Below are 144,179 nucleotides of genomic sequence, written 5' to 3'. Positions count from 1 at the left end.
TGTAGCGTGGTAGAACTGTCTTGAACATATTTCAAGTATTTAAATATTTGGTTTAAAATATTTAGAAATTCAGTCAATGTAGTAACATTCACCAATGATCCTAGTACTGGAAATCTGAGACAGTATGATAAGATCAAGGCTAGCATTAGCAACATAACAAGTCCAAGATATCCTGGGTTCCATGAGAAACTGTGACAAACAAAACAAAACACAAACTAGAAATATATATGTTAGTATAGATATAATTTTGATATATTACACATTTTGTGTGTGTCTTTGTGTGTACACACACACACATATATATATATATATATATATATATATGCATATTCTTCTCCTTAACACTATATTTAAAAAGATAACAAGTCTTTCCTTAGTTAAAAGTGGAAATTTTAAAACTTTTGTTCTTATGTGCTTTTATGCTCCTGAGGTGTGTCTTTCAGGATCACCTATGCCTCTTTCCCAGAAACATATATGTGCCCCTTCTACCTCGACACGAGCATGAATCCTTAAGTCCAAGTTCTCACAAATGGAACATTTTAAAAAGGTGGCGATTGCTTTGTGTGAACATGGCAGAACCGAACTCCTTACTGGGGATGGAACAGATCCTCCTGTACAGGAAGACCGAAATGAGTTCATCCACAGATCTCCGCTGGGTGTCTACGTGGTTTTGGACACTTGGAAAATGAATGCCGGGTACCAATATCCTTTTTGACTCCACCCCTAAGACATTAAGAACTTCTTAACTATAGAGGAAGTCTGAGAACTAGGCAAGTGTAACTTTTTCCCCTTATTAATTAAAAGGAACAGGGGAGATTTGCTTTGAAGAAATTTTGATGTATACACAAAGAGTTGCGCGCATGAATAGCACCAGCTGCGAGGCTGCAAATTCTTCGGATGGCAGAAAGAAAACAGGGATGTGGCCAGGGATTCAGATGTGGGATTCTTTTTCCTTGATGGATTCAGCCATTAATTTCTTTCTTTGGATTTTAGCCTTCAGTGTTCTTGGCCCTGTTCCGGTCTTCATTGTTCTGAAGCCATGAAAGGCAAGTCAGATTCTAATTTCTTGATACCCTTAATTTGTCATCGTAAAGAACAAAGTAAACCTGAGTCCGCAGGAACAATTTTAGTGAAACTAAGCAATCAAAACCCAATGTCAAGACCTTGGGGAATAGTTTATCCCCTCTATCCCATCTTCAATTCAATGTATAATCAGTGATACTAAGCAGTTTGGGTTTACTAAAATAGGCCAGTGTACGACACATGAGAGAGTCACTATACACTACAGTCTGGTGATTTGTAACTTGATGTGGGCTCTAGCAAGATCAGGGTTCAAAAATTTAGATTTATGTTAAGTGTTTTGGAACCAACAATAATTAAGAAAAACCTGCAAAATAAAATACAAATGGAAGATAAGCTTCAGAATAAATTAGAGGGAGCTAGAGAGATGACTCAGTGATGAAGGGCATTGGTTGCTCTTCCAGAAGACCTGGGTTCAATTCCCAGCCCCCAGCTGGCAGCTCACAACTGTTGGTAACCCAAGTTCCAAGGGATACAATTTCTTCACACAGACATGCAGGCCAAACATCAATGCACATAAAAATAAAAATACAAAGAAAATAGAATCTTGAGGCACATTGCCAATATATGGGAAAACCAAGATACATTTTTATTTTGCTTTGCCTTATTGATTATGTCTTCTGAGATTAAAAGGAAGTCATGGCTTCAGAAAATAATATGTGTTAGGTCACAATATTTTGCTTAGTGAAGATCTGAATTTGGAGTTTGATTTAAGCAGTCTACAGGAAACTATAGCAATCTATAGGAAATTTAAATACTCTCATATGGGCAGCAATGAGTATGTTATATTTCAGGAGTTCAAAACAAACAACTGAACAGCTCTCATGTAGAAATAGAAATTATACAATATTCAAGAAAAATGGAAAAATAGGTGTTAAAACATACATTCAGTTTATTGATCTTTATAATGATAAATATATTTGCTACATATTTAAATATACACATAAAACATGCTTATATAGGTGAATTAAATTCCGCAGTTCACAAAAACAACTATCATAATGCCAATACTTTGAAAATACATAAAGGCAAGAGATAATTCATTCAATTTGATAGATTCACAGAAACTCATTGAAAATAAGCATTAGTTCCATTGACATATAAAAAACTTTACCTGGAAATGTAAGTCCTTTTCTGTATTTTTTTTTTTTGGAGAAAATGCTACTTATTTGCAAAGAACTTCTTGAAATAATCTAGTGGCCCCTTAGAGTAAAGTATGCTATGGTGCAGCAGGAAGATAAAATATGAGATACACGAGCAATTAACTAGGGCAGCACCATTTGGCAACAGCCCTGGAGTAGGTATTGGGGGGACTGGGAAGTAAAGATTCAAAATTCAGAGTAAGCTTTACAGCCACCCCACCCATAGGAGACTGCAAGTCTTTAAAATGACAGGCATTCTGAGGGAATTCTGAAATATGGACTATTTCGGATTAAAATTGTTTGGTTCTGTTATTCATAAGACTTAAATAACAAAACTGAAAACTGGAGAGAACTCTCTTTTCATGTTTTTGGTGTTTCTGACATGGCTGAAATTTTATCTCTCCAAGTAAAACGACCTTGGCTGCCTTCTTATTTCAGAATGAGTTTATCATTAGGGAAAAGTTTAAAAATCACGGTGGACAAATAATCCCTTAATGCTTTCCCTGGCTAACAAGTAATTTGTCAAAGCAATCCAATTTCTAAATAGCACACAAATCCTGTAAGACAGTGAGCCAATGCATCTGTTCCTTCTGTATTTAGACTGTATATGAGCATCTTTTATTTGGAGTTGGGGAAGCCAATCCTGAGGTTGAATTCTTGAGTAGGTAATTTAGCCCTAGTGACAAAATATTAGTTATAATTTCTCATGTGTACTTTGCAATATTTAAATTTGTTTGAATTTATTTATTTTGTGCATGGACGCTTTGCCTGTACATATGTATGTTCACCATATGCATGCCAGGTGCTGACAGAGGACAGAAGAGGGCATTAGATCCCCCGAAACTGGAGTAGTGGATGGTTGTGAACCAGCATGTGGGTAATAGCAACTGAACTGGGTCTTCTATAAGAGCAACAAGTGAGCCATCTTGCCAGACCCACTTGCAATATTTTTTAAAAATAATCTGTGGCCTAGTTTTTTCCTTGTCTCAGGGCCTGTTAAAGAGCAGACATATTCATTTTAAAAAAAAAAAAACATGTTCTCACTATATTGCCCTGGTTGGTTTGGAATTCACTTTGGCCTGAACTCACAGAGATCTACCTGCCTCTGCCTCTCCAGTGCTGAGATAACAGGTATACGCCAACCTGTCCAGCCATTTTCAGTTTTTTATTATGACTTTTGACGTCTAATGTATATCTTTAAAATCAAAAGACACAAAAGATTTTCTCTTGCACTTTCTTCTACACCCAGTTTCCATTGGACATAGCTTAATTGTGTAAAACATTGTCTGAGAAGAAATACAGAAGTATCCATGGGTGGTTACAACGTCCATGGCAAAGAAGCAGTTTGAACATCCGCATGCCCATCTTCCAGGTTAAGTGCCTTGTTTGTCGTACACTCTGGGAAGAACATAACGATGATTTTAATTATCAAGGTGGTTTTGCTTTATTTTAATACGTTTAGTAAATGACTATGTGAGACTGAACAAGGGTCCCTGTCAGAATCTGCAGATGTAAACATGATACGCAAGTGAACCTTGACAGGTCACTGTTTACGTGAGCCAATGAATTCTCATAGAGGTAGAGCAGTACTAGCTCTACCTGAAGAAAGTTCCTTATACAGATAAAAGGTTTATTTTGGCTCACGGTTTTGGAGTTCGTGGGCATGATTTAAATGGCCCCACTGCTTTGAGCTTTTGGTAAACAAAAGCATTCAGCTCACGGCCACAAAGCAAGAAACATGAACAATGGGCCAGGGATCCATGATTCTCCAAGGGCACACTACCAGGCATCCAGAGATTTTATGCTTAGCTATACCTCTTACAAGTTCAACCATGTGCTGACAGAATCATAGTGGGTCCCTGCTAACAACATAGGCCTGTGAGGAACAGTCAGCCTGCAAACTAGCATGGAACGTGGCAGATGATGTCCTTACTCCTCGTCATTCACGGTGGATGATGTGACAGCAGAACACCAGGAAATGCTTTGCACAGAACTCGAGGTCCATTAGCCTGGAGACTGGGAAGGTTTTAAGTAGAACTGGGAGAGACTGTTTCACACAGAGGAAACGTGCAAGCATCGATTACCTCTGCCTGAAGCCCTGGGCATAGAAAGACCAAAGGAGGAATTTTACACTGCTTTCCCTACCTCTTCTAGAGTTCTCTGGAGAAAAGCAATACAAAAGCTCAAGGTGCAGATGCCAAAGCACAGTCCTGCTTGCTTGGAATACCGCCCCCTCTTCCATTTACCAGTCTAATCAGGCATGCAGAAATTTGTTCTCAGCTCTTTCCCCCCCCCCCAAAATTGTGTAGAGTTGAAGAGTCCTAAGTCAGAGAAGCCCTTTCGACAAGGCCGTTCCTTCCTCAGCCTGTGGCTTGAATTCATTGTCCTCACTGCCATACTAAGAGTGGCGTATGATCGTACACTTACAGGTACAAGTGGTTGGAAAGCCTGGGTGATTACACGCAGGCCCAATTTCTCCATCCCTCACCCACTTGAGAAGAGTCCAACTAGAGCCGAGGTGTCCTTTCCCGCTCCTGATTAAATAAGTTCTGAGTTATAGCCAAGCAGAGATGATTGGTGAGATACATTTCTGCTAACAGCGTCATTATAGTGCTTTCGCAAGCCCAGCAGTATCCGTGTCCTCTCAGCTAATTCGTGACTGACTCCTCGCCTCTGCTAAAAGCTATGACAGCCTTCACTGCCTCCTGTCTGCTGGAGTACCCTGGACCAGACCTCTGTGACAGGGTCACTTTCCTTTATCTCAGTGGAACAAAGCCTAGCTGCCCATTTCTCGTTGTCTTGTGAACTATGTGAGAGAGCCAGGAAGTCTTTGGGGCCAAGGGACGTCTCTATTTAGTTCAGGACTTGTAGCCATTGTTTAGGGATCATGAAGGAAACCAGGGGCTTGCATTTGTGTGTCTGCTTCTAATTGCTGACAGACCATTACAGTTTCTGAGGAGGAGCATGCTACCTCTCCTATAGGCAGTGAGAATGCATTAAACTGTGAATACAATGGAAACTCACACAATGTCATGATGCAATATACCTGACATTCTTCTCTTTCGGGGAATGGGCTAAGTTTTCATTTCCACAAAGGGTCAAGTCTCCTCATGTCTTTCCTTTCTCATGAGGATCTTCTGAATGCCTTCACTATCAGGCAGAGGACGAAACAAATAACATCGCATATTTTATGCCTTTCCAGGTCCAACACACAGGTTTTCAAATTAAGTGCACTAAAGTGCACTGCACAGAGTATTGTGGAGACATAATAAAAACAAAGTGATCCAAATGTGGAGGAAGGATAATAAATATTGAGGACAGCGTAGGAAAGTGTTGACAGCAAGAGAAAGGGACGTTAGCCTTTTCTTGGAACAGGATTCAGAGAACAGAATCCAGATGGCGGTAACAATGATTAAAATTTTCTGGGTAATTTGAAAAAATCTCGTTAGATAGGGTGCAGCAAAAGATTATGCTGATGAAGTAGCCAGGGGAAGCATTGTTAGGGATTTGAATGTCACCCTTAAGACTTTCACACATTTTTGTCATATGAGGAATCTTGATATAAAACATTTGTCGTGTGTCTATCATCTATCTATTCATTCATCCATCTATCCGTCTGTATGATATGAACACAGAAGAACTTTGTTGGAAAATGAAGGGATCTGAAGACTCTGAAGGGATGGAAGAGGAAGGAAAAAGACATGTTAACAGGAGAGGTTAGAAAAATACAACATATCATGTTCCTCTTGTGTAATCTAGATAGACACACATGCACAATGCAAACACCTACAATGCATGATGCAAAGGCACATTGGGGGGAGCTTTCCCATGACAGGGGAGGAATGGAATCAGTGTAATCTTAGATAATCAGCACAATGATTATCTAAGAATGAAAATGTCATAATTCAACTAATGATTGCGTAAACGAAAATATTAAAAGCACTATTGGGCCCCCTTCTAAAACATGGGATGTCAATCCATAGGTAAGATTAGGAGCCAGATGCCAAAGAACACAAAAGAGTCATTGGGATGTCCTGGACTTAGACACTTAGCATGGGCTTAGAAAGGAGTAGCAGAATGAACCAGATTTAATGTTTAATGGAAGAATTCTAGAATGATTTTTGGGTTTAGGTGGAAATGTCCTTTCACTGAAAGGAAGAGAGAGAAGGTAGGGTTGACAGGAACATTCCATTTTAAACATGCCGCTTGTAGAACCGTAAATCAGTATTTCCTGAATGAATCCTCATGGCTTGGAAAGCAACCTACCTCTTTAGTAAGGCACTAAAGATCCTTATTCTCAAATTCATTAACTTCTCTGGTTATCTTCACACTAATGGATTAGTAGACTTCCAAACTGTTTCATGTTTATGTGATTTATTGTGTGTAGTATTTATCTATTTAATATTTTGAGATTTCTATATGCAAAAATTTTTTTCTCCCTTTGATTTTTCAAGACAGGGTTTCTCTGTAGCCTTAGAGTCTGTCCTGGAACTAGCTCTTGTAGACCAGGCTGGCTTCGAACTCACAGAGATCCATCTGCCTCTGCCTCCTGAGTACTAGGATTAAAGGCATGCGCCACCACCACCCAGTTGCAAGAATTCTTAATAATATATTTCTCCCTTTCCTAGACCTAAGTTTCCTCTGGTTAGTAGGAATGAAATAGGTATAAAGAAGTTAGGAAGTCTGACTAAAATTATACATCTAGTAAGACACAACATTAGAACTGAAGATATATGAGTTTCATATAATGAGTTTCATTGTTCTTGAAACTCTCACTTGTACTCATTAGAACCTTCACGCTGTCTCTTCTAGATGATTTGATCTCCTTTTTGAAGCAGCCGATTTTCTACTTAACTCCTCATCTACTTAATGTGGCTTCTACTTCTAAAAATATGAGAAGGATCAGCAATGAATTCCAAAGAAGATTTTCCAGTTGGTTTTGGTCTCTCATCTTCCACCAGTTGGTCACCCCTGAGGACTTGGGGAAGTCTTCCTGGTGATGACACACCTTGGTCTTCCGGCTTCACATCTGTGTGTTTCTCAGCCTTCTTGTTATCTGCCCTTCTCCATCAGTTCTTCCTGCTGGGGTTCTTCAGTCGTCAGAACTCATTTTCTCATTCTCCACTTTCATACCTTTTATGATGCACTCGTTTTCCACTAGCTTCAATTTCAATTTCCATATTAATATTTTTTAAATTTGTAAGCAATCATCATTCATGTGCTATGATCCTTACTGACTAGTAAATTTGAATACCTAAACAGGATGCTCAATTCAGCATATCCAAATTAGTATGTAGAGTAGAGCTTTAGGACTATTTACATGAAATAAGCTAGACACATACACAGTTCATCAAAACTAAGAGCAACAGAAGCACTGTGGTAGTTTTTATTAGATTTACTTACCTTCCCGGAGGCTGAAAAAAATATATACTCCAGAGAAACTAAAATTTGTTCCTACGAAGGGGAATTCCTGGGAACTTCTCACGGTATTTGGGCTTGTACATGGTGATAGGAAGATTCAAAGTCATGGAGTCCTCTTCTGGAGAGGATGCTATCAGGAATCTGAGAATTCACAACAGATGAACTTCGAATGGCTAAAAAACACTTAAGGTCATGCTCAACCTCCTTAGCGATCAGGGAAATGCAAATCAAAACAACTTTGAGATATCATCTTACACCTGTCAGAATAGCCAAACTCAAAAACACCAATGATAGCCTATGCTGGAGAGGATGTGGAATGAGGGGAACACTCATCCATTGTTGGTGGGAATGCAAACTTGTGCAGCCACTGTGGAAATCAGTGTGGCGGTTTCTCAGGAAACTGGGAGTCAACCTCCCTCAGGACCCAGCCATTCCACTCTTGGGAATATACCCTAGAGATTCCCTAACATACTACAAAAGCATTTGTTCTACTATGTTCATAGCAGCACTATTTGTAATAGCCAGAACCTGGAAACAGCCTAGGTGCCCCTCAATAGAAGAATGGTTAAAAAAGGTGTGGAACATATACATATTAGAGTTTTACTCAGCGGTAAAAAACAATGACATCTTGAATTTTGCATGCAAATGGATGGAAATAGAAAACGCTTTACTGAGTGAGGTAAGCCAGACCCAAAAAGAGGAACACGGTATGTATTCACTCATAAGTGGATTCTAACTATAATTAAAGGTCTCTGAGCCTATTATTCGTGATCCTAGAGAAGATAAATAAGAAGATGAACCTGATGAAGATTATTTAGCTATCCGCCAGGAGGTAGGAAATAGACAAGAGTCCCAGGTAACCTCGGGTGCATGGGGGGGTGGGAGGGTTGTTGGAAAGGGAGAGGGTTAGAGAGAAGGGAGTAGGGGAGGATTGGGGAAAGATCGGGGGACTGGGATGGGGGGGAGGGAGGAAGGATGGATATGGGATCAGGCAAGTATATACCTCAACTAAGGGAATCATTTTAGGGTTTACAAGAGACTTGATTATAAAGGGGATCCCCGGTCCACGGAGAGATCCCCAGATGGTTCTCTGGACAGAGGAGAGGGTGCCTGAAACGGCCTTGGCCCACAACCATACTGATGAATATTTTGCATGTCACCATAGAACCCTCATCTGGCGATGGATGGAGATGGAGGCAGAGAACCACGTTGGAACACTGGACCTAGCTCCCTAGGTCCAAATGAGAGGCAGAAGGAAAGAGAACGTGAGCAAAGAAGGCAAGGGCACAGGAAACCTTCATCCGACGTTGGATGGCGATACAGATGGAGACCCATATTGGAACACTGAACTGAGCACTCCACGGTCCAAATGAGGAGCAGAAGGATGAAGAAAATAAAAAAAGTAATCAGGACTGCGAGGGATGCGAGCACCCACTGATACAAGGGGACTGATATAATGAGAGTTCACCAAGGCTTGTTGGACTGGGACTGAACGAGGACGTGATCCAACCAGATTCTCTGAATGTGGCTGGCCCGGAGCCTTTTTGAAAAGCCATTGACAATGACACTGGGACTTGCTTCCTCTGCATATACTGGATTTTGGCGCTCCAGTCTGTTTGGACTCTCACCTTCCCTGGACCTGGAGGGAGGGGGGAGGAACTTGAATTTCCCACAGGGCAGGAAACCCTGACTGCTCTAGGGGATGGAGAGGGAGGAGGAGAGGGAGTGGGGGGAGTGGGAGGATGTTGGGAGGGGGGGCTGAAATGGAAACTTTTATAATTTAATAAAAAAAACAAAAAAAACAAAAAACAAAAAATAAAAATAAAAATAAAGTGCACTATCCTACTCATCTACAAAAGCGGCTCTGTCTCATTGGAACACATGAGTTGTATTTATTTAGAGGCAAGACACAGAGCATCATCAATTGGTTACGTTCTCTAACATCACATGTCCGGGGCATTCTTGTGTTTCTCATAGTAAAACTGAAAAGGTCAGAAGAACAGCATAGAAAACATTCAACTAACTAAGGAATAAGACAGCATCTTTAATAGTTAAATGGTTAGATTTTTAGGTTCGAAGGCTTGACTTTGACATTTATTTTTTAATTTTCTATCTTTCTATATTTATTTGGAGCAAGTTGCTTGACTTATGTGTGCTTCAACTTCCTCCTGAGCAAAGCAATAAAAATAATATAGTCCCTTCCTCTTAGGATTGCTTTAAGGATCATAAAAGTTAAAAAACGTAGAGTGTTTAGAGTAGTGCCTATCACAGAGGAAGCACCCAATAAATACCTAGCTGGCATTATTCTCATAATTCACCATGCCATTGGAACATTTAAAAGCTTTTATCTATTGAGTTGTTGCCAAGGACATTGCAGGGATGGTTGGCATGTATGTAACAGAAATCTACAATTGGAGTCACCTCTAAAATTATTGAAACAGCTTGGGTCATTTGAGAAGATTCTTCAGAGGGAGTGGCTTATAGAATCATGCTAACATATAATATGCTTCTGGGGTGATTGGGATGGTTAGCGTTAGAATAAGACCTTCAAAACTGTCAATAAAAATGACATGTGCCTGCATGCTGGGAAGAGCTTATATAACACCGTAGGGCTGCATATGAGGCCAATAGGATGAAAATTTGGGGGGCTCTGTAAAACCTGTAACCAAAGTGGCCACATTTTTCTATTGCTGTCCTGATGGCCATTTTGACATTATTAGTTTATATAAGTGAGCAAGACGATTTTTTTTATTATGCTGTTTAAATTAGGCTTCTGAATCTTTCATAATTTCACTTGAACTCTATACCCTTTGCATATTCTAGTTTAGAAGTAGTTTCTTTGGGATGGAGAAAACAGTTTATAATATCCTAAGTTATAGGCTTTCTTTTACCTACATTGAACACACAGAAAGCAACATACTTATGCCTGGCGAGTGGCCATTTGTGTACAGAAGGGAAGGTATTTGAAATAATTTTCTGGGCACATTTATGTAGAAGACTTTAGTATGTAGATTGATTGCTTCTCAAACCATTAACAGATCAGTTTTTTATATGTCCTGATATTTTATGCACACATGTCTAGATAGGATGCTATGAAAGGTTTGAAGGTCATTGTCATGTTTGTGGATCTTGTTTCCAACCACCAATGCCTTCATAAGATGAGCAGACCCAAAAAAATAAGTTTCAATTTCAAAGGCTATTTTTTGAGGAGGAGGAGCTCCTACTTAAAAATATACAAAATGTAACTCGTGGGAAGGGATCTGCTGGGAGCCCAAATGGTAGAAAAAAAAATAATGCTTGAGGTTGAAAGGAACTCACAACAGTCTTAGATAGTGACAAAAAGTTTAATGTAACCTACTTCAAGTCTAAAAACAAAACATTGGCTAAGGAGAATATATAAGGTCATTAGGATGGACCTTATGCATTCATTAAAACTGTAATCAAAGCATCAGTACAAAGCCAAATAAAATGCTTGCGACACAATGTTAAATGAAAGACTCAGAATATGGGCAATGAAATGGCTCAGTGGGTCAAGGTACTTGCCACCCACCCAGAAGATGCAAGTCTGTCGACTTGAGTTTGATTCCTGGAACACACAAAAAGGTGACAGGTGAGAACCAACTCAAAAAGGTTGTCCCCTCAGCAAGAATATGAACCTCATGTAAACAGTGGTACACTGCCCGGACACCCCCAGATAATAGAGAAATTTAAAGATTAAGAACACAAACAAAACAATATGTTCAGTGCTAAGGCAAATATAAATAATGCATACCTAAGAACAAATACAAGTATTTGCTTCATAGTAAGAATAGTAATTTAAATGTAATTTTTGCCTTTTTTTTAAATGAAGAGAGAAATATGTAGTTTTAAATGCCATGACCATTTTAGTCAAGAACTAATTTCCTTGTTAATTTTTCATAGACTTGTTAAAATGCCACCTCATATGTCAATGTAATTTGATCTTTGTCTCTCAATTTTCTTAATAAATTCTGTAACAATTTCACTGCCAACTGTTGGCTACAGTTACGATTATGAACAGACAAACAGGAAAAGCCCAGCAAGTGATGTGTAGAGTTCAGCCAAGATATAAACACCTAATAATAAATTTTATTTTCCAAGTTGCAATACTTACTTTTTAGAAATTAGACAGTAACTACACACCATTATTATTATTCACTCCTAAATCTTCATTCTAAATCTAAATTTAATTTAAATTCTAAATCCAAAATTCATTAACTATGTTGAGCAATGTTTGCTAAGCGTATCAGTTGAAGGTAGATAGTATCTGGCTAATTCTGGTCATTTTTGTATCTGTTCTCTGATAGTGCCTAGCAAGAGGGAAGGATGAGTATTGAGCCCATGAGGTTTGCAAGCTATCTAGATTTGGAACACACAGATACTATGGAGTCAGGTAGAACTCTTTGTATTGATCATAAGGCTTTCCCAGCGAACTACTTTAAGTCTGTGTTTCTCAGAGATTGAACACATGGGGGGGTCTCCTTTAAATGAGGATTCTGGGAGTTTGCTTCGGGCCGTGGCAGGGTCCCGGTGAGGAGGAGCTTGGGGGTTCCCCGACCCCACAGACGCCCAGGTCGCCCTGCAGTGCTGGCTACCCCCTCCTGCCTGCCATCCCAGCTCCCATCCAGATCCTTTATCTGGCGAAGGACGGCGATACAGACGGAGACCCACATTGGAGCACCGGACTGAGCCCCCCAAGGTCCAAATGAGGAGCAGAAGGAGGAAGTACATGAAAAAGGAAATCAGGACTGCGAGGAATGCTCTCACCCATTGATGCAAGGGGACGGATCTAATGAGAGTTTACCAAGGCCAGTTGGACTGGGACTGAATGAGGACGTGATCTAACCAGATTCTCGGAATTTGGCCGGATTCTCTGAATGTGGCTGGCCCGAAGTCTTTCTGAAAATCCATTGACTATGACACTGGGACTTGTTTCCTCTGCATATACTGGATTTTGGGGATCCAGTCTGTTTGGATACTCACCTTCCTGGACCTGGAGTGAGGGGGGGAGGAACTTGAACTTTCCACAGGGCAGGAAACCCTGACTGCCCTAAGGGATGAAGAGGGAGGAGGAGAGGGAGTGGGGGGAGTGGGAGGGTATTGGGAAGAGGGGCGGAAATGGAAACTTTTATAATTTAATAAAATTACTTTAAAAAAAATGAGGATTCTGATTGAGGAGACTCTGCGGTAAGGCTTCTGATTCCACATTTTCAATAAGGCAATACAGATTAGTAATGATATCCAGAGAATGCAGCATTTAACTCCAAAGTCGAGGTCAGAGTTTGTAACATTGCAGTTGAGGTTATATCATGCAACACTGAAGTTGAGGTCATAGCATTAAACAGTGAAATTGAGGTCATAGCATGGAACATTGAAGGTGAAGTCATAGCATAGAACACTGAGTGAAGTTGAGGCCATAGCATGGAATACTGAAGTTGAGGTCATAACATGTCACGCTGAAGTTGAGGTCATAGCATGGAACACTGAAGTTGAGGTCACAGCATAGAACACTAAAGTTGAGGTCATAACATGTAACACTGAATTTGAGGTCATAGCATGGAACACTGAAGATGAGGTTGTAACATGTAACACTGAAGTTGAGGTCATAGCATGGAGTACTGAAGTTGAGGTCATAGTATGTAGCTCTAAAGGTGAGGTCATAGTATGTAACACTGAATTTGAGGTCACAGCATGGAACACTGAAGTTGAGGTCATACTGAGTTCTGTTTTGAAAACTGCCTTGGGCTTTTCAAATTTCATTTACAAATAGATCTCTTCACAAAATCTCTCAGTCTTTTGATGACCCTTGAGTATATGTGTAAAGCATCAAAACATTTAGTTTTTAATAATTACCAATACTGTTAGGTTTAATTTTAGTAATTATTTTAAGAATTCTTTTAAAATTAATGTTAATTTGGACAGGAAGTTTCTTTGTTTCCATAATCTTCCACAGTAAGTTATAATTAACACAGTTGTTAGTAGTCAATTCATTCAAAAGTAGCCTCAGGCCAAAACTTTTATCTTTAGATTGTAAAGTTCTAATAATAACTTATATACTTTTGAGTTAATAAAAGTCAAACATGGAATATGTTACTCACTGTAGTAAAATTAAAATGCTGTATTTGGAATCAATGGGATTTATATCCCCGAATCATATTTTTAAGATCGTAAACACTAACCTAAAAGATTTAAAGTGTATTTCTTATATTAACCAATTTCTATGGAAAGCACATTTCTATCATTTTTGTCTCCCTGTTTTGGAAAATTATATTTTTTACTTACTTGGCCTAGAAAGGTTTAGACATTAGGGAAATTTTTTAAAAAATGGAAAAAAACAAAAGAGAAGTCTACCACATACAGATAGCTATTGGCCATTCAAATCGTACTTTCCAGACAATGAGATCCTTAGAGTGAATGGGGAATCGATGAAACATTTTAAAATATTTAAAATATTATTACATCCTTCCTGGATGGAAGCCAGTGACTTGAAGCTAAGAATCCACATCCTGAGTACACATTATAAAAGTCAATTGTCCTGGGGGCTGACAGATGGAGATAAGTGGGGAAGCAGCTCTCACAGTGCCCAGCTCAGAGATGGGAAACAGTCTGCTGGAGTTTAATATCTGTCACGTGATCTTCGGAAGGCTGTAGTGACCTGACTTCCTGTCTCCTATCTTTCTATAATGGCAATTTTGTTTTGGTTCGTACAACCTTTCCCTCTTTGTTTCATGAGAGCCTTTTGCAGGGAAGCTAGGATCTTACAATGAGGGCACACACTAGATGTACAAGTTGTAATTCCGCGAGGCTCCTATGACGGCAATACTTTGTGTCACTACTTTGCTTTCTTAACTGGACCCATAACTTAAAGCCCATAAGAATGAGCTTTAATTTTTGTAATAAAAGAAAGATAAGGGGATTTTCCTGTTTCGTCACTTTTAAAGTAAGAGCTAATCTAGTAAGTGTTTGGTTGGAAGCATCACCTCAGCCCCTGGCATCGTTTTGGAATGTTGGATGGAAAACTCCATTTCAAGTCACCTCCCCTCAACCCAAACTCCATCCAAACTCCATCTCCAAGAAAGACCTCAAAAAAGTGACCACTCCCCACAGAAGGTCAAGACCACTCCCACAGGCTATTTAAACTCCCCCCCAGAGAACAAACACATGGTCTCCTCTTTTCCTCTCTGGTAGTCTTGACGATTCTCCTTCCCCACCTCTCCATTTTTTTTCAGGGGCCACACTGGAGCACTGACACCCATTAAGCCTGGGCCTTTTCTAATTCGATCTGATCTGATCTTGTTTGATTTGGATTATTGCATCAGCAGAGAGACTTACAGGTTCAAACCGACAGAGTGACAGAGGAAACTTTTAAATAAGCATGAATCTCCTAAAGGAAGAGTCATAATTCAACTCTAGAGCCAGCTTTTCAATAAAGAACAGCATAAAACAGTTTTAACATTATCTATACCAAAAAGTCATCTGAATTTCTGCCAACCTAAGTCCAGTAACCAGAGCTCAGTGATAAATTCTGAGGTCAGGCCCATAAATGGAGCCACAGTAGTAATGGGTGGCAGAGACAGCAAATATATCCAAACCATTCTGTCTCAGCTCGATGCTTCCCAGGAAACTTACATAGACAAACTTTTCAACAAAACAAGCATGTTCAGTATTTGCAAGTATGAGAAAGCACAGAAAATATAGTTTACTTCCCCTTCTGACCTTCTATAATTTTCATATCCCTTCAATCCATATTTCCTCTCTTCATTCTTTCAGTCTTCTGCTTTCTCCCTCACTTTCCAGACAACACACCAAAGACTTTCTCTCTTTTAACCAAAGTGTTTCTCACTTTTCAGACAACATAAAAACTCTTACCAAATTCTTTATGTTTTCTCTCAGTAGTATATAATATATTGTATGGCTACAATATTTTAAACAAGAACAGAAATATTCATACACTATACCAAAAGTAACTTTAAGTTTACATCACATATAGTCCTGTACCAGCTTGAAACATCTGAGACTAACAGTAGTTAGTTTCCACATCCTAACCAATAGTAAATTGTGACCAGCCCATCTCAATGATGACAGATATTTACAAGCCTTTGGATCTGAATAACCAAAGCAGCTCTGCTGGAGGGAAGTCTGGCTATAGTGTCACAACACGGTCTCTGCAACTTAGCACCTATGGCCAGTACCTGTGGCCCATGGAGCCAAACCTTAGTCAGGTTTGGCCAGAAGTCTAGGCCCACAGGCCCCAGGGCAAGCCAAGGGAACCATCTACCAGCATGGCAGGGGGTAGGCAGGGTGCCATGCAGCATCAGGTTTTAAGGGAAAATCCTTCAAATGCAAAGGGGGTGCAGTCGTATTAGGTGGAAGGGAAGGCTGTCCAGTCAAGTCAGTTGTCAACAGAGATACAAAGATGGAACACACAAGACTGACAAACACAACGGTTAAAGAGTCAAAAACAGACTCCCATGGGTCCTAGATGATCTGGTTTGATGAGCGCCCGGAGATTTGGCTTCAACAAGAGCAAAAACTGTACAGATGGGACGGGAGCCATTCAGTAAGGCTACCAGATCCCCAGAGACTTCAGACTCAGAATTAAGAATGGGGCCTGACTGGGTCCCTGATGGGACGGTCTCAGATGAGAGACCCACATCCAGATGAGGAAAGGGGACGTCTTCCAATTCCTCCAGGTTGGCCCTCTAGCACGGCCTCCAGGGCAAATTGACCTCTTCAGATTCAGATTCTGAGATTGGCATCGACAAAAATGGAAGACAGACAAACAAGACTTCAAACACAGATAGACTTACTGCAGTCAATTAGAATAAACCTTTGGGGTTAAGGATCCTGATGGGGGGGTCTCTGGGAATCCAGGATGAGTCCCCCAAATGTTACTCCCAGTCCAAGGGGACCCCAAAAGACCACTAGGGAGACCAACTCACCGAAATGCAAAAACAAGTTTTATTGTGTGCACAACACAAGCCAGCAGGGACCTTGTCAGCGCAGCAGCAACAAGAGGAGGTGCCCTGCCCTTCTAGAGGGCATTATTTAAAGACAAAAACCCAGAAAAATTACATTAGCAGGCTGTGTGCTGGCAGGTGATTCTATCTACAGCGTTCGGAAAGTTAGGAATTTCCTTTGGATGGTATGTTCCTGGGTGGTGCCTGGGTAGTCTCAGTTTGTGGTCTTTATTGGAACCAGGTATTGCCTCAGGGTAAACTACTGAGACTAAGGTCTCTATTGAGCTTGTCATGGCTGGGCCCTAATAGAAACTTCAATTGAAAAATTGTTGTTTTCTAATGCTCATTGTTTAACAGAACTAGACCTATATAAAGTCCTTTTCCCAAGGTCAGGCATTCAGATAAAGTTCACATTCCCTCAGGTTATTTGGAGAAAATTCTTACTCCCTTAAAAGGGTAGTGCCCTTCTTATCTCTGGCATAAGGAACTCCTTTGGCCCTTCCTTAACAGGTGACTGTAGTGCCTTAGAACTTGTCAAAGGCAATGCTAGCCCCCAGACTCCCTCCTGTTCCCATTTCACGGTTGGACCTTTTCCTTGCCTTCCCAGGAGACAGCATTAACAGCTGGATACAAACTTGTTCTGTTTTTACCCTCGGAATGACTCTTTATTAGCTTCAATCCAAAATCATTATTTTTTTTAAGGCTAAACCTGACAGAATGTAAAGTTTTAGTCTTGTAAAAGATAACTTATTATAGACTGTTAGGAATACAAGTTAGTCAGTCATCCTTAAAGTACTGATATAATTAATTACTAGGATAAGCCTTTTTAGGTCTCTGTATATGTTTTCAAAGTCAAACTTAAAACAAGTAACTAGAAACAAAGTTTGTCCAATCATATATACCTAGGTAGCCCTCATACTTCAGAGATCTGCAAATATGGCATTTAAAATAATGATTGAAAAGCTTATATTAGACAGAAACTCTGAGATCCTAGTAGTGACCCAAGGCCTCCGAAGAAGATTATGGACACCATGATATCTCCACCTGGAGTATGATGATGCTGACCATTGGGCGAGATGCCCAAATGCATCACCTGCTGCCAGGACCCGGTCCAGACTGTGGACAGCAGAACATGGACAATTGATTGTGCCACTTTTGCCTATACAAAATAAGGTCAGTCTTTTCCATGTTCCTCTTCCACAGGGAAAAAAAATTACCTTATGGGCCAGGCTAAGACTGTAAGACAGCTGTTCTGGATACTTATGCCTCCAATGCTATGGAGACCTGGGTATGGCTAACTGGACTCTGGTCCTTGTCACTTTTAATAGATTCGGAAGCTTCTTGGTCTGTACTCAGATATAATTTATTTATCCTTCTCGGATCTCTGATAATACTAATGGCTAGGCCAGCTATAATGTTGTCAGCTTAGCAGCAACAAGTATCCAGATCCTTCCACAAAGCTATAGCCAGTATGTTAGCTCATTTTATAGATCTTTGCTTTTTCTAAAGCTACTAGTCTCTTGATTAAAAATGTTTTAAGATATATAAAGATCTGAGGATATAAAAGCTCATAAGCTGTGAGGGTCTAAAAATGATTTAAGATGTAAATACAGGTTAAAATATAGAAAATGTTCCTGATTTCTTCCCCTTTCTATGGTATAGTTCTGATAAGCTGATAAAACAATGACTGCATACTGTTTGGATCACAAGTTCAAGATTTTTAGATTTATTCTGGTTGCCATTTAAATACGAACCTAAAGGTGTTTCTCATCAGGCCAAAGACATCTCTGTCCAATCCATACCTGTGTCTCTGGACAGAAGAAAAATATACATGCCTCTAACCAAAATCTGTAGTTTTTGCTAGGACTCAAAGGTATGAGTCCAGGCCTGCTGTTTACAGATACCTGTTATCTGCTTTTATATCTGGATTTCAATATGGAACGGAAAGTTTCAAATGTATTATTTTCCTTTAAGTACACAAATTTTAACTTCTTTTCTTAGTTTAAAATTATCTCTATAGGTTTCCACTTGATTGGCACATACATATAAGCATCAGTTGCTGACTACAACCTGTTCTGAATGACTACAAGCCCTGGACTTGCTGCTGAAAGCTAATGTGGACCAGCTGATGTGAATGTTCCCTTCTCTTTAACAGAGTCTGCAAACCAGATGCTTCAGATGAGTGCCCCATTGCCTAAATTCCCTCATCTTTGGCTAGCTTTTCAGCCTTCTTGGGCCCTGATGACAACACCCCAAATGTCAGTTTGAAGTAGTTACAGAAAGGAACATTCCATGCCATGTTCCATGACCAGAATAGGTTGAAATGCTGAGACAAGGAAGAACTCCCTGGCATGGGGGACAAAATGACTACTTATAATGCCCATTGATATACCAAAAAAATAGGCCCATAGTTGTCAATTAAAGGATTTATTAACTAAAATGATCCTTCAATAAAAAGAGACTTTGGTTCTTTATGCATAACCACAGAACCAAAGAGGGCATTCCATGATAAAGTCAAATTTAAGCAATATTCATCTATAAATCCAGCCCTGAAAAAAAAGGTGCTAGAAGGGAAACTCCAACCTAAGATTGTTAAGAACAACCATGAAAATAATAGAATAAATAATCTCAGAACAGCAAAATCAAGAAGGGAGATACACTTGCACGTGTGTGTATACACGCAAACACTACCACTACCACCAGCACCACTACCATAACAGGAATGTAGCAGCCCCACCCCCAGCACCATAACAGGAATCAACATTATTGTTCATTGATATCTCTTAACATTAATGATCTCATTTTACCAATAAAATGACACAGATAAAGAGAATAGATGTGAAAAGAGAATCCATTCATCAACTTCATTCAAGAAACACACTTCACCATCAAGGATAGACATTACCTCAGGGTAAAGGGTTGGAAAAAGATATTCCAAGCAAATGGACCAAAGAAGCAAACGGGTGTAGCCATTTAAGTAACTAAGTAAATAGATTTCAAATTAAAACTAATAAGAGGCAGGGAAGGACACTACATACTCATCAAAAGGGAAACTTATAAAGATGACATTTCCATTCTTAACATCATTGCCCCAAACACAAGGGTACTGAAATGTGCAAAAGAAACACTACTACAGCTTTAATCACATATTAAAACTTGCACACTGATAGTGGGAGACTTTAATACTCCACTCTCAGCAATGGGCGGACCATCCAAATGAAATATAAACAGAGAAATGCTGGTGTTAACAGATGTTACAAACCAAATGGACCTAACAGATATTTACAGAATATTCCACCCAAACACAAAAGAATATAACTTCTTTTCTGCACCTCATGGAACCTTCCAAAACTGGCCACAAAGTTGGATACAAAAGAAATGTGAACAGATATAAGAAAATTGAAATAACTCTGCATTTTATTAGACAACCATGGGTTAAGAGCTAGATATCATCAACAGAAACAATACAAACCTTAAAAACTCATAAAAATGGAACAACTCTCTACTGAATGAAAAATAGGCCAAGATAGAAATTAAGGAATATATTAAAGAATTTCAAAAATTGAATGAAAATTAATGCACACAATACTCAAACTTATGGATTACAATGAAGGCTGTTTTAAGAGGCAAGTTCATAGCACTAAGTGCTGAGAGAGAGAGAGAGAGAGAGAGAGAAAGAGAGAGAGAGAGAGATCTCACAGTAGCAACTTAACAGCCTACCTGAAAGCTCTAGAACAACAAGAAGCAGAAATCACATGGAAAAGTTGTAGTAGGAGGAGTGGGCTGCGTCCCGCCACCTGGCTCCCAGCTGCCCAGCTAGCTTAACCCCTGAAATAACCACACAGAAATTGTACTAAGTTACTGCTTGGCTCATAAGCTTTAGCCTCTTATGGGCTAACTCTCACATCTTGATTCAACATATTTCTAATAATTTGTATGTCACCACAAGGTTGTGGCTTACCAGGAAAGAGTCTAACCAGCATCTATTTCAGGCAAGAGCTTCATGGTGGCTGCCACCCTTCCTTCTTCCTCCCAGAATTCAGTTCTCTTTTCCACGCCTATCTAGGCTCTTCCCTATCAAAAGGCCAAGGCAGTTTCTTTATTAACCAATGAATGCAACACAAATACAGAAGGACCTCCTACACCAAAAGTGATGGAGAGAAAGAAATAATCAGTTCTTTCTAAGTGAAACAGCAATATTAAAAGCCTAAAGGTTTTTTTTTTTTCTGAAAAGGGCAGCCAACTCTGAGTACATGAACACTTTTAGTTCAGTAAGATGAACTGGGGTACACAGAATCCCATGGTAGCCAAATGGAAAGCCATGTGGTAAAAGTAAGGGGGGAATTCACGGCATTCTCTGCTCTTCTACAAGTCAGCATGTTCAATCCTAACTGCCTTAGTAGGAGTGAAAGGTGTTTCCTCCCACAAGTTTTGAATCCATGGTGCTTTGTTCTATGCTGAAATCTGTTAATACTCTTAGGCTGGATTGTACTTCGGAAAATTCTAGTAAAAATACTAAAAATTTTACAAAGTACTTCCATTGACAGAACATCTGCAAGTTTAATGAGGGAACCCACGAAGATAAAGGCATTAATTAATAAATTCCTCCACACAGACAGCAGTTCCACTGGCCAAGTATCACCCATCTGTGGAGGCTTAAGGACTTAGTCATTGGTTAGCTAGTGTAGTAAGCAGTTCACACAGCAGATTATTTATTAAAAGTCCTCATAAAAACAAGTTATTCTATGGAGCACATTTTAAAACAACTTAGGGAGAGTAAATAAAAGCCAGCACAAGGTAAAGCAAAATATTCTAGAGTACTGTTCATGGCAAAATATTAGGTGCTTATAAAACATGTTTCCCACTTGACTCCCCAAAGTCATTATCTAATGATTAGACCAATATCTTAACTTTCTTGTGTACTTTCTGTATGTGTTCCAATGATTGGATTACTAATTCTTTTTTTTATTTTATTTTATTTTTTTCTTTTTTTTCAAAGTTTATTAAATTATAAAAGTTTCCATTTCTGCCCCTCCCCCCAACACCCTCCCATTCCCCCCACTCCATCTCCTCCTCCTTCTCCATCCCTAAGAGCAGTCAGGGTTTCCTGCCCTGTGGGAAGTTCAAGTTCCTCCCCCCTCCCTCCAGGTCCAGGAAGGTGAGTATCCAAACAGACTGGATCCCAAAAATCCAGTATATGCAGAGGAAACAAGACCCAGTGTCATTGTCAATGGCTTTTCAGAAAGACTCCGGGCCAGCCACATTCAGAGAATCTGGCCACATTCAGAGAATCTGGTTGGATCATGTGCTTGTTCAGTCCCAGTTCAACTGGCCTTGGTGAGCTCTCATTAGATCAGTCCCCTTGTATTAGTGGGTGATCGCACCCCTCGCGGTCCTGATTTCTTTTTTCATGTTCTTCCTTCTTCTGCTCCTCATTTGGACCTTGGGGGGGGGTTCAGTCCGGTGCTCCATTGTGGGTCTCCCTCTGTATCGTCATCCATCGTCGGATGAAGGTTCCCTCTGGTCTTGCCTTCTTTGCTCACATTCTCTTTCCTTCTGCTTCTCGTTTGGACCTAGGGAGTTAAGTCCTGTGTTCCAATGTGGGTCTCTGTCTCTATCTCCATCCATCGCCAGATGAAGGTTCTGACACTCTTGTCTATTCCCAATCTCCAGGAGGATAAGTACATGATTTTCTTCAGGTTCACCTTCTTATTTAGCTTCTCTAGGATCACGAATAATAGGCTCAAAGACATTTAATTATGGCTAGAATCCACTTATGAGTGAATACATACCATATTCCTCTTTTTGGGTCTGGCTTACCTCACTCAGTAAAGCGTTTTCTATTTCCATCCATTTGCATGCAAAATTCAAGATGTCATTGTTTTTTACCGCTGAGTAAAACTCTAATGTGTATATGTTCCACACCTTCTTTAACCATTCTTCTATTGAGGGGCACCTAGGTTGTTTCCAAGTTCTGACTATTACAAATAGTGCAGCTATGAACATAGTTGAACAAATGCTTTTGTGGTATGATAGGGCATCTCTTGGGTATATTCCCAAGAGTGGAATTGCTGGGTCTTGAGGGAGGTTGACTCCAGTATCCTGAGAAACCCCCACACTGATTTCCACAGTGGCTGCACAAGTTTGCATTCCCACCAACAATGGATGAGAGTTCCCCTCTCTCCACATCCTCTCCAGCATAGTCTATCATTGGTGTTTTTGAGTTTAGCTATTCTGACAGGTGTAAGATGATATCTCAAAGTTGTTTTGATTTGCATTTCCCTGATCGCTAAGGATGTTGAGCATGACCTTAAGTGTCTTTTGGCCATTCGAAGTTCTTCTGTTGAGAATTCTCTGTTCAGATCAGCACCCCATTTTTTAATTGGGTTAATTAGAGTTTTAGTGTATCCTCAATCTTTTCAACACTTTTATCATAAAGGGATGTTGGATTGTGTCAAATGCTTTTTCAGCATCTAATGAAATGATCATATGGTTTTTTTTCTTTCAGTTTATTTATATGATGGATTACATTGATAGTTTTGTGTATGTTGAACCAGTCCTACATCTCTGGAATGAAGCCTACTTGATCATAATGGATAATTTTTCTAATGTGTTCCTGGATTCGGTTTGCCAGGATTTTGTTGAGAATTTTTGCATCAATGTTCATGAGTAAGATTGGCCTGTAATTCTCTTTCTTGGTTGTGTCTTTATGTGGTTTTGGTATCAGGGTAACTGTAGCTTCGTAAAAAGAGTTTGGCAATGACTCTTCTGTTTCTATATTGTGAAATACCTTAAGGAGTATAGATATCAGCTCTTCTTGGAAGTTCTGGTAGAATTCTGCATTGAAACCATCTGGTCCTGGGCTTTTTTTGGTCAGGAGGTTTTTGATAACAGCTTCTAATTATTCGCGACTAACAGATCTATTTAGATTGTTCACCTGGTCTTGATTTATCTTTGGTAAATGGTATTTATCTAAAAACCAATCCATTTCTTGTACATTTTCCAACTTTGTGGCATTTAGGCTTTTGTAGTAAGAACTAATAATTCTCTGAATTTCCTCTGTGTCTGTTGTTATGTCCCCCTTTTCATTTCTGATCTTATTAATTTGAGTGTTCTCTCTCTGCCGTTTGATTAGTTTGGCTAGAGGTTTGTCAGTCTTGTTGATTTTCTCCAAGAACCAACTTTTTGTTTCGTTGATTTTTTGGATTGTTTTCTGTGTTTCTATTTTGTTGATTTCAGCCCTCAGTTTGATTATTTCTAGTCTTCTACTCCTCCTGGGAGAGTCTGCTTCTTTTTTTTCTAGAGCTTTCAGGTGTGCTGTTAAGTCTCCAATATGTGCTTTCTCTGTTTTCTTTAATTGGGCACTTTGTGCTATGAACTTTCCTCTTAGCACTGCTTTCATTGTGTCCCATAGGTTTGAGTATGTTGTGTCTTTATTTTCATTAAATTCGAGGAAGAGTTTAATTTCTTTATTTCTTCCTTGATCCAGGGATGATTCAGTAGTTGACTGTTCAACTTCCACGCGTTTGTAGGCTTTCTGGTGTTCGAATTGTTATTGAATTCTAAGTTTATTCCGTGGTGATCCGACAAGACACAGGTGGTTACTAAAATTTTTTTGTATCTGTGGAAGTTTGCTTTGTTACTGAGTATGTGGTCAATTTTCGAGAAGGTTCCATGAGCTGCGGAGAAGAAGGTATATTCTTTCCTATTTGGGTGTAATGTTCTATAGATATCTGTTAAGTCCATTTGATTCATTACCTCTAGTAATTCTCTTATTTCTCTGTTGAGTTTCTGTTTGATTGACCTGTCCTTTGGTGAGAGAGGTGTGTTGAAGTCTCCTACTATTAGTGTGTGTGGTTTGATGACTGCCTTGAGTTCTAAAAGTTTTTCTTTTATATAAGTGGGTGCTTTTATATTAGGGGCATAGATATTCAGGATTGAGACTTCCTCCTGATGAATTGTTCCTGTTATGAGTATGAAATGTCCATCTCCATCTATTCTGATTGATTTTAGTTTAAAGTCAATTTTGTTAGATATTAGAATGGCCACACCTGCTTGTTTCTTAGGTCCGTTTGCTTGGAAAACCTTTTCCCAACCCTTTACTCTGAGTCAATGTCTATCTTTGTGGTTGAGGTGTGTTTCTTGTAAAGAGCAGAATGTTGGATCCTGTTTTCGTATCCAATCTCTTAGTCTGTGCCTTTTTATAGGTGAGTTGAGTCCATTAATATTAAGTGATATTAATGACCAGTAGTTGTTGATAATGGTTATTATTTGTGTGTGTGTGTGTGTGTGTGTGTGTGTGTGTGTGTGTGTAGTAGAGTTTGTGTGTTTCTCTTCTTTGAGTTGTGGTTGTGAAGGGTCACTAGATGTCTGAGTTATTGTAGGCAGTGCTGGCAATGTTCGATTCCTTGGGTTGCGATTTTCCTTCTATTGCTTTCTGTAAGGCTGTATTTGTGGCTACAAATTCCTTAAATTTATTTTTATCCTGGAATATTTTGTTTTCTCTGTTGATAGTGAACGATAGCTTGACTGGGTATAGTAGTCTGGGTTTGCATCCATGGTCTCTTAGTTTCTGCAGTACCTCTATCCAGGATTTTCTGACTTTCATGGTTTCCATAGAGAAGTCTGGTGTAAGCCTGATAGGTTTACCTTTATAAGTCACTTGACCTTTTTCCTTTGCAGCTCTTAATATTCTTTCTTTAATCTGTATGTTTTGTGTTTTGATTATTATATGGCGAGGGGATTTTTTTTGTGATCCAGTCTATTCTGTGTTCTGTATGCTTTTTGAACCTTCATCGGAATATCGTTCTTTAGATTGGGAAAGTTTTCTTCTATAATTTTGTTGAATATATTTTCTGGGCCTTTGATCTGCAGTTCTCCTTCTTCAATCCCTATTATTCTTAGATTTGGTTTTTTTTTTATTGTGTCCCAGATTTCTTGAATGTTTTGTGAAGAGAATTTGTTGGATTTGCCGTTTTCTTTGACCAGAGCGTTTATTTTCTCTATGGTATCTTCAGAATCTGAGATTCGTTCTTCTATCTCTTGTATTCTATTGGTTATGCTTGATTCTATAGTCTCCGTTCGTTTACCTAGGTTTTCCATATCCAGCCGGTTCTCGGTTTGTGTTTTCTTCATTGCTTCCATTTCAATTTTCAATTCTTGAACTGTTTCTTTTACCTGTTTGATTGTTTCTTCTTGGTTTCTCAGGGTATCATTCACGGATTTACTTATTTCTTCAAACTTTTTGTTATACTTCTCATCCAATTCTTTAAGGGAGAATTCATATCCTGTTTTAGGGACTCTATTGCTTTCATAATGGCACTTTTTTCCACTTCTTCTGGATTAAGGTGTTCAAGTCCTTCTATTGTAGGGTCGTTGGGATCTGTTGTTTTCATACTGTTTTTCAGATTATTGGGTGAGGTTTTGCCTTGGAGTCTGCCCATCTCTTCCTTCAAATGCTCTCTGGTACCGGGTCAGGTTCCCTGGATGGAAGCCCTCCCGATGGCCCTCTGCTGGGTGGAAGCTGGGATGGCAGGCGGGAGAGCTTAGCAGGGTGGAGCCAGCACTGCAGGGTGACCTGGGAGTCTTTGGGGTCGGGAAAAGTCTGAGCTCCTCCTCGCCGGGCCCCTGCCACCGTGGGCCAGGAGCAAACTCACCCCTTTGATGGCCCTCTGGGTGGAAGCTGGGATGGCAGGCGGGAGAGCTTCTGGATTACTAATTCTTGAAGATTAGGAAATATCATAGATTTCCAATCTTTTCCACAATCATTAGTGTTAAGCTTAGTCTTTTCTACTAAATAAACTTTGTTCTTTGACAATTTCATACATATTTATAGTGAATTGTGGTCCTCTCAACCTCTTTTATTTCCTCTCCCCCCTGACAGTCCCTTTTATTTACTAAAAAATACTTACACTTATCACTTTTGTTTTGTTTCATAACCCACAAAGGTTAGGGCCATTTGTGTGACCCAGTGTTTAGAATTAACCATCAGAGCTTGATGGACTCATAAGTAGGTACAAAACTTGATTCTGTTTCCCTACCTTTCACAGAGAATCATTTGTTGGCAACAGATCAACAGCTGTAAGTGGCAGGGCCTTGTGAGTTTCTTCTCCATCCACAGCTAGTGTTAGGAGGGCCCAATTTGTACCAGTATCAGTAGGAACAGCTGGATGACTTCATGATGGCCAGTCATTCTCCTATCTTCTGGGTCTTACATTCTTTCTTCTCCCTTTTCTACCATGTTTATTGATCCTTCAGGGGTGTTATAAATGTCTTGTTTAGGGCTGGGCACTTAATCATCTTGTATTCTCAACATCTTTTACGGCTATGGGTTTCTGCATTCACCTCCATTCACTGCAAGAAGCTTCACTGATTAAGGCTGAGAATATCTTTTGTCTGTGTGAATAAGCATAGGAATTTAGAATGTAATTTGATGCTATGCCAATTTAGCTGAAGAGCAATATTAGATTCCTCCCTCGCCAATAAACAAACAGTGGTTAAAAATTATGCAACTTTTGCACAGTATTTTTACTGATGAGTGGAGAGTCAATAAAGGACTGTGGCTACAAATAAATGGCTATGTGCTAATTAACAAACCACTCTTCTTGAAGCAGTCTGTTTTTAAGAAACATTTCCAAAAAATTATGTTTAAATTTCACTGGGAAAAGTTATTCCTAATATGTTTTTCTGATTCATGTAGGATCTACAACACATTTTTTTTTCATTTCTGATACTCTGTTTGAGCATTATTTTAACACTGGTTTCATCAAAGTTGTATCAATTTTCTTAGTTGTTTAATAACTAACATTGGGATGTGTTAATAATTTATGAGGATGCTTTTTTATTAATTACTAATCTTTTCATTTGCAGAGTATTTCTTTTCTAATACCAGGTCTCAAAGGCAAAGTAGAGGAATTAAACAACACAAGCAAAAAATATGAAAACATCCTTAGTTTCCTATGAATATGCAGAACGTTGGTGTACCATGAGCAAAGCAAATGTTTGAATTAAGGCATAGATATGGGAGAGGAATCCAGATCAATGGTATAGAGCATATCTTCACCAAGATCATATATGAAAACTTCCTCCAACTATGAAAAGATATAAACATACAGAACATCAATTACACAAGATCAGGAAAGAAACTCCCCAATGGCAAACCATAGTTGAAACACTAAATACACAGAAAATCAACAAAAAGAGCACCAGACTGCACTTAAGAATTGATGTTGTTTATTGATAACTAATGATTTTTAATGGAAGCCACATGGTCTGTTTGTGTTCCACATTTTAATTGTTTAGTCTGTCTATATGTTGTTACTTTCGCTGAATGGCAGATGGCTATTTGCAAAATTGTTTATAGGTTGAATGTAAGCCAGAATGGAGTATTTGATGAGATCTAATTCTATCCATTCTCATCTATATACAGTCATAATGACATACCTCTCTTATGAACTCTCCAGGGAATCAGACCTAATATATATATATATATATATATATATATATATATATATATATAATGTTCTGGCAATGTCTAAACAAAGCTCATTTGCTGGTATTGTGACACCACCAAACACTACTTCCTGTAAGATATTTAGGAAGTGACTGAAGCAGATGATACATTCGTTTGGCAAACTGTCATTGTGAACAGGTTGTGCTTTAGGCCTTGTACTTGTTTCTGGGTAATGAAAACTAGTGACTTTTGGGTAATGTAATCCAATGTGACAGTGTGACAGACTGGTGCCAAAGTTTATTTTTAGGTGTTATACTTAGTCACAGTCTAGGCATCTCACACGTGTTCTTATCTATTCCAATCTTTTCCAATACTAAAGGCAGAATCAGCTGCAGTGAATTTAGACTAGACACTGCCCTGGGTTTCTGGAAGAGCACATCTCTTGGCCATAGACATTTATAAAATAATTTATGGCAACAATTCCTTTTTTAGTTTTTTTCTCATTTTAAATTTTATTTAAATAAAATATTTTCATGTATTTTACATACTGACTGCAGCTTCCCCTCCCTCCTTCCCTCCGAGGTACCCCCTCGCTTCCCATGTACTCCCTCCCCTCTCACTCCTTCTCTGTCTCCAATATTCTCAGGTGATTTTATAGCAATGAGCTAAGGTTGGGAAGAATCTATCCAATATATTTTCTTACATTCTGAAAAGAAATGCAAAAGAAGAGAGAATAACAAAAAAATCGAGAAAAAGAAAACCCCAAGAATAATCCACTTAATACTGTTGCTCTGTAATAGAGTTTGAAGTCAGGGATGGTAATGCCTCCAGAAGTTCACTTATTGTATAAGATTGTTTTGACTATCCTGGGTTTTTTGTTTTTCCATATAAACTTGATTATTGTTCTCTCAAGGTCTGTGAAGAAGTTTGATGGGATTTTGATGGGAATTGCATTGAATCTATAGATTGCTTTTGGTAGAATTGCCATTTTTACTATGTTGATTCTCCCAATCCAAGAGCAGGGGAGGTCTTTCCATTTTCTGGTATCCTCCTCAATTTCTTTCTTCAAGGACTTAAAGTTCTTGTCAAATGGGTCTTTCACTTCCTTGGTTAGAGTTACCCCAAGATATTTTATGCTATTTGTAGCTATCATGGAAGGTGATGTTTCTCGGAGTTCCCTCTCTGCTTCTTTATCCTTTGTGTATAGGAGGGCAACCGATTTTTTTGGAGTTGATCTTGAATCCTGCCACATTACTAAAGGTGTTTATCAACTGTAGGAGTTCTTTGGTAGAGTTTTTGGGGTCGCTTATGTACACTGTCATATCGTCAGCAAATAACGAAAGTTTAACTTCATCCTTTCCAATTCGAATCCCCTTGATCCCCTTATGTTGTCTTATTGCTATTGCTAGAACTTCAAGCACTATATTGAAGAGGTGGTTTCTCAGGAAACTGGGAGTCAACCTCCCTCAGGACCCAGAAATTCCACTCTTGGGAATATACCCAAGAGATGCCCTAACATACTACAAAAGCATTTGTTCAACTATGTTCACAGCAGCACTATTTGTAATAGTCAGAACCTGGAAACAACCTAGGTGCCCCTCAATAGAAGAATGGTTAAAGAAGGTGTGGAACATATACACATTAGAGTTTTACTCAGCGGTAAAAAACAATGACATCTTGAATTTTGCATGCAAATGGATGGAAATAGAAAACGCTTTACTGAGTGAGGTAAACCAGACCCAAAAAGAGGAATATGGTATGTATTCACTCATATGTGGATTCTAATCATAATTAAAGGTCTTTGAGCCTATTATTCGTGATCCTAGAGAAGCTAAATAAGAAGGTGAACCTGATGAAGATCATGTAGCTATACGCCTGGAGATTGGAAATAGACAAGAGTCCCAGATAACCTCGGGTGCATGGGGGGGGTGGGAGGGTTGTTGGAAGGGGAGAGGGTTAGAGAGAAGGGAGTAGGGGAGGAATGGGGAAAGCTCGGTGAACTGGGATGGGGGGAGGGAGGAAGGATGGATATGGGATCAGGGAAGAATATATTTCAACTAAGGGAGTCATTTTAGGGTTTACAGGAGACTTGATTATAAATGGGATCTCAGGTCCAAGGAGAGATCCCCAGATTGTTCTCTGGACAGAAGAGAGGGTGCCTGAAACGGCCTAGGCCCATAACCATACTGATGAATATTGTGCTTATCACCATAGAACCTTCATCTGGCGATGGATGGAGATAGAGACAGAGACCCACATCGGAACACTGGACTTAACTCCCTAGGTCCAAACGAGAAGCAGAAGGAAAGAGAACGTGAGCAAAGAAGGCAAGACCAGAGGGAACCTTCATCCGACGATGGATGACGATACAGATGGAGACCCACATTGGAGCACCGGACTGAGCCCCCCAAGGTCCAAATGAGGAGCAGAAGGAGGAAGAAAATGAAAAAGGAAATAAGGACTGCGAGGGTTGCGATCACCCACTGATACAAGGGGACGGATCTAATGAGAGTTTACCAAGGCCAGTTGACTGGGACTGAACGAGGACGTGATTCAACCAGATTCTCTGAATGTGGCCAGATTCTTTGAATGTGGCTGGCCCGGAGTCTTTCTGAAAAGCCATTGACAATGACAACTGGGACTTGTTTCCTCTGCATATCCTGGATTTTGCGGATCCAGTCTGTCTGAATACTCACCTTCCTGGACGTGGAGGGAGGGGGGAGGAACTTGAACTTCCCACAGGGCAGGAAACCCTGACTGCTCTTAGGGATGGAGAGGGAGGAGGAGAGGGAGTGGGAGGGTGGTGGGAGGAGGGGCGGAAATGGAAACTTTTATAATTTAATAAAGTTACTTAAAAAAAAAGAATAATCCATTTAAACTCACAGCCATTACGGAAAATATAAAACATCATTCCTCATGAAAGAGATGGGTTAATATGCAAGCTTAAAAGGGTACTAGTACATCATCACCACCACCATCCTTGCTCAGGCTAGAACCATAAACCAAAGAACAGTCTATCCATACATACAATATGGAACTAACTTTTTTGTGCTAAGCCTCTATTCATGCCTATATATAAATACTAAAGCAGAAAATACAGAACATATAGACCAGAAATTAACATAAAATGAATATTAACCTGGGGGATATAGCTCAATGATACAGCACCTGGTATAGTACATTTAAGGTCCTAAATTTAATTCCCTAGACCTCCTCCAAATGATTATTAATTAAAAGACAATTATCTCAGCCAGCGAAAGTGCTATAAAACTTTGCTTTTCATTTGATAATATTCCACCTTTTAATGTAGATAATTTTATTTGCAAGTTGTTTGACTAGAATTTAGAGCACACTTTTCCCCATTAAATCAATGCTATAAACATGAGTAAGTTCCCATTTCTGTCCCTCTAGGACACTTAACTAACACAAGTATTAAATACCATGTAGTCAGGGCCAGGAAATAAGTGCTTTACACTTGGAATTGCACCACCTGCATCAGTGTGATGGAGCTCTTGGGTCTAAGAACTGAAACCACCTGCGTCACCATGATTTATTTGTTTGCTAGAGGAAAACTTTGCCTGGGAAAGATAAGGCTGGAAAGCAATAAATAACCTCATTGTTTGTTTCAGGAAATTCCAATCTATTAACTTATCTTAGAGAAGCAATCGTCTTACCTTGGTAAAGTGCTCACTTATCAAGCAAGCTTACTTATCAAGACTTTTTTCAAGTCCCTTGCAGTGCAGTATCTATTTATCTTGGACAATGATGTCCAGACCTTTACAAAGCCTGGTGTCTTCTTCACAATGGAGTATAGACACTCAGATACCACAAATATCCTCCCGATATTCCCCTTCAACTACACTAACAAGACTGTCAAGCCTGCCACTTCTGTTGCTGCAATGCTGTATGGAGTTGAGGAACACATATTAGTACAATTTTCATGACATCTGTTTTCACCTGTTTGATGTTGTGATAGATGTGCCTGAGATTGGGTTACTCATAGACAATACACATTCATTCTTCTATAGTTGTGGAAGCTGGACAGTCCATTACGATGCTGGATGCTGGTATGGGTCTCTTCAGTGTGTCTTCCGGGGTGAGAACCCAAAGACAAAGACTGAGCACACCCCATAAGCTCATTTCTAACAGTGGAGCTTTCGGGACCAAAAGCTTTCCAAAGGCTCCAATTGCCTTCATGGGGTTGAAGTTTCTAACACAGCTTTTTGAGAGGACAAATAATAAAAATCCTATCAACCACATTATGAGGAAAGAATTAATAGAGGAGAACACTAAGGTACAGTGAAGCATTGAACTATTTATACAATTTAAATCATTTTGACTTACATGATTGAACTCATGTGATTCTAAATTATGGTGCTTCTGGTTAAGCACTCCTAACTGGAAAAGTCTAAAACTGAAATGATCCAAAATTCAAAATATTTTCATTCATACAGAGAAATGTCATACTGGTCATACATAGAAAATTCCATCTCAAATAAGTATATTATGCACAAAATTATTAAAAATTGAAAAAAATTATTCTCAAGCTGTATAAAAAGGTCTATGAATCACAAATGAGTTTTAAGTTTATACTTGGATCCTATCCAAAAGATATTGCAGATGTATACACCAATAATCCAAAAATCTGAGAGAAGAGAACATGGAACATGTCAGGTTTCAATTGGTAATATTTTTGAGTCCCTTTCAAAGTCTTGTCTATTCACTTGAAAATAATTCAAAGAGTCTATCACTGTAACATGATAGACATTCACTAAGTATTTGCAAAGTGAGCATGAAATGAGACCACATTTAATATAAATGAGCCTGGAGTTCTTCAGGCTTTTGTTTTAGATCATCCAGGAGGTGACCATGAGAATGGTGCTCAGAGCAATGCACCGTGTTCTTCAGTGAACTGTAAACTCACTCTAAAGGGACAGTTTCTATGCAGTGGGCATCTCCATCACTGCAATGTGGACTTGTGGATGTAAGGCTGCGGTATCAGGGATGTTATCTCAATATGATGCGATCGCGTATACTGTCTCATGTTTCTCCATGCCCATGCTGACAGATGCAAGTTCTGCTAAGATCTTCACATGTAGGTGAGTTACTGCACACTTCGAATGCTAAGGAAATAGTTGTGCTTCGTGTTTTTATGCAAACAGTGCTTTCCCCACAGGAGGTCTTTGTATTATAGTGAGAAATGAATGTTAAATGAATATTCGGTTGCCAAAGAAGGTTGTTAAATTTTTATAGAAGTAAAATTACAAAAGGAAAGAGAAAAGGCTAGCTGGATTTTCTATTCCTTCTGAGATAGTTATATATTGCAAACAATGTGAGGCAATAAAAAGACAGTAGTTGTACAAAAAGGTACTTTAGAACAATGAAATAAGCTGTTAAATTAAAACCAGGAGTATTCTCACCCAGTCAATTTGAGTATGGAAAATGAATTCACTGTATGCACATATGCATTTCTCTTTATTAGTTATTTTTATTTTGGGGAATATAATTAAAGCATCTCTCTATTTCCTTTCTTTTCTCCAAACCTTATATACTCGCTCCATTCTCTTTCAAATCCATGGCTTCTTTTTGTTGTTAATTGTTATTGCAGGCATGCATACACACACACACACACACACACACACACACACACATTCCTAAATATAACCTATTCAACCTATATGTTACTTGCATGTATGTTTTCAGGGATGACCACATGGCACAACCACCCCTCTAGAGGGAAGGTTGAAGGAGGAAGTTTGTACTAGTTAATTAGGCTCACAGCTGCCAGGAGCTCATCGATCATATTAGCACTAATATGGAGACAGTCAAAGAAGGTGTGGTGCACTAAAAATCATGTCCCTAACCACTATTAAGAAAACAAAACCAAGCAAGCAAATAAACAAAAGCCAGTGGGATGCTTCAAAGGGTGCAGGCACTCACTGTTGACTAATGGCTCGAGTTTGATTCTTGGAATTCACATGGGAGAGGGCAGAACTGACTCTCACAAGTTGTCCTGTGACCTCCACACTTTGCTGTGGCAGACATGCCTTACCAACTCCCATCCCCTGAATCCAAGTACATAAAAAAGATGTAATAAAAACAAAAATCTCAAACCTGTAAACAATAACCTGGACTTACTCAAGGTTAAATTGAATTGATATAAAGGCTTCCTTAACAAATCAAAGATATGTGAATGAGAACACGTACAAATGTTATTATAGAAAGATTCCTAGGTTCTAGAAATATAATTAATTAAATAAATGAAATATGATAAACCACAAACTCTCTGGGATTTTCTTTACAATTCTTTATCAGGAGACTTTTAGTGGAGGTTTGTGTATTTTTACATTCATAAAGGTGAAGTAAAATGGATAAAATACTAATAATCCTTAAAGTATGTGACGGGCACAGGGATTCCTCAGTTGACCTGACTCCACACATCTGAATTCTCATCAAAAAGTAGTGTAAAGCAGCTCACTAGGAAGGTACTAGCTGTGTACAGTTCCTGATCATTCGAATCAGCTGCAAATGCCACATGAAACCCCAAAGAAACAGAACCCTTCTCATCTGGGGAAAAGCTCAAGCATTTACAAAAGCAGTTACTTTTCTTCTCTAGAGCCTGCAAGGCCTCTCCAGCTGAGCATCGAGGAAGCCTTACCCCAGCTTCCAGCTTTAGTGTGCATGAGAAACTTTGCATTTTGCTAAAGAAAGGGAAACTTATTCTCAGGCTGTGCAAAAATGCATATGAATCACAAGTGAGTTTTAAGTTTATACTTGGGTCCTATCCAAAAGATATTGCAGATGTATACACCAACAATCCAAAAATCTGAGAGAAGAGAACATGGAACATGTCAGGTCCCAAGTGTTCAGAATATGAGGCACTCACTTATACTCTGAACTCACAGAAATAAATTCTGCTTGGCAGGGAGGCATCTCCCATTCAGTCTGGCTTCACTCAAGGTGGCTTTTTATAGAGCACAACTTAATTCCCCTAAGCATCACCCTATCACTTCATTTTAGTAGGATAAATAGCCTCAAGAATCCTTAAAGAGAATACTTACTCATAAGCTGCATATTTTCATATGGAAATAGAATATCACCAAATGTACTTTATGTTAAAACAGTGTAAAATATGCTCTATATTAGGCACATTTTATAACCAACTTGCTCATGAGTCTTTTTAAATGTACATCTCTCCATTATGGCAAAGTGGAAACTATTCCAAAATGCTCTGAAAAATATATGTAACACTCAGCATTTGACAACACCTGCATGTGGACTTACCATTCCCTCTTAAGAAAAGAAAGATCAAAATATGATGTGGTAAATGCCTAGGGTTCCAAATACTAAAAACAGGAATTAAAGTCAGATTACCATCTGCTATTGACATACTGGGAATGTTGATCAGAATATTTTCATAAGTTCTTATTTTATTAATGTATGCTTTGAGAATGAAAAAATTGACTATGATCTTATGTTTTTAGTCATTATTTTATTACTTAAAATATAGCAATTATTAAAAATGTTTATATAACAAGATATAAATGTTTAGAAAAGGAATCTTCAAGGTAAGTCCCCAAAGAGCTGACGAGCAACCTGCTTCAGCTGCAATCACCGCTGCTTCTTCAGAGCAATGACAGCATAGCATCTGGGGGACTGCACAGGGTCGAACAACTTCACAAGGGCAGACCATGCTACATCTTCCTGAAAATTGATAAACAATTCACATATACAATCATTCTTGAGCAAATAAAAGAAAAATGAGTCTGACTACGTAGATGAATTGGACCACAAATTGCAGTAGAAAATATTAGTAAAAATCAAAGGCTATCATTTTTTACTGAATGAAAATTAACATTTACAATTTCATTTTCAAGAAGCTATGTTGAAAAAATATACACCTTTAGCTACTGACTGCCAAAGGATTCCTGGTTCCAATATAGAAAAGCTGGGCAAGGCCAATGACAAATATTGTTTTAAACAAACAATTTTATGACAAAACATTATTCACCTTGTAGAAAGAGGGCAAAAATGATATATAAATAAAATTACATTGTAAATTTTATTATAGTATTAAAGTAAAAGTAATATGCATACACATGTGCAATCTATAATCATGTGTGATATTATTATAAAACGTACCCTGTCTGAAAGGTGGGATTATTGCTTTTAATTTTCTCTTTTATATGATATATCATTTGTTTGTTTGTTTGTTTGTTTTTCTTGAGACAGGCTTTCTTTGTGTAACAGTCCTGGCTGTCCTAGAACTTGCTCTGTAGTCCAGACTAGCTTTGAACTCACATAGATCTGCCTGCCTCCTGAGTGCATGTTTAACAAATATGACTACTTTCTTAAGACATTCCAATACTTAAAATGAATAATCATATGCTTGGATCATTTCTTTTGGACCTATTTATTTTGCTGCATGCTATCTTACTGAACTGTTTACCTAGGCCAATGAAATTTTTTTGTGTGTGATGGGAAATGAGTACCCATTCACATAGGTAGTGTATCACCGCCCAATTTGAGCATCAAGGCTTTGAAGGGATTTGGAATTAAATGGTGGCTAAGGAAAGTATCATTTAAATACTTAAAAATTGCCTTAATCTATAAAACCATTAATTAAAATAAAGACATTTATTAAAGCTCATTTGTTTAAGGACTTTGTTGAAAAGAAAAAGCACTAGCTGACTAAAGATGTTACAATAAGGGAATTATAGTGGACAATGAGTTGATTCTATGAAGGGGATTAAGCAGTTCAAAACAATTTATTGACCACAGCTCAGCAGACCACATAATACAGACAAAACAATAAGATTGTGGGAGAGATGAAATACTCTTCACTGAGTAGAAAGACATTTCTATATTATAGAATATGCATATTCAAAGCACATTCAAACATTAGGTCTTACAAAGTGAAATGTGTACACAGTCTCTTTTATGACTGGCCATAATTAATTTTGGCTTTAAAAATCATATATGATCACCTTTATTCACTGTCTATAAATACTATCACACAATTAAAAAAACAACAAGCTTATTACAGCAAATTTTGAAGATATCTGCTGTACATATGTTTATATATTAATCAGGAAATAGAATGGATGTTAAAAGCAATGGAGTATGAGAGACATTATCTTACTAATTTGTGTGAAATAGCTTTATCCTAGCTATAAGATTTTATTTTATTTCACCTAATAGAGATATTTGTTATGCACTGAAAAATAACATAATACCTGTTCCTTCAGGTAACAAAGTCGATCAAGAAGAATCAGTGTTTCTATGCAAGGAGCCAGAACAACTTTCAACTGTAAGAAGACAAGAAGTAGTGGCAATTTAACAGTTTATTTGCTTTAATGGTTATGCTCGAGAAACTGTATCTACAAAACTTCACATGTCAGATACCCAATACCTACAGTTCATCTTCAGAAAATGAATACTACAGATCAAAAGCTTTTCTTCACTAGAAACAGGGAAAGAAAGCCCTCTAAGAGACACGAGGTGGAATCCAGGAAGCAATCATGTGATGGAAAGCTCTTAAAAGAGTCCTAAGAATGCAATTCATTACATGGAAAGCTTGTGAAATAAGTGCTCTGGAGATCAGCATGTGTTCAAAGGCTGTGAAGCCCTGCTCTGCGCATTTATGATGCACTTTAAGGGAAATCTACCATGTGCTCTTTTTATGACATTACTAACACCTAATATAGTTCAGAAATAGGAAATCATCCCAAATAGTTTTCCTACAAACACACACACACACGTACGCATGTACACACACACACACACACGCATATACATACTCTCTTTCTTACACAACAACAGATTGATTGGCCCATAATAATAATTAATAAGATACTATTGTATATATGTACATGACTTACCATATTAAATGCCTCCAACTCATTCATTCTAGGCCTATATTTCTCATAGTAGTCCATTATAGTTTCTTCTGAGATCTTTGAAATAAAAGCAGTGACAATAGATTTATCAATGGTTACAGTTAAATAATGTAAAAATTTCCTATAACATAACCTATGTGAAACAAATACTCTATCGATTTATGGTATATCTAACATGTGAACTGTCTTTAAGCAAGTGAATATAACAAAATCTGGCATTCAAATCTACTGAAAGGATGCTACTCACCATTTCATAAATAACACTGTCTTGAGTCTTCCAAATTCAAAATATAGTGGTAAAATATTTCACTTATTGCTATGTTTCCAGAACAATTTCACCATCTGAGGGTGTAACTTGTCTTTTTTTTATTGTCCTTCTATATCAAACATACTTGTGATGCATATTAACTGACTAGCCTTGGTTGAAATAAAGCAATAATCTTATTTTTAATAAGAGAATAAACATGGTTTTCTCTTCTTTTCTCTCCAGAACATTTCAAGTAAGCAAATATAGAAAGAAAGAAAACCCACATCCTTCTTTGGCCAATGGTAAGTGGCATTTTAAATCTTAAATTAGGTGTATCATAAAGTACAATAACTGTGATGAGTGACATAGAATGGGGCCAAAGACATGCCCCGGGTCACAGGTCTCCAACAGAGTAGCAGAACAGAGGTCTCCAACCTTATGTCTCCTGAACAGCAAGATCAACAACAACAACAAGAACACCAACATCACAGCCACTAATTCTCAATTGGCATCAAGAGAAAGCAACATGGAGAATAAATACAGAGCCACACAGAAAACTCATGCTTGTAGAAAGCAACATGATAGAGACCATGAATGCACAATGTCCTTCAACTGCGGAAATACGCTATGGTTCTGATTCGGACACACGCTTCTGAGACGAGGCCCTCTGCTGCCTCTGACCGCCATTATACCCTTCCGTACTTTTCAAGTTTAGAAGATTGGTGCAAAAGAGGAATTTGAAAAAATACATTTAGACATGTATGAGAAAATATGACATCTTTTTCATGTTGCTAACTCTTTATTCCCTTTCAGTTGCTTTGACATGTTGTCTTTGTTATTTTTCCACTGCTATCAGGAGATATCAGAACCAAGGCAACTCATACAAGAAAGGGTTTATTGGAGGCTGACAGTTTCAGAGGTTGAGCCCATGCCTATCACAGTGGGGACATGGCGACAGGAAGGCAGGCATGCAGACGTGCTCTGGAGCGGTAGCTGAGACTCACTGTGAAACATGGAAGAGCTTCCATGGAAACATGGAAGAGCCAGAGTTAACTGGGAGGGGCATGGTATTTGAAACGTCAAAGTCCATCCCCGCATGACACACCTCCTCCAACAGGGTCACCTCCTAGAATCCCAGCACTCAGGAGGCCCTTGAAGGGGGACCAGGGTACACTGTCTTGCCTGGTTCTAACATGTGTTTGACAGCAGTTTCTTCGGGTGACTCTGATTGAAATAGGACTTCACAAACTTATCCACCTCATAAAAACCAATTTTCTCTGCATTCATTTCTTGATTATGCAATTTCATCATATGCATGATTTATATTGTTATTCTGATAATATAACTGACATTAAAAAGCTGAAAAATGCAAACACTGACACATTACTCAGCTGCTGAATACAGACTTGTATATGGCCTACAAAGTGACTCCTGAGTGTGAGAACTAAATATAGTACGAGGACATTATTTAGTGGAGAAAAAAAAAGGGAACTAGTGGCTGTTGTATTAGAAAATTATTTTTAAGGTAAATTGTGGTGTTCTTGTCCTCGTGGCCATAGAACATTGAATGTACACTTAATGGCAGATCGAAACACTGAAAATAATTGTATTGTTTCCTGGTTTCCAATACCCACATTCTAGGAACAGTCCCTACTATGAGTTGAGATGTCTGTGAGAATTACAGATTTTGGTCAAAGAAATGGTCAATGCCAAAGAGAGAGTAGAATGGAACAAAATGATCATCTCTAGCACTTTATTCAATCTCCTTCCCTCCTTGTAATTTACTGAATTATTCTGGCTCTTAACAGGGTTTATATATCAGATAGTGTAGGTGTTACTGCCCTGTGGATTTTGAGCGCCTGACCATACTCACCTTGTCTGGAAGAATTTCAAGAGTGAAGATGTGGAGAGCAGCATCTGTTAACGGTTCACTAAACATAACGTTGAATTTCTTTGGCCTTTATTTCAAACCTTAATATTTAGTCTGCTTTAGAAATACATTTATCTGTTGGCAAGAATGAATTTCCTCTTTATTCCTTTGCAGCCTGTTTGCTCACTAACTGCCAGCTTTGGAAACATGCCCAACAAACATTCTTCATGGGAACAAAGCCTGTTAATATGTAAGTATGAAAAACATGGGCTTTGGAGTTAGCTGTTTTAAATTAGAATACTTCTTCCCCCAATGACCCAGGTTTTGATTTAGAAATCCACTTAACTCCAACTTATATACAATTGTTTTTGCTTCATCTTTTATTTTGTCATATTTGGTTGTTATCTTTTAGAAATCTGTTCTTTCATGAGAGACAAAAAGGGAGTGGACACGGAGGAGAGTCAAGGTGGGAAAGAACTGGGGGGAGTGGGGGAACTATAACCAGGATATATTGTATGAGAAAGGGGTCAACAAATTTACAAACATACCAAATGAAAGTGAAAAACGAAGACCAGAGAGAGGTGCTAAGTGAGAATTTAGGAAAAGTAAAACTAGAAAGGCTTCCAGAGCCTTGCATAGAAATTGGTGACCAAGTCTGTGGCCTTGAAAGTTTTGCGTTGTTCTATCCACCTGTGCCTGCATCTAGAACAATAGAATTCATGTACCCAGACCTCCACTGCCTCTATTAGGTATTTAAAATAAAATACATCAAAGCCTCCAAAATAAATAAAGTTCACCTCACGGACATCTCATCCTTCACCTATACAATGAAAAGCAGACCAATTATTTTATAATCATCAATATTTACTTTAATATTTGCATGAGCAGAAGTTTATGAATGCTTTCTTGTGCTCTTTTTTAAAAATATTTTGATTGATCTTCATTCTATATACACGCATGTTGGCCCGAGAATATATGTATGTGCACTGTGTGTGTGCAGATGTTCAGAGGCCACAAGTGGGTGACAGATCCCACGGAACTGAAGCCACCCTATGTACATACTGAGAACCAAATGCTGGCCCTCCACAGAGCAGCAAGTGCTCCTAAGCACCGAGTCACCTCTAGAGTCCTTATTTTGATTTTTTAAAATAATTATGTTTTAGTAGGGTTTTGATAATAGTATAGACAATTTCTACAGAGCACTTTATCTTTGGAAAAAAATGAAGACAATTTACTCCGATCATGCTTTCCCCTGCTCCTCAACTCCTCCCAGGTTCTCCCCATTCCTATCTCGCCATCTAACACAATGATATACTGTTTTAGTTAATGAACTAACGTTGACCCATTATTAATTAAAGCCCATACTACACTCAGATTTCCTTCGCTTTTACATAATGTATTTTTTCAGTTTGAAAAGCAAACACAGGATGTCACATAACATTTGGCTGTGTTAGCTTTGACACTTTCTCAGACTTGTTTTTAATGACCTTAACAGTTTTGAGAAATACTGATCATCTATTTTCCAGAATGTTCTTCTAATATGTTTTAGATTTTTTTCTCAAAAATAAGCCAAGGGTTATGGCTTGTGAGAGGAGGAATACAGGAACACAGCACTGCTTACATGTCCCCACCTCAGGGTCTGCAGTGCTCACATCACCTGTCACTGTTGATGTTGAACTTGACTGTCTGGTGGAGACAGTATCTACCAGGTTTCCTCACTGGAGAGTTCTTCTTTTGTCCCGTTTTGTTTCTAAATCCTACTGGTCACACTTAATTAGTTGACAGTTACATTGCCAGTCACTGAGTATAGAATATTGTGGGTTTTAGTGACAACGCCTCCCCCCATAGACTCAGATGTTTGAATACTTGGTAATTAATCGATGGAACTATTTGGAAGGTTTAGTAGATGCAGTCTTGCTGGAGGAAGTATATCACTGGGACTGGCTTTGAGATTTCAAAGTCTCACACTACTCTCTGTTTGCTCTCTGTATTTCCTGCTTGAGGTTCAAGAAATGAGCGTTCAACTGTTCCTGTCACCATGACTGCTGCAGCCACAGTTTCCTGCCATGAAGAATCTGGAACCACAAGCCAAATGAAGAGTTCCTTTTATACTTTGCCATGGCATTTCATCACAGTAATAGCAAAGTAACTAATATAAAAGTCTACATAAAATAGTTTTTAAGGGAGATTTACATCTCTTTTAATCTATTCACTTTTTTTATTACGATCTATAAAAACCTACAGAGCACCTACCAACGGTAGGCTATAATGCAGTTTGGTTATTGGTTCTTTTTACTTCACACCTGCTCAGATGACTTGACTTTTCTCATCACTAGATGTGAGACTAAAAGCTGCTAAGATACCACTGGTCAACACAGAGGAACTAAAGTAATAGGAAAACTACTCAGTTAATGCAATTATAACAGGAGAATTTTCAAATGCAGGGAAAGATAGGGATGAATAACTACAAGAACAATTTAGAACCCCTAATAGATATGGCCAGAAAAGAACCTGTCTGAGACATACCATTTAGAGCTAGGAAAAAAAGAAACAAAGCAACCAGAGAAAATCTCATTACTAACTATGTCAAACACACCAGAAGAACATTATACCTCTTAACAGAAAGCTTAAAAACTAAGTGAGGCGACTCAGTGGGTAAAGGTGCTGCAGGTGACCTAAGTTTAATCCCTGGAACTCACATAAATGTGGAAGGAAAGACCCGACTTTACAGAGCAGTCTCTGATCTCCACATGTGCACCAAGAATTGCACCCTCCCACTATGTACACACACACAATAATAATAAATAAAACATAAACAAGCTTAACAAGCAGAAACATATGCAATGATTTATTTCAGGTCATGAAAGCAAATAACTGTCAAAATAGATTATATTTTATCTAACAAATATTGCTTAAAATTGATGGAAAATATTTTCCAAGATAAGCACAAATGAAAGCAATCCACCAGCACTAAACAGGCATTACAGAAGATACTTAAATAAATCCCACACACAAGGGAGGAAGAAAGTCACAACACAAGAACACATGGAAGAATACATCTCATGAGGAACATATTAAGAAATGAGAATTATGGGGCTGGAGATGGCTCAGTGGTTAAGCACAGTTGCTGTTCTTGCAAAGAAACATATTTCAGCTCCCAGCACCTATGCTGGGCACCTCAACTGACTGTAACTTAGATCCAGGGCAGTCAACATTTTTTTTTTCTGGTTTCCATAGGCAACTGTGTGCAAATGCATGTGCGCGCGCACACACACATACACACACACATGCACATCATTTTATTTAATGAGAGCTAGAATACAATTAAACATTTCCAATTCAGTAATCATTACACCTCTAAGATAAAGAAGGGAGTAAGAAAGCAAAACAAAACACCAAAGTAGTATCAGAACCAACTAGAAATGTAGTAACAGGAGTCAGCAAATATCTTAATAACCTTGATAGATGTTAATGGTCTCAATACTCCAATTAAAGAATGTAGACTAGCTGACTGGATCAAACAGAAGATTCAGTTATTTGTTCTAAAAGACACAACTTACGGTAAGGACACATTCACAATTCACATAGGAAACCAAAGGATGCAGTAGTGTGTATCAAGAGAAAGACAGTAGAAAAGAGCCATGATATCTCTCAAAGAAAACAAAAGTCAAACACAGTCTAAAGAGATAAAGAAGCTCACTACATTTTTCTAAAGAGTGCAGCTCATCAAGAAATAACAATTAAATACATTTTCACCAATTGTTGGAGAACTTACTTTGATGAAAACAACTATGGGGCATAAACAACAGCCAGGCTTACATACAACATGAGTAAGTGGCCTCAATACCCCAATCTCAGCAACAGAAAATCATTTATATGGGAGTTCAGCAAAGAAAATTCAGACTTAAAATGTCATAGATCAAATGGACACTGCAGGCATCTAAGAGATCTTGTTACCAAGAGCTACGGAATATACCATCCACTTAGAAGTCCATGGAACTTTCACTAAAACAAACTAAAATTATGGCCTTACATCAAGTCAGGAAAATACAAAAGAATCAAATTAATTTGCATATGTTATCAGATAATATTGAGTAAAAAATGGAAGTAAGTAATAAGAGAAACTCCAGAAATTCTACAAACACATGGAAATACAATATACTCCTAAATGACAAGGGTGGGATTCACTGAAGAAATCAGGGAGGAAATTGAAATCTTCTTAGAATTTAATGAAAATGAAAAAAAACCACACAGACATAAAAAACTCTTAATAAAATACTTGCAAACTCAATTCAACAATACATTATGAAAATTATAGACTATAATCAAGTTTGTTTCATTTGAGGGAAGCAAGCATGATTCAACATATACCAATCAATAGGTGAGATATATCACACAGACTAAAGAAGTGAGTAGCAGGAGGAATATACTTCAAGTAATAAAGGGTATAGATGGCAGTGTCTGAAAATAGTAAGGTTCTAAAAACAGTGTCGGAAAGTAAAAACAGAACTACCGTATGATCCAGCTATACCACCCTTGGGAATATAAGCAATTATACTAAAGAGAAATATGTTCTACTGGGATGACTGGGGCACAATGAAATAGAAATAATAATCAAGTTATAGAACAAGTTTAAGCGTTCAGCAATACATAAATAGATAAATAGATAAAAATGCAGCATGCATATACAATGAAATTTTATTCAGGTATAAAGTAGAATGAATTATGTCATTCTTGGGAAAATGAACAGAACTGGTCATCATAAATGAAATAAGGCAGACTATTCATATGACAAATAGTGCATAATTTCCTCAAATGTTAAACTTAGTTAAGTTTAACATACATATACACATATGTATGACATACATATACACATAGAAGTACAGGTGCCACACATGTACACACATAGCACAGATGAGACATGAAAATTAACGGGAGCTATTTTAGAAGAGAAAGGAGTCTAAACAGTAGGACATACAGAGAAGGTAGTGACAGGGAGTGAAAACCATAATGAATAAAAAATGCTGTCAGTAAAACCAGCACGTTCAACAAATATATTCTAATAAAATTTTAAAAAGCATTCTTTGTGTAAATTATCAAAAGAAAGAGAAAAAAACTTAAAAACATTAAATGTGGTCATTCTGGAGGTAAAGTTAATTTCTTAAATCTTGCTAACCAAGCATGGTGAGATAAAGCATTGGCAAAGAGGCTCAGTGGCCACAGTATTCTTAAGATGATTGAGAAACTCACCAGTGTATTCCCCAAAACATTATTGACACTATCTTTTTATGAAGAAACAGAGAGAACGGAACTTATATACATATTACTTTTAGAAATCATGAAGTTGTGTATGCAACTAATCTTTGTGAACATGAATTTTAAAGGAAGTGAAATAGATATTTTGATCTTTTTTTTAAAAAAGTAAGGTAAAATAGCTGGGTGGTGATCACGCATGCCTTTAATCCCAGCCCTCAGGAGGCAGAGGTAGGTGAATCTCTGTGAGTCTGAGGCCAGCCTGGTGTACAAGAGCTAGTTCCAGGATAGGTCCCAAAGCTACAGAGAAACCCTGTCTGGAAAAAACTAGAAAAAAAAACAACAGGTAAATTATGAGGGAGTGTTCATCCTCCCTATCCTCATTTGGAATTGAATTATTGATATTTGAGATTTCACATTCCTTCTGGGCAAATATCCAAATGAAATGAAATCACTGTTCACTTCAGTATTATATACTGAAGAGTCAAGATATGTTAGCAACCTATTGTTTCACTGACAGACAAATGGTTAAAAAAACTGTGGTATTTGTGTATAAATATATATGTATATGTATGACTATATATGTATACACACACACAAAGAGAGAGGGGGGCTACTATTCAGCTGCCAAAAAGAAGAAAATCCTGTTATTTGCCACAAGGTACTTGACTGTGCACCATAGTTCATTGTTTTCTAAGGTACATATGCAGGCTTAACTTTCCTGGAGAAAGGTAAACATGTTTTTAAAATAATCTATACTTTATGAAAGGGGCCAATGAACATTACTTCAAGGTAATTACTACTAACTAAAATGAATGATCAAAGAAGGGATCACTGTGAACAAGAAAGTCTTCAAACATAAAAACAATATACTACAGCCATTGCATAGTGCCTTTGCTTTCCCATATTCATTGATGGAAATAACAGTTTACAACACAGATACATAATGGGACTGTTAGGTGACCACTGATGAAATCATAAAGAGAGAAAAAAAAAACCACTCAAAATCAGAGGTTCTTAATAGGGGTCAATTTTGGCACCTGCCAGTTTTAATCATTGTGCTGCTGCTGACATCTAGTGGACAGAGTCCAGAGATGCTGCTGAAAAGGCATAGACCAGCTTCCTACTACAAATTAAGGTCCTAATGGCAATGATGCTGAGTCTGAAAACGGCTCACGAAGCAAAGTTCACTGTTGACTTTCACAACTGACTACAGACTTACAGAGAAACCCTTCACGTTGTGGGAGCCCACTGTGAATCAAGCGTCTGCAGCCTTGGTTTCTTCTGCAAAGAGGTGGCTGGGGATTTTTGGTCTCCTTTCATGTTTACTGTAATTTCCTGTGACTAGAACTTAAGCAGAGTTTAGATTTTCTGTAGTTCATGTGCCTAAACTCTGAAGTGTACATCAATTTTCCACCCATTCAATTCCACATAAATATCATTAACAAACAATTGAGAATTTAACCAAACCTCTTTTAAGTCTTTTGGCATATACTTAAAAATTAAAATTTTACATTAAAATTAAAATTACATCTAGAATTTCATGTGAGAATTTCTTTTTGATAGTTATATACAAATATCTGTTGTGCTGTGGTGAAAACTTTAATTTTAATATTTCTATTTCATGGTGTGTAGGTAAAATAAGACATTTGTATAATATCAGAATTATAACTGGTTTCATCACTTTCCCTGCTTCCAAATACTTTGACCTAAAAGACACTATTTTAAATCTCTTACTTAAAATCAAGACAATACCCCACCCCCAAACCATTCTTGTCAATTTGCTTCTTTATCTTAGTACACCATTATTTTATACCCTAAGATGTTTGTTGGTCCTCTTTTTCCCCAATGTATTCTAGCTTACACCTTTGTTTTCTCTCAAATCACTTTACAGTTAAAAAAATAAAACAAAATGCCCTATCATACCACAAAAGCATTTGTTCAACTATGTTCATAGCTGCACTATTTGTAATAGCCAGAACCTGGAAACAACCTAGGTGTCCCTCAACAGAAGAATGGTTAAAGAAGGCGTGGAACATATACACATTGGAGTTTTACTCAGCGGTAAAAAACAATGACATCTTGAATTTTGCATGCAAATGGATGGAAATAGAAAACGATTTACTGAGTGAGATAACCTAGACCCAAAAAGAGGAATAGGGTATGTACTCACTCATAAGTGGATTCTAGCCAAAATTAAAGGACACTGAGCCTATAATTCGTGATTCTAGAGAAGCTAAATAAGAAGGTGAACCTAAAGAATCATATAGTTATCCTCCTGGATATTGGAAGTAGACAAGATTGTCAGGCAAAACTTGGGTGCACGGGGGTTGTGAGGTGGATGTAAGGGGAGATATTTAGAGAGAAGGGAGAAGGGGAGGATTCAGGAAAGCTTCGGGGAATGGGATGGGTGGGATGGAGGAAGGGTGGATATGAGAGCAGGGAAGTAAATATCTTAATTAAGGGAGCCATTTTAGGGTTTGCAAGAGACTTGATTCTAGAGGGGTTCCCAGGTCCAAGGAGAGGTCCCCAGATTGTTCCTTGGGCAGCAGAGGAGAGGGTGCCTGAAATGGCCTTGTCCCATAGCCACACTGATGAATATCTTGCATATCACCATAGAATCTTCATCTGGCAATGGATGGAGATAGAGACAGAGACCCACATTGGAGCACTGGACTTAGCTCCCAAGGTCCAAATGAGGAGCAGGAGGGAGAACATGAGCAAGGAAGTCAGGACCACAAGGGGTGCGTCCACCCACTGAGACAGTGGGACTGATCTAATGGGAGCTCACCAAGGCCAGCTGGACTGGGAGTGATGGAGCATGTGATCAAACTGGACACTCTGAATGTGGCTGGCAATGAAGGCTGACTGAGAAGCCAAGGACAACGGCACTGGGTTTTGATTCTACTGCATGGACTGACTTTGTGGGAGCCTGGTTTGTTTGGATGCTCATCTTTATAGACCTGGATGAAGGGGGTAGGACCTTGGACTTGCCACTGGGCAGGGAACCCTGACTGCTCTTAGGACTAGAGAGGGAGGGAGAGTTGGGGAGGGGGAGGGAAAAGGGAGGCAGGGAGGAGGTGGAAATTTTTAATAAATAAAGAAATAAAATAAATAAATAGAAAATAAAAAATTATTCTAAATAAAAAAATTATTAGTTTGAAAAATATTTTATTTTTTGAATAATAATTTTACAAGCCTAAAATATGTCAATGTCCCCTTCTCTCAACAGGTAAAATATTTCCTTTACTCTCTTAGTGTTTGTGTGGTTTCTGAGACGAATTTAGATGTAATTCTCACCTATGTTTATCCACAGGCAAAATATCAGAACATCTTTATCTTCTTTCCATTTCCTTTTCTTTAGCTGTGACTTTTCTGTTGATTAAAAATATCTGTCTAAATGCACTTTTTGTTATTTGCCATGCTTGAGGGTCTGTTTTCTGGATCTGTGGTTTGGTAACTAGCCAACAAAAGACATTTCCATCATTAGCCGTTCAATTACTTCCCCTGTTCCTTTATTGTCTTCATTCTGATAAAACTACAATATGTATTTATATCTCACCTAGCTTTTCCAGTCCTTGGATTCCTTTTCTTTGGCTTTTGTTTTCTGTTTTCTTTGCAGTTTTATGAGTTTGCTACTCATAGATCCTCAACCTCAGAGGTTCTTTCCTCCTCTGTGTTCAGTATACTAGCAAGTATGAAGCAAGTAAAACAAAAAATTTACTCGTTTTCCTTAAAATATATTTTATTCATTCATTCACTCATTTATTGAGAAATACTTCTTTCTGTCCATTTTGATTGTGTTTTTTCTCCTTCAACTCCTTCTAGACCTTCCTCACTTTGCTACCACTAAACACTTTGTGTTCCTTCTCTCCGCCCTCCAGATATAGAAACAAAACAAAAAATGAAAATCAAAACAAATATAAAACTAGTAAGACAAAAAATATCAAAATGAAACAAATTATCCACCAATCCCATGGCCACACACACAACATGGAGTTGTTTGGTGTTGGCCAACTACTTCTAAGCATGCCGCCTGCTGCAGAGGGTGACTGACACCCAACTATAGAGAAGGTTTTCCCTTTCCCAACAGGTATCACTACTACAAATAGCTTCTTGGTCAGAGGTAGGACTTTGTGTCCACATTTTCTCAGTGCTGGGCTTTTTTTAAGATTGAACCTATGCAGGTCTTGTAGGTGCTGTTATGGTCTGTGTGAGTTCATATGTGCATCAGTCCTATTGTAGGTGCTGTCACAGTCTGAGTTCATATGCGCATCAGTCCTACTGTGTCTGCAAAACACTGCTTCCTTGGAGTTATCCACCACCTCTAGCTCTTATGATCTTTCAGACTGAGTACAATATTTTGAACTACTTCTAAAATCTTTTTAACAAAAACTTTGTCTTATATTGTCCATAATCTCTCTGATTACACTACCCATCTGTGTCTGCTGTCCAGTTTATTAATTCAAACCTTTGGCATAGTACTCTATTTACAATTGCAGATTAACATTTCCAGTGTCCTTGTCATATCTCAATGTGGTTGTGATGAGTTCCATCTCTTCAAGCTGTGTTTACTATCTTTAGTATGCCTCATAAATTTTTGGTATTCAAAAGTGATACACTGTATTAAAAGTACTCTTATGAATATGTTATCAGTAGTGTTGTGGTAAGAAGTATTTTGTCTTCTAATGCTTGGATCTCTCTCTGTCACTGAACCTGTCTCTTGACTATGAACTTCTCCAGTTCTTCTTAGTATTTTTCAGGCCCTCTTGGGTGAGCTGGGATTTACAGAATTGACTAATGTTGGATACTCCCTTCCTCTCTTCAGTTGGGTGTGGATAAAACTCTAGCACTCAGGTTCTGATAAAATATGGTCTCATTGGAAGTAGGTTTTGATATGAATAAAATTACTCACTTATTTTAAAATGGTTATTCTTTCACTTCCTTTGCCACAAGAACGAAGGGCTTTTTCTCCATTGTTCACAGGAACTAGGTTATATTCAGAGGCAAACCTCACAAAAGTGTGCCAACCTCTTAAGATTGTCTAAACCGATTCCCAGACCCCCTTGACTCCCTGGTCACTCTGCAGGAGCTAAGCTCTCTCGCCTCCTATCCCATCCCAGCTTTCACCCAGGAAACCCTTCCTTTATTCCTCCCTTCCTCCTTGGGGCCATAAAATTCCCCAGCTCAGCTGGCTTGCATGCTGGGACTGGGCTGTAAGTGCAACCCGGCAGGAGGGAGTTCCTGTGTTTCAATAGCCTGCCTGCGGAAAGGTAGACCCTGTGTCAGCTCAGCAAGATTCCTGGCCAGCAAGAGGGCACTGATCCTCTAGCAGAAGATCAATCAGAGCGGTGAGTTTGTTCCTGACCCGCAGCAGAAGCCCGGCAAGGAGGAACTCAGACATTCCCCGACTCCCTTGACTCCCTGGTCACTCTGCAGGGGCTGCTCCACCCTGATAAGTCCTCTGGCCTCCTATCCCATCCCAGCTTTCACCCAGGAACTCCGTCCTTTATTCCTCCCTTCCTCCTTGGGGCCATAAAATCCCCTAGTTAAACCGGCTTGCGTGCTGGGACTGGGCTGTAAGTGCACCCCTGCAGGAGGGAATTCCTGTGTTTCAATAGCCTGCCTGCAGAAAGGTAGGCATTCTGTCAGTGAGGTCCTTGCGCAACAAGGGAACCTGACCCGGTACCGGAAGATCCATTAGAGAGCATTTGAAAGAAGAGATGGGCAGACGCCAAGGCAGGAATTCCTCCAACAATATGAAAAACAACATGAAAACACCAGTTCCCAGCGACCCTACAACAGAAGGACTTGAACACCCTAATCCTGAAGAAGTGGAAAAAAGTGCCATTATGAAAGCAATAGAGTCCCTTAAACAGGATATGAATAACTCCCTTGAAGAAATGGATGAGAAGTATAACAAAAAATTTGAAGAAATGAGTAAAGCAATGGAAGAGAAGTATAACAAAAAGTTGGAAGAAATGAGTAAATCCGTGAATGATACCCTGGAAAACCAAGAAAAAACAATCAGACAGGTAATGGAAACAGTTCAAGAATTGAAAACTGAAATGGAGGCAATGAAGAAAACACAAACTGAGGGCCGGCTAGATACTGAAAATCTAGGTAAACGAACAGAGACTACAGAATCAAGTATAACCAATAAAATACAAGAGATAGAAGAATGAATCTCAGATTCTGAACGCCATAGAGAAAATAAACGCTCTGATCAAAGAAAACAGCAAATCCAACAAATTCTCATCACAAAACATTCAAGAAATCTAGGACATAATAAAAAGATCAAACCTAAGAATAATAGGAGTAGAAGAAGGAAAAGAATGCAGATCAAAGGCCCAGAAAATATATTCAACAAAATTATAGAAGAAAACTTTCCCAACCTAAAGAACGATATTCCTATGAAGGTTCAAGAAGCATACAGACCACCGAATAGACTGGATCAAAAAAATACATCCCCGTGCCATATAAGAATAAAAACACAAAACGTACAGATTAAAGAAAGAATATTAAGAGCTGCAAAGGAAAAAGGTCAAGTAACTTACAAAGGTAAACCTATCAGACTTACACCGGACTCTCTATGAAAACCATGAAAGCCAGAAGGTCTTCGATAGAGGTACTGCAGAAACTAAGAGATCATGGATGCAAGCCCAGGCTACTATACCCAGTCAAGCTATTGTTCACTATCAATGGAGAAAACAAAATATTCCAGGATAAAAACAAATTTAAACAATACGTAGCCACAAATCCAGCCTTACAGAAAGTAATAGAAGGAAAATCGCAACCCAAGGAATCTAACATTGCCAACACTGCCTACAATAACTCAGACATCTAGCGACACTTCACAACCACAACTCAAAGAAGGGAAACACACAAACTCTACTACACACACACACACACACACACACACACACACACACAAAATAACCGGAGTCAAAAACCACTGGTCATTAATATCACTTAATATTAATGGACTCAACTCACCTATAAAAAGGCACAGATTAAGAGATTGGATATGAAAACAGGATCCAAAATTCTGCTGTTTACAAGAAACACACCTCAACCACAAAGACAGACATCTACTCGGAGTAAAGGGTTGGGAAAAGGTTTTTCAAGCAAATGGACCTAAGAAACAAGCGGGTGTGGCCATTCTAATTTCCAACAAAATTGACTTCAAACTAAAATCAATCAGAAGAGATGGAGACAGACATTTTTTACTCATACCAGGAACAATTCATCAGAAGTCTCAATCCTGAATATTAATGCCCCTAATTTAAAAACACCCACTTATGTAAAAGAAAAACTTCTAGAACTCAAGGCAGTAAGCAAACCACACACAATAATAGTAGGAGACTTCAACACACCTCTCTCACCAATGGACAGGTCAATCAGACAGAAACCTAACAGAGAAATAAGAGAATTAATAGAGGTAATGAATCAAATGGACTTAACAGATATCTATAGAACATTCCACCCAAATAGAAAAGAATATACCTTCTTCTCTGCAGCTCATGGAACCTTCTCGAAAATTGACCACATACTTGGTAACAAAGCAAACTTCCACAGATAAAAAAAATATTAGTAACCACCTGTGTTTTGTCAGATCACAATGGAATAAAGTTAGAATTCAACAACAATTCTAACCCCAGAAAGTCTACAAACTCATGGAAGTTGAACAGTCAACTACTGAATCACCCCTGGGTCAAGGAAGAAATAAAGAAATTCTAATCTTCCTTGAATTTAATGAAAACAAAGACACAACATACTCAAACCTATAGGACACAATGAAAGCAGTGGTAAGAGGAAAGTTCATAGCATTAAGGGCCCAATTAAAGAAAATGGAGAAAGCACACATTGGAGACTTAACATCACACCTGAAAGCTCTAGAAAAAAAAGAAGCTGATTCACCCAGGAGGAGTAGAAGACTGGAAATAATCAAACTGAGGGCTGAAATCAACAAAATAGAAACACAGAAAATAATCTAAAGAATCAATGAAACAAAGAGTTGGTTCTTGAAGAAAATCAACAAGATTGACAAACCCCTAGCCAAACTAATCAAACGGCAGAGAGAGAACACTCAAATTAAAAAGATCAGAAATGAAAAGGGGGACATAACCACAGACACAGAGGAAATTCAGAGAATTATTAGATCTTACTACAAAAGCCTGTATGCCACAAAATTGAAAAACGTAAAAGAAATGAACTTTTTTTTAGATAAGTACCATTTACCAAAGTTAAATCAAGACCAGGTGAACAATCTAAACAGACCCGTAAGTAGCGAAGAAATAGAAGCTGTTATCAAAAACCTCCTGACCAAAAAAAGCCCAGACCAGATGGTTTCAATGCAGAATTCTACCAGAACTTCCAAGAAGAGCTAATACCTATACTCTTTAATGTATTTCACAATATAGAAACAGAAGAGTCATTGCCAAATTCTTTTTATGAAGCTACAGTTACCCTGATAACAAAACCACACAAAGACACAATCAAGAAAGAGAATTACAGGCCAATCTCACTCATGAACATCGACGCAAAAATTCTAAACAAAATACTGGCAAACCGAATCCAAGAACACATTAGAAAAATTATCCATTATGATCAAGTAGGCTTCATCCCAGAGATGCAGGGCTGGTTCAACATACACAAAACTATCAATGTAATCCATCATATAAATAAACTGAAAGAAAAAAAAACATATGATCATTTCATTAGATGCTGAAAAAGCATTTGACAAAATTCAACACCCTTTTATGAGTGTTGGAGAGATTGGGAATACAAAAATCATACCTAAATATAATAAAAGCTATTTAAAGAAAGCCGACAGCTAACATCAAATTGAATGGACAGAAACTCAAAGCCTTTCCACTAAAATCAGGAACACGACAAGGCTGTCCATTCTCATCATACCTCTTCAATATAGTGCTTGAAGTTCTAGCAATAGCAATAAGACAACATAAGGGGATCAAGTGGATTCGAATTGGAAAGGAAGAAGTTAAACTCTCGTTATTTGCAGACGATATGATAATGTACATAAGCGGCACCAAAAACTCTACCAAAGAACTCCTACAGTTGATAAACACCTTTAGTAATGTGGCAGGGTACAAGATCAACTCCTAAAAATCAGTTGCCCTCCTATACACAAAGGATAAAGAAACAGAGAGGGAAATCAGAGAAACTTCACCTTTCACGATAGCCACAAATAGCATAAAATATCTTGGGATAACTCTGACCAAGGAAGTGAAAGACCTATTTGACAAGAACTTTAAGTCTTTGAGGAAAGAAATTGAGGAGGATACCAGAAAATGGAAAGACCTCCCTTGCTCTTGGATTGGGAGGATCAACATAGTAAAAATGGCAATTCTACCAAAAGCAATCTATAGATTCAATGCAATCCCCATCAAAATCCCGTCAAAATTCTTCACAGACCTTGAGAGAACAATAATCAACTTTATATATGGCAAAACAAAAATCGAGGATAGCCAAAACAATCTTATACAATAAAGGAACTTCTGGAGGCATTACCATCCCTGACTTCAAACTCTATTACAGAGCTACAGTATTGAAAACAGCTGGTATTGGCATAACAACAGAGAAGTCGACCTATGGAATCAAATAGAAGACCCGGATATTAACCCACAAACCTATGAACACCTGATTTTCGACAAGCGTGCTAAAGGTATACAATGGAAGAAGGATAGCATCTTTAACAAATGGTGCTGGCATAACTGGATGTCAACCTGTAGAAGAATGAAAATAGATCCATATCTATCACCATGCACAAAACTCAAGTCCAAATGGATTAAAGACCTCAACATTAATCTGACTACTTTGAACCTGATAGAAGAGAAAGTGGGAAGTAGTCTTACAAGACATAGGCACAGGATATCACTTCCTAGGCACAGACAATAAGAGAAACAATGAATAAACGGCACCTCCTGAAACTGAGAAGCTTCCGTAAAGCAAAGAACACTGTCAGTAAGACAAAAAGGCTACCTTCCGACTGGGAGAAGATCTTCACCAACCCCTCATCAGACAAAGGTCTGATCTCCAAAATATACAAAGAACTCAAGAACCTAGACACTAAAACTCTAATTGACATAATTAAAAAATGGGGTACTGAACTGAACAGAGAATTCTCAATAGAAGAACTTCGAATGGCCAAAAGACACTTAAGGTCATGCTCAACCTCCTTAGCGATCAGGGAAATGCAAATCAAAACAACTTTGAGATACCATCTTACACCTGCCAGAATAGCCAAACTCAAAAACACCAATGATAGCCTACGCTGGAGAGGATGTGGAGTGAGGGGAACACTCATCCATTGTTGGTGGGAATGCAAACTTGTGCAGCCACTTTGGAAATCAGTGTGGCGGTTTCTCAGGAAATTAGGAGTCAACCTCTCGCAGGACCCAGCAATTCCACTCTTGGGAATATACCCAAGAGATGCCCTAACATACTTCAAAAGCATTTGTTCAATTATGTTCATAGCTGCACTATTTGTAATAGCCGGAAACTGGAAACAACCTAGGTGCCCCCCAATAGAAGAATTGTTAAAGAAGGCATGGAACATATACACATTAGAGTTTTACTCAGCGGTAAAAAACAATGACATCTTGAATTTTGCATGCAAATGGATGGAAATAGAAAACGCTTTATCGAGTGAGATAACCCAGACCCAAAAAGAGGAATATGGTAGATACTCACTCATAAGTGGATTCTAGCCATAATTAAAGGTCTTTGAGCCTATAATTCGTGATCCTAGAGAAGCTAAATAAGAAGGTGAACCTGAAGAAAATCATGTAGTTATCCTCCTGGATATTGGAAGTAGACAAGATTGCCAGGCAAACTGGGGTGCATGGGGGTGGGGGGTGGAAGTAAGGGGAGATGGTAAGAGAGAAGGGAGAAGGGGAGGATGGGGGATAGCTTGGGGGAATGGGATGGGGGAGGGAGGAAGGATGGTTGTGGGAGCAGGGAAGTATATATCTCAACTAAGGGAGCCATTCTAGGGTTTGCAAGAGACTTGATTCTAGAGGGGTTCCCAAGTCCAAGGAGTGGTTCCCATATTCTTCCCTGGGCAGCAGAGGAGAGGGTGCCTGAACTGGCCTTGTCCCATAGCCACACTGATGAATATTTTGCATATCACCATAGAACCTTCATCTGGCGATGCATGGAGATAGAGACAGAGACCCACATTGGAACACTGGACTTAACTCCCTAGGTCCAAATGAGAAGCAGGAGCGAGAACCTGAGCAAGGAAGTCAGGATCAGAGGGAACCTTCATCCGACAATGGATGGAGATAGAGACAGAGACCCACATTGGATCACTGGACTGAGCACCCAAGGTCCAAATGAGGAACAGAAGGAGGGAGAACATGAACAAGGAAGTCAGGACCGCGAGGGGTGCGTTCACCCACTGATACAAGAAGACTGATCGAATGAGAGCTCACCAAGGCTAGTTGGACTGGGACTGAACGATAATGCGATCAAACCGGATTCTCTGAATGTGGCTGACATGGGGGCTGTCTGAGAAGCCATTGATAATGGCACTGGGACTTGTTTCCTCTGCATGTTCTGGCTTTTTGGGATCCTAGTCTGTTTGAATGCTCACCTTCCCAGACCTGGAGGGAGGGGGGAGGAACTTGAACTTCCCACGGGGCAGGAAACCCTGACTGCTTTTAGGACTGGAGAGGGAGGAGGAGAGGGGCTGGGGGGGAGTGGAAGGGTATTGGGAGGAGGAGAGGAAGTGGAAATTTTTATAAATTAATAAAAAAAAATAGAAAAAGAAAGATTGTCTAAACTCCCTAGTTTTCATTTTCACAACTGCTCACAATGAGTCTCTGATGTGGGTTTCCCCTCTGTATGCTATGAATAAGCTTTATTACCATTGGGTAATAAAAAAGATGCTTTGGCCTATGCCAGGGTAGCATTTATCCACACTAAAAGAGATCTATAAAGAGTAGGCAGAGTCAAGGAGATGCCATGTAGCTACCAAAGAAGAGAGATGCCATCAAGCTGCTCAAAAAGCAAGTGGTAACAAACCATGAATCTCATGGTAAAATACAAAATAATAGAAATGGGTTAACTTAGGATGTGAGAGTTACTTAATAAGAAACCCGAGTTAATAGGCCAAACAGCATTGTAATTAATATAGTTTCTATGTAATTATTTCAGGTCTGGGTGGCTGGGAACAAATGAGCAGTCTCTGCCTATAAGCCTCTAAGTTGCCAGGCTTTCCTAATGTGGTTCCTGTTTGCTACCAATCTTAGATTTTGGCATTTGCTCCTATATGTAGTCTCCTGTTTCCCTCTAGAGTGAGGGAATCAGTGATTTGCCATATGATTTCAGCTGTCTGCTGTAACTGTTCTGTGAAAAGTCAATGAGGCAATGTGATATCCTTAGCATAACATCTATCACACAGTAAATGTTTAGTAAATGTTAACCATGATTAATATTCTAATAACTAAATATTAATATATGCATCAAAGAACTTTTACTGTGGCTAATATTAATAATAATAAACTTGAGAAGACAGAGTCAGAAAGAAGGATAGGTATTAATTCTTCTAGATGTTTTTCTGTTTCGTCTTTGGAAAACGATAGTATGTTTTCAGTTTAAGTAAGCCATAGTGAACATGTTCAACCATTTATGCAAACGTACTTTCATTTTATTAAGTAAAAATACTTATGAGAATCCTGTCAATTATGACATTACTAATAATACACCAATAGAGATAAACAGTAGGTAGTGTAATGCAGTCAGCAATTACATATAAATAGTGGGTGAGTTTTACATGTATCTTCTCACTTATTTATTTATTCCTAAATCATACAACTTTCATAACCATTTGATACAGCAACAAAACTACTACTAGCTAGTTGCTCTAAGAAATAGATAATAAACAATACCAAAATGGCAACGGTACAGTAGACAACTGCACACTTTAACTTAGTTGCAATATAATTATGTCTGTGTATGTATTCTCTTTTAAAAGAATAATGTCATACTGTGATGGTTAGTTCTAATTATCAATGGGCATAATCTAGAATCATGTGGGAAGAATCTTGGTATAGGACTATCTACATCACAATGGTCTGTGGGCATGTCTATGGGGATTATAGTGATTATATTAAAAAAAAACTGAGGTGGAAAGATGCATTCACCGCAGGTAGCATCATTCCCTAGGCAGGGCACGCTGGTCTGTGTAACAGTAGAGAAAGTGAGTCACGTATTTGCTGCCCTCTGTCCTTGATGATAGCCATGGTAATGACCAACGTCTTCAAGCTCTTACCATTATGATTTCACTATTATGGAAGGATGTAACCTGGTGTTGTGAGCTAAAATAAACCTTTTTTTCCCCTAAAACTTGTGTTAGGGCATTTTACCACAGCAACCAGAAAAGAGACTAAGAGATATATTATTATTTTCCAACTTATAACCAATTTAATATGGCAGAGTAACAGTAGTTCTATTTAGTGTTTTAGTTAATGTATATTGAGTTTTTCCTGAATCAACTAGCTTACTATTTACTTTTAATAATGTTATTAACAGTGTTAGCTTATAGCTACTGTGATGCTCCAACGTAACAGAATGCTCACACTTAGTCATTCTAAATTTAATATTCTAAGTTATAATTAGTCATAAAATTGCAAATCAATATTTTAAAATTAATCATTTCTTTATTTAGTTCTAATTTCCATTTACAATGTTCTACTTTTTAACCCTATTCTATTTAGTGAAATTAAACATTCTTTTAACTAAAAAAAATCCTTAAAAAGGAGTTGCTCTGGTAATACACAATAATAAACTTTCTATACATTTGACAGGAAAGGTGAATTGCAAAAAAAGGGTAACAGAGGCTTAATTTCAATATAATTTAGACTTTTTATAGGAGAGAGCCTAGTAGAAAGCAAATGATTCTGTATTGCTTCAATTTACTACCCTACCAAGAATTCTTGTAAAACTAAAAGGTAATCACACACTGACCTTGGATTCGTCTAAGCCAAGCTTCTTCAGTGACATTCTGACATAATCCAGAAAGGAGGAGCATTTGGAATAAATTTTGCCAACGTGCCGATCACTGCAAAACAAAAGCGGATCTCTTTTGAGTTTTTCCAATTTAAAGTATAGATGGTTTTAAATTTCAACATGCAGTATTTAAAAATATCTTAGATATATATGGTACAAAGTCCAGATGTGATAAAAATGAAGTCATACTTTTGTGATGTTTGTAAGTGGCATTATATTTAGGACCTGCTCCTGAGAATTCTTGGAATACACAGCAGTGGAAGATAATATTCTGAACACAATACCATGTAAGAGACATTTCAAATTTATATTATTAAAAACTCAAGTTTAACAAGGAATAGGCCCTGAAAAGTTTCCACTGTGATCAAAACACATTTTCCTTTTATTGCCGTTATATTATATTGCAGAGTTTATTGCAACATGTTCTAACAGGGCAATATTTCAGCGGCCATTCAAAGAGAACTAAGCATTAACAGTCAACTGGAGTCTGACAATCATTTATGCCTTGCAGATTTTCATTATAATTTAAACAAAATATCATGAAATAGTTTTCAATTAAGATAATACTATGCTAGATTATCACATCTCTTGATTTGGACCACAACTTAAGCATAATGTAAAAATCAGAGGCATAAGAAAATCAGTACCTACATGTTATCAAAAGTGATAAATTAGGCCCAAGATTGGTATAGCTGGGTCTTCAGAAAATTGAGTAGGTTGATTCCCAATTTTCTGAGAAACCACCATACCGATTTCCAAAGTGGCTGTACAAGGACATCACGCCTATGACTATACATTATACTCTACCCTTCTACCTGTGCAATGGATCCTTCAGTTACACTTCAACACAGCAGCTTCAATTCTATTTACTATGTCATATTATTGCAATCCCAAATACTTTCTGAAGTCTTTTTTATTACTGTTTGAGAATTTTACAGATGTATCCATGCATATGATGCTTTGGCTAAATTCACCCCTATTTCTTCTAATTCTTCACCTTACACCCTCTAAGCACCCCCATCACCTTTCTCTCCCTACTCCATGTGCTGTTCTTAGTAAACCTGTAAAGTCCACTAAGGGCTATGTGCATGTGCATGGGTATAGGAGCATCTATTGGATCACGAGTTAGCCTCCCAGGGGTCTTGTAAAAACTGGCTTTCCTCCCCAGTCTCAATCAATTGGTAATAATTCTTGAGCCAGGCAGGAGTGAGATTCCACGACCTTCCCCCCTCACCTCATTCATGCTAATAATTTGGCTCCCTTGATGAATTATGCATACAGTCAGAGCCTTATGTGTTCAATGACCCTCTAATGTCTGGCAAATATGACTTTACTACAGAAGTCTACTAACCCTGGCTTTTACAATCTTTTCACCCTCTTTTCTGAAGAGATTTCTGAGCCTTAGGGTGAGGAGGAATGATACAGAAGTTTCATTTAGAGCTAAGCACCCCACAGTCTCTTATTCTCAGCATCTACTGCAAAAAGTGGCTTATCTGATATGGCTTTAGGGATGTTCTAATCTATGGGTATAAAGAACAGAGGAGGGCTATGTCCAGTTAGCAGAATAATAGTATTAGGTCATACCCTAGGGCCATGACCTAGCCAGTTATGGGATGTTTGCCCAGCTAACAATACTAGGCAATGTATTCTATCTTGTGGCATTGGTTTTTAAAATTTATTTAAATAACATTTTTTTTCATTTATTTTACATACTGACCACAATCTCCCCTCCCTCCCTCTTCTCCTCCCAGGCCCCCTTTTTTCATCCCTAATCCCCTTCCATTCCTCCTTTGTCTCCATTCAGAAGAGGCAGGCCTCCCTCCATGGGCTTGAGCAAAGCATGGCACATCAAGTTGTGGCAGGACCTAGTGCCTCTTCTTGCCTCAAGGCTGGGCAAGGTAACCCAGCATGGGGAACAAGTTACAGGTCCTGATCTCACTGTTAGGAGCCTTACAAAGAGACCAAGCTACATAACTATCACACACGAACAGAGGGGCTAGGTCAGTTCCATGAAGGCTCCTAACTAAGATCTAACTGTTGGTCTAGAGTCCATGAGCTCCCGATCAGAAGTCTGTGTGAGCTTCCCCACCATGAACTTGCTGGCTCTTGGAATCCCTCCTCCCTATATTCAGCAAGACACTCAGCACAGTGCTTGTCTGTGGATCTCTGCCTCTGTTTTCATCAGTTACTGGATAGAGGATCTCTGATGACGATTAGGGGAGTCACCTAAGGAGTCTTAGCTGAGGTTATCCTTGTGGATTCCTAGAGGTTTCCATAGGTTTTTCCCTAACCCTGAAATGCCCCCCTGCCATCAAGACATCTCCTTCATTACTCTCCCCCTCCATGTCCTGCCCCCAACCTACCTCTGGCTTCCTCTGCTGGCTACCTCAAGTTTCCATCCCTCCTTCCCCACTTCTCTGCCCCCAGTTTGCTCTTAGTCATCAGGGAAATGCAATTCAGAACAACTCTGAGATATATCGTCTTACACCTGTCAGAATGGCTAAGATCAAAAACGCTGAAAACAGATTAAGTTTGAGAGGATTGGAGTAAGAGGAACACTCATTCACTGCTGGTGGAAGTGCAAAATTCTATAGTTACTTTAGAGATCGGTATGGTGATTTCTCAGAAAATTGGGAATCAACGTGCTCAATTTTCTGAAGACCCAGCTATACCAATCTTGGGCATATACCCAAAGGATGCTTAATCATACCACAAGGATACTTGCTTGACTATGTTCATAGCAGTATTATTCATAATAGCCAGAACCTAGAAACAACCTAGCTGTCCCTCAACTGAAGAATGGATGAGGAAAGAGTGACATGTTTGCACAATGGAGTATTATTCAGCTGTAAAAAACAATGCCCTCATGAAATTTGCAGGTAAATGGATGAAACTAGAAAAAAAAATCATTCTGAGTGTGGCATTGGCTTTAAATTCAGTCAGAATGTTGTTGGTTAGTCCCATAGCATCTGTGCCACTATTTTATCAGTGAACATATCTTTTACCAGAACAGTTGTTATCACAGCTTCCAGGGTACACATAAGACTTTTAATGACTTTTCTTTGTCCTTAGTTCACACAGAACCATGGAAATTAGCCAGCAAGGACAAAGCTCCCAGTTGAGTAAAAGCTTGATTTTTTTCATATCCTATGACTCAAGTATGTGGTAACTTTAGAAAATAGAAGATTTCTACCAAGATCTGGAAGGTAAGCAAAACAAATAGTAATAGCTCGTAAGGTTTTTTTGTTTTGTTTTGTTTTGTTTTTTTGTTTTTTTGAAATGGGAAGGCCCTATAGTAACTCTTTGACCAATAACTCAAAGAGAGGCAACACACATCTGACACTGGTCTTATTTAATAGACTATGGTATCTGGGAGAGAGATAAGCCCATGTTTCAGGGTAACACCATTTAAACTTTTATATATAAATGCACTTTTGGAAGCTTCTACTGTAGGTTTTATAAGGCATCTTCAAAGGTCGTCCACGTCAGTCATCCCTCCCCATACTCCCTTCTTGCCCAGCTCCCACCCCATTTGACCCTTCCTGTCCTCTTTCTCCATCATACCACCAATGTTCTACCACCTAGGCTTGAAATCTTTCTTCATTTCTGTTTACATGTGTTTAGAACCAATTTGTCACCTAAAAAGTTGTGAATACTCTATCTCCCTGGCTCCATTAAGAAGAAAAGCCACTCCTGAATTCATAGTTTGTGGTTTATGTGTGTGTGCATACATGCATTTATATGTTTGTGTGTGTGGTTTATGTAAGTGTGTGTGCACATGTGCATTTATATGTTTGTGTGTGTGGTTTATATAAGGGTGTGTGCACATGTGCATTTATATGTTTGTGTGTGTGGTTTATGTAAGTGTGTGTGCACATGTGCATTTATATGTTTGTGTGTATGGTTTATATAAGGGTGTGTGCACATGTGCATTTATATGTTTGTGTGTGTGGTTTATGTAAGTGTGTGTGCACATGTGCATTTATATGTTTGTGGGTATGTGTTGCAAGGCATAGAGGGCTTTTTTTAAAATCTATAACTCTTTTCCTTCCCACTTTATTTTTGCAGACAGGGTCTCTCACTAACCCGGAGCTCAACATTTTGGCGAGACTGGCTAAGCAGCAGGTTTCAGGGCTCTCTTGCTTTGCCACTCAGCTCTAGGCTGTGCATTATAGGTGTATTTGGGTGTATGAGATCTGAACTCAGGTCCTGAAGGTTGGGCAGGAAGCATTTTATCCACTGAGTCATATCCTAAGCTGATGGATTATGTCTACATTTTATGGAAACATTTTATTAACTTTTTTATATTCACTATTTATGTCTATTATTCTTTTAAATTTTTAAATTTTATTTTCTCTCTTTGAGAATTTCATACATGTTTCAATCACAATCATCCCCTCACTAACTCTTCCCAGATTCATCTGTCTTCACCACGCAATTTTCTTTTCACCCATTAAGTTCAATTGGTCCTTCCCACATATTCTAGGATATGTGGGTTTCCACTAGTATGAGGTCCATACTTTCCAGGGGGAGGCATCTTATAGAAAACTAAATCTCTGCTAGTAGCTATCAGCTGCCGAGAGCTGCTCCGCTAAGAGTGGACTAAGTACATCTAAGAAGCGGAATTAGATGCCACTGCAGGTTGAAGTCAGGATATAAGGACTGGCACACTGTTTTGATCCCTGGATTTTATGTTTGAGGTGGCTTAAAAGTAAGAGAAACGTTTTCAATTTTGATCTGTTCATGTCTTCCTTTTCCTTTTCAGAGTATACTTTTAAATGTTCCAACATCTAACAGCGTACTTATTCTTATTCTAACAGTACACTACTTTTAGTATGTTATACAATAATTTACTGCATAAGACCTTTGAGATCTTTTATTTATCTGTATTATTATTTATCTTTAGCAATAACATGAAGAAACTATAAGACAAAGAGAACAAGCAAGGTGAGTGGTTGGGTCACTCCTGCTTTTTAAATTCTTTAAGAGTGTCTCATGAATTTTGATCGTGAGAGTAGGGTGTGAACCTTCATTGAGTGAATAAGAGTGTTACTGGGCCCTCACTGAGCTCTCCAACACTGTGTTATGACACTGTCTCCTCGGCAACACTGGCACTTTAACAGCTTTTTTGAGCACACTTTCTCTTAACTATAAATAAACACTAGTCTTGGAACATTGATTCCATTTTCAAGCCTTGTTCTTGGAAGCCCAAACCCCTTTCAGATTCTACTTCAGACACCGCTTCCTCTGACCCCCACACAGTGCCATGGCACACACACAGAGTCCCTCAAACTTTGACTCAAATAAGCAAAAACATAAATGTAACAGTTTCCCTTTTTTAAATTCATGCTGTAAAACCCAAAATGTCCAAGGGGTTGTGTCGATACCTCAGTTGGTAAAGTGCCTGGTGTTCAAAGATGAGGATCTGCGTTTGGATCCCTAGACCTGAGGCAACCACCTAGGCTGGTACCTTTAAGCTCAACTCTGTAGAGTTGGAGAGGTGGAGATAGGCAGATCCCTGAAGCTTGGCCAATCAGCCAAAACAAATCATGAACTTCAGGTTAAATGAAAGAACCTGTCCCAAAAGTGATCAAGGGAAGACCAGATATTAACCTCTGGCCTTTGTGTGCACCTGTATGCGCTTGTGCTCACAAGGCAGGCATACGTGTCAAACACACACATGCGCACACACACACACACGTTCAATTTTTACCTCTGAAAAAGAAAAACACAAGCAAGTAAACAGCAATAACAAAAATACAACCCTCTCCTCTGAACCACAATTCCAAAATTATTTACAATATGGTATATGGCACAAGAACATAATAATAGAGAAGAGCTGATTTTTAATGTGTATTTAAATTATATGAATGAAAGTAATACTCGTATGGCATATCACATATACTGCGGTATAGCATTTAAAGTAATACAAAATATTTTACACAAGTATTTTGTAATATACAGACAAATAATATCCAAAAGAAGCTGTCAAAAATACAGGCTTCTAGACATATGGTAAAACTATAAAGGACAGCAAGGACCAGTCAAACCAATGAAAAGGTGTTGAACAAAACTTCCAAGATTGAAAACATGCCTGTATTTACTACAGCTAACAGAAAATATGAATGTGAACAGCTCCATTTAATAAAAATTTTAGTACCTTACAGTTGTTTACAAGTGTATATAACATTAAAAAAATCGTAAGAACTTTATTTTTCTGTTGTTAATTCCTTTGGAGTTTTGATAGGCAAATACTGACTTAAATACCAATGGATGGTCTCAGAGGGTCAGAATAATTCCTTTCTTGAATGTTCTTGTATGTGTTTTCAGAGTTTGTTTCATAAAACACCAAAAGAATATGAGTGTGTATATATTTTGAGACATGGTTTAAATCAAGGAACGTATTGGAAAACTAATAAACACTATGTTTCACGCATTGCTTTGAGCAATGACTGACCTTTCAAGGGATCCATTTAAGGTAATTATCATCCATCTCAATTTACAAACAGGAAGATGGAGTGGCGGGGGAGGAGCGGCTCGGAAGCACTCAAGACCTCACTGTCCTAACACTGAGAACAGGGGTGGTGTCTGGGGCAGACAGCTCAAGAGCTCATTATCTTTTTTACATCATCATATTTTCATCATCATATTTTTCATCATCATATTTTTGAGACAGAGTTCCACAAAGTTGCCCAAATTAGTTATGAAATAGCAATCTTCTTGCATCCATCACCTTACAACGCTTTTACTTGTAATGGTGACTCTGCTGTCTCTCAGTCAATTTATCCAGTCTTTAAAATATGAGTGTGCAGTAGGAATCAGGGCAGGGCAACAGCAGAAGCAGCACTCACTTACACTGAGAACCCTTCGCTATCAAAATGCTTTTACAGCACCACTTTGGAAAAACTATCTGGAGAACATCAATACGTATTGATCAAAGTCTCATTTGTCCCTTTCCAAAAGCTTTTAAAAACACTCATGGGTTTCTAGCCCAGGCCAGCGATGCCCCAAGCCACGCGGCTGGGGCAGGTGGAACTCAACTGATGGCTGCCAAACTTTCTAGCCCGTGCCCTCGAAAGGACTCCAGCAACATCAACGCACCAACCACGAGCCCGCCTGGCATCCGGCGCAGCGGTTAGGCACTATTTGATCTCTTTGTGGTGAGGAAGTATGGTCCTTCCCAGAGCCATGATGGTCTAAGCAGGACAAGGAGACCCATATGGGCCCGGGCTCAGAGGAGAAATCACTGACTCACTGGCACCTTGCAGGGTCATGATGTCTTGGCCTGGGCTCCTGTTGGGACCCATTTCTGGGTTCATGGCCCTGATGCAGCCATGGTTTGTTTCTGTTGATGTCTATGGCTCCTGCTGGCACCAAAGGCAGAGAGAATAAGGCTATAAAGAATTGGCCCCGCCCCTCACTGGCTGTAACACTAGGGAGAACTGGTCTTGTCCTTCACCCGAGAAAGCATGCAGGCATGGAGGGTGCCACACCTCACCTGGGCAGCATATCAGAGCTGACTCTGTGCGCTGGGGCATGGGTGAGCTAGTCCTGAGGGCATGATCATGGGAGAGGAGGTCACCATTCTCATATGCCGTGTGATGGTGAGGGATGTCCTCCCCCTGCCACCTGTCGCAGGTGGGGGACTTGACACAGTCCCTCACCAGCTGCAGTACTTGGGAGAATGGGTCCTGCACCTCACTAGTGGAGCATAGAAGAGTTGACCCTGTAGACAGGGGCTTGGGTGAGACAGTCCTAAGGGAGCGAGAGGGACATAGCTGGTACCACCTCCCTCATCTGCGGTGTGGTTATGGGAGCCAGGGAAAGATGATCTCCCCCTCCACTTTGCCAGCGCTAACACTCAGGGAGCACGGAAATGAGTCCTGTACCTCATCTGGGCAACACAGCAAAGTTGATCCTGTTTGCAGAGGTATTGTTAAGCCAGCCTCAAAGTTGTGAGCATGGGAAGAGATGTCTCCTCTTACAACTCACCCCTGGCCATCTGTGACAAATGAGGGAGCCTATCCTCTCCCTTACCAGTTGTAGCCCTCGGGAAATGGGCCCTGCACCTCAGCTGGGCAGCATAGTAGAGCTGCCCCTGCTGGTGGAGGCATGAATGAGTTTGGTCTGAGGGTGTGAGTGGGATAGCTGGCCACACCCCACTCCTCTGCCAAGTGATGGTGAGGGAGCTGACCCTCCCTTAGCAGCTGCCACACTTAGGAAAGTGGGTCCTGCAGGTCTGGGCAACACAACAGAGGTAGCACTGATGGCCCACCTGTGTGGAAGTACCGATCCTGCGGGCACGAAAGCAGGAGAACTGGCCCCACCTGTTGGTCATCACTACAAAGACTGAGCTAGCTGGGCAGTGCTCAAGAGTTCACCATGGTGGTGAGGATGAGGAAGAGCTGATGGGCTGACCAATCTCCTCCTGCAACAACCTAGGGTTGCAAGAACCAGGATTATAAGTTGGCTCACCCCAACACCCACCCCATCCATGACCTGCTGGGGCATGTGAAGGGGCTGGTCCTGCAGACCGAAAGTTGCAGGATCTCCATGACACAGAGCAACAATAGGATATCTAAGAAGAGTCCCAGCACTAAGAGTCCCTCACTAAGTGAGGGCCCAGCACTGTTAGTATAGCAGAAGCCAGAGGTCTCGGACCAGACCAATGACTCTTTACAATGAACATTTACAAGTAAAGATAAATTGATAAAAGGGTTTACTATGTGACTCACTGTGTCACACGACAGCTTCCAAGATGAGACTTTTCCTTTTTTTCCTTTTAAATTTTATTTATGTATTTATTTATTTATTTATTGTTGGAGGGAGGTTGCCAGTGCAGAGAGAGGGTGGATATGAAGGGATGGGGAAATGAATGGGATTGAGATGCATGATGTGAAAGACACGAGGAACAAATACAAAGTTTTAAAAAAAATACTCTTGGGGAAGGTTATCAGGTTCCATCACTCGTACGGAAGAAAACCAAGAAAAGCATCGTAGGGATTACGAGATGATCAACAGCATTAGTGCAACAGGAAATACCAAGCAGAAACTGGGGAGAGGAAGCAGAACCAAGAGGTAGTGGGAAATGAGAGAGGGTGACTGGAAGACATTCTGCAAATGATGACCCGGAGCGAAGAACTGGAGGAAGGGCTGAACCTAGGAAAGTGTTTATGAGAGAGAATTCCAGCCAAGGAATAGCAAACGCAAGACCTACGTGTATCTGGCATTTTCAGGGAACACTACGGGAATCCGTTCTCCCTACAATAGGACATACGTATGCTTCAACACAGAACAATAAAGCACGGACAACACAAATGACAGGCGAAGAAAAACACGGCTTGAGTGACTGGTAGTTAGCAACACGGGAACACTTCTCGCTTCTGAAAAGGATGGCCTGTTCAAGTGGGGTAAGTCAAAGAGAGCAGAACATAGTCAAGGGAATAGAAAAGTGATAGCAGTATGTTATTGTTATTATTATTATTATTATTATTATTATTATTATTATTATTATTATTTTAAGGGAAGTGAAACAGATAAGACCACAGTCAAGCTGGGAGATAATCAACAAGGGAAAAATGTGGTCCAGAAAGGACTTTTCATTTAACAGGGTATGGCCATTAAGGAATTCATGAAGTGGCTTAGGAGTAGAAAGAAACATCATTTTACTAAAATTAAAAGCTATATTTTACATCATTAAAAGCTACTACTGACCACAGTTTAAGTACTACGGAAAGAACGAAGAGGTGAGGAGTTTAAAGGACACTAAGGCTTTCACCTACTCCATGCTCTAGGGGGAAGTGCTGGCAGTAATGGGGAAGAGAATATACCAGGTAGAGAAAAGAGTTCCAAAAAGCATCAGAGGCACAAAAATAGATACGTGGGAATGCAATAATCTAGTGCAGCCAGAGTGCATGGACAAGAATGATCTTAGTGGAAAGAATATTTGTAACAGATTAAAAGTGGCCTTGAAGGTGACAAAGAATATTATTTTGTTTGGGTATATAAAGGTGAAGAATTATTAAACATTTTCAACAAGTTAGAAAAATACAATGTCTGAAGGAAAAATGATAGAAAATTAAGGGCAGATTAAAAGAGGGCCCTCTGTGAAAATAAAGCATGGTCAGCATGCTAAAGAGGAATTGTATTCTGTCTTTTAATAAAAGAGAACACAGTAGATCTAATTAAAATTCTACTCAACACAATCCAACACCACCCACATGCTTTTCCAAACTACAATCATGAGGGCATGGCAGCACACAGAGCTCTCCGGCCAACAGCTGTATGGATTTCTAGGAAACAATGAAGCAGATGTACACTAAATACATAAAAATAAACATGAAAAGAACAGACATGTGCAGAATCTCAGTTTCTCCAACATCATAAAAAAGCCATGATCTTTTTACATGCTAATACACACTGAAGACTTTGAACATTATTTAAGAGGTCTACTTTGTTAAATCTTTAAGTTCATTTCAGATTAAAAAACAGTGCTTTTAATTTTAGCATGATCACACATTACAGACTAAAAGATCTGCTATAATTCCGTTAGAAAGTTTTAAAGAGCTGGATTATCATTTTACTATTTGGTCAGACTAAAAAAAATTACGATTAAACTCAGCAATTCATAATTACAACTGAAAAAAGTGCCTGTTTCTTATATAATTGGTCATAGTTCTCATTACAGAATAGAATAAAACGAGTAAGGCAGTCATGATACAGTTCAGTAGTAAAATGTTTGCCTAGCATGCTTGGGTTCATCCCCAATACAGCAAAAATAAGGAAATGCACAAAAGAACGGTGTGCACTGCGTTTTCTTGCCTCCTTTACAAGTGTTGTAAGAGATTTTTACCTTTTTTGGTGCTCTATTCCTTTAGGAAATTCCCATATAAGGACTAAATATGAAATTAAACAATTATATAGAACATTGACTTTTAAATGTATTGAATGCTAAATCAAAACTATACTAAAAATGTTATACTTAGATGGTATAAGCAATTACACAGTGAGATTTACAGAATAATGTTGCAGATAATGTATAACAGGTTTTCACCTGAGGACAACTTAACTTTTAACTGAATCAACACAGAAAGTTAAACAAAATATAAAATTATTAAATGGCAATATTTTTCTGTCTTTTGCACTCCAAAAACACATATAACATTTCAAACAAGTAAAGCCCATGATATAGTATGGATGGCTCAGACACTAAAGTACAGGTATTAGAAGTTCGGTGTCTTCATGATGGTGTGAGAGGCAGTGGGACCTTAAGAGACGGAGCATCAAGGGAGATTTTAGACACTTGGGCAGTTGTCTTTGCAAGGGATTAAGATAGGTATTATGAAACCTTCAGTTTTCACAAGAATGAGTTGTTTCAAGACTCCTTTCCAGGAAGAGCTCATGAGACCCTACTCCTAGAGCAGGAGACACTGGCAGTCGGGGCTGTGGGGCACTGGGAGCCATTATCTTTAGGGGTACAGTCACTGGAAAGTTAGCCATGCTCCAGTATAGAGCCCCACGTCCATGCTCAAGCAAGCAACCCCAACTAAACTTAGGAGTCATACATATACAAAAGGACTACTGAGTAGGAGGGGAACTTGTTAGCAAGATCAGGTAGAAAGGGCAATGGGTAGGGATATGTGAGGCCACTGAGGAGTGAATATGCCTAACTGCTGAAATACATGATTATAGGAATGTATAAAATTGTCAAAGAATTAGAAAAATAAGACTAATTCCTACACTCTTGTACCACCCGATTCTCTCCATTGTGCAAAGTTTCAACACTAGGACAGAGTCTACTTCCTTCCCCTTCATGACTGTCTTAGTTTTATTTGGTATTCATCTCTCTTATATACACTCCAGAACTGGTAAATGAAGTGGTATATTATTTGTATTTTGATAAATAAATCTTTCCTGAAAACCAGAGACAAAGTTAAAACCACGCGAGTCAGGCAATGGTGAGACATACATTTAATCCTAGGATTTGGGAGACAGAGGCAGATGGATCTCTGTGAGTTCAAGACCACCCTGGGCTACACAAGATCACTGCAGAAAGAAATCCAGGTGGTGGTGGCTCGCACCTTTAATCGCAGTCCTAGGGAGTCACACCTTTAATCCCAGCACTAGAGGGAATGTACAATGGGAGGAGAGGAGACTTAGTCTGCTTAGTTTATGGTCACCCAGCCTTGGTACAGGTAAGACTTCTCTAGCGGCTTGGCTGTTTTGCTTTTCTGGTTTTTGGGTTGAATCCCAATTTCTGTCTCTGGGTTTTCATTATTCATGTTACTGGTAAATTCTGTACTAACACATCATTATTATGGGATATCCATCAAAGGTATTGAGTCACAGTGATTTTGTAATCATTTGGAGGGTTTACATTTTAGTTTTTTCAAAATTTTAAGAGTTCTTCTGCATGTTTATATTTTACTACATTCCTCATGAGTGTCTTGAATTACTTTTGTTAGGTATATTGTTAGTCATACTATTTGTTTTTCATCCTCTCTTTTGGTCATTTGGACAAAATTTCCCCATTTGGTCTAGAATGGCCTTAAACATTTTGGTGCTCTTGCCTCGGCCTCCTGATTAGCTGTGTGGTGTGCTGGATCATGCATAGGTCTAGCTATGGCTAATTTTTAGTTAAGATTCCAGAGGCATGCAACAAATAAGTTTTTAATGATGTCTGGGTAAAAAAAAATCCTATTTCTGAACATCTGACTATCATCCTAAGATCTTATGTTTAATAATTTATAAATTTTAGATTTCTTTCTGCTGCATATATTTTATTTAAAAAGAGAAGGAAGAAAAAATATCAGATACCATATTATTTAGGCTTATGTAATAGCAAAATTTGCTTGAAAGTTTTTCTTAGGACCTCCTGGCCTTTACAATAATTTACTCTACATAGTTTTGTTTTGTGATTATAATTTAGTTACATCATTTCTCCCTTCCCTTTCTTTTCTCCAAACCCTCCCAATATACTCTGTCCCTCTCTCCTTCACGGCTGTTTCTTTTCACTGGTACTCAGACACGTATGTATATGTATACACATATATATTTCTAAATGTAACCTGTCCAGTCTGGGCAATATTACTTGTATGAATGTTTTCAAGGCTGACAGTTTGGTACTGGACAACCAATTAGTGTGCTCTTCCCTAGGGAGTACCACCTTTCCTACTCCCAGCTTCCCTCAGTTGCCTACAGTTGTTTACATTTGCTTCTCCTGAAACAGATGGAAACGCTACAGAAAATCACAGTCATTTAAATCAGTTAGCATTCCTTTTAGTAGGATGCATACTTGCTATTTCTATATGAAAATATCTTTATTTCATCCATGTTTTTAAATATCTTATGCTGGAGACATTTTTTCATCCAGCACTTTGAACATGATTTGACTTCTTAAGTTTTCCTACTTAATAGAAGTTCTTTAAATTTTCATCGCATTTATTTATACATGTTGCAATTGTGTGTGTGTGACTGTGTGTGTGTGTGTGTGTGTGTGTGTATAGTTTGAGTGACCATGTGGTCCAAGGGATGGAGCTCAAGTCCTCAGGTTTAGCAGCAACACCTTTCTCCCCTCAGTAGGCTCTAGTCTAGACCATAGTTCCTTCGAAGGCTTTTTGTTCCCTCCCAATCCTGTTTATTCTCACAATTCTTCTCATTATGTGTCTATAAGTTGTTACCAAAAAATGTGATTTTGTGCACTTTCTGCATCTACTAACTCCTGTCTTTTGTTCAGTATCTCTATCGCCTCATCCACTACCTTTCTCAGCAGAAATGATACCTCCTCCCTACCTTCCGTCCACCTCTAGCCTTCCTCGGGCACTTATCATCTTTCTGTTTACTGACATTCCTTCCAGACACCATCTTCCCCAGCAGACTGCTGCTTCCTAAGGTGCTGTGCCTTCTTCTTCTCCCTCTTTTCTCCTACCCCCTTCTTTCCTTCTTTTTCATTTTGTAGTGGACATCAAAATCATAGCCCAACACATGCTAGACAAGGGCTGCACTGCTGACCTATACTTCTAACTTCTTTAATTCTTTCTAAGATACTTAAAACCATCCATTTCTTTAAAAATGGTGGTCACTTATTGTTATTTTATAACTCGACTCTAAAATGTTTTATGTGTTCTATTATGTACACTCTGTTTTCCATTGCTTTTATCCCATGCTTTACTTTAACGTGGAAGATCACACAAAGCTGTAAGAAGGAGTAGGCATAGTATCCCCTTTGTGTATCTCCCCATCAGGCCTCAAGCTGGCAAAGCAGATACAGATTCTATCAGTAAGAGAGTATTTCCTCTGAGGATCACTTGTTTTGTTGTCTTACACCACATGCCTTTCTCATCCCACTTTCCCCCTTTCCCCAGAAATCAGCAGTATCTTGCTACTCTACAACTGTCATGAACACACTGGCTAGTCTCTACCTTGTTGTCCCCAGCACCCTGACTCCTTGTGGTGCTAAGACTTGTATATACTAGAGAAATGCTCTTCCACTGAGTTATATTTCCATCCCCCAGGACATATAAAAACAGAATCACACAATCTATATCCTTTTATAATTACATTCATCCAATGTAAGTCTCCAGAGATTCAGCCAAGTTGCTGTATATACCAATATTTCATTCTGTTCTATCCAATCTCTTCAGTATGAATAGAACAGATGATGTATTAGCAAGGCGCTTTAGTCAGTGGAGGAGCCACCGTCTATTCACTCCCAACTGACCGCCACACAACGAACCACTCGCTTGAGTCTCATGGTCACATTTTTTGCTTCCAGAAACCCACTGAGACTGCAGTATTAATCCACTGCTTACAGATAGGGAAATGTACTGAAGTTAGGGACATCCCTGTTCCTCTTTGCTTCAGTCAATTCTGGGCCACACTGACAGTCCTTGAGTAATTATTAATAAACTCAATGTACTCTCTCACACAAAAAGTTTTTTTCTAAAATCACATGAGCAAAAACTATATATAATTTATCCTACGTAAATTTACTCAAATATTAAAAATTCACTTAACTAAAAATATAACACAAATATTTATTTACTCATTGTTTGGTTGCTTGTTATTGAACTAAAGGTATTTCATCTCCTAGGAAAACTCTGGACCCCAGCAGAATTACAAAGCAAAATTCTCATACCATTTGGTGATGCCATAATAATCTTTAATAATATTCTGAAGAACAGCACGATAGAAGAGTGACTCGGTTGGCAGCTGGAAAAGATGCAGATATATGTATAAGAATAAGAAATAAATAAAACCCAGAAACAAAATCAGTACTAGAGACTTGGGAACTTGTAAATGTTACAAATACGACTTTGTTGTTAAGCAAAGTGTAGGATTTTTTATAGTTTTCCACTGTAAATTAAAGGATTACCCTGAGACTAACACTCACTGAGAAAGTAATTCTGAAACAAAACATGAAACCATAAAAGAAATGGCAGTAAATAGGGAAGAAAAGTCATAATTGATTAAAAAAATAAGCTATTGCCTCCAAATAGCTTAGCGATCAGCTAGTGGGAAGAAATCAGCTTTAGAGTCCATCTCCATCATCTCAGAAGTCCAGCAGAGCTGGGAAGGATGCATGTGAAGGAGATCATCATGAACCTCTCCTAATTGATGTGGACAAGACCTAGGCTTCACACTAGAAAAGACAGCGCCTATATGAAATGTTTTAAAGCTACACCTGAAGCATGAAAGCCCACGGCACCACAGACGTGAAGAGGAGAGTTACAAAGGACAAAGGAAACTGAAGACTCTGCTTCTTAGGAAAACAATGGAGAGGTGTCTCATGAATGGTGCAAGTTTCTTTTTCAAGTTTTACTTTACTTCTTCAATTACATGCATGTGTGTGTCTGAATTCAGGCATGTGTACACGTACCCACAGAGGCCCACAGAGGTCCAGAGATGCTGAACACCATGAAGCTAGAGTTACAGGAGGTTGTGAGCTGTCTAATATGGGTTTTGGGAACTGAACTTAAAAAATTACAAAAGTCACCAAAATGTCACTTTATCTCAAGAGACTTCTTGATACCGACAGTATAGGGATAATGAAAAATTAATAAAAGCAACAAGCTATTATTAATGTAAAATTACAACTTTAGAAAGAGAAAAAAACAGGCGGTGGTGGCACATGCCTTTAGTTCCATTACTCAGGAGGTAGAGGCAGGCGGATCTCTGTTAGTTCGAGGCCAGCCTGGTCTACAAGAGCTAGTTCCAGGACAAGCACCAAAACTACAGAGAAACCCTGTCTCGAAAAGCCAAGAGAGAGAGAGAGAGAGGGAGAAGTGGGGGGGGGGGAGAAAAAAAATAAAATATGTGCAAAGATTAAGGAAAACCAACAATAATAGATGTTTTGGAGATGCCAAATAAGATGAAATTAACTGCCGAATACCTGGTCAGGTTTTAAGAATAGATGTCAGTGGGGTGAATATTCCATTGACCCAATCGTTTCAGACTCTGTTCTCCTTTGCAGTAACAAGTTGGAATTTTAACTTATTTTCTACAGATGCATGTTTGTTCTTATGCGGATGTGTGTGCGCATGTGCAGAGGACAAGTTCAGGTGCTTTTCCACAGGAATGGCCCATGTCTACCTTTCTTGTCAGAATGGGGTCCCTTGCTGGTTTAGAGCTACCAAGTAGGCTGGGCTGGCTGTCTCTGCCTCACCAGGGTTGGGATTACAAGTGCAGACTGCCATACTGCTTTGTAACATGGGGTTTGAATTCACGTTATCTGGCTTGTAAGGCAAGCACTTTATAAACTTAGTTTTCTTTCCAGCTGTTTTTTAAATCTATGTTTAACCAGAATAAATATGTTTAATATTTAATTCAGCAGAAGTCAAGCACTAAGTAAAATTTTGAATATGTTTTAAGGTCGAAAACCTACCACCTACAAAAATGGAACAAAATCAATTATCTTTCCCCAGTTACCCTAAGCAAATAAAAGCTTTACAGTTGTCTCCTAAGAGAAAGGGAAGGGACTCATGAAGTGCCGCCAAATATTTGCACATGGAATAACTAGGTTGATCATCCTGGTGAATACAGAGGGAAAGGAAAAGAGAACCATCACTTCCCAAGCAGCCTGTACCTGACTGTTCAAGAGTTAAACTGGGTGTGGCTTAGAATTGACTTTTCTTCCTTTACAAGAAATAAAATCACTTAACACTTTTAGTGCATTTTAAAACCAAGGGAAAAAAAAGTGTGTACCCTGAGGCATGCATTATGCATGTGATGCACAGGACTTCGGCAAAGGGTATAAGCTACAAGTCACAGTTCTGCAATTAATTTAGGGAGCTAGGCTATATCATTATGCTCCTGTTGCAGATCACGTTCTTATATAAGGTTAAAATAATATCCAACTCCTCAGACTAAATGGAAACATTAGTTTCCAAGGACAAAATCTTGGAAAACTTAAAAAACAATCACACTAGTGGACAACAACACAAAAGGCTCCTTTCTTTCCCAGAGCCCTAGGGAACCACTAAGGTGGTACGCATTATAGAAGCTAAGATGTCTGGTGGGAGACAGAGATTGAAATCCTAGAATTTGTTATCTTACAGTTGCCTCCTGCATATCAGCATATAATAATGATACATAACTCACAGTCCTATATATTCATTACCAATTGACAAGAAGTTTGTACACTTCTTTGGAAAGGTCAGTATCAGATTTAACTATTCTTTTCAAGATAATAATTATTATTGGTGATGATACTTGACATTTATTGAGCACTTAGTATTGATTTTAAACATTTTACCTGTTTCCCTCACTTCATTCACCATGAGACTGTAGACAGGCAAATTAATACAGTGGGATAAAACGCAACTGCCACCACCATGAAAGTACTTATTAAAGGACTTATCAAATGACGTATTAACATTACTGGGCTAGATAAGTAATACTTGTCATTGCAATTATTATTTTTAAAATACAATTAATATTAATGTTCATTGAAAAAGAAACAATAGATCTTTTCAAATTTAGGTTCAATAGAATAATTTTATGAAAATATTCAAAACTGCTTTTTAAAATTCCAAATTTAAAATTCATAAATACACAGCAGATGATAGTATACTGTATGAATATTTAGAATATTTCAAACTTTTATTTATCCTTGCAAGTCTGTTTGGCTATTTCAGCTAAAGACTAATTAAACTGAAAAAGGTATCAAATAACCAAATGAAACATGTTTTAGATTACTCTTAAATAATACACTGCATGTTATACCATTTTCTTTCCTTGAACGAACCTCATAAAAGCCTGAAGGTCAGCTACAACATTGGCTAGACATATTTACAAATTGTTAATACAGGATGAAGAAATGAGAGGCTGTGGAACTGCATAACGTGGATACTTTCTTCAAACCTCCATGTATCACTTGGAAAGTTCACTTTAAACACACAGAGCATATATACACTTGAATGAGCAGCGGTGACATGCAGAGGTGATATTTACTAAAATCCATCGGGTTTCAAGTTCAACAGCAGGTCAAGTCTGAAGAGGGCCTGAGAGAAAACTATCCTGTTCATTAGCTACATTAAACACACTCACTTACCCCTTGGCCAACCGCAACCCGTTCCAATGCCTTAGAGGAGAAAGAAAAAAGACAAAGATTGCTGACATATTTAGTCTTATGAGATTTATAAATCTACTCTATAAGAATTTGCAATAGTGACAATCAAAAAGATTAATTAAGTGATAACATGTAAGTTTACATAGTTAAAAGTATCAATATTATTAAAGAATGTTAGCTCATATGCTTGTATAAATTAGGACTAATTTATAATGGAAAGTGTCATATACAAAACATGATCACATTCTGATTATATACTCTATGGATTATAGAAGGAATCAGAAAGCAGCAAGAAATAAAAATGGCAACGTGTGACTCACATTCAGTGTAGTTAAACAATCACATCCAAAGCTGCTCTCATGTATGATACAGACATAGATGTGTTTATAAAGTTCTTTTAACATCTTATGATTTATGGGACGTGGAATTCCATCCTTTCAGTTTTACTCCAGAGTTGGGAATTAAACCCGGGTTCTTGTACTTAACTCTGCAGGCGCTCTTATCAGTAAGCAACCTCCCGATCTCTAGTTTGGTCTTTTAGCAAGCAAACATGAACAGACTGTAGGTGGAAGAGTAATCTGTGTGATGTATGAATTCAGAGCGTATTCTCATCTGATGTAGCATCAGCAGAAATGGAACTTGTTGAAGTGCACAGTGTCCCCACATGTTCTGAATGCTTTTTGGTGCTGGCGTTATTTGGGGAGGCTATAGGACATTTAAGAGACATTCTAGATGGTAGGAACTGGTTACTGGTGGTGTCATCCTCATTTTTGCTTCCTGATGTGCAGTGGTGTGAACTCTATGCTCTCACTGCCATGAACTGGGCTGCCTCACTCTGCCTTCCTTGTCACAATGAATTTGGATCCTGAAGACTGCAAGCCACTGTAAAGCTTTCTTACGTTGTTCCTGTTAGGTACTATAGCCACAGCTACACAAATGTAGCTAACAGAACCACTGTAACATACTGTGACAACTTGGTATTAATTTACATTTATACTTAAGAACACAAACATTTTTATATAATATTTCCTAACATTTCTAATAATCACATTGAACATATATGATATTTATCATATAATTTATACATGAAATAGACATGTATAAAACTCTTTACTTCTTAGACATACATTTCCATTTCCTGGATGCTAAGTATTTAGAAACATTTCAAACAGAAGCTGGATAAAGCATAATTGATCTGCATAAGTTTGTTACTGAAGTTTTAAATATCTGTGTTTTGCTTCAGGCTTCTAGGTTTCTAGAAATAGGTCCTTTAGCTAAAGCTGAAACAAACACTTTTTAAATTAAAATGTAATCTACAGACTATCTTGTTTAAGCATAATTTCTACACGCCTATAAGATCATTCTCATGATCAGTAGCTTACCTGAAACTGTGTGGCTAGTCAGAAACTGATCAGCTAAATCTTGTTCTTTGAAATTTTATTTACATCTGTTTTCCTCATGTCATACAGCTGGGGAAGGGCTTGGGGGGTGCTCATTGTAAGAAAATGTGCTTCAGTGAATATTACAGAACAAATGCACATCAAGTTAATTCCCCTAAGAAAGTCTATTTCAATTTCTTGCCTTCCGGGTATAAGTTTGACTGGCTAGCAGCATTCCATGATCACGGCATTCTGAGAATGACTCTCACGTTCACAATATTCTGAGCATGTTTCATTCACACATAAAATGAAGGAAGAAAAGAAATCCCCAGAGAAGTACATCAAGAGTGCTATATAAGAAAATGGTTATTTGAGAATAAGTAGATTCCAAAGCTATTCCTAAAATTCAAAATCTCTGCAGCTACATATAAGCACATAATCCTAGACCAGTACCTTAGAAACAAGGGGCATTGAAAGAATTAATTTATCTAATGATTGGACATTAAACAAATTGTCCAATGAACTATATTTTATTTTTAAAAAGTTACTGTATGTTTAAATAAACCAACATGTTGTGATGTCTACATATACATAGTGAAATGATTGATACATTTAGCAATTTCACATCTCCATTATTGTTTTCTTTTTAAGTGTATGGGGTAGGAGCACTATCCTAAAAATATTTAAATACATAGTACAATTATAGTCTTTGTTCTATAATTTAGTTTCCTAGATTAATTCTATCAAACTAACTATAATAGTTAAGCTTTCTGATGATAATTATTCACCTGCAACATTTAGCCTGCTTTTTCACAAACTAACATGGTATCATGAACAAAGAATGCCAAGTGTTTCACATTTAGGAACACCAGTCAAGTCAAACAACATAATGCTTTTGACTAGCTATTCCATGTCTCACATAGTTTGATAGTTTCCTATCCTATAAGAAAATCAGAAGGCAAAATGACTTTTACAAATATACAAAGACACTACCAAACTATATATAAAGTACTGAACAGATTCTGTGTTTAAGACCTGGTAGTTGATATATTTTCATATTATAAATAAGTAGCCACATATAAACTGTTCTATGATGCAGCATGTAAAATGGATGGTTGAATACCTTTATCACTTTCTTTCACAAATCACAATGTTCAAAAACATTAACATATGCTTTGTTAAAAGCTGTCATTTAACACAATCTAGCTAAAATATTGAATTGCATAACATCTGGGTAAAATTCTCATGTTTTCTAAGAAACAGCCATACCAAGCAAGCTGACATTCTTGCATTACGGCCACAACACCATCTCTCCTCTTTCAGATAGCGGCACATTGGAAATCCCCAGTTTTCTTGAGCATATTCTGTAGATGGCAAAAAAGGATTAATAAAATTAATAAATAAAATTCTTCCTTTTCCAGTTACAATAAATAATCTATTGAGAAAGCAAATCAGTCAGTGAGGAAGTCAAACAGTGATAAAAATGAAGTGGTGACAAGATGTTTAATAGCGCATTCCAGTTTGCTAACTGACGGTTTGTTAATGTTATCAAATATATTTCCCGTACAACAGCTACCCTGTGTTTAAGCTCCAGATCTGATATCGCCAATTTGCCAAAAACTCTTTTTGTAAGATTTAGCAAAAGAAATTTAAAATTCAACAGCCTTCCTGTTTAGTGTAACCATAGGAGACAACTAATAACATTCTGGACATTTATTGCTGACCTAACTTTCTAAAATGAAAAAGGACATACAACAGTTAGTAATTTATTAAAGAAAGTATGAACTCATTCCTAAGAACCCAGAAGACCATCTTTCTTCTCACTGGAATCATTTTTCTGGAAGCGAACAGCTGTACGGACTCTCGGTTTTTCATTGTTTTGAGAAGTTTTAATGTTTTTCTATTTTGCTCAACTGCACTTATGACTCAAATAATGACAACAAAGAATCAACATTTCTACTGTCAACTAATTCAGACTTAATAGAACTTGCTGAGGCTCAAACAACTTACATGGAAATATTATGTCCACTATCCTCTTGGGAAAGCAAAGAAACCATTTACATTTTAAACTGAAGTCTCATAAACAGATTATCAATGCTATTAAAATTGTGACAAATAATTGAAAATTGTGATAAATATGCATTGTTGTCAGATTAAGAAAAACATACAAACTTGAAAAAAATCATAAAATAAAATGCAACTGAGGTACATTCTACTAGGAAACATCTGTAAAGACTGAGTGACTTTTGATTAAGAGATAAAACTTTAAATTTTATGCAGGCCATAAATCATTGAAGTATTACATTAAAATTTATAATATACCCCACTAAAAGCCAGACTCAAAGTCTGACTCTTCCCCTACCTTAGAATTATTAGAATTGAGTACTCATAATTCTAATATTGATCTGGTATTCAATATTGTGAAATACTACACCAACTACCTCTTGATTCTATTCTCTCATAAAGTCCAGGACAAGGGAACGGTACCACCCACAATGGGTGGTATTAATAATCAAGACAATCTCTTCCCCTAAGACATGCCCACAGGTCAATGTGATATAGGCAATCCCCAAACTGAAACATCCTTCTCATATAAATGTGTGAACAATTAAAACAAAACAACACACACACACACACACACACACACAAACACAAAATCCCTAAACCATAGCGTGAAGGAAGGAAGTACAGTCTTAGTGCATGGCCTGGTTCCCTGAACCCCCACCTACAGCACCTACAAACTTTTAAGTTTGGATGGCAACTCACAGGACTGTCACCACTGACTGGGGCTCTATGAATCCGTCGGCATCCCTCTAAAAGACAGGGAATCATTGCGTGTTGTCGGAAGCTGCCTCAGTTTCCTTTGTAGTTGGTCACAGCTCAGTTCTTTGAACACAGGACATTGAAATAATTGAAAATCTTAGCCATTTTGAAAATCTTTCATGTAAAAGATAAATTTCGTTGGAAGTCATTTATTAGATTCCCTAAAATTCCTGCGAAGAATGCAGCTTCAGATCTTGACCGGAAGTCAGAGTTCACTGATTTGATTAACCATGTTCTTGCATCTCATTCTATTCTAGAGCAGTCGGGCACGCCATCCGTGTCAGTGACCCATGTTGTCTATGTCACTTCCATGCTATCTTTAAATAATAAATCTAAGCAAAGTCCTTCATGTAGCACACTATTATTAGTTCTTACAATTATTTGGAGGTTTTTGCTATTTAGGGACCTTTCCAGGGCTTCGACTAGTTCTTTTCCCCTGCCCACTTAATTAATCAAACTTGAAATTTACAACCATTTTTCTATTATTTCCCTCTTTAATCTCCAAATCCAAATACACAGATTTTTACTAACCCATCTTCATTAGCTCTTGACCAACTCACGTAACACTTACTTACTAATACCAGAGTTTACTTTCTTCTAGTATTGCTTATTCTTTATCTTAGGGTGATATTATCTCAAGGAAACACACACCCAGTTAGGCCACTTCAACATATTTTGTTTTTCTCAACTCTTATAAAAATTTAAAAGAGATAGAGTCTTTCTTTCCCAAGAATTGTTTTAATTTTTATATATGTGTGTGTGTGTGTGTGTGTGTGTGTGTGTGTGTGTGTGTGTGCACCCATGTGCATGAGAAATACATACAGACATCAGTAGATGCCCAAGGAAGCCAGAAGAGGAGCTGGAGACCTGGAGTCCCTGAACCAGGTAGTATAGGCAACTGTAAGTTCCCTGAGATGGTTAATGAAAACCCAACTTGGTGTAGGTACACAGGTTTTCCATTTTTTTTGAGGCGCTTTGTAGGGCTGTTCTGCTTCCTGGTTTTACTGCATCAGCTTGAGGGTGTAGCATAGAACTGCCCTCTCCTGTTATGTTAATTTTGCCTACGGCCCAAGGGTGTAGCTTAGAGAGAATTCTTCTGTCATGGTAATTCCACCTGCAAGCAAGGTTCTCGCCCGCAGGCAAGGTTCCCGGGTCAGCTTTTCTCTGAGCATGAGCACGCCCACCTGGCTTCCTCTTTTCTCTGTTCAGCTGCTCTCTGACCTTGGGTGCGGCCCCCTGACTTTTCTCTTTCCTTGTTCCTGATGGGGGGCTGGTGTCTTTCTGCCCCACAGTATATATACCCGACTTATGCTTAATAAAGCTGCCATTTGCCGTTTGCTCCTTGGCGGATGAGCCCGGTCTCTTTGTGTGTGTGTCATATGTTTTAACTCCTAGGATGATCGTCCGTTCTCGTGGGCTCGAGTCAGGAAAAGTGCGCGCCTGTTTCGAGGTTCGGGTGTCCACAGAAAAGTGCGGAAGCTTACAGATGGCGTCCCTGGGTGGGCTTTGAATAAGGACTAAAGAACCGCGTTCTGCCGTCTGTGGATCCACACGAGAACCCCAAAGAGGTAGGGGTCCCCCCACGATCTGGAATCTGGCCAGTTTTGTAGTGTGCAATTGTGCACATATGATAAGGGGGTAAATAGTTTGATTTTTAAAAGTATGGGTGCCGAAAGGTCTGATCCAGAGCTGAAGGCCAATGGGAAAATCAGCTGCTAAAATTTCGTAAAGAGACTAGGTACCAGGATTAAAATGACACAGCTCAAGAGACTGTTTAGACTATTTTAAAACTCAGTCCCTGACTCTCGCATACAGGGAACTTTAATTTTTGCCAAAGAGAACAGGCTGGGCACAGCTAGCTCGCGGCTGAAATCCGTTCCCAAGGTTACAGGACCCAGGACCCAGCTTAAGCAAGCACGCTAGCAATAGCCGATGGCCATGTAACTGCGGGCCTCGGGCTGAGAAAATATTCAAAGATGTGTCTAACAATTCTATTAAAAGTTTCTGAGTAACTAAAGGAAAAAGAGCCAAAAAGAGAGAGAGTTTTAACAAAATAAGAGAGCACAGCAGCCTTGAGCCCCAAGCCGTAGATGGAGCTGGGTATTACCCACAGCTAATGAGCTACATGCTAGGTGGAATGTGATCCGCCTACACGGAGGCCGACAGACTGTACAGGGTCCGTACACAGGACTCCGGCAGGCTGCGCAACTGCGGCTGGCAACTCTAGGAGTCACAGGAAACTGGCGGCCAAGGCGCGGAAATGCCTGCCACAAATGGATGGACTAAGGACAGGTTTACGTTGGAGGCTGTATGTAGCGTTATGTGAGGCTCGGAACGGCGCCAACAGAGCAAAGGCTACACATGCCCACGACTAAGGCCGAGCCAGACACAAATGCCTTTAAGCTGACAGAGGCTACGAGCCTACAGTTTTCTGGCTGGCAATTGTTACTTTTGGGCTTGCTCAGAAAGCAAGCCACAGCTGGAGAGCTGCTTCAGCAGGTTGCCCATGTCCTAGATAACAAAGGCGGACCAATAGCCTGGGGCAACGGCAAACAACGTTAAGGCTGCTAGATCAAGGATTTTCCATCTCTATAAAAAGCTAAAAAATGGGTTGGATCTAGCCGTCAAAGCCACGGGTCTCCATATTGCTTAATAAATTAAAGGCTTATGTAGTCAAAAAAAATATATACGATAAAGAGAGATTCTAAGAGAAAAAAAACCTCTAACTGATTTACAATATGTTAAAAATATATACAGACTAAAAGTTAAAGTTCTTAAAGAAAGAAAGAATGTAGTTGAATATGATGGTACACACCTTTAATTCCAACACTTCAGGGGCAAAGGCAAATTGAACTCTAAGACTTTGAGGGGCAGAGGTAGTTGACCTCTATGACTTCAGGGTATGGCAATACACACCTTTAATCCCAATGCCTGGGAGGCAGAGACAGATCTCTGTAAGTTCTGAATGTTGTAACACATACCTTTAATCCCAACATTGGAAAAGCAGAGACTATGGAACTCTATGAGTTCACGGACAGCCTGGTCTACAGAGTTATTCCAGGACAAAGATATACGTTTGAGGAGCTTATCTACAAAGAATCATAACTTCCCTCTGCTCCTGGAGTTGGATGAGGAAGTTTAAATACAGGTGATTATTTCTTGATCCCTGCTGGGGTCAGGTGACAGTCCCTACTGGGGCAGATGAAGGTTATATACACATGATCAGTCCTTGACCCCTACTGGGGTCAGGTGAGAGTCCCTCCTTGGCTCCCCATTTGATGCCATGGTAAAAAGCTAGCCCCAGCAAAACAATAAGCAAGCTGCTGTTTCTCCTCAACCTCATGCTCTATGGGTCTCATTCAACCTGGACACCCTCCGCCGAGACTCATGGATGAGATCGAAAAGATGAGGATTATGGACTGGGTCATCCTGTAATCTGGCCAGGATACATTGAGGATTAAGATATAATTAAATAAGAGATACTTAAGATAATTAAAAGATAAGAGATAATTAAAAAATAAAAAATACCCCGGATAAATCAGAATTAAAGAGGTTGTTAAAAAGAACAACTGTCTGGTTTTAAAAAATCTAATGTTTTCCTTTTTAAAGAAAGGTTGCTTACACATTTTTTAAGGGCTCCAGGCTAGGAGCGGGAGAACGGGTTTCTCAAATTATATTTTTGGAGCAATAGCTCAACTATGTTGGTTTAAAACAATTTACTTAGGACTTAAGTCTAAACAGTTTTAAATTAAGGATTATTATAGATTCAAAGGTTCCTTAATTATACAGGATTTTAAGTTTACATTTTTTCGTAAGGGTAATAATTATTTTATTCAAAGTCTAAATTTTCATCATAAATTTGATGGACATTTACATTAAGTTCATGGATTAACTTTCAATAATAATGTCCATTTGGCTTATTTGATACTATTTTCACGGATAAATAAAGATCTCTCCATTGTCTTTTGACTTATAACTCTTATAAGGTGTAGGGAGCCACCTGGAGGCACAGGTGGTCCTGCAGTTTGGAGGTATACCTGGCTTGGCCGCGTGGGGCTGAGCACCCTTGCCTGCACCCTTGCTTGCACATGCTCAGACCAGCAGAATGGCATTAACCAATCAGGACAGCGTTCAAGCCTCTCCACCCTTTAAAAGCAGCTGCCTCGGGGCTCTACTTCCTCTCTCTAAGCTTTCTCTTGTCCCTGCTCTATCTTCCCTTCCCCCAATTTTCCTCAATCAAAGGGCTCCGAATAAAGACGTGACCAGGGAAGGAATTCTCGTTTTTAGTGGCGTTCATTCCTGCTGGTCAGGATGCGCGCCGCAACTGGTGCTCGAAACCCCGGGACGCCGAGGGACCCTGACAACTACGCCGGGGGACCCTGAGAAGGAAGCGCCCAGCAACGTGCTGAAAGCCCGGGAGAAAAAGCCGAGATCAGACACCAGGACACAGAGAGCCGTGAATTTCAGAACTCTGAACACGTGGAGCGGTGAGTGACGTCAGTTAAATCCTCCAGAAAGGGGAGGAAAAAGAATGGAAAAAGTATAGGCCTAAAAAGAAAAGAAAATACAAAAAAAAATCAAAGTTAAGGTATCTGAAAGAAGGTACAGAAAGCAACGGGGAAGAAAAATCCCTTAAGTTCAGTGCAGGAGGAATGTAAATAAAAACAACAGCAAAAAAGGCGAGGTTTACGATTGGGAGATCCGCGGCTTCCTCCGTCTGTACTCGCTGTTAGAGACTCGGGGCAAGAGTCTCGTAGGGAGGCTGGCTTGATCGAAGACTGCCTTTCCTGTTCTTAAAGAGCCACACAGCTTTTGGAGGTGATTTTCGCCTAATTTTGTTAAGAGAGCTCAGTCTCTGGCTCTCACGTACAGAAAACTTTAATTTTGATTGAGAAAGCGGCCGGGCGGTGGTGGCGCACGCCTTTAATCCCAGCACTCGGGAGGCAGAGGCGGAAGCTGCGTGGTGAGCAGCAGCGCCGCTAAAGACCTAAAGACGGAGAGGGGTCAAACTCTGAACCGCGTTTCCATAGCAACATGGGGGGGGCGGAGGAAGCTCATCGGCGGGGCCACGTGCTGAGTGCTCGTCACTCCCCGGCCCCTGGGAAGGTCTGAGACTGGGGCCCCCGCGGCCCTAACCGGGCCCTCCCGAGCGGGGAGGTGAGTTCCCAGAGAACGGGGCTCTGCGCGCGGGGCCGGAGCTTGGAAAAGGCTCACGGCCGGCGGTGCGAGTTCTATGCCTGAGGTGAGGCAGGGTGCACAGTTCACAGGTACGGAATAAAAGGCGAGCCCGCTCACGGCCCGGGGCGGGGCCATGCCTTCGGGCCATGCGGAGCGCGCCACAATGGGCCTCAGAGGCGGAGCTGCTGCCGCCGCCGCTCACAGCCACAGCCGCCAAGAATTCAGTCAGATAAAAACATTTGTCGCCAAAAAATTTAGTCAGATAAAAACATTTATCCCCCAAAAATTCACAACGTCCCTTTGTCAGCAGGAAGTAGTCAGATCGAATGCCGACGTCCATTTTCCCTCATAAACTTCAGGCAGAACTGGTCGTGATTATCATAATAAAGGCGCGTCAACCTGGTTACCATTACCTATTGCCTCTGGCAACGGGTGGAATAAAACAATGCTACCTAGAGGTTTTTTTCGCATTTGAAAAGGGGCTGGAGAGATGGCTCAGAGGTTAAGAGCATTGCCTGCTCTTCCAAAGGTCCTGAGTTCAATTCCCAGTGACAACTGTTTTGGTTTTAGACAAAAGAGGGGGACTACCAGTGACAGCTTCCCCCAGAGAAAGGATTTCTCTTGCATTCTTTACACTTAATTTTTAATTCAAAATTTTGCTGGTACAGGCAAACAAGATTTGCTTTTTGAAACAGAGACCTGCAAATCTCTAAGTTCAAAACCAGCCTACTTCCAGTACTGATTGTGCTGAATTTTTACACTGAGAGTTTTTAGTACTCTTAAATGTTAATTTGGGAGGAGAGTTTTGTTTATGTTTTTCTAGGAATGCTGACATACATCTGGATGCCAGCAAGACTGACAAGAGAAATAAAGAAGAAAGATGACCCAGTGGATGCTGAGTGTCCTGCTGTGGAAGATTCGTGCAGAGACAGCAGAGATGACCTTCTGGGCGATGTCAAGAGCAGCTGTCTCACGTTATCGCCTTGAGCAACACCCTGTGCAACCTCTTATCTCTTAACAATTTTCTGACTGACTCTACTTTGCCTTTTCCTTCCTTAGGAATGGGTGGGAGCAGAGATATTCTTGGCATGCTGTGTCTAGGTGGAAGTGCTGTATGTCTTTGATTGGTGTGCTACCTGCTAGCCCAAGTGAGGTGGGGACCAGATTGGAAAATAGTTTTGCCTTATTGCTCTTATTAACAAGAGAAGAGGGAGATGTAGGGAGCCACCTGGAGGCACAGGTGGTCCTGCAGTTTGGAGGTATACCTGGCTTGGCCGCGTGGGGCTGAGCACCCTTGCCTGCACCCTTGCTTGCACATGCTCAGACCAGCAGAATGGCATTAACCAATCAGGACAGCGTTCAAGCCTCTCCACCCTTTAAAAGCAGCTGCCTCGGGGCTCTACTTCCTCTCTCTAAGCTTTCTCTTGTCCCTGCTCTATCTTCCCTTCCCCCAATTTTCCTCAATCAAAGGGCTCCGAATAAAGACGTGACCAGGGAAGGAATTCTCGTTTTTAGTGGCGTTCATTCCTGCTTGTCAGGATGCGCGCCGCAATAAGGTTTAAAGTTCTTGTTACACAGGTTTTTTAATTTATATAATTAAAATTATTCAAAATGTTTTATAACATTTATGGCTATCTCATTTATCAGGCATGTTAGAGAGATACATTTGGGTTGTTTTCAGATTCTATATTAAAGTAATTCTGCTATATACATAGTTAAACACATGTCCTTATGACATGATTAAACATCTTTTATATTTAGGCCCTAAAGAGATATAGCTAAATTTTAAGATGGTATGTTGCCTAATTTTCTAAAATTTCAGACTGTGCCAATTTACATTTCCACCAATGGTGGAAAGGTTTCTCTTAAATATAAATTATAAACAATGTTTGATCTTGGTCATGTCATTTAAAATAAGATGGAGTCTCAAAAGTTATTTTGATTCACATTTCTCCTATGATTAAAGATGTCATATTAAGGATTTTTTAAATATCTTTCAGTCATTTTTAAGTTTGTCCATTGAGAGTTTTCAGTTTAGACTTGTTACATATATTTTAATTTATTTAATTGCTCTTTGGAGGACTATTTCTAAAGTCCTTATGTTTTTTATATGAATTAATAACTGACAAAGATTTCCACATCTGTAGCCAGATATTTCGATCCTATTAATTCTCAAAATGTTGGCGGGAGACAATGTGCCCCCATAAAGATAACAATTTTAATAATTCTATCCAATTATATAAATGCTCACATACTAAATCAGATAATTATATACTACCCCTAAAAAAGTTCCAGACAAAACTATTCTAAAGGATGTTTTGGGGTTCGCTATACAGCCCAATATTTAGGCCAGTTACAATGGCACAGGCCAATAAAGTTTACTCTTTAGAGCAGAGACCTGTAGGTCTCTAAGTTCAAGACCAGCCAACGTCAATACTGGCTAAACTAAGTTTTGTTCTGAGTATTTGTTACTCCCAATATATAACATGGTCCAGTTCATGTATTAATTTGGGATAGAGAAATGGTTTATGTATTTCCACAGGATGCAAAACAATCCATTTGGGTCCCTAAATGTCTGATGCGGGCCATAGATTCCTCTATTCAAAGACCTGAGAACAAGACAAGATCAAGAGACCCCATGGACATGACAGAGGCAACAACAAAGATAACAAATTCCTAAGAGATGATCCAGAGCCTGCCTTTGCCCCTTTCCCAGCTTCCTATCTTTGCTCTGCCTTAATCTGCCTGTTTAGCCAAGGCTGCTCTACCCCCTGAGGGGAAACAGCTACTCTCCCTACCCTAGATTACAACATTAAATACTCGCGACAAAAACCCTGCCGGTCAAACAAAAATACCATAAACATTCAAATTAATTTAAATTCTCAATTGGATGCTTTTGTTGATCTTTACAAACTAGATATGGATTTTGACCTCTGCTGGTCGCTGGATAAGATTTTGCTGCTTTTCTCGGACCCCAAAATACAAAATTACTAATTAATTTTAATTTAATTTAATTAGTCATTCCAGGGGTCCCATTTGCCGATGCCATAGCCTTACTCAAAGGGCTCTATTCAAAACAAAACGTTTCAGACACTGTGCAAGCACAGTCTCTTCCAAAATTTCTCATATGTATGCTAAAACATTTTCACCTGGCCAATGGCTTCAGGTCCGCCACGGCCTGACCCTAATAGGCATTCGCCTCAAAATATCTTTCAACATAAATATGACTAAATTCAATATATGACTAATAAAACAATGACAAATTTATTACACGGGGGGGGCGGTCTCGCCTAAGACAGGGGGTGCGTTTGGACCTAAACACATTCCCGTAGACGGGTTTAGAGATCTAACCCAACGACCGACATGCCTAAGACAGCTACTAGTCATCATATTTTATATATATTTAAAGGGAGACTTGTAGGTACACAGGTTCCCCATTTTTCCCGAGACGCTTTGCAGGGCTGTTCTGCTTCCTGGTTCCACTGCATCAGCTTGAGGGTGTAGCATAGAACTGCCCTCTCCTGTTATGTTAATTTTGCCTATGGCCCAAGGGTGTAGCTTAGAGAGAACTCTTCTGTCATGGTAATTCCACCTGCAAGCAAGGTTCTCACCCGCAGGCAAGGTTCCCGGGTCAGCTTTTCTCTGAGCATGAGCAAGCCCACCTGGCTTCCTCTTTTCTCTGTTCAGCTGCTCTCTGACCTTGGGTGCTGCCCCCTGACTTTTCTCTTTCCTTGTTCCTGATGGGGGGCTGGTGTCTTTCTGCCCCACAGTATATATACCCGACTTATGCTTAATAAAGCTGCCATTTGCCGTTTGCTCCTTGGCAGATGAGTCCAGTCTCTTTATATATATGTCATATGTTTTAACTCCTAGGACGGTCGTCCATTCTCATGGGCTCAAATCAGAAAAAGTGCGCACCTATTTCGAGATTCAAATGTCCACAAAAAAGTACAAAAGCTTACAACTTGGTTCCTTGATAAGAGAAGCAAATGTTCTTAATCACTATACATTTTCCCAGACCCAAGACTGAGTCTTCGCAAATTAGTTAGCTAACAGAAAATCATATTGGGGATGTGCCCTAAATTCAATGACTGATTTCTCATTATAAATTTTTAGGAGGTTTTGATACTCTCTCCTTAAACAAGTCTTGTTTGGTGTCCATGACACCACTGTCTCTTATTTGTGGGTTTAATTCCCTTCATATCACCTTGCTGCTAATTGCTGTCTATCTGTGCTAAATGTTCTCTTAGCTTAATCCTAATACTTTCTACATCCGTTTTATATTTTATTTGAAGAAAGACGTATGAAGTCAAATGCTTGTAGTTTTTAAGCAAATGTGAAATATGTAGGCAGTGTGTAATTGGTAGTAAACCATTTGCTGGGTGACTGAGTACCTTATTTACACACATACCTTCACAAGCATAATGTCAGGCAAATAATCCAAACTTACTCTATAAGTATTTTGTATGAAGTGGGCATGAGGCCCACAATCTGCTTATGATCTTTCCTAAGGTCTGCTTACCTGCACTGCAGTACGCAATAACATGACCCCCATTAGTCTCTGGCGTCAGTGGTTCTCACAGCCACATAGTGTAAAGCATTGTCCTTAGTCAAGTTTCTTCTGACTGCTGGAAAGCGTTGTCATCCCTTAGTTTGGGGCTGCAACATTCTGGCTGTAGCTTGTATGACAGTCTTTCTCCTGTGTGTTTTTCCATGGTGTTGATACTGCCTCAAGGACATTAGTCAATAGATCTGGGACACTCATTAAACTGAGGACATTTAGAAAGACCCAGTTTCTGACAGGTTTGCACTTTTTGATTTTGAATGAATGTTACTTTGGTGCATATTACTAAATATACAATTCCTAAATAATGTATGTAACCTTATTCTTTTCTATAACCATATAAATACAAACATAAAATAATGGACTCAACAAGTTCTATTTTCATATATTTATGCATATATAAACATCTATGTGTAACAAATATCATCAAACAATGTTTTTTACTGTTCTCTACATACCAGAACCTGAACTAGCAAATGAATATTTTTTCGTTTTCCTGAATTTTGTCTGATATGTGTTTTTACAATACATTTTTTCTTGATAATATTTTATTGAGGCATGAATGCATATAAAATTGGTTTATATTTAATGTATACTAATTGGCACATGGCTATTATTACACATATTCAAGACACCATCAAACCAATACTGTTAGCAATGCCATAAGCCTACTCTAAAATTCTTCTACTCAAGAGTTTGGTGGTTTGTCTATTTAATCATTTTTAAGTAAATTTATTTTATTGTTTCTTTAATTTTTAAAAAATATTTTTGTTTACTGTTTGTCAATTTCATAGATGTAAACAATACATTTGATCATGAATCACACATGGACTAACACGTAAAGAGTGCATCTCTGAACTGCTCATTTAAATCTACCTTGGGAATTTCAGCTTTTAAATTAGCATCAGAATCCATACAAGTATATGGTAAGTTTTTTAAGGTTCTTTAATTTTTTTCCACCTGCATTAAATCATTTAAGCTTATAAATAAGGCTGTTTCAAATGGCACTGGAAACAGTATCTAAAAATAAATTTAATGAGATTTCTAAGATTTCTAAAATAATAAGAAGTTACTGCTTTCTCAAATAGATTAAAGCTAAAAGGAAAGTCGTAACTAAACCACAGACTATATCATACCTACACTCTAAAGCATAATAAAGAATATAATAAAGTATAACAATAAACTTTACATAACCTTACAGTAAGATGAAAAATACATAATTAAAAAGTAAGTTTAAAAAAGTTCTCCTAGCTCGTGAAAAGGAGTATAAAAATGTGGTATCTTTAAAAAATACTTTACATGGAAATGCTAACAATGATTCAGGTTGAAAAGGGGTTACTAGACACGGGTCCTAGAACTCAACATGATGGGCACATGCTCAATGTTATGGGTTCATTCTGTAAATATGAATTAAGTACGTTTCATCCTTCCTGACTTTGATTACCTAGAAGATAGGTTCCAAAAATATGCTTTTGCTTCAAAGAATATTTTAAAGGTGAAAACTGCAATGGCAGAATGGTCATCTTGATAATGGCCATCAGGGTAACAGTAAAAGAATATTCTACTGTTTCTGATTTCTCTCTCTTTAGAAACTGTTTTGACTGTGCTACAAGATGTGCATATTTCTGGATATGTCTATGATGGAGCTCTGGTGAGAGACTGAAATTTGAATTGGTAGACTAAGTCAATCAAACTTCCCACCCTTGTGTGAGGAGGAACCAGGGAAAAGGTACACATACTTAGAGCTCTATCTAGATTAAAAATGTCTGGGTGGGTTCCAGTCCAGATACTACTGGTTTATATTTTCAGTCATGACTACTCATTGGCACAACTCAGGCACTAAGAGAAAACAGCATTATTCTAGCATACACTGTAACAACAGCTCCCTAATGGGGGTATATCACTTTGTATGACAGAAGTTCCCTCTGTTGCAAGAATCTGATTTTGACTAAATAAACAAATAAACAAACTATATTAAGATATATGTGGAACCTTTGAATAACCTTTATACTAATATTAAAGATTAGGCTATATTTTTAATTTTGTTGCTTTAGAAAAAAAGGATAAAATTTAGACAATTAGTGTATGATTTCCTCAGAAAAAAACAAATGCAAAGTATTTTTAGCATATATATTTCAAGAACATTCTCTAAGGTAACCAAATCCAGATCTTCGTATAAATGCAATTTACTGTAAACGAGTTTTTGTTAAGGGCTATTTGCCAACTCTATTAACTTTAGTATTTGTTTATGTATACAGTTGGAATCACTTCTCTTTACTACTACTGCTGTGTGCTGTGGGTACCTGTATGTACACAGGTGCATACGTCTGTCCAGGTACACATAGATGGAGGACAGAGACCAAGTTTGGTATCCCTTAGGAACACGTTACTTTGCATTCTTTTTGAGACAGGATCCATCACTGAGACCTAGGGCTCACTGATCAGGCTAGGAGCTGCTCAGTGAACCAGAGGAATCCTGGTGCCCTGCCTCCTGTGTGAGATTACGTGCTGTCACCACCCAAGTAAGCACACACCGGGACCAAAATGGCATCCTCATGCAAGCACTTTACCAACTGAGCCATCTCCTCAGGCCTTTCTTTACTAATTCTGAGTTGATATCTTTTCTTTTAGATTTATTCATTTATACTCTTGGTTTCCTTTATTAACCACAAACGAGCATAAGCCGGACATTTTTGTGCTCAATATACCCAACCTACAAAAGCTTCAAAAACATTTTACAGTAATTAGAGGAAATAATGAGGTGCAAGCTAAAGTAAAAAAGGAGGACACTGTATTAAAGATCCATTTTTAAAAGATGCCACAGGGCAAAAAATAAATCCATGCCAACAGTCTAGAAAACACACAGCTGACTGAGATCAGCCACCGCTGTTAGTGTGAAGGAACTGCCCAGAGAACATCAAACAGAACTACAAACACTGGCATGTGCCCCCTGCCAACTGCCAAACGAGTTTCGTGACATAGGTCCAGCTTTAAAAAGAAAAGTAATACGCTACGAAAGAAAAGCTATATAAGTAATTGTCGCTCAAGTTGGCAATACAATTTATCTACCTGTTTTAGCTTTCAAAGAACAATAACAAGATTAATCGGCTCTGATATTTTTTTAACCTAAGACAGGTCCTGACACTTTAACTGGCCAGCTAACTACTAAATAAACTTAATATTGATGATTAGGAAGATGAAAGTTTAAATATGTATTTGCTGTGGGTAGAAACCACACATAAAAACCTTGAGGAACAGGAAACTTATGGGCACTATAACACTGGTATTTTTAAATTTCACAGAATGAACAAAATAAAAAATCCCAGCAGGAGATCAGAATATCTGGCTATGGAAAGCCAGTATAATTAGGAAAATGAGACAAAACTAAGTCAAAATGTTCGATAAAAATAAGCTAAGTTAAGTTTAAATAACAAAGCTGCTTTAGAAAGCTGTATTCAAATCAAATACCAATATCATTTCCGCCACAAGAGATCATCCCAGGTAATTTCGTCTTCCTACACTAATTTACAGAAGCGCTACAAAGGCGAGCTGATTTATTCAAGGACAGCACAGAAAATGAGAAGTCAACTTGTCTCTCCTGAACAGTGTTTCTGCACTCCTTTGGAAATTTAGAAGCTACCATCTCTTTGCTTCTAACACAGATTGTTTCCTAGCTCTAAGACCACACTGTGTGGAGGGTAGGGATGGGTAATGGTCCATGTAGGCTCGTCTCTCTGCACACCTGCTCCCCAGCTAGCAGCATTGTCTCAGAACACTGTGGAATCTTTTGGAAGTAGAGCATTAATGGAAGAAGTGGGCCACTATGTGGAACTTGAGGCTTTAAAACCTGGCCTCACCTGCTGTTCACCCCTACTTCGCAAGTGTGAATGCAATGTGACCAGCCAGTCAGCTTCCTGTTCTTGTTGCCAAGCCTCCGCTGCCTGCTGTATGATGCTGCATTGTCTTCCTTTGCAACCATAGCCAGATAAGCCCTTTCTCCCTTAAAATGCCTTTGCCAGGGTATTTTATCACAGCAATATGGAAAAAAGAAAGACTGAAGATGGGGTGTATGATGACTACAACCCTCACACATCGTTACCCTGAGACACTAGAGCACCTGACACTGTGTTGCCACTGTTTTTTCTTGCCTATAACAAAGTCTACCATGTTGTAAGCTTATTTAGCTAACTTTGCTTGGTTACACCTCATACCTAGCAGAGACAACTATGAGAGAGCGCTCAGTTTGTTGAATGATCCCTAGCCCTAAGCAATGTAGAAGTTTTTCATTTCATACTGGCAAGCTCTGTCAAGTCAAAAAGCTCCCAAATACCCACACAGAGACTTAATACTAATTATGAATACCTGGCTGATAGCTTAGGCTTTATTTTTAGCTAGTTCTTATAACTTAAATTAACCCATTTCTATTAATCTGTGTGCTGCCCCAAGGATTGTTTACCTCATGTACATCCTTCCCATCCTGCTTGCTCTGCATCTCATGGTGTCTCCTTCTGACTTTGCCCTTGCTCCCCAGCATTCTCTCTGCCCACTAATGGCCATTTAACTTTTCTACTAAACCGATCACAGTGATATATATTCACACAGTGTAAAGGAATATTCCACAAAGCATTATTCTTTATTGAACTAGTATTAGTGATTTCCTAACTGCTATGCACTGGGTTTAGTAAATATGTCATATCTTCTCATACTTTCATAATTCTCATTTTAATTTCAAAGTAGTTTTAAAGTACAGGTTGTTAAACATTTTCATTTTAAATATTGATGATGTTTAGAAAGACCAACAATAATTCAATAAAAATTAATTAGTTAAAATGTAATTAATCACAATTTGTTTCAAAATTTTATTTTCTTAAATATTGCATTAGCATTCTCTTACAAGTCTAGTAATGTCATAGGCATAATGGTAGATCAGCTAATAAAAATATTTTCTCTTCATCATAGGAATTTAAAATCTGGAAAAAAAATCTAAGTTTCAGAAGGAAAAGTGCACTCACAGATGTCAGTGGTTGGAATGTTAGCAGAGATGAGGTGACTTAGTTGCTTCAACAAGAAAGCTGGAACTTATACATAATGCATATAACAATGCTTTATACAACACCCGCGCAACTATAGCTGTGAAGAAACATAAGAAACGTTCGCTTTATACAGCTATGTTAGATTTTCAAATGATATGCTCAGCATACTTTTATTCAACCTCCAGATCTCTTTAGATCAGCAGTTCTCAACCTGTGGGTCCTGATATCCTTGGTATCCCTGCCCTTTTTCTACTCCTACAGTACTCTCAGTATCCCTGCCCATTCTCTACTCCACAGTACTCAGTATCCCAGCCCTTTCTCTACTCCACAATACTCAGTATCCCAGCCCTTTCTCTACTCCACAGTACTCAGTATCCCAGCCCTTTCTCTACTCCACAGTACTCTCTAGTCACTGAAATTGTCACACAAACTTATCACCATCCATATGCCCCTCAGACTGATCTGTGGTGCTCATTCAGAGCACTGACACTTTAATGTGGCAGTAGGCAGATGCAGGTCATTCTGTTAGGCTGAACAAACACATATACAAGACAAAAGCTAACCACGGCAGATGTCCGGTGCTTAGGAGCAACAAGAGGGCCAGTGAGCTGGCTTAGCAGTAAGCACAACTGCTGCTGCACCTGACAACTGGAGCTCATGCTGAGAACCCAGGGGAGGGTAGAAAATCAGAATAGAATCCACAAGGTCATTCTCTGACATCTGCACAGGAGCCATGGTATCTTCTCGCCGTCCTCCATACTAATAATAAATTTAAACACATTAGGCACAACAAAAACTCACTCAAAACAAAAAAGAGCCAGAAACTCGCACTTGGAGCTGTGCTCCCACGCTTCGACACTGTCCATCATGTCACACGTCTTCTAACTCAGCTGAATCCGCATAATTGAGAATAAATGAGATTCACTTAGTTCTAATGTATCTTTATGTCCCTGGTCAATGATATCTGGACAAGGTTAAGGTTCCCTTATCAGGAAGAGATGTATGGATCTGGGTCAGTTCAGGTCTCTTTCATCGTATTCCATTTCCATTTATACAGGAACCAAAAAACAGGTTGTATTGAAATGTTTAAAAAACAAAACAAAAATAAAACAACTTACTCCTTTTAGGAGAAGAGATAATATGACTGTTTCAATTAGTTATGGCAATAATCTATATCAAGACAAAATATTAAAACATTAGTTAACAGTTAAACTTTGGAAAAAATATTCTATAGTGCACTGCAATAAAACTGTTTCTTGTACTTAACATTCTCTTGGGGGCTACTGGCTCACAACGTAAAATATCTAAAACCACTTTTAAAAACATATGGTATAAATTTAGTATTATAATGACTTACAGAACATTGGGTTTTTTTTTTCTCTGAAAACTCATATTCATGACAGACCACCTCTATGGTCTACCACAGTGTTATTGGGTAAATATATTCATGCAAGACACATACTGTTTACATAGTCAATAAAAATCTTAAAAAGTTGCAGAGTATATACCAGAGTCTTCTACTAAACCGGGTAAGACCATTAACAACTCAAATTTATACACCAAGTCAACTTAAAAACAGCTGTTCAAATAAAGTGAGGACAAAGGGTCAGAAGGCTAAGATATGAGGCAAGGGACACATAACGTATTTGTCCATTCTGGGACAGGGATCTATGGACTCTAGAGCTTGACATCAGACAGGAATTATGCTACCCTTTCCACACAAACCCCCTGCCCTGCAAAGCCAATTGTTTTAATATAATTACTAAACAATATAGTGATATATTTCTAATTTTGTAAATAACTCCAGTACTAGGGCTGGATAGCTAGCTCAGTTGTTAAGAACCTTGTAGCTCTTGCAGAGGACCCAGGTTTGATTCCCAGCACCCATATGGTTGCTCAGAATCATCTCTAACTCAAGTCTCAGGGGATCAAATGCCCTCTTCTGACCACTGCAGACACATGTGCACACACATGCATGGAAGTAAAACACATACATAAAAAAAAACTACAACAATTTAAAAGGAATACCAGGACCATATGGTGTACATTACATACACAAAGTAAGGCTACATTTATATTCCATTGGTCGTTTAACATACACACACACACACACACACACACACACACAACTCACACATCTATATGTTTACCAATAAAGAAATGTAAGCTATCAAAATGCTAGTGGTACCATAAGTACCTTGGATACTCTCTTAGTTGCTTGTTTCCTTGTAACAAAGCTGCTTATTTTGGCTCCCATTCAACGGTACATACATGGGAATCTTGGCTGCAGGGTGTTAATGCACCCGTCACTTTACATCCACAGCCAGGAAGCAGAAAGCAACAAATGCTGTGCTTCTCTTGCTTTCTCCTTTGTCTCCAGTCAAGAATACCATGGCATGCAATGGTACTGTCCACATTAAGGGGGAGTCTTCCCATTTCATTATTCTCACCACCCAATCTAGATAATCTCTTACAGCTGCACCCGGGATTTGTCTCCAGGGTGAGTCTAATTCTCACGGGGCTGACAATAAAAATTAACTGTCACAGATACTCCATGCTGGTTTCAGGCTTTCCTCCATCAATCCGTCTAGTTTTGAACCTATCACTCCAGATTTACAACCCAATTTCCTTTTCTTGAACGTGTGTCTGCTAAAAGTCTAGAGGCCTGTTCTGAGGGTTCTGCTAGGAACAATGATGAGTCTGGCTTTCTACACGTTCACTTTGATATGTCTTGCTGTGGTCTTGTAGCTCAACTTTAGGTTCTGATCTGCAAAGGGCATCTGAATATAAAGCCCACCTAAGTCTATGCATAGGAAAAGTTAAAATATTGGGTGTATTTTCTGAAACATATTTCTACAAAGCATTTTCTCAAATTCTGTGTCTTATAATATAATAATAACAATAAATTCCTTCTTTTCAAAGTAGTATTCATTAGAACTACTTATGGAATTTCTTAAATTACATATATTCAAGTTTTGTACCTGGAGGCTAACCCTCAGGTGGCCATAGGCAGTTCTCCAGTATCCTAGAGTGACAAACTTCATTCAGTGGTACAACCCGAGTTAAGAAGCACTGCTATAAAAACTGCAGGAATGGTTATCCATTTCCTTTACTACTCTGGGGATATGGTAAGAAAATAAAAGTGCAATATGGGAAAAGGTGGAAGTATCTATCTGGCTCCCAAATCTACCTGGCTCTGTACAGAACATAAAGAACAGTGCAGGTAAAACTAAAACATAAACCAAGGGTGTTACTATGCTTACTACTTGGATTTGTACACTTTTTTTCCTGGCTGTACAACTGTTTTTCTGATGTCTAGGCTTTTGTAGTCACTCACGCTGCATATAGCTCCACCCATTGCAAACGTCAGTCAGACCACTGTCCTTCCATTTGCACTGCTTTCCTGACAAGCACAACTCCCAACTCTCTGTTCGTTTCAGGTATTATGAGAAGAACAGGTAACACTAAGATGGACACATTTGTTTGACCCAACCAAAGCTGATTATACCTATGTGATAGCATCAATGGTTCTCTGTAGGTAAGATGCTCTTCACAGGAAGGTCCTCCCATGAAACAACAAAGGCCACAGCGAGAGAAAATGAGAGCGTGTGGTTGTCTCTGAGGACATATTTTCATAATTCTTTTTGTCTATCTTAGGACCACAAACATCCAAAAAACTCATTGAACAATGGTAACTTCCTCTATCGGTAGAGAGGACAGAGCTTCCTATATCTAGGCAAGGTCTAAGACTGGTGCTTGAGAATCTGTTAACAGCGGTTTCCATTTCTAGGGTACAAACAACCAGCAATTTTCTTCAGTGAGCTTACTCAAAACATTCAAAGATTAGTTTATGAATAACAAAACAAACTAAACAAATTAAGTGAACCAAGAAATTCTTTAGAAAATAGTCTATAAAGTAAATGGAAATATAAAAGAGGATTCATTTACTATAAAAATTATGCCTCACTAACTCAATGAAACAGACAGTAAGACAGTTATTGCTCACAAGGGAGGCAGAGTAAGAACATGACAGGACAGACAACTACGAAGAGAAACAGTGACCATGCAAATAAAAACGGAGGAGGTCTGACTTTATACAATCACCAGCTTGGGCACTGTTCTACTGGAGTATCCTCTATTTCCTTACCTGACTAAACTGTCAATCTTTCCAAAGGTACCGCACACAGCTGAACTGGAACATGCCTTTATCCTCTCAGATTGAAATAGATATGCTTCTCTGCTACGGCTACAATACTGTCTTATAGATCACATAAAACACACACTATATTTACAGCCGTGCAGACCACTTATAATACAACTGAAGTTGATGTTAGAAGAAACCAGAGTTGAGCACTGGTGTCACATTTGGTGGTTTCCACACAGTAAAAGGAACTTCTATCTTAGGGTCTCTATTGCTGTGAAGAGACACCAAGGCCATGACAACTCTTACAAAAGAAAACACTTAATGGGATGGATGACATTTTCAGAGGTTTGGTCCATTATCATCATGGTGGAATACTTCAGCATGTAGGCAAACATGATACTGGAGAAAAAGCTGAGATTCCTACATTTTGATCTCACATGCAACAGGAAGTGAACTGTCTCATTGGGCATGGCTTGAGCATACATGAGACCTCAAAGCCCACCTCCACAGTGACGCACTTCCTCCAACAAGACCACACCCACTCCAACAAGGCCACACTTCCTAATAAGCACCACTCCCTTTGAAGACCATTTTTTTCAAACCACAACTACCATCTACCTATACTTGTTCATTAGAACAACCATAATTCTTAAACAAACATTCTAGGACCATAGAAGCATGGGACATAAATATTTTGGAGTCATCAACAAAAGAATAAGAGAATATGTTCTACAGATACAGAAATATATCAAAGTATACGAAGAAATGTATGGTAGCAGGATGGTTTATGTCTTTTTTTGCTAAAATATAACACAAAAAGTGTGTGGAACTTTGTATATCTTTATTCCAGAAAGACTCAGATGAAAAACAAAAATAATGTGCATAGTGACTTTGTATTTAATTTCTTTTCTGTTCTTCCATTTCCTAGGCTAAATTAAATGAGTTTTATAACTTTTAAAGTTATTAGAAAGGTTCCTAGAATTAAGTTGCTTTTTATTTTCGAAAAAAGTTTTTCAAAGGTAAAGATGGAATCTCACATATTTTGTATTATCAACATTCAAAACAGAGTGGAAACAGCTGTCATTCAATGAATGCTTGCTGGTCACCTAGTTAGTGTCTTAGCCCTTTCCTCGGGTATTGACGTTCATGAGCCACTCCCATGTTCCTCCTCTATTATACCTAAAGTATAAGTCTAGCACCTTGAAAACGGGTAGTGGTTTGAATAATGGCCCATATAGGCTCGTGTATTTGAATGCTTAGTCACCAGAGTGGGCCTATTGGAAAGGATTAGGAAGTGTGGCCTTGTTGGAGTAGGTGTTTCACTGAGGGTGGGCTTTAAGATTTAAAAAGCCCAAACCACGTCAGGCCAAGTAGCTCTCTCTGTTTCCTTCAGATCCTGATGCAGAACTCTTTTTGGCTACCATGTCTGCCAAGGGCCAACATGCTCCCCACCATGCTGATAGTAGACTAAACCTCTAAAACTATAAGCAAACCCCAATTAAATGCTTTCTTTTATAATAGTTGCCATGGTCATGGTATTTCTTCATAGCAATGGGTCAGTAACTAAGATATCTTCTTCCCCACTTGTATAAAATGCAGCTACTGTGACAGAAAATAGTGTTTTGCTTCAATACTTAATGACTTCTTTGAAATACTCCCTTAAACTCAATATAGTATTCATCCTTATTAAAATATTTAAGTGGCTATGGTTAATTGTGTACACAAGAAGCCATGTACACTGTCTAATGGTCCATTACCAAGTTTTTCTTTGGGAGGTGGTGGTTAGAGTGAGAATGGTCCCCACAGAGTCACTAACTAGTCTGCCCAACCCCCGTTGGTGGACTCTGGGTTATATTACTGGAGGAGGGTGCGACTGGAAGTGGGCACTGAGGTTTCAAAATCCTATGCCATTCCCCTAGTGATCAAACATTCAAATTTATGAGCCCATGGAGATCATTCTTTTTCAAACCATCACAATTTCCTATTCAAACTTAATATGATTAAAATACTAACTAATATATAAGAGAACTGCTACTATTAATACCCTAAAAACTATTTTGAAACAAATTTAAAACAGCAGTTTTGAAGCTCTATTCTATAGATAGATTTATCATAAAAGGTACCAACCAAATGCTACATTAGAAGCTGTCAACACACTTATCATTTTTCTCTGTAGGCAGAGTCCAGAGAGCACAGACTGAATATTACTATTCTAATAAAATAACAGTACTAAAGCTTTCTAAGCTCATAGAAGTCTAAGTATGCTGATTTTTCTTTTAAAAAATATGAATTCTTTAGAAATGGAGAAAACTATCACAGTCAAATGGAGATTATAATCAGTAAAAGCAAAACAAACATTTATATACATAAGTCCTACAAGATATACATCAGATATTAGTGAGATTTCAAGTATTGCAAAATTTTTAGTGTTCAGTAAGTCCATTTTATAGCCAAAGAAATGATAATAAAATATAAAAGTGATATTGTATCTAACTTCCTTAACATTATTAATGCTAGATTTGCAAGAAAAAATTTTGTTATCCTAAATGTAATAATGGCTGGGCATGGTGGCACATGCCTCTAATGCCAGCAGGCAGAAGCAGAGGCAGAGGGATCTCTGATGGGCAGCCTGGCCTTTATAAGGAGTCATAGGACATTCAAGACTACACAGTGAAATTGTTTCCCAAAAACAAAACAAGACACATCAATCAAGACACAATAATGGCCAAAAAAGAAATAAAAAGTAGCCATAATAGTTGAAATAAATAAGAATTATGACACAGAGAATATTTACTACCTTTATCTTGGTTTTCAAATTCTTCAGATAAAAGATGATAGCAACAACCCACGCTGCAAACTCCTCTGACTTCAGACTTGGATGCAAATATCCGCAGAGTGTTTGGTGCAAGGTCACCACAAGTATGCAGACCCACCATTAGACAGTCCTTTAGATACAAGGCAAAAGGGGGAAAAAGGAGGGTTTAAAACTATGCAAGGGAAGGTTTCAAGTGTCTTTTCAAATATGTGAACTTTTAAGTGGTGAATTCTACACAAAAGGTATTACGTATCACTTTGTATGCAAACTAAGCAATTGTTTCTTTTAGCTAAAGTAGCCACATTTTCCTACAGCTTCTGGTTTTTTGTTTTGTTTTCTTTAATTTCTTCATTTGTATTTTTCTTCTCTTTTATAACTAATATTTGCTTAACAGCTCGATACTACAAATTAAAGGCTAAGGTTGGATGAAAAATGCAGCTACTCAATAAACCTAAGATTTGAGATGTTTATGAGATACTATGAATATACCAGTCAAATTTCTTTCATTGATTGAACTTATTTAGGCTGCCCATCTTGTAAAACATGGTTGTAAGAAACATAAAAGGTACAAAATTGTCATTTCTAACATGCCAATATGTTTAGCTTATTCATTAATCAGATTTAATAATATAAAAATCAAGATATGTATTTTTGCTCTCACTTTTCTATCATGAATTTTATGCAAAAATTGTCTTATGAAATTCTTTTTCCAGTTACTCAAATCATAGTAAATGTACTCACATGAAATTGATTACAACTGAGTATACATGCAGAGAATTCTGTCAACTACCAATCATCCACAGCTGAATCTATTATGGCTTTGTTTAACATGAATCATAAAGTTGAATTAAGGAGGAGCAAATCAGACTTTTCATGTAGACAATTTGTGTCCACATAATTTTGTCGTTTGGTACTAGAGAAGTTGCATTATCTATTAAGGTTTTAAGGAGATACCCTTAAATAGAGACATTCTATGGATCACATTATTATTAGATTTATCATATAAATAAAGTCATACCAATTTCTCAGGTTTATTTTCACAACATAAAAAAGTCATCATATTCTCCAAATGCTATGTAAAGAACTATTCAGCCAACAGCTTAATTTTTATAGCACCAGTTAGAATTAGCTGGAAAGGCACAGTAGTAATGAGACCACAGCTCCAGCACTCAGGAGGCTGAGGTAAAAGCATTGCCATGAGCTTGAGGCTAGTCTGGACTACATAATGAGTTATAGGCTGGCTGGGCTTACATAGCAAGACTCTGTCTCAAAACAAACAAATACTGATGACACTGTTTAAATAAGAGTTATCAAAAAACTGGGTAATTACCAATAAGTCTAATTATACAAATGAAATATGACTATCACTAAGAACATAAACTTGAGAAACAGATAGCTGGCTTTAGAGTCTAGTGTGACATAAATATGACTTTGAAAATTTATTTAACTTTTCAGTTTGTTATAGACTCCTTATAAGAATGTCTTCTTACATAGCCCAGGCTGTCCCTGAATTCAGGATCCTCCTGCTTCCGTCTTTGTTATCCATGGTGTGTGTTACCAAGCTCAGGTCACACACTTCTAGTAATATGAACTCAAGACGATTCTGAAAAACTGGAGTGACAAAATAAACTAAATTTTGAATTTTAACCAGCTAACCTAATTACTCCTTCTATTGTTAATGAGGACTAATGTTTCCTTTAACTGGTATCTTCTATATGTATCTGGCAGGAGGGAGGCACTCATTGGATAAAGAGCATATACTACACTTGATGCAGGTTGGGTGCCTTGCCCAACTATACCTCTAGATTCATAGCATCTACCCTCTCTTCTGGCCTATGAAGCTGCTACACTAACATGCACAATGCCACACAGAGACACATACATATATACATAACTTAAAAATAAGAATAAAATCACAAAAAAAATCTCTGTGGGGGAAGCCCCTTTGTAAAAGCCATAAAAAACAAAGATTAGAATGTACAAAGAATTCTAGTACTTTCTTTAGCCATGTCTTTTAGGAAGATTCTTAAAAATCAAAAAAGAATAATATTAACTTCAAAAGATACTGTGTCTTATAAAAGAACTAGGATAGATAATCTGTAGGAGCTTTGGTAAATACTGATTTAACATAATAACTTTTCTTGGACTAGAATTTTAACAATCTCTGAATTGTGGATAAGATAATTTGGCTTACAGACAAGTCTCTGTAATAGCTCTTTCAAAGTAAAATGAGGAAAGGGTTTTGCATTGCATAGTATGTCCTCATTAAATCTGGATAGTTGTGGGTACAAAGAAAGTCAGCTTAGCATTTTATTCTTGATCTTTAGGACTGCTATGCCAGATAATGTCATATTAGCAGAATAATAAGCTATTCATACTATAGTCTATGTTGTCTATGTTGACAACATTCTTGCAAGCTAGAGGATTCAGAAGTAGACTCACCTCCAGATCTTTAATAATGTCATGTAACTCTGAATCAGCAGTGATAAAAGAGGTCAGTGGTGAGTATATACTTGGGTCGCTTGGTTTAGATGTCGTATTTCTTTTCTGTTTCCTCACTTCAGACATTTCTGCATTGTGCACTTGTGATGAAGTAGGTTCAACGGCGTCAATAGGCAGAAAGTCCACGAGAGAAAAGGCATTTTCAAAACACAAATTTCCTTCTTCAAGTGGCTGAGCATGTAGATTTCCTTGCTGTTTTCTAAGGACTGAAACTGCTGACTCTGAGAACTCTAGCACAGCACCAGCAGACATGTCTTGATTCCCAAGGCCGTTCTTCAGTGCCCTCTCACTGTTTTCCGCTTTTATTCCTTTCTGTGGTTTCAATGTCAGTCCATTGGCATCTTCTCTCATCTGACGATGATACAGGTTCCAATGTTTCTTCAACTTCCTATTTCTCTCCTTAGCTCCGTGAGTATTAGAATTTGAGGAATCGATGCCGTAGACATTTAAACCATACTTTAAGGACAAAAAGGAGCTTAGGTAGCCTTTACCAGAGCCCACATCAATTATCTGAGAAATACAAGAAAGAATGAATTCAGGATTTTAGTCTGTTGGTAGTAGAAACATTCCAGATATTTTATTAAGATGAATAAACAAATGTAATATATCATTTATATAATCTCCTACATTTGTTATTTTAATATTTGATTTCTATTAAAAACCAATCACTGATCATTTTTATTTAACATTTTCCAGTTCCAGATAGCATAGTAAATCAAAGCAACAAGTAAGTAATAGACATAGTATTTGAAAGTGGGGACAAAAACATGACTTTATCATATATGACATGATTGTGTGCAAAGTAAATCCTAAAAAATATATTTAAAAGTCACCAAAAATAACAGATGAGCTAAGCAATGTAGCAAGGCAAAAAGTAAAGAGAAACTAACAGAGATTCATTAGCACACAGATAACACCACAGCAATGGACATTTTGAAATAAAAGTTTTAAAGCAAGACTGCAGTTGACTCATCTCTGTACTGCCCATCCTGATTCCTCCGCATCAGGCTGGCAACTCTGCCTTTCTCCTTCCCACAGTTCTATCTCTTCCAGGAAGTCCCAAGTATACCTCCTACCTAGCTATATTGGCTGTTCAGCCTTTTATTACACCAATCACAGTAACACATCTTCACACAGTATACAAATATCCCACAACACTTCCCCCTTTTGTCTAAATAAAAAGGAACAGTTTTAACTCTAATACAGAAAAACTATATACAGTAAGAAAAATTATCAAATAAGAAGTACATTTATGATGTCCAGCCCATTTGTATTTGACAAATTACTTTATTATCTATCCTATCTTAATGAGTCTAAAGTTTTATTCCTAAACCATTTTCTATCATAACTTGAATTATCATCCTGAAAATATCTTTTTAAACTTAAAAACATTTTCTTAGATAAACTGCTTAAGGCTTTTTGTCTCTTAATTTTACATATTTTACATTTCATTTCTGAGTTTCTTTTCTGAATTTGGTAAGAAGGAAACATTATCTTTTCTTTTTTTTTAATAATATTTTATTTATTTATTATGTATACAATATTCTGTCTGTGTGTATGTCTGCAGGCCAGAAGAGGGCACCAGACCTCATTACAGATGGTTGTGAGCCACCATGTGGTTGCCGGGAATTGAACTCAGGACCTTTGGAAGAGCAGGCAATGCTCTTAACCACTGAGCCATCTCTCCAGCCCCCCAACATTATCTTTTCTTAACTATCTCATCTTCACCTCCATCAGAGATCAGAGAAAAAAATAATATTACCCAAGCAAACAGGAAATACAAAGAAGAAAACTTCCAAAATTATAGAAATGACAAACAGTTGGCTTCCTGGACAGTCACCCAAAATTCCTCTGCAACACTGGAGCATTCATCTTTGACTTTGAGGCATAGAATATCTGACAGACTTTTCTGTGAAGCAGGAAAATTTGAAGGACTGTCTTACTTTGACTTGGCAAAGTTCAGAAGCCACCTTCTTTTCTGTTCTTTTTGTTTAATTTGGACAACATAATATCAGAAGTCCAGGCAAGGGTAGCTTTTGGCCCAGTGGCTAACTTTGCCACAAGCAAACTTCACATGGAATTCTTCAATGTTGAACATCCTTTCCTGAAGTAGATTGGTGCTGCCAGGAGCAAATGTGTCTCATGGTCAAGAAAAGCTTTATGTTATGGGACTGACAGAAGAAGATATGTCTCACTGTCATGAAAAACCTTATGCTATTAAAACATTAAAATGTCATTTTCTGTAAATCTCTGAAGTGTTTGAAGACCATCTATCTATCTAAAGTATATTTCTGCTTGACCTTAAAAATGTGCCTAACATGGCCACAAATTTGATTGTAGATGACTAACTACTAACCAGTATTTCTTAATCATCCCAAATAGTTTACAATAATAACTTTCAAGAACTAGAAATTTATATTACATTGTTAAATGACCTGCAAAGGTATAATACCTTAAACAAGAGTAGAAACATATATACAGCAGAACAAAAAAAAAAAAACCTTAAATTTGTATCAATATACAAAAATACCTTAAAACAAGAGTATAAACATATACAGGATCCTGGAGGAGGTGAGTTTCTGGGTTCTGGGATGGAGGACCATACTCTAGGCCCTAACCCATAGAGGCACATCCTGAGCCCCACCCATACCCAACCAAAGTCCCAGGGATCTGGCAGCAGCTTCCTCACATCCCTAAATATCCCTTTTACATGAGCACCTACCAGAACAATGGTCCCACCTGCCTGCACCTGGAGGAGCGACCACTAGAAAGCACTGGCGGCACAGCCCCACCTATCACAGTACATGTGATCACCACAGTCACGAGCCCCAACTGCACATGGAGGAAGAATAATCAAACACATAAGCCACAGGCCCCACAGGTACCATCTGGAGGAAGAATAACCCCCTGAAGCACAGGCTCCACCTGTACTGATTGAAGGAAGAGATGGGTAGACTACAGTGCCCCAATGCAGATGAAACAGAAGAAAATGACCTTAAAAATAACTTTATGAAGATAATAGAGACCCTTAAAGAGGAAATGAAAATTCTCCTAAGAAATGGAGGGAAAAAAATGAAGAAGTGGAAGAAATCAGCAAATCTCTTAAAGAAAGAAAAGAAAGCCAGAAAAAATAATCAAACAGGTGAAGGAAACAGTTCAAGACCTAAAAAAACTAAAATAGAGGCAGTAAAGAAAACACAAACCAAGAGAATTCTGGAAAGGGAAAATCTGGGTAAATTATCAGGAACTACAGATGCAAGCATAACCAACAGAATATAGGATATAATCTCAGGTGTTGAAGATGATAGAGAGGAAATAGATTCATCAGACAAATAGAATGTTAAATCCAACAAATTCTTAACACTAAATATACAGAAAATCTAGGATACTATGAAAAGTCCAAATTTATGAAAAATAGGGATAGAAAAAGGAGAAAAAGTCCATCTCAAAGGCACAGAAAATGTATTCAACAAAATCATAGAAGAAAACTTCCCCAACCTAAAATAGTAAACACACAGAATAAAGAAAGAAAATTAAGAGCTGCAAAGGAAAAAGGCCAAATAACATATAAAGGCAGACCCATCAGAATTACATCTGACTTCTCAGTGGAAACTCTAATAGTTAGAAGGTGCTATATAGATGTTCTGCAGACAGTAAGAGACCACAGATGCCAACCCAGACTACTATATCCAGCAAAGCTTTTAATCACCATAGACAGAGAAAACAAGATATTCCACAAGAGAACCAGATTTAAACAATACCTATTCACAAATCCAGCCTTACTGAAAGTACTAAAAGAAAAATTCCAACCCAAGGAAGTTAGTTACACCCACAAAAATACAGGTAATAGATAATCCCACTGCAGCAAAACCCAAAGGGAAACACACACACTACCACCAACAAAACCAAAAATAACAGGAACTAACAATTACTGGTCATTAATATTTCTTAATATCAATGGACTCAATTAGCCTATAAAAAGGCACAGGCTAACAGAATGAATACAAAAAGAAAATCCATCCTTCTGCTGCATACAAAAAAACACACTTCAACTTCACAGACAGGCATTACTTCAGAGTAAAAGGTTGAGAAAAGATTTTTTAATCAAATGGACCTAAGACCCAAGCAGGTGTAGTTTGGAAAAAAGAATGGAAAACAGAAAACATCTTTAACAAATGGCACTGGCATAACTGGATATCAACATTAGAAGAATGAAAGTAGATCCATATGTATCACCAGGCACAAAACTCTAGCCCAAATGGAACAAAGACCTCAACATACATCTAGTCACACTGAATCCTTAGAAAACTGGGATAATGGTCAAGTCTTGAGACAGCTAGCTGTTATCTTGTCTCAGTGTCGTGGGAAAATATAGGGCTTATCTCAAGTTTTGGCTGGAGCAGTCTGTGAGGCTAGGCCATCTCAGTCAGCAGCACTGAAGTATTTCTGGTTGTAGAATTTTGAGGAAACTGTAACAGAGGCATTCTGAGAGGTTGGATCACCTGGGCTACTTGTCTTCATTGGCGTCTGATCCATTGTTTTTTCTGCCCCAGCTCTGGGAAGTTGCTGAGCCTGCTTTCGATTCCCAAGAGTGGCAGCTGACATGTGAGTGCTCACAGAGAGGCCCAGGAGGCAACTCCAGAGGCACTGGCTGCGTAACTTCCCCTCCGTGGGGTTGTGCCACTTGTTAGAGCACCACAAGACAACATAAAAATTCCTAGTAATGAGTTTAATGAAACAAGTCCATTCCCGCACTGGCATTAGAGTCTACTTGTTTGGGATATATACTGGTTTAAACTGATAACCAGCTGAGACATCCAGTCTTGTGGACTGCAGAACTACTGGATTCTTGGATCTTCTATTCATAGGCAGCCATTGTTAGATTACTTAGACAAGAGTCTGTAAGTCACTCTAATAAATTCCCTCTCTAGATAGACAGATAGATAGATTCACTCCATAAGGTCTATTAACTATAGAGAACACTGAAAAATATACTACCTTTCCTATTAGTCTGGTATAGAACAGGAAGCCTCTTTTTGTTTTTTTGCCTATCTGTCTGTTTTTCAAGACAGGGTTTCTATGTGGAGCCCTGACTGTTCTGGAACTCACATTTTATACCAAGCTGGCATCAAACTCACAGAGATCTGCCTGCGTTTCTGCTTCCTGAGTGCTGGGATTAAAGTCATTCACCACTACCATAATCTTCCCATTTTCTTTAACAATTATAGCCTCTCTTTCATTGTAGGCCGGTATAAGAGCAATCAGTAGCAAAAAGTGCCATAAACTCAATGTTATGCTACTTTGAATTTTTTTTGTGCCAAAAATAATTAGTCCATAACTCTTCAATTCAGTCTTAAGCAAATTCTCATGAGTGGGCAGAATGTAGCCACATTCTCTGCAAAATATCACGTGAATGGCCCGTAGCCTAATGCATGATAGAGTCCATGATTCTATTCAAAACCCCATGAACTACAAGACTACTTTCTGCCCTTCTCTCAGCATTACTGTTTTCCAAGTTCCCATTACAATAGTTTATTAAGCTCTGTTACAGTACAGTGACTTTTCCACCCCAAAGTCTTCCACAAAATAGTCCAAAGGCGTAAAAGATACAGGATCAGGATTATTACAGCAAAGACCCCACTCCTGGAACAATTTCTATATTAGTTACTTTTCTATTGCTATTATCAAAGATTTTGATAAGAAGCAACTTTGGGGGAATGACTATACTTCCAGAGGGAATAAACTCCATCATGGTCGAAAGGCACAGCAGTCGGAGCATGAGGGCATGCTCCCTGGTAATCAGGACGATGAGGGCTCACATTTCATCCTTACTCAGGAAGCAGAGTATGGGAAAGAAAAGGAAATGGGGCCAGACTACAAACCTCAATTTCATCCCCAGTACATAGTTCCTCCAGCAAGGCTCCAACTAGGCTCCACCTCCCAAAGTTGCCCTAACCTCCACTTTCAGCACCGCCAACTGAGGACCAAGTGTTCAGATACAGGAGTCTGTGGGTGGCATCTCAAATTCAAACCACGCTGGTTTACATAGTGTTTCATATAAATACAAATGCATAAAGTTATGAAGGACAATAATAAACAGCTTCACTTTATTCGAGTTTGGTACAGTTTAGTGGCAGATCTCTCAGTGAAGATTTGGCAAGTGAAATAAACACTAGGAGGACGTTGAGAGAAGGGCATGGGATGGGGAACAGCAGTCCAGTATACGGAAAAGTAGAAAATGAAATCAGAGAGACATCAAAAGTGGACAATACACACAAGGAAATCTTCTCACCTGCTTTAAACCACAGTGATCAGCAATACTGCAGATTAGCTCTGCCATTGCCTGAACCTCATGGGATTTTTTTGTGTTCATAAACTGAATTGCCTTCACATTTTCACCTGAATGAAAATAGAGAAAATTAAAATACTGTTACTAAAGAGAATTTTAATGAGTTGTCACCTGATATTCACAGGTTTTAAAATCAATATTAAAATGGCATAAATTCTATTGTGATATCTGTGATTTCTATTAGTTTAACAGTTATGATTCAGATAAATAAAATAAAAAATCCACAGATAATTAAAATCATTCCTTGATATAACAAGTAGTTAGTTGTAAGTGACAAAACTGTACTATAAAACCCTGTTTCATCAAAGACCAGCTTTAACAGAGGGAGAAGTAACAACGTGGAATAGACATCCCTGATATACACGCATGAAGATAAAACCAAGTCCTACACACCAATAAGAAAAACACTGCCCAATCGAAGAGCAGACAAATGAGCCACTTTACCACCTGCACTGTCCAAAGCAGTGGCTACCAACCACATGATTATTTACACTTAAAATTACCGAAGTCAAAATACAAACTAAACTTCTGAGCTATACTAGGCACATTTCAAGAGGTTAACAGCCACATGTGACTATTTTCTATGATATAGTGTATAGCACCAGAGAACATTCTACAACACAGCAGTTTAGAGGATACACCATATTTTATGGAATAAAAAAGCACATCTAACAAGGTATTCAACATAATCAGAAATGTGGGAATTGGATAGTGGCAAGCTGAAATTTAGGGCTGGGTTAGAAATAAATAAGTCTACTATGGCATGGCAGTATTCACTTGTGACATGCCTGCTTGTAGGCCAAGCTTTTTTCCTCTTCAATGGGAAAATGTAAAACCTTACTAATAAAGTCTTCCCAGGAGTATATGGTTATTATGCAATGGCATTCTGCTGACAGATACCTGCCCAGAAAAGAAGAGCGAGAGACTCCAGGATGGGGAGGAGCGTCCCTCCATGCACAGCTGCCACTAGCTTGTATTCCTACTCTGCCTTGAACTGGCAAAGACAACATCCATCTAGACCTTGGTGATGGCTTCATGTTTGCATATGCTGTTCTTTCTCTTTGATACCCAACGTACAGTCCTTGAGTTTTACAAGGCAGATAGAAGGCCAGGCTTCACTCAGCTGAGGCCAGTTAGAAACAGCTGGCACTGGATACAATGCCAGTAGCAACATTGCTGATGAACTCAATTACCACCAGAATGCCCTTCCCAGAGCCACAATTTCCCAATTTTGTTTCCCAAACAAATCCTTTGTTTGGCTCGAGGAGGAATATAATAAAATAATTTTCATTAAAATATTTAGAGATAAAGGAAACAACAACAATGAAAACATTGGACCAGAATGGGGACAAGCTCCCTTTACAATGAAAGTTTCTGAGGATCTGAGGATCCACTTTTGGATCCAGCAAACACTAAGTATGTGCTTCTTAGCATCTCATATTCTTCCCAAAGAGCCAGCCAGAGAGACCATTAACTAAGAGCAATAAAAACTAATGCAAGAATTTTGACATCTGTAGTAGCAGAATACAAACATGTTAGAGAATTTGAAACTAACTGTGGTAAAGACACCCAGAGACTAATGTAGTCGAAAGCATAGAGACCCGTATGTGCTCTTAATACAGGATAAGAGAACCTGTCCTTCTCAATACATGCTGACTCATCAGTGCTTGTAATATCCAGCAACAAAGACGGTAATGGATAGATGTACACATGAGCCATGTACTATTCTCAAGTCCCTTTAAGGTTTAAGCCTACATCACAATCGCACATACCAGTTCTCTGTTCTTTATTTACTCGAAGGGCTGTAAGCAGCTGCTCAAAAGGAGTGCACAGCCCCAAGCTTTGCACAGAGTAGTGTTTGACGGCCCGAGCAAAGGCTTCCACACTCAACAGCTTCTGAGATGTTTCACAAAATACTTTGGAGAGATCAACAAAACCTGAAAAATCGGACAGAAAAGGAAGATATTTAAACTGCTTGAGATTTTAAAATAACAAATGAACCATGGGGATTTTACAGCAAGTTACAAGATTTTAAGTAAATTACAAGATTTTAACTTTAGATTTTTGTCAGTATCTCTAATAACTCCCTTGCATTTGTTATTTAAATTATTGACCTCTGCAAAACCTGGTTTTAGCATTTTCTCCAATCATGTCTTTAAGGATCAAATTAAAATTTGGTCTTTATGTTTTCCAGGAGCAAAAACAGCAGCAGTTTCTAGTCTGAATAGTAATCTAGTTGTTTACATTACATTGTGAGCTGTCTTTTTCGACCTTCAATTGTGCATTTCAAGGTGCTAGTCTTTGAAACACTGTTATTCCTTATTCCTGTGGAACCATACTGCACAGTCTTACTCTTCAATGCCATTGTTAAGGGACAACAATTTATTTCTAAGGTTTTCATTCCAATTTGTCCATGGTGGTTTATAAACCTGAATGGATAAAGCAGTCCAAGTGAAACCATTCATTAAAAAGTATTTTTATAAATGAAATCAACATGTAACAAAATAAAAGCAATCTCACAGAACCAACAAATCCAGTTGTTAAACCAAGTGTGTAAATCATTTACTTAGGGGCAGCATACAGTCTAGGGAACAACATTGATTTTACCAAAATCAAACAAACATCATAATACATATGCCATGACATCTTGTCTAGCATAGTTGACACGCACATCTACTATTTAAAATGTCCACTTAAACACAATGAAAACTGTTGCTCTCTGACAAAACTAAAAACAATGTAACTAATGAATGTCTTCAAATTCTAAATAAAATTATATGCTTCTGCTCATATCCTTTCAAAACTAGCATCCCTTAAATTGGAGGTATAATGTGTGAAAAATTTATTAAATAGATAATTGCAGAGTTGTGTGACTTCAACTTTTGAATCAATTAAATAGAAAATAAAACCACAAGGTTACCATGGTGAATTTATTTAATAAAGATTTTAGGAAATTTTACAAGCTGAATTTACTGATACAACCAAAAGTAATAAAATCTATATCAAAATATTTAGACATGATGCAGAAGGGAGAACTCAGCCAACTATTCAGTGAGACTTTTAGGTTTAAGAGCAGTCTCAACATCTGAAGGTTCCAGGGGAGCAGTTTCTTAGAGTGTGATAGAATAAAAGTATTAACTCACAGTGAGCAGAAGGACCATTATATCCGTCAGTTATTGGGCAATGATGCCAACAGAGAGAAATGTGGTGTTTCTGTTGGAAAAATTAGTTATCCTATTGAAAATTCTTGAAAATATTCCACTTTGACCTCAACTAATAATTTGCTTTTCTCATTACAAGCACCCCAGAAATTGTGGGTATTGGAGCCTCAGTTAGCGTGGCAGCACATTTCAACAGCAGTCAGTTTTAAAGGATTACATACTTTAATTCAATCTCAGTTTATTCAGTCTAGAGTTCAACAACTAATTGTTTTTTGATCCCAGAAACACAGCTGAGGTTATTTTTTGCTGAGTGATTCAGTCTGTAACAGTCACAATTCACTGCTTTTAGAGATTCAAAAAGAACGAAAAAGGCCAATGATCTTGTCTTTACTCTCTTGTGTGGTCCAGCACATGAGAAGACCATGGGGCAATGCCAGCCACAGTGCTGTTGAGTTTTAGTTACTTCTCAGTTGTGTGCAAATATTCTTCCCCACGAGGAAAGATGCATTTTTAAAATCTGTTGCCTGCTCCACCTGCATATTCTGTGGCTTGATTGTTTTGCCTACACTTCCCTCTACTGGAAGTTCCTGATCTTCCTCCAGTATCTGCTTCACTTGCCTTGTCTGTATGACCTACATTGCTATCCCAGGTCAGTTTCTTGTAAGAAAGGCTAGGAGAGAGCATGTGAAACAGATTAGCTGGAGAGCCGGTAGGTTGGCTCAATGGGTAAAGGCGCTTGCTGCACATTCTGACCAGCAGAGTCTCTCCTCATGGTGGAAGGCTAGAACTGACTCCTGCCAGCTGTTCTCTGACCTCCACAGTACACTGCCCAGGCATCCATACTGACATATCACACATCAAACACACAGCGGATTCAGAAATAATAACAAAATAGGAAATAAGATGGAAAAGAAGCAGAAGAGGTTATTTTTTATAAACAGGATACCAAGATACCTCCAACCTGCTTTGATTTTTTTTCTACCAGATATCAATATACACATGAAAACAAAAGAGCAAAATACACAGACTGTAAGAATCTTCAAGAAAAAAATGCATGAAGTTTTAAAACCAGAAATAAAACCAATGAATGTATATTCATAATTAACAAGTAAAATTTCAAACTACTTACCATTATGTACTTGAATGTCCAATAGAACTCTAAGAAAGATGAGCTCCGTCACGTTTCATAATAACGCACTGTCGCACTGCTAACAGGTACTGCACGTTTAAGACCACACACCAAGCATGGTGTTGGACACTTTACCTGCTATGTGAGCAAGTTAACTAGCGCTCTTATCTCATTTGCTGAGGAAATACCCAAGACCTAACAAGACTGCAACTGATTCAAATGGGCATACACTAAGTGTCGGGACAAACAAACTGTGGCAGTGTGACTTTACACTCTGCTCTTGATCTCACATCCCACCAGCATGCCACCGCGAGCAAAATAACAGCGGGCACTGATGGACCTAACTATCAAAGTCAGGCAACTTCTGGCAACTTCTCTGGCAGAGATCAGCCTACAGCAGTAAGTTAGGATAATACACACTTGCTTCTCTCTGTTACCGTTTCATCACTCCTCTTAACCCCTCCCTCTTCACTAAAAGTGATCCTGCTTCCAGAAATGCAAACGTAATTAGGATATCTGAAATAACGAATGCCTCTGAAAAGAAAGCGAAATATTCATGTAAGGGTTTCTGTGGCATCTACCTCTAGGAACACCTTAAACATCTATGTTCAGTTGTAAAGCAAAAGTACTTTGCACACAACATGAATGATGGATGATGGATGGATGCATGCATGCATGAATGACAGCATATTTCAATGCACTTACTATTGTAGCATCATCAGCTACGGAATTCTCCTAAGACTCCGTAGTGGTTGTAATCACTGAGGCCACTACGAGGACTTCAATAGCACCACTGAGCCTGTTAGGGAAGCATAAAACCTCATTTCAGCCCGAATACTTACAATCTTAGGGTGAGAGGAGAATGACTTAGATCATACAGAATACAATAGAAGATACAAATATGTACTAAAGTTACAGATACAACTGTGTTACAGGGGTGGAGAAATAGTTAATCACATAGCCAATGGACCAGAATTTCAGGAAGGTATTGACAATACCTTCCTAATAATTACCTTCACAAGGATATACAAATATTTTGTCATGTTCAGTCCTACAAATATTCTTAATCCTGATACATCTTTCTCTTTTCCTATTTCCCGTGTTGATAAATAGCATTTCCAATCACTGTTAAAGTAAAATCTTTATAGTACTTTTTTGCATACTGTGTGCCTTCAGTTCCCATGTCCAACTCGCTGTCCATCCCGATGTACAATTTCCTTTCATTCGGAACCCTCCCCATCACTACTGTGGCTCCAACTCCATTAATTCCAGCACTACAGCAAAGCCTCATGGTATTTGCCTTTTGGATAAAAAAAATACAATATTTCCCAAGTATTGGATGAGTTGAGGGTGTTTTCTCTAAACAAGAAATTAATAAACTTTTACTTAATGTAAATTTAATAAAAGTTATTAAGGCTTTGTTTTTTGCAATAGTTGACTGTTGGGTTATATCTTTGTTAATTGTTTAATAGCCAAAAGTTAAGTCTGCCTTACTAAACTTTAAAATTAAAGATGGGTTGTATTAAATTCTATGAACTTTGCAACTATCCAGCATACTATAATGTACCAAGAGAACACATATAATACATATTGTTGCTTTTAATATGAGTCAATTATATAATCCAATTATGTGGTAGGATTTTTTTTCTTGCCTAAGCAACTCTTGCTTAATTTATAGTTGTACATAAAATGAAAAAATATGTTACTTAAAAAGGCAACCCATGTTGTCGGATGAAATAATACATATTAACAAGAACTGACATTTGGGTTCATACCATACCCATATTAACAGCATAATGAATGAATAAATATAGTCAATCATTCCAAAAGCATTTTCACATTGAACTACAGTATTTTTGAAAATTAAATTAAATGTAAAACTAGAAAAAATTACCATAATATTTTAATTTTAAGATTCTTTACATAGTTTAATTTGTTGGCAAATAAAATTACACAATGATACATATTTAGAGACACATTTGCTAAATAAAAAGTAGATAAAAACCCAAGTAATTCATGGGTGGCTAATACTATGTGAAATAGCAGTCACAGAAGACTACACCAGTTCCCACTAAAATGGCATAAAACCCCTCAAGAAACACAGCATAGTACAAAGAACAGGGCTGGAGTCAGGCTCAGCAGGTAAGAAGCTTGCCACATAACCATAAAGATTAAAGTTAGGATCTCCCAAACCAGTGGATCTCAAACTTCCTAATGCTGTGACTCTTTAATGCAGTTTTTCACATTGTAGTGACCCCAACCAAAAATTTATTTTTTTTGCCACTTCATAGCTATAATTTTGCTATTGTTATAAATTGTAACATAATATCTGTATTTTCTGATGGTCTTAAGCAACCCCTGTGAAATGGTCGTTTGACTTCTGAAAGGGTTGCAACCCACAGGTTGAGAACCATTGTCCAAAACTCATAAGAAGGCAAAAGTCCAGCAGCCTCCTGTCCTAGCTTATGCTCGACTGCTGTGATAAAGACCACAACCAAGAGCATCTTGGGAAGAAAGAATTTATTTGGCATACATATCCCAATTACAGTCTAATACTGAGGGAAACTGAGGCAGGAACTCTAGCAGGGCAGGTCTCTGGGGCAAAACCTGAAGCCGAGACCAAAGATAGAGAAATACAGCTTACTGGTTTCTTCTCCACGGCTCTCTCAGCCTGGTTTATACAACCCAGGACCACCTACCTGCCCAAGGGTGGCATTCCCACAGTGGGCTGGGCTCTCCCATATCAATTATTAAATAAAGAAAACACCCACCCCGACTTGTCTATGGGCCAGTCTGATGGGAGCACCTTCTCAATTAAGGTTTCCTCCTCTCAAGTCATTCCAGCTTGTATCTAGTTGACAGAACTTAATCAGCACCTCCCTCTAATCCCAGCTGCTTGGAAGGAGAGACAGAGACTCCGTGGAGAAGCCGGCTGGCTGGAATAGCCAAAATGACAAGCTCCAAGTTCAACATGAGATCCTATCTCACTGTATAATGGGGAGAGTAACCAGGGAAGACACTGGACTTCAGTCTCAAGTCATAACACACATGGACAAAAACATGCATGCGCATCCCTCACAAAAACATACATACACACATGCACATATACCACAGAAGCATGCAAAACACGTGCTAGAATTTTTTTTTTCAGTGAGGAACAGCTTGAATGTTTGGATAAAGAATAAGAATTGTATTTTATAGAATTTGGGAATTAACTGGAGAGCAATATAACAACTTTTATGTTGTAAGAATAAAAGTCCCCCAAGGAGCTATTGCTAGTTGATGGTGTTGGGAGTGGAGGACACAGTTTCCTCAGTGGTACAGCCACTGGCAAGTTGTCCATGCGCTAGCAAATAAGCCTACAGCCATACTCATACAAGCAACCTTAAATGAACTCAGTGGGGCACACACAGACGTGCAAGCACGCGTGTGCGCGCACACACACACACACACACACACGAGCATACGCATGCACAGACATTAGAGAGAAGGCTAATTACGAAGAAGAAAGTGAAGAGTTAAAGCAGGAGGGGGGAATAAGACTAGGTAATGATGGGAGAATAAGATTAAAATACATTACCTACAGGCATAAAACTGTCAAAATCATAACAAAAACCTCCTTAATGTGTTAAAAAGGATTAATAATGTTGAAAACGTATCTGAGAAATGAAAACAACTAGGTTTGTAAAAAAAAAAAAAGCTGTCTGACATATGTCATTTCTCATACATATACAAACATATCAAAAGTATCCTTTGGGCAATGCTACAACTTTCCTATACTCATCCAGAAAAACTATGATAATTTACCTCTGAGGCTGTTTTAAAGAAGACTAAAGTTCCAGCTGGAATGAATACTTCATTGTTTCGCTCTTTTATACAATTACTGAGGCCTGCGATCTCCCCTATTGTGATGTAAAAACTTGTTTAACTTGTTCCACTACTGAATTTTCCTACAACAAGTTTACTAAGAGCTAGATGAGAAAATCCTAAGTAACACTTTCAATGTATCAGGTTATAAGTCAGCTGAACATCTGGACAATTAGGTATTTTATATTGAAAACGTTATCAGGTCCAGAGGCATTTCAAAGGTTAATCACCCAGTCGGTCTCTGTTGTCGTTAGATTGATATATAACTGGATGTCAGCGCTCTTGCTCGCGCTCTCTCTCTCTCTCTCTCTCTCTCTCTCCCTAACCCCCCCCCACACACACAGAGAAGTTGACCTCTCTGACCTCCCTCATGGGAACAGGCAAGTAGAAAGAGACAGAGACAGAGACAGAGAGACACAGAAAGAGAACTAAGAGAAAGAAGGAAAAATTATATATACACATATATACATACATACATATATACCTAGCAAAAGCAAACTGAACGACACACAGCACACACCAATGAATCCACTTATTAGTATATGCAAAGTAATGTAATCTCATCGAGGGAAGACCCAGTCAGCCACACATTAAAGCTTCGCTCTGCACTTAGTCCTCATCACTTTTCTTTGCATTTTCTTCGTCTTTCTGAAAGCCAACATGATTCATTCGTTCAACAATATTCACGGAGCCCTTGATGCACACCAAGCACCTTTCCGCGTGTTGGAGCACACCCAGAAAATTTCCGCGTGTTGGAGCACACCCAGAAACTCGGCGTGTTGAAGTCTTCAAGACTTCACTTTCACCATCCAAATCCAAGCTACAATCTTCCGGGTACTGACTGAGAAACAGGCTCTCAAGTCTATTCGTCAACACTGCACTTGCCATCAAATAACCTTTTTAGATTTCCAAAATGTTGAATTATTAAGGGAATGAATGCCTCTTTCCTGTTCCTTGATTTCTTTAAATTGGGAAAGTATACCAACACCCAAAGATGAAACGAGGGGACCTCACAAACCCTCACTATTCAGATCTTATTTCTCACAAACGCCGAACAAGTCACGGCCACTTCCGCCGATTTCCACCAGGGGGCGCAGAGTTCGTCCGCCCCGCCCGCCTCCCGCCAGCCCAGTCCACTCCCGCCCGGTGCGCCTGCCAGTCACCTGGTCCCGCCCCCCGCCAGCTCCGCGCGCCTGCCAGTCACCTGGTCCCGCCCCGGCCAGCCACCTGATCCCGCCCCCCGCCAGCTCCGCGCGCCTGCCAGTCACCTGGTCCCGCCCCGGCCAGCCACCTGATCCCGTCCCCTCCCGCCCCCCGCCCTGCCAGCCACCTGATCCCGCCCCCTCCCGCCCACCGCCCTGCCAGTCACCTGATCCCGTCCCCTGCCAGCTCCGCGCGCCTGCCAGTCACCTGATCCCGCCCCCGCCAGCCACCTGATCCCGCCCCCTTCCGCCCCGCGCGCCTGCCAGTCAGCCGATCCCGGCCCCTGCCCGCTGCGGGAGCCTGCCAGTCACCTGGTCCCGCCTCCTCCCGCCCCGCCGCCCTGCCAGTCACCTGATCCCGCCTCCGGTTTCCGCGGCGCAAGCGCCTCCCGCGGCTCGGGCTCTGGTTCGGCCGCCGGCCCCCTCAGCGCCACCAGTACGCTCTCCGGGGGCAAGTCGACCAGCTCCCGCCACACCGACTCGGTGTAGAAATCCACCGTGTGCGCGCTGGAAATGGCCAGGGCGCCCCGTAGGAAGCGCATCAAGTCCTGTAACCTGGCGTGCAGCGTGGACAGGTCCGGGGTCTCGGGAAGCGAGCCGAGCGCCGCCATGACGCGCGCCCTCCAGGGCGGCAGGTGGCGCCCACAGCGCGGCGCGGTGCCTCTCTTCCCGAAGCCACCCAGGCCGAAGCGATCGAGCTCCGAGCATGCGCTCGTCCGGCGGTCGATTGCTTCGGCCTGGTGACGTATAATGTCGGCGTCCGTTGTGATTCTGCCCGCCCGGGTGGTGTAAGATGGCGCCGGGGAGGCAGTCTTCGAGGTGGCGGACGGGAGGGTCTGCGGCGCGCGGGGAAGGGACGCGTCCGGTCGGATTCAAGAACCAGGATGGGAAACGCAGGACCTGGCGGCCCAGCCACCAGCAAGCCTTCCCCGGGAGTGTCCGCGAGGGTATGTGAGAAGACAGCGGTGGGAGAGACCGAGGGTGCATGAGGCGGCTCAGCCTGCAGAAAAGCTTTAGGACGGAGACCGGGTCTGTCTTAAGACCCGGGAAGCCATACCTAAGCCCGCCGAGCTCCTTAGCGTCTCGGTCCTTAGCATGGAAGGACGGGACGGCGCTGTCAGCTTAGGTCGTGTGTCGATCCGGTCTAGGGGTCCGCTTGTGGATTTACTCAAAAACAGTTTCGCAACTGTATTACAGCAAAGGAAGGAGGGAAAGGTGGGGTTAAAGATACACTCTCCCAAAGCCTTGGTAATTAGAAACACCGCAGTCACCCTCACTTCAAATGGTTAAGTATTTTGTTCGAGCTAATAAAAACTGGCAGGTGTTTAGAAAACTGTACCTTATCCCCTTTTGTGGCGTCGTGTCTTATTTTGGAAAATAGATGATTAGTTTCTCCAACGGAAAATTAAGATTTTCCCCCACCTGACGACACCCAGGTGATGTTTTAGATGAATTAGAGAAATTTTAATTTGTGGATATAATTATAACTTCAAGTTGAGCTGTAGGGTTTAGTTTACTCTTTAATTTTACTTTGAAGTTTGTGTGTGTGAGTCGTATCTGACAATTATTAGCCTTATATTTAGTCAAAGAACTAACTTGCTTGTAAGTGCAAGTGCAACATTAAATGTGTTGAGTAACCTAATCATTAAAGCAAAACTAAGTAATTCTATCGTTTGAATGTAATGTTAAAACAAACCAAAAAAAAAAACCTTCGGTTCTAGTAACGTTAATTTTCACTTTCTGTGAAAGTAATGGTAACTGAAATCCTTCAACGTTAGGACAAGGTTTTGCATTCCGGAGGAAACTGAAGATCCAGCAGAGTTACAAGAAGTTGCTATGGAAGGTAAAGAAGGCTCCAGTGTCCCAGGACTCGCAGTTCATGGATCGTTACCCAGAGCATCTGAAACACCTCTACCTAGCCGAAGAAGAAAGACTCAGGAAACAGCGGAGAAAGGCTGGCCTGCCCGGGTCAGAAGAACAGGCTGACGAGCCCGTGCCTGAAGACGACTGCAACACCAACCCCAACCCCGAGGGGACTGTGTCTGAAGAGCAGTCTAGTGACTGCCCTCCTCAGCCGGAACAGCTGTCTGCACTAAAGTATGTACACTTTAAATAATGTTTTAGAGAAGATATAGAGCAATATGGGTAAGAATTAGAAGTTTTTGTAACAGATTTTCCAAGTCATGTTTTAATATTTTCACTTTTTTTTTTAGTGTGAAATGACTAAATAGGCTAGTTGAACGTAGGTGCAGGAATGTGAAGTGAGAATTAAGAGATCTGAGTTTTGAACTACTGCCTCTCAAGAACAAGTAACTTTTAATTGGACAATAATTAAGCCCAGTTTTTAATAAATATATTTGTGTGTGTGTTTTAAATTTTTTTCGGCCAGGCTTGGTGTTGTATATCTGTTAAGGCCAACATTTGCAAAGCTGAGGCGGGATTGCACCTACAGGCCAGCATGGGCGACAGTGATGACTTTCTAGAGAGAGAATGCAGGTGTAGTCGGTGGCACTTTATATTATGGAGCCAGACTTCGCACACTGGTACACCAGTGTCCTCTGCGAGGGGAAGGACAGAGTCAGAGTACTTGAGCCACCATGTCCACCATGTTGCACAGCCTAAAAGTGGATCATCGTCTCAGTTGGATGACATTTTGGTGACTGAATTTATTTCAGGCTTTTAAAACGTGGGCTATTTGGTGTTTATGAGTGCTTACTGCTATTATCTGTATTTTCTGTAAAGGGTACAGCAAATAGGTTGTAGTTAACAAAAATCAAGAGGGTTACATGCCTGTAACCCTCTCAGAAGGCTGAAACGGAAATATTGCTGTTAATTCAATGCTAGCCTGGACTACATAATGAGAGTCTGTCTCATAAAACTACAAAAATGTTGAAATGTGCTGAACGCATAGATGTTTTTGTGGCTGTGTGGTGTCTCATCCCTGTTATTCTCTGTACTAAGGAGGCGTAACCACAGTTTGCCACAGTTTGAGGCTAAGCTGGACTACATAGTTTCAGGCCAGCTTACACTACTGTATAAGGTCCTGTCTTAGAACAAAGCCCTCTTTATTGCTTTGATTTTATAAGAGCTAGCTTAGGAAAATTTGTCTGCATATAATTCAATCAAAAATACATTAACATATAAAATAGCAAAGATGCCAGGCATCACTTTGGATCTTAACTTTTATTTATTTATTTATTTATTTATTTTAACTAAAATTTTGTCTTTCAAAGCTGGGACAGTGATTGCATGCATAAGACATCAAGCCAGACAAAATTCCAGCATGGACTGGGGAGGGCGTCAAAAAGTCCTAAACTAGCTTAGGAGATTTCAGCAACTGATGACTGGTTGTGGGGGTGGGAGAATCCGTCTTTGGGGATGCAGGTCTGAGAGACTACTCATACTCCAGTAGATGGCCCCATACCAATGCGTGTGCACCTACTGGCAGCAATAAGTGGACTCAGTGAGTTTAATAAAAATACAAGAGAAGCATATAAAGTTAGGAAGGAAACGTATAAAGGATAGGGAAGGAATTGGAGAAGAAAAAAATGGTGGGTGGATTTGCTCAAAAATATATTAGTGTATATAATTCTCAAATTTTAAATAATAAAATTGAGCATTATTTGGGTTATAAATAACAACAAAGTATATATTTGCGGATAAAGACAGTAAGAGTCTTGGGGGTTTGTTGTGTTTTGTTTCAGTAGTCTTTTAGTAGATGAGACATTTGGATCCTTGGAACTCGTTGACCAGCCCCCTAGTTCATTGAGAGATCTTGTCTCCAATAAGGTAGTGAGCAATCCCCTAGTCTCCACACATGTCTAAACACGCATGTCCAAACCTGTAGGAACATTCACATGCATGCAGATATACCCAATTCTCATTGAAATTTTCAGAAGTAGAGAATAGAAGAAAGCAAAAAGCCTATACTAGTTGGGCTAGGATGTCAGTACTGTCTTTGTAACAACAGGTTGGAGTGGTGGACCAGAAATCATGTCTGAGAGTTAAGGAATGAATGGGAAGTGGATGACTAGTTTATTCTTTGTGTAGAAATTTGATAGGGAAAGTTAAGAAACAAGACTAGCTGAAGCACACATAGACTTTGGTAATGGACAATATTTGTGTTTTTAACTGGGGTGCTGCTGAAATGCATCGTGGTTATGACATGAGAGTTGAGGCGTAGAGGACAGGAAGGTTATTAAGTCAGATAATAAGCAGCATCATAACTACTACATTTCAAAGACCTCAGAATGCGTCAAGGTAGGAGACTTGTAAATGAAGACTGTTGACTGATGGTTTGTGGTAAGAGGTTGACAGAGAAAAGGTGATCAAAGAGCTCAGATTAAAGTTATTTACAGCACAGCTTGTTACATTGTTCAATTCCTTTTCCATCAGTTTTTTTTATCATTTTAATATCCAACAAAACCTACTGTGCTTTCCCTGGTTAATATGTATTTCTCTAAAAATATCCATTTACCATATTTTAATCTGTGATTATGACTATAGCTATGATTTTAATGTCTTATATGAGCATTTCCCTATTTTTAGTTGTTGTTCTATCTCTTCATACTTCTTTCAGTTTATGCTAGTGATGTTTTTGTACATATATACTGTATTTGACAGTTGCATAATTTTCTCTAAATCATTTATGATTTAACTTGCATGTCTTAATTTCTCTTGCAAGTTCTGTTACTATTCCAAAGAAAAAGAAAAAGAAGACTTCAAACCAAAAGGCACAAGAAGAGTATGAGCGGGTCCAAGCTAAGCGTGCTGCTAAGAAATTCGTAAGTTCTACTTTTTAGTTATTTGGGTTTATTTTTCCTTATCTTTAACATGTAGCATGAGCTATGTGTCTTAGTATTGGGCACATAATATTGTCTGTTTCAATGCTTACTTTTTAGATTTTCCAGCAGACTTGTAGAATTGTATAATGTTCTAAGTCTTTGATTGGCTCAGACAATGCTAGTAGGTCAGTGATAATATTTGATTTAAAAAAAAAAGTTGCTTGTCAGTTAATAATATGAGCATCTGGAATCTGTGATAATGTTCCTCAGACTATAGCCTAGGACCTTAGATCTTTAACAAGTTCCTTGAAATAATCTGATGTTTGAGGACCCGAGACCTAAAAGAAATATTGATGATTTTCTTAACTTTACACTGCGGTAAAAGCCGGAGAGGAAGTATTGGAATAAAATTCTCAGAAGCAAAGCTGTCTTCCATGCTTAAACATTTCCTCAAGATCTCCCTTTGCCCTTGACCTATGACCTTAAAAACTACATCTCTGTGGGGTAGTAATGGTTAGTCTGAAAGTTTGGGCTTTTAGGTTTTTGTTGTTTTTTTTTTTCTTTTTTTTTTTCTAAAGTTTAAGTGATGTACCAGTGTTTCATCAGAATATTCCCAAAGACAGTACTGATACTAATCCCATTTATGCACATTAGAATATGAGTAGTTCATATTTTAAATTCATAGTTTAATATATAAAATACTTCTGACTATTTTTCAACTGATGACATGAAGAGATGATCTCTAATGTTAATACAAAAGCTAGTGACACTTCCCATGAGATCGGAAGATCATTTTGAGGCTCCCTGCGCTAGAGATGAAGAGCGCACCACCTCCAGCTTCTCTTCACCGCGTCCTTAGATGCTGAAACTCATGATGTCCAACCGAGGGCTTTGCACTCAGAGTAAATAGGTAGCCTCCATTTTGTAAATTAGCTAAATGACAAAATACAAATACAAGATATAGTTTTCTGGAAATGAGCTTTTCAGTGTTAAATGGAATATTAGACGTCTTACTTTTGTGAAGGTCCCTCTAATTCTTTAGTGGATTTAAAAGGGAAATTGTTAAATAAATATTTGACTTTTTTTACTTACATATCAATGCATGAGATGCTGCCATGACTATGTTCCTTATACCAATATGGTATGAAAGAAAGAGGACATACCTGCAATTTTGGAAAACTGTTCACATTTTACACAGTGTAAAAGATCAATATCAGTGGGTTTGCATTATTACAGCAATTTCAGAACAATTCTGACCTGTATTTTCTGTCTGTGACTAATGAACATTATGTATGTTTATAATTGTAGGAATTTGAAATGAGAAAGCAGGAAAGAGAAGAAGCTCAGCGACTTTACAAAAAGAAAAAAATGGAAGCTTTCAAAGTACTGAGCAAAAAGACTAAAAAGGGCCAGCCAAACCTGAATTTACAAATGGAGTACCTTCTTCAGAAAATACAAGAAAACAGCTAGATTAGACAAACTGTCTTTAAGGATTAATTTTGACTGACGGCTACATCCTTTTGTATGTTTATTGGGAGCACCTAACAGTGAACTAAATTTGTTGACATCAATGGACTGGTGAATTACATTTTTGTTTTTGTAATAGAAAGAAATCATATATATTTTCCACAAAGAATGACTTTATCCTGAAGAACTTTAAAAACCCTCAATGGAATTTGAAATAAACTGTTTTGAAATAGGAGACTCACAGTGAGCATTTCAGTGATGTGAACGTGTTTTAGTGTAGCCATTAGCCATAGTATTGGGGGGTTGGTTACTGGGAGTTAGGTCTTTGCACTTGTTTGGCAGTTTTACTACCACTAAAGTACATTGTGTCTCCTGGGAGTTTTCAGATAGGGTTTTTGAGCTGCTTACATTTCTGGTCTTAAACATGTGGTCCTCTTACCGCTGCCAGGAGGATTGGGATTTCAGGCCTGCACCACCATGCCTGATAGACTGTATAGTGTTTAAATTCATTTTAATGATAAAGGAATGGCTTTCGTTGGAGTCTTTATTAATTGTTAGTGTATGTTACAGGAAAGTAGACTTTCTAGGCTACCTGAAAGTAGGATACCTAGGCATTAAATTGGTTACAACACTATAATAAGATAGGTCTACTAAGTATGATTTATGAATTCAGTTACACGTATATGTGTTTACCTGTACATGTACACGTGTGGGCATATGTCTGAGGTCAGCAGTTGAGGACTTCCAATAACTCAATCTCATTGAGTTAGAATTTCTCACTACCCTGGGGTCTTCTGTCTCTGCCTCCCCAGCACTGGGCTTACAGGAACTGCATTCTGGCCTTTGGGGAATCCAACTCAGGTCCATATGCTTGGCCAGTACAATAGTTATTTTACCCCTGAACGGTCTTCTCTTGAGGTGGGTTCTCATGATGTTTGCGTAAGCCAGCCTCAATTCCTGAACTTTTGATCTTCAGTATCACAAGGAGCTGGTACTACAGGTACATGTCGGCATACTAGACCAGGATGAACATACTGTTGATTGCCATTCTCATAAATTGTAAAAGCAAGTTCTGCTGAGAAAGGATAAAAAGGCCATAGACACAGCAAGGGAAAGGCCTGTGTTCTGAGCAATGAACTATCTGATAATTTGTTCTATAGGCTGAGGTTACAGCTTAGTGATAGAATGCTTGCCTAACATGTCGAGGTCCTGGCTTAAAGTCCCAATGCTGCAAAACAAAATAATTGAAAAGTATGCCACATATGTCCAATTTGCTTAGACAGAAATGAAAAAGAATGGCCATGTGCATACAAAAGGATAACCATGTATACGTGATCACCATGTACATATGATGACTGTGTACGCATGAAAGGATAACCATGTACACACAAGCTATAGGTGATAAGGAATGGTCTCAGGCTTTAAGCTTATACACAGGAAATTGAATCTTGGCAGTTTGTTCAAATTTATTTTGGGGTCATAGTTTTAATTTGCAGAAGTGCAGTAGGCTTTTAATTGCTCCATTTTATATTTTATTAATCTTGTTTATTTGATTGCCTTTGACTGTCCTGCAACTCAATGTGTAGACCAGGCTGGCCTTGAACTCACAGAGATCTGCTTGCCTCTGCCTTCCAAGGGCTGGGATTAAAGGTGTGCGCCACCACCCACAGCTTTGTGCATTATTCTTTTTTTAAAAAATTATTTATTTAGGGGGCTGGAGAGATGGCTCAGTGGTTAAGAGCATTGCCTGCTCTTCCAAAGGTCCTGAGTTCAAATCCCAGCAACCACATGGTGGCTCACAACCATCTGTAATGGTTGCAGACGTACACACAGACAGAATATTGTATACATAATAAATAAATGTTTAAAAAAAATTATTTATTTAAAATTTTCACCTCCTCCCATTTCCCTCACACTCCCCCCACTCTCCCTCCCCCTCGCTCTCCAGTCCTAAGAGAAGTCAGGGTGCCCTGCCTTGTGGGAAGTCCAAGTCCCCCCCCTCCATTCTAGGAAGGTGTGCATCCAAACAGACTAGGTTTCCAAAAAGCCAGTACATGCAGTAGAATCAAAATCCAGTGTCATTATCATTGGCTTCTCAGTCCGCCCTCATTGCCAGCCACATTCAGAGAGTCCGGTTTGATCACATGCTTGTTCAGACCCAGTCCAGCTGGCCTTGATGAGCTTCCACTAGATCAGTTCCACAGTCTCCGTGGGTGGACTCACCCCTCGCGGTCCTGCCTTATCTTCTCCCTCCTGTAAAGTACGATGATGAGGGTTTGGCCTGAATTTAGAGCAGTGCTGTCTACCAGAAGTGATTCTGCAGAGATGGATTAATACTGGGTCTTGAAAAGAGGATTGGGAGGCCTTAGAAAAGATGTGAGATATGACATGAAGGTTCTGGACACAGCACTTTAAAACACAGTCTCAGTCTCTTGTTCTCACCAAACTTAAAAGGCAAATTATCCTGTATGGAATTATGCTTGGGAGTGTTTCCCATTCAAAGCTGGTGTGCTGAATGGCTATAGCAGATGGCAGCCAAAGTAAGGTTTGGCAAGTGTGCTAATATCAAGAAAGGTGCTAGCGGAGTACTTGGCCTCCTATGCAGACTGCTGTGGTTTGACCTTGACTTATATGAAATATGCACATCGGAGCAGCAGGGGCTCATCAGAGGCTTCCAAAACTAGACTACAATCCCATTTACACAGGATTTAATGACAGAAAAAGATGATAATTGGATCTGCTAGACATTATTGATTCATCAGTGCTTGCTGCTTTTATAACTTCAGGACAGATGCCTACATGGAGTTACAGAGCGCTATAAAATTTCCGGGTCTAGCTTCTTCGTACCAGTCATGGAATTGTGTGTACATAGCAAGAATCTGACCATTGTAAGTAGGAAATACCAAAAGCAGTTAAAGGAACCCAGCGTTGCAAATGCTTCACTTTTCAAGGTTGTACCAGTGTCTCAAATAGGCACTGGATGAGGGGAGAGAAGTGGTTCGCCATGCTGAAAACACAACAATAAATTTAACTCCTTGTTGACAGATGCCTTCCAGTCTAGTAAGTGTGCAGCATGGGAATAGCGCGCTGGGAAAGAGCATAGAGACTTCATCGGCTCTCTTGCCGCTTTCAGTACATCCATGACTTTCTGCCTCACAGGTTCTGGTACAATCTGTATTTGGCAACAACAACTATGGGGTTCTGGGAGTTAAATTACATGCAGGATAACTGCCTTCTAAATGTGAGTAGGGGGCAAGTGTGATTATCTTTGGTGCTTTATTAATTTGTCAGGCCTCTTGAAATTCGAGAGACACTCTAGACTTAATTCGAAGTAGTTTAACTTTTGAAGAGCTCATGACTAATGTTTATTCTTAAAACAGACAACCAGGCTCCACTCGCTGAAAGCTACGCCCAGGATCAGGCACGCTGTTGGCTGTATGTAATGATGTAATGTGAGTGAGATGGGAAACTGGGGAGCACTTCAAACTTTTTATTTTTTCAACTTTTAACAGTAAGAAGGTATGAATCTAGGGTTCGATATTTTTTTTCCATGTCTTTGAACTTTAACCTACATGATGGTTTCATAAGAAAAGTTTGTTTTATTCCAGGAGTCTGATTAGGGAAAACATAATTGAAAAGAAAGCATGAATATTTCCCTTTCATTTTTTTCTGGGATTTATGTTTCAATAACTTCTATTAAGAACACTATTAAATCATGCCTAGAGCTGCCAGTTTCACTGAGGCATGGTATTAAATATGTAAATATAAAACTTGATGAATTTGTCACATATATGTACGTGAAGCTCGTGAGGCCCCCAGCAATTAGCATCACCTTCCAAAATCTCTCCTTGGCCCTATGTAATTGGTCCTCCCAGTAGCCTGCACACAGATCCACAGCCATACCTGGTTAGCTTTTTGTTACTATATAGTCTGCATTTAAAAAAGACATTAAAACGAGGGTCCTGCTGGGTGGTGGTGGCATACGCCTTTAATCCCAGCACTCGGGAGACAGGTAGGTGGATCTCTGAGTTCGAGGCCAGCCTGGTCTACAGAGCTAGTTCTAAAGCTACAGAGAAACCTTGTCTCGACAAACAAAAACAAAATCGAGGGTACTGTATTGTGCTCTATTTAGCAGTTTTCTAGTCTGCACAATTACTTGGCAATTCATATATGCTCGTGTGGTATTTGTAACTAGCTTGATTCTGCTGAAACAGGAATATTTTACTGGATGGATATTCTTAATATGTTCGTCTGTTGACCATCATATGAGCTACTCTCAGTCTAAGGCCACAACAAGAAAGCTACTTTTTAAACATTTGTGTCTAAGTCATGTGTGTGGGTCAGCGCTTTAATTTTACATTGGTAAATTTGAAGGTGCCAAATGGTTGAGTCACGTGGTAGGAGAATATTTAATGCTTTGGGAACTTGGACATCTATGAAATGACCAGACGCTGTAAGAATGTCTTCTTGCTGAGATAGCAAAGGAGACTATAAAGTCAAATTAGAAGAACAGTGAGACCTTTCCAAGGAGTTCAGAAGTAGCCCTACTGTGTTCTGGGTATTATGTCTGCTTTCAGACATGGATGTACTTGGTGTCTATTTTACCTTAACTATCTCTACTTGATTCCCACATGTCCTTTACAGAACCAATACAACAACTGTGGCATGTTTCTTACATAAACATTGGTAGCTTATAAACCTAACAAGTCCTGCAAAGTTTGCCAGTTTCAATTAGGTGTCAACTTCAGCTAACTTACTGAGACTTTTTCTGGAAAGGTATTGTCAAACTGAGTGCCCATCAGACGGTAGCACGTTAGCATCTGAGTTCCAACACTTCTCTTGAATGGACTGCCCTCTCTTGATGTTCTGTTGAATCAGGTTATTCCTATTACAGGGTTTCAAAATTCTACTGGTAGAGCTAGAATATTTATGTTTGCTTAAATGAGCCCTGTAAAACCACACTTCACTGACACCATTCCAATACCCGCTTAAACCTAAATAAAACCCAGCAGTAAGTATTATTAGAATAACGATGGACATTGTTATTGACTTTTTTTTTTTAACGCTTTGCTCTTTGGGAGACCACCACCCAGTTCCCAAATAAACACACAGAGGCTTATAAATACTTGGCTTTCTCTTGGTTTGTTTCTAGGCAGCTTTTCTCAAATATATCCTGTCTACCTTTGCCTCTGTGCTTTTACCTTTTTCTCTCCTTTTCCTTATCTGGCTGTGTTGTTGGGCGGCTGGCCCTTTGCATTGTTAACTTCTCCTTTTCCATAATTCTCCTGTGCTTCTTCCCTCCACTGGTTATCTTTCTTTCTCCCTATCTATTCTCTCTTCCTGACAGCCCTGCCTATCCCTCTCCTGCCTCGCTAAACAACATTCAGATCTTTATTACCAATCAGGCAAAGTAGCATGGCTTCAGAGTCAAACAAATGTCACATAAAAGAATGCAACACATCTTTGCATCATTAAACAAATATTCCACAGTATAAACTAATGTAACAGATCTTCAACTAATATTTCACAACAGTACATATCTCAGACATTGCAATACTCTTAAATGCTCAGGTAAGTCACCTATCAGAAAAGGATACTCATATTCAAGAACTCAGAGTAAGCAATGAAACTATGATTCCTAGAGTGTGGTAGCTCCAAATGACAAGGTGTTCTGACAATTTCCTGAAGAACTAGATAATGCATTTTACTTCAGCAAATACGTGCACAAAAGTAGCTGACATTTTTTTTAATTTTAAGTGAAAATTAGTAGTATGCATGGCTGGTTATATCACTTGTGAATTTATGGAATCTCCTCATATTTCTTTCAATTATAAATGGCTTAAATACAAGAATTCAAAGTGGTTTTTTGAATATTTTTTATTTGAGCATTATGTGAGAAGCTAATTCATATAATGTGTAGGTGATGCACTGCTGTGCTTACTTGATCTAAATAAGATATAAAAAGCTCTACATATCTCTTTTTAAAATTAGCTGAACAGGGACATAAAAACTACAGCAAAACGTCTTATTTGTAGGCATTTTTAAGAATAGCATTTATTCTACACTTGATTCTCTTTTTTTAGTTTTTTGTAATTTTTGTTGGGCTATACATTTTTGTCTCCTCTCCTCCCTTCCTCCTCCCTTCCTCCTCCCTCCCTTTCTACTCTCTCCTGTAACCCCTACACTCCCAATTTACTCAGGAGATCTTGTCTTTTTCTCCTTCTTTTTCTCCTTCCTATGTAGATCCATGTATGTCTCTCTTAAGGTCCTCTTTAGTGTCTGGGTTTAGAGAAAAGTCTTAATGTTGTCCAAAGCTGAGGAAATTTTTTGGGATCACTGTAAACATGTGGACATTTTATGCCCTGCAAAGAACAGACTACACATCTGAAAGATGGTAAAAATATTAGACAGACTGACTGGTAATTGAAAATATAAATAAATAAATACACCCATTTAAAGCATAGTCACTCACCTCTGGAGCTTTCTAAGATGGCACCATAGACCCAGATTTGGAAGAAACCTTTTTCTCCTTTGCTTTCCTCTGCAGAAACTTCCAACTTGAAATGTCTCTTTTATTTAAAAATAAGAAAGATAAGGAAGAAGGTGCATTGTGGGTAATAACCCAGCAGAAGCTTTCTGCTGCTTCTTACAGCACCATATTCCTTCACAAAAAAGGGGGGGGGGGTCCCCACATATCATGGTAGCAAAAGGTGGCTACAGATAAACTGTTTGAATCTTCTGTTAATACGATATTTGTAGCAAGGATTTGGTGTCCTGGGCCTGCAATCCCAGCTACTTAGATAGCTGAGCCAGCAGGATTGCAAACCAAAGACCTGTCTATATAGAGTGAGTTGTATTATTCATCAAATGTCACTGTTTAGCATTGTTCAAATTTCACTCCCGATTTCCCTCTCTGATTTTTCTCTGATGTTTCTCTGAGCCCCCCAAGGTCCAAATGAGGAGCAGAAGGAGGAAGAAAATGAAAAAGGAAATAAGGACTGCGAGGGATGCGATCACCCACTGATACAAGGGGACGGATCTAATGAGAGCTTACCAAGGCCAGTTGGACTGGGACTGAACGAGGACGCGATCCAACCAGATTCTCTGAATGTGGCCGGATTCTCTGAATGTGGCTGGCCTGGAGTCTTTCTGAAAAGCCATTGACAATGACACTGGGACTTGTTTCCTCTGCATATACTGGTTTTTGCGGACCCAGTCTGTCTGGACACTCACCTTCCTGGACCTGGAGGGAGGGGGGAGGAACTTGAACTTCCCACAGGGCAGGAAACCCTGACTGCTCTTAGGGATGGAGAGGGAGGAGGAGAGGGAGTGGGGGGAGTGGGAGAGTGGTGGGAGGAGGGGCGGAAATGGAAACTTTTATAATTTAATAAAATTACTTTCAAAAAAAAAATTTCACTCCCGAAACTGAATTTCCTTTTTATAATGAAAACACATGACTACAGCAATAGCTCACAAGTTTAACACTCTCAAGTAAGATCATACAGGTATGCATTCGGTGAATTTTACTCTTAAAAGAAACTCTATCTTTTTTTGTTGTATTCACTGAAAACTTAGTTGTCCTGACAGCTCCATTCTATTGTGTTCAATCCTCCCAGGTGACTAAACTAATAGCCCTGATTCAAACCTGTATTGGAGCAAAAGATAAAAGATGGAAGAATAGATATGCTGGAGGAACTGTTCTTGATTTTGATATATTCTGAAAACCGACAGGATTTAAGACTCCGTCATACTTTTTGGCCACCAGCAGAAAACGTCAATAGTAGAAGCTATTAAAAACTCAAAGTCTCTGAGGATAGAAAAGATACTTGAGAGAGTGAGAGAGTAAGTGGGAAAGCAGGAACAAGGAGATGGAGGGGGAGTGGGACTGGAGATGAGGACTAGGAAATATGTGTGTAAATGTCACCTGAAAGCCTTTTTATTGTCAGGTAATTTAAAAAGTAAAAATTTTAAAAGAACATGTGTCAAGCCAAATCCAAGGTCAATACCCTCATGTTATTATTTGTAAGATGAGCAGCATAGCCATTTAAAAATTACTGAGTTGTTTCCAAATTAATACGTAAAACTACCAAATCTTCAGAAGAGAAATAGACCCAGTTTACATAGGCTCTTTGACTAACATTGGCAAGTTCAAATTCTGAATGCAAAATTGGCCCCCACAGGGTTCCGTTTGCCCAACAGATAGGTTTTGGGTGCCAGTATTTTGAGTCAAATAAAATTGCTTTGATTGTTCAAGAGTATGGAACTGAGTAATTGTTGTGTATCAGTGGTGGTGCAAAACTAATGTAAACCAGGTAAATGTATAAGGATGAAGCAAGGTTCGGTCTTCTGCAAGATCTCAGATGAGCTTTGCACAAATATAGTATAGTGAATAGCTCAGCATCCTGGGGCTCTACTGGCTTAGGGCTATGCACACACCCTCTTCTACTAATATTCTTCAAAGCCCGAGACTCCTATTTGTGTGTACTATGCGCATATACTCTTTGGCAAACAATACAGCTAGCAACCTTTTGGAAATCTGGGACCTCAACCGACTACATGTGCACCTGTATTGAGAAATGGAAATAAGTATTCCTCCTCGCAATCCATTGATAGTGACCTTTTTTATTAATCCAAGTAGGTCACTGTTCTATTACCATGACCAAGGTAACTCTTAAAAGAGGAAGCATTTAATTGGAGACTTGTTTACAGTTTCAGAGGGTTATCATCATGGCAAGGATTATGACAGTGTACAAACCAGCATGGTGTTGGAGACGGAGCTGAAAGTTTTACACCCTGATCTGCAGGAAGAGAGCAAGAGATACTGGGCCTGGCCTGGGTTTCTGAAACCTCAAAGCCTTTAGTCTACTAATATACCTCTTCCAATGGTGCCACCCCTGTACCAACAAGGCCACACCTCTTAATCATTCCTTGACAACTCATCAACTGGGGGATAAGCACCCAATGTGTAAGCCTCTGCAGAACATTCTCATTCAAACCACTCCTAAACATGTTAGGGAATACATTAAAAATCATGGTAAATAGGCCAATTTGGCCAGAATTAGTGTTGGGTACAAATGCCCTAAGGTGGACCATGTCCTTCATGTGAATTTTTAGGGATAATTCCTAATACCATTTTAAGCCTATGCATATATGAGCATGTGTATGATTAAGCTCAGGTGTATTATGGTGGTACACAACTTAAGTTCATCACATTTGAGAGTCACTACTTGCAAAGAAACTTTCCCTTCTCTTGAGCCCATACTGGCTGCTTTTATGTCAACTGGACACAAGCTAGAGTCATCAGAGAAGAAGTCTCGCTTGAGAAAATGCCTCCCTAAGATCACGCTTCGGGCAAGCCTGACATTTTCTTAATCAGTGAGTGACAGGGGAGGACCCAGCCCACCGTGGGTGGTGCAATCCCTGGGCTAGTGGTCTTTGATTCTATTAGAAAGCAGGTTGAGCAAGCCATGAGGAGGAGAAAGCCATTAAGCAGCATTCCTCTGTGACCTCCTCAGCAGCTCCTGCCTTAAGGTTCCTGCCACGTTTGAGTTCCTGTCCTGGCTTCCGTCAGTGGTGAGCAGTGCTTTTGAAGCAAAGGCATGGTGTGGGAGAATTGTCTGTATTCTGTCAATCATATTTTAATAAAACGCTGATTGGCCAGGCAGGCAGTATAGGCGGGAAAGCCAGACAGGAAGTAGGGATGGAGCAAAGAGACTGGGAGTATTCTGGGAAGCAGGAAACTCCCTCTGCCACTCCTGCGCAGACCACTGAAGAGGCAGCATGTAATTTGCCCAGCTGAAAAAGGTACCAAGCCATATGGCTAACGTAGATAAGGATAATGGGGTAATATGTGTCATAAGAACTAATAAGTAGCCTGACCTAATGGGCCAATCAGCTTTATAATCTTATGGAGTCCTGTGTGTGATTTTTGTTGGGAGTTGCCAGTTGTGGGGTACCGGGCGGGACAGAAACCCCAACAAGCCGGCCCTCACACTACAAAGGCAGGCTGATTTCAGTGAGCTTGAGTCAAGAATGGTCTACAGAGCAAATTCCAGAACAGTCATGATTGTCACACAGAGAAACCCTTCCTTTAAAAAAACCAAAAAGCCAAAACAATACAAAACATTTTCAAAAGGCGTTGTCATGGTCATGGTGTCTCTTCAGTGCAATCAAAACCCTAAGACACTCCTCACATTTTGTGTCACTCCTGCTACAAGCAAAAGAAACAGTAAAGGAGACACTAGAAACAACACTGTCCAAGTTTTCACGAACACAACATTTTACCTGCTTTGAATTTTTTGTTAACATTAACAACCACATAGTTTCCTTTTGAGAACTCTCAGGGTTTCATTCCCTACCACTGGGAATAATTCTTTTCTTGTACAAACAAACCTGCCCAGATGACATCAAGGTCGCCTGATTGTACCCAGTTTTAAGCCCAGGAGCCATGAGTAAAATCTTTTTTTTTTAAAGTAAATTTTATTAAATTATAAAAGTTTCCATTTCCGCCCCTCTTCCCAACACCCACCCTCCCACTCCCCCCACTCCCTCTCCTCCTCCCTCTTCGTCCCTTAGGGCAATCAGGGTTTCCTGCCCTGTGGGAAGTTCAAGTTCCTCCCCCCTCCCTCCAGGTCCAGGAAGGTGAGTATCCAAACAGACTGGATCCCCAAAATCCAGTATATGCAGAGGAAACAAGTCCCAGTATCATAGTCAATGGCTTATCAGAAAGACTTCGGGCCAGCCACAGTCAGAGAATCCGGCCAAATTCCGAGAATCTGGTTAGATCACGTCCTCATTCAGTCCCAGTCCAACTGGCCTTGGTAAACTCTCATTAGATCCGTTCCCTTGTATCAGTGGGTGATAGCATCCCTCGCAGTCCTGATTTCCTTTTTCATGTTCTTCCTCCTTCTGCTCCTCATTTGGACCTTGGGGGGCTCAGTCCGGTGCTCCAATGTGGGTCTCCGTCTGTATCGCCGTCCTTCGCCAGATGAAGGATCTATGGTGATAAGCAAAATATACATCAGTATGGTTATGGGCCACGGCCGGTTCAGGCACCCTCTCCTCTGTCCAGAGAACAATCTGGGGGATCTCTCCTTGGACCTGGGATGAGTAAAATCTTAAGAAAAATAAAGCTAGGCATGATCTTCAGCCCACGGTCCTGCCGAAGACATATTGTATTAGCTTTTCTTATCCTGCCGAAGACATATTGTATTAGCTTTTCTATACACTAGGTGACTAAGAGAAATGTATTGTTTTACAGATGCAAAGCCCAAAAGCCTGAAATCCAATATCAAGGTCTCCAAAGGGCCCTGTGAGCTTCTGGAAGTTCTTTGCCTCATGGAAGCATAATTCCAACTTTCACAGAGTATTCTTCCTGTAGGCACATCTCTGAGTCCAGAGCTCCTCTTCCCTAAAGGCATCAGTTATGTGTCAAGGTCTATCCTAATTCCTCCTTTAAGGTATTTTAGACAGATTTGCTTTATTATTATTTTTTATAATAAAGCATATTATTATATTGTATTTCCACTCACACGAGATCTTAACCTGAGACTACCTGAGATACCATCTGCAGTTTCCCAACCCAAGAACAGGGAACCAATGATGTTGATGACATTTCCAGTTCCCGCTACAGCAAGTAAGAGTCAGCAAAATGAATGCTTGGCGATTTTGTCTGAATATGAGAGTATTGTTTTCTATCAGTTTACTCGAATCCAACCATATTCACTTGGTATATTCAAAGTGAATGGTTCCAGTTAGCCTGTGTCTTTTTAATGGGAGAAAAGGAAGAAAAAGAAGAAGAAGAAGAAGAAGAAGAAGAAGAAGAAGAAGAAGAAGAAGAAGAAGAAGAAGAAGAAGAAGAAGAAGAAGGGGAGGAAGAAGAAGAAGAAGAAGAGGGAGAGGGGGAGGAGGAGGAAAGAGGGAGAGGGGGAGGAGTAGGAGGAAGGAGGAGGAGGAGGAGGAGAGGAAGAAGAAGAAGAAGAAGGAGAGGAGGAGGAGGAGGAGGAGGAGGAGGAGGAGGAGGAGGAGGAGGATGGCCAGGAATGCAGGGACTTCTCCTGTTCACAGACTGTCTCTATACTGTGAGCTGGCTGCAATTGCAGCTCTTCTGCACAATCATCGGGACAGTTCTCATTCTCCAATCACCAAATTCTACAGGTCTGATGCTTTCTGTTGGTTCTCTGCAGAGAGCAAATTTATGTGTCTAAAAGCTACTCAGGCCGTAGGTTTGAAATATGGATAGCTTCTATTAAAACTATTTTATGGGTACCAATATTAAGCAAGAACAATCATCACAAGTGTGTCATTAATATTAAAATGATATAAATCACACAAAGGGTCTAGTACAAGTTCCTTTCATTTTTTTAATATAAGTTTTAAATGGATTCTTTGGGAATTTCACATCATGCACCCCAATTCTGCTCATTTCCCGGTCCCTCCATAACTGCCCTCATCCCCCTAGCATCCCCCACCAAAAAAAAAAAATTAAAAACATATTAATTAAAAACAAAATAAGGCAAACAAACAGAAAAACAAACGAAGAAACACTTCGCTCCTCCATCTTTTTTGCCTCTCCAGCACCTCTTCATTCAGCTTAGTGTCCCTGGGAGCTGTGCTGTGTCGTGTAGTATATCCGTTTGTCCATTCAGTTTTACTTGCAAATGTTGATTGTATAATACGGGTCAAGTTCAAGGCATCTGGCTTCTGGCACACCATCGGTTATGCCTGAGTCACGAGACGGCATAGCAAGACTACTCAGGAGTCCACTTCCAATGTGTTTATACAAGGTTTATTTATTGTATTGTTCTACAGGCTTGCAAAAGGGGTCCTTTGTCCCAGTAACAAGACTGCAAGTGAGGGAGAAAAGGTCCCAGTTTACAGTACAGGGGGTCTTTAAAGGGAAAAACTGCAAGCAAGGGGTCACATGCTTTGGCGTTACTGGATTGGGTAGGAAGATAGTTGGCTCTAAGTCAAGAGGGGAGTTTTGTAACTTTCCACAATACCACTTGGTAACTAAAAAAATACTTGTTTGTCTAGTTTTTGATTGTTTTATGGCCGGTTGTGGCTTTTCTCTGAATTCACAGCTACATGGGAAGGGGCACCTGGGGTAGGGTGCTTGCTAGGTTAGACTCTCACAAAGATGGGGTCTGGGTCTAATGTGGCTTTAGGCTTGTCTCTTCACATCAATGCTGGACCCTCCCCGAGACTTGTCTTGAATATCCGACAGTTGCCCGGAGTCATGGAAATCCTACAGCTATGGTTTCACAGGGCCGGTTCCTTCTTGTGCTTCAGCAGGTCATAGATGTGATAGATGTTGGGGTGGACCAACTTAAAGCCCTGGATGTGGGTCTGGGTGGTAGGTCAATCTGGTTGCTAGGACCAATCCCATTAGAAGAGGGGCGGAGCCAGCTCTTCTACACCCATGCAATTGGGGCCAGCTCTCCCATACCTAAGTGGTGAAGGGTGAGGCCATCTTTCCTAAGTGTGGGGCCAGCTCCTCTGCTGTAGTGGCCATCGAGAGGCAGGACCAGCTCTCACAGGGCCAGCAAAGGGTGGTGCTGGCTCAGCACAGTCCTTGGATTTCAACACATGAGGTCCCTATGGCTCCCTGTGGTAACTTGGGCACCAGAAATCAACACAAGCTACAGCAGGACCACAGACCTAGACAGGGCCCTCAGGAGCAGCCCAGGCCTGGACATTACTGTGATCCCAACAGCAGCACGGCCCTCAAATACCAGCATGGTCTCAGAAGATTGATCAGACTCTGGGCTTTTGTATGGCCCTCCATGGTAACAGGGGCCACAGACAGACATCAACACAGGGCCTGTAGCAAGCTTTCTCGTCAGAATATCTTTGGACTGCCAGCCTGAAAATAATGACTCAGAGACTTATGTATTAATTATGACACCATGGCCTTAGCTTAGGCTTTTTCCCAACTAGCTCTGATAACTTAATTAACCCATATATTTTTAATCTACTTATTTCTAGTCTGTACTCAAAATACACCTTTCTTTTTCCCAGAGTTCTCTCTCTCTCTCTCTCTCTCTCTCTCTCTCTCTCTCTGCCCAGAAATCCCGGCAGCTCTTCCTGCCTAGCTCTTGAACATTTAGCTCTTTAATCTTCCTGCCTAGATATTGAACATTTAGCTCTTTATTAAACCAATCAGAAGGCACCGTAGGCAGAGATACATCTTTATAATTCAATCAACTATTCCCTAACAGGACCGTGAACCCAGACAGGACCATTGACTGCAGCTTGGGACCAGACATCACCATGGCTCTGGGTGACAGAGTAGGTGATTCAGATCTGTATGGCACAGCCTGACCCTCAGACACCAACCTGGCCTGAGGTGACAGTTCAAACCCCAGGCATCTGCATGGCCTTCAATGGAAACTGAAGCCACAGAGATCAACACAGACCCTGGCTTTGGTAGGGCCACAGACTCATCAAGCATAGTGCTTGGTTGTCACCATGAGCCCAAGTGGCAACACAGGTCATTCAGATTAGCCTGGCTGGTCCTATTGGCAGCATGGCTCTCAGACACCAATATGAATGATAATATAAAATGATATAAATCACACAAAAAGTCTGTAGTGCAAATTTCTTATGAATTGATTTTTTTAAATAGTTCCTTCTTCCTGTCTCAGGTTTGTGGATCTTTTATGTACTGGAAGTCACATAATGAATAATTTGACCTAGGTTGGGTTTTTTTTTTCTGTTGTTGTTATTGCTATTGCAAGCATTCTTTATGTCAACCTTGAAGATTGGCTAGGACCCAATATAAAATGTATTCAATAACCCACGTATCAAAAGATGTCACCTTTGACTAGAAGATTATTTTGTTAAAGAAAAACTTTGAATTATGACTTTGTTTACAATAACATAGTGCAATTTTATAATAAGAAAACCAGTATCTAGTTTTACGCTGACCCTTTAAGAAGTGAGTCTGTGATAGAGTTGACAACATTCCTAAGGGGTGAATGTGTTCTTTTGCACTAAAAGAAAAACTGCAGGGAGAAACTGGTTAAGATTTAACCTCTTGGATGCATCACTTTCAAAGCAGTTAGCCTGAAGTCATGATTAAAGTTGCAGAACTTTAATCTGCAAACCAAGGAATATGGATGTTCTGACCCTAAAATGGGAACCACGTAAATATTCCTCCTGGCTTTATGGTATGGTAACCCATAAATCCAGATGGGTACCGTGGTTAACAGGGCAGCGCTTGCTTTTCTAATGTGAAGCAGATGGTTCATAATCTCATGGTGACACAAGACCCACATCTCTCCTCCTAACTTTTTTTTATGTGAGCCTCCAATATTGATGTTTTTATTATCTAAGCATAGTGTGTTGATGATTACAACATCAGACGTAGAGAAACTAATAGAGACTGTGCTTGGGTTGAACAGCTTGAGTTTGTGGGGTATTTATATTTAAATAGGCTTCAAAGCAGTGGAGGAAAGTCAAGTGTATGTCTGATGCTATCCATTCCCTCTTACCGTTCTTAGAAACAGGTCTCAGAAAGTCTGTGTAAAATACAGTTACTGTGGTTAGGTTTTGGGCTGAATTTTCATGCTCTCAATTGTAGACCGAAATATGAAACATTAGCATTTAATGAGTCTTATGTTTTCTGATTACATGTTGAGAAATGTGGTTTGAATTTCTTGAATGCAGATCAGGTTACAACTTAGTGTTAATGTAGCATCTTAAGTAACAAACATTCATGAAAGCTGTTTGAAATAGAAAGGTATAAACTACTGCTGATCTATGATATTTCACTTTTAAACTATGTTTACAGGAAAATTTATATTTTTGCATGTTTTATTAATAGCATAATATA

At 39.1% G+C, this 144,179-nt stretch overlaps 2 protein-coding genes and 1 pseudogene across 2 annotated transcripts; 2 read left to right on the top strand and 1 right to left on the bottom strand.

Annotated features, from left to right (window-relative positions):
• Nucleotides 1-35,483: 35,483 nt before the first annotated feature.
• Nucleotides 35,484-122,704, bottom strand: Mettl25 (methyltransferase like 25). Its single transcript, XM_048418152.3, has 12 exons — nt 122,446-122,704; nt 114,507-114,671; nt 112,678-112,784; nt 106,326-106,895; nt 103,866-104,013; nt 80,596-80,690; nt 77,930-77,959; nt 74,516-74,589; nt 59,338-59,431; nt 37,955-38,029; nt 37,310-37,381; nt 35,484-35,777 (listed from the first exon to the last, which is right to left on the bottom strand). The coding sequence occupies exons 1-12, from the start codon at nt 122,702-122,704 to the stop codon at nt 35,685-35,687; spliced, it is 1,782 nt and encodes a 593-aa protein (XP_048274109.2). The 3' UTR covers nt 35,484-35,684.
• Nucleotides 87,192-87,419, top strand: LOC148117774 (Nuclear RNase P; annotated as a pseudogene).
• A 71-nt stretch (nt 122,705-122,775) lies between the features above and the next one.
• Nucleotides 122,776-128,579, top strand: Ccdc59 (coiled-coil domain containing 59). The gene is made up of 4 exons (XM_048418155.3): nt 122,776-123,040; nt 123,872-124,190; nt 126,778-126,877; nt 128,186-128,579. The coding sequence occupies exons 1-4, from the start codon at nt 122,887-122,889 to the stop codon at nt 128,345-128,347; spliced, it is 735 nt and encodes a 244-aa protein (XP_048274112.2). The 5' UTR covers nt 122,776-122,886; the 3' UTR covers nt 128,348-128,579.
• Nucleotides 128,580-144,179: the final 15,600 nt, after the last annotated feature.

Source organism: Myodes glareolus, chromosome 26 (genome assembly GCF_982192425.1).
Source record: "Myodes glareolus chromosome 26, mMyoGla1.1, whole genome shotgun sequence".
Classification (NCBI taxonomy): Eukaryota; Metazoa; Chordata; class Mammalia; order Rodentia; family Cricetidae; genus Myodes; species Myodes glareolus.
This window is presented reverse-complemented; position numbering and strand designations above follow the sequence as displayed.

Bases quoted from the DNA above. Each gene is read 5' to 3' on its own strand.
- Ccdc59 (XM_048418155.3), top strand. From the start codon at position 122,887: ATGGCGCCGGGGAGGCAGTCTTCGAGGTGGCGGACGGGAGGGTCTGCG. The intron at 123,041-123,871 runs GTATGTGAGAAG...CTTCAACGTTAG, and splicing joins CCCCGGGAGTGTCCGCGAGG to GACAAGGTTTTGCATTCCGG. The intron at 124,191-126,777 runs GTATGTACACTT...TTCTCTTGCAAG, and splicing joins GAACAGCTGTCTGCACTAAA to TTCTGTTACTATTCCAAAGA.
- Mettl25 (XM_048418152.3), bottom strand. From the start codon at position 122,704: ATGGCGGCGCTCGGCTCGCTTCCCGAGACCCCGGACCTGTCCACGCTG. The intron at 74,590-77,929 runs GTAAGTGAGTGT...CATCTTTTCCAG, and splicing joins GGGTTGCGGTTGGCCAAGGG to CTGCCAACCGAGTCACTCTT. The intron at 38,030-59,337 runs GTCAGTGTGTGA...TTTATTTCAAAG, and splicing joins TTGGCTTAGACGAATCCAAG to ATCTCAGAAGAAACTATAAT.